This window comes from Abramis brama (genome assembly GCF_963993115.1).
Source record: "Abramis brama genome assembly, chromosome: 22".
Lineage (NCBI taxonomy): Eukaryota > Metazoa > Chordata > Actinopteri > Cypriniformes > Leuciscidae > Abramis > Abramis brama.
The window spans coordinates 19,180,750-19,324,928 of record NC_139984.1 but is presented as its reverse complement, the minus strand read 5'-3'; the positions used below and the strand labels follow the sequence as shown (position 1 = coordinate 19,324,928).

The 144,179-nt window shown below is 38.5% G+C and overlaps 8 protein-coding genes across 13 annotated transcripts in view; 6 read left to right on the top strand and 2 right to left on the bottom strand.

Moving 5' to 3' along the window:
* szrd1 (SUZ RNA binding domain containing 1) overlaps positions 1-2,128 on the bottom strand; it is a 7,847-nt gene extending 5,719 nt beyond the window's left edge. The window contains exons 1-2 of the mRNA XM_084099937.1: positions 1,827-2,128; positions 512-679 (exon numbers count right to left, since the gene is read on the bottom strand). Of these exons, the coding sequence (XP_083956063.1) occupies positions 512-562 (51 nt within the window). The 5' untranslated portion in view covers positions 563-679; positions 1,827-2,128. The remainder of the gene's footprint in view (positions 1-511; positions 680-1,826) is intronic.
* On the top strand, positions 1,438-10,883 carry LOC311073865 (transmembrane protein 82-like). Of its 2 annotated transcripts, XM_084099935.1 has the most exons (11): positions 1,438-1,550; positions 1,758-1,913; positions 1,994-2,122; positions 2,848-2,945; positions 3,940-4,006; positions 4,697-4,783; positions 8,710-8,782; positions 8,910-9,087; positions 9,175-9,592; positions 10,238-10,419; positions 10,529-10,883. In XM_084099935.1, exons 2-11 carry the CDS (start codon positions 1,775-1,777, stop codon positions 10,598-10,600), a joined length of 1,443 nt encoding a protein of 480 aa, XP_083956061.1. In that variant the 5' UTR covers positions 1,438-1,550; positions 1,758-1,774; the 3' UTR covers positions 10,601-10,883. The 2 variants fall into 2 exon arrangements, with proteins under 2 accessions (XP_083956061.1, XP_083956060.1); XM_084099934.1 differs by lacking the exons at positions 1,438-1,550; positions 1,758-1,913; positions 1,994-2,122; positions 2,848-2,945; positions 3,940-4,006 and adding an exon at positions 4,366-4,584.
* Positions 10,884-11,750: 867 nt separating this feature from the next.
* Positions 11,751-49,165, top strand: spen (spen family transcriptional repressor). 4 transcript variants are annotated; one of them, XM_084099925.1, is made up of 15 exons: positions 11,751-13,199; positions 15,974-16,294; positions 20,269-20,892; positions 31,121-31,278; positions 31,457-31,657; positions 31,756-31,907; positions 32,035-32,160; positions 32,374-32,487; positions 32,631-32,744; positions 32,842-32,942; positions 33,036-40,731; positions 40,849-41,199; positions 41,317-41,511; positions 45,432-45,590; positions 47,225-49,165. In XM_084099925.1, exons 1-15 carry the CDS (start codon positions 13,117-13,119, stop codon positions 47,354-47,356), a joined length of 10,527 nt encoding a protein of 3,508 aa, XP_083956051.1. In that variant the 5' UTR covers positions 11,751-13,116; the 3' UTR covers positions 47,357-49,165. The 4 variants fall into 4 exon arrangements, with proteins under 4 accessions (XP_083956051.1, XP_083956050.1, XP_083956052.1 ...); XM_084099924.1 differs by having other exon boundaries at positions 31,118-31,278; XM_084099926.1 differs by having other exon boundaries at positions 12,959-13,199; positions 15,974-18,085; positions 31,118-31,278.
* A 23,231-nt stretch (positions 49,166-72,396) lies between these two features.
* Positions 72,397-94,372, top strand: epha2b (eph receptor A2 b). The gene is made up of 17 exons (XM_084099491.1): positions 72,397-72,590; positions 73,170-73,237; positions 74,440-75,088; positions 83,332-83,487; positions 83,659-83,994; positions 85,095-85,219; positions 85,331-85,517; positions 86,121-86,217; positions 86,719-86,774; positions 86,869-86,994; positions 87,739-87,924; positions 88,329-88,390; positions 88,518-88,727; positions 88,894-89,043; positions 89,149-89,342; positions 89,740-89,895; positions 92,472-94,372. Exons 1-17 carry the CDS (start codon positions 72,509-72,511, stop codon positions 92,578-92,580), a joined length of 2,949 nt encoding a protein of 982 aa, XP_083955617.1. The 5' UTR covers positions 72,397-72,508; the 3' UTR covers positions 92,581-94,372.
* Positions 94,373-106,562: 12,190 nt separating this feature from the next.
* fam131c (family with sequence similarity 131 member C) lies at positions 106,563-116,456 on the top strand. Its single transcript, XM_084099185.1, has 6 exons — positions 106,563-106,969; positions 108,828-108,898; positions 109,135-109,225; positions 111,496-111,711; positions 112,225-112,323; positions 114,754-116,456. The coding sequence occupies exons 1-6, from the start codon at positions 106,939-106,941 to the stop codon at positions 115,017-115,019; spliced, it is 774 nt and encodes a 257-aa protein (XP_083955311.1). The 5' UTR covers positions 106,563-106,938; the 3' UTR covers positions 115,020-116,456.
* A 1,506-nt stretch (positions 116,457-117,962) lies between these two features.
* Positions 117,963-125,491, bottom strand: clcnk (chloride channel K; the record flags this gene model as incomplete). The annotated part of the gene is made up of 19 exons (XM_084098651.1): positions 117,963-118,789; positions 118,936-119,022; positions 119,117-119,197; positions 120,687-120,757; positions 121,012-121,145; positions 121,304-121,520; positions 121,645-121,749; positions 122,229-122,298; positions 122,401-122,565; positions 122,667-122,751; positions 123,144-123,245; positions 123,382-123,466; positions 123,673-123,798; positions 123,934-124,009; positions 124,136-124,213; positions 124,312-124,451; positions 124,758-124,886; positions 125,081-125,212; positions 125,335-125,491. The coding sequence occupies 19 exons, from the start codon at positions 125,489-125,491 to the stop codon at positions 118,751-118,753; spliced, it is 2,079 nt and encodes a 692-aa protein (XP_083954777.1). The 3' UTR covers positions 117,963-118,750.
* Positions 125,492-129,742: 4,251 nt separating this feature from the next.
* On the top strand, positions 129,743-132,799 carry hspb7 (heat shock protein family, member 7 (cardiovascular)). Its single transcript, XM_084098938.1, has 3 exons — positions 129,743-130,226; positions 131,699-131,832; positions 131,917-132,799. The coding sequence occupies exons 1-3, from the start codon at positions 130,055-130,057 to the stop codon at positions 132,094-132,096; spliced, it is 486 nt and encodes a 161-aa protein (XP_083955064.1). The 5' UTR covers positions 129,743-130,054; the 3' UTR covers positions 132,097-132,799.
* Positions 132,800-133,744: 945 nt separating this feature from the next.
* Positions 133,745-142,510, top strand: zbtb17 (zinc finger and BTB domain containing 17). Of its 2 annotated transcripts, none has more exons than XM_084098937.1 (15): positions 133,745-133,881; positions 134,800-135,044; positions 135,394-135,555; positions 135,648-135,983; positions 136,068-136,157; positions 136,245-136,495; positions 136,638-136,780; positions 136,932-137,232; positions 138,251-138,338; positions 138,426-138,542; positions 139,099-139,219; positions 139,307-139,437; positions 139,521-139,799; positions 139,952-140,041; positions 141,772-142,510. In XM_084098937.1, exons 2-15 carry the CDS (start codon positions 134,840-134,842, stop codon positions 142,104-142,106), a joined length of 2,649 nt encoding a protein of 882 aa, XP_083955063.1. In that variant the 5' UTR covers positions 133,745-133,881; positions 134,800-134,839; the 3' UTR covers positions 142,107-142,510. The 2 variants fall into 2 exon arrangements, with proteins under 2 accessions (XP_083955063.1, XP_083955062.1); XM_084098936.1 differs by having other exon boundaries at positions 135,645-135,983.
* Positions 142,511-144,179: the final 1,669 nt, after the last annotated feature.

Here is a 144,179-nt window from a genome sequence, read left to right as displayed (position 1 = left end):
CACCTCGATACTCGATATTTTCACATAAAATCAACTCTGTCTACACATATTAAAACATGATTACAATATTTTATCTATGACAGCCAACAGGTCTCAGTGCCTTCGGCAGCCATCTTTGGTTTCTGACGCGATGGCAAAGAAAGATTTCCCCCTTTTTAAGCATCAGAAGTTGCACCGGCTAACTAGCATTAGTTAGCAGGTAGTTTATGTCCTTTGCTTAAAACACAAATTGTTTTACGTGACTCACGAACGTGCCGCTTCACCAACTGCCATCATCAAAATTGCCTCTATTTTTACCTACTGGTTTAGAGTATAAATATCCCACAACATCTGTTTTGGGACCAGTTTCCCTTTAACTGCGGCCTACCGCCCAACTCTAAATACACAGGCGTGACTAGCGAGCTAGCATGAAGCCAGTGGCATGAATCACACTAAAGCTCCACGCGAGGCTGTCTACACTGAAAAGACAGTTTGTGCAAGCGCGGAGAAAGCGCAACTAGCCCATATTTACCCCACTGTCGGCGGCCTCCTCCCAGCTCTCGGCGACCTCCTCATCATCCATGTTTCCACTCTTGGCTAACTAGGGGCTTCCCTCAGTCCACACGCTCACGCACATTTTCCCTCTACAGCGTCAGTGAGCCGCTTAGTGAGCTAAAGTCTTACACAGTAGCGCCACCTGCTGCAGGGAGGATAGAGTTACTGACTGCACAGGAGCGTATGGACAGTAGAAATTCATTTCAAGAGCCACATTTAGGAAGTTTACACACAAAAAAACAAACAAAAAATCTTAGTAGCAAATGATTAGAAAATAAAACAGCTCATATAATACTGTTTTCCCTATTTTACTTAACCGTCAAATTAAGAAGAAAAAAAAGGTTTCCGTTTCTATTTTTACCCTATTCATGGAATGCCAGATGTTAAACTGACAGACAGGGAAAATGCACATACTTTTATTCATCATAAACAGCACAGACGTAGGCTAAGTAACAATAAAATGAACTCAATGCAGTGCATCACTTCAAACGACAACACACTAGGCTACTCATTTATTAAAACAAATAAAGAAATGAAACATAGTCTGCTTTACTGTTTGTTGTTCAGATTACATCTTTAGGCCTATTTATTATTAAGAAGTTTATGAACTGCTCTAAGGCCGTTCATAAACTTTATTACACTTAAATACACTTTATTCATAAACTTTATTAAGTAGAAGGATATTAATTATTTTGTATGTAATGTCAAGGCTATATTTTTAGTCTTATATAATTGTCGTTTAATAACGATACAGATGGTTTTAAAATTGTTTCAGGTAGCCTAAAGCAGACCGAAAGTGCACACTATAGGCTAGGCTACTGTGCGCATTTCGTTGACAAGAGGAACAAGCAGTGCATAATACACCACTGGAATGTCCTCTAGTGTCAAAACCAGGAATTGACCGTTTTAAGAACTAATGTGTAGCCTACCAACCGGTCTATGCCAGTACCGACAAAATAAAACGTATGAAAGAAAAATATTACGTGACCGATCGGCTCCAGTATAAAGTTCTCAAGGTATTTGCTAATAGGAATTAAATACTCATTAAAAACAGCGTATAGCCTAATTAATTATTTCTTGTGTTTCGCTTTGTAGCCTAGGCTACTACTAAATCGTTTAGCAACAGCATAATAAATCATATGTCATAGCGAGCGATGAAAATTGGACTCACAAAAGAAAAAACATACTATGTTTTGGTTAATAACTATGAAACTTAATTACAGCTCATTATAAGGGAAATATGGATGGGACAACACGCGAAGCGATGAGTCAAGTTCAGGGTATCCCATTACCAGAGCGGGTGGTGAAGTACTGGGCAAGAGTGGAGCACTTCCAGGCGTCAAAAGAGGATTTGCTAATTGCCACATATCCTAAAACAGGTAGAGTACAGAAGAAGAAAACAACATGACGAAAACAACACGAATCAATTTAAATAATAAAATCATATCGTTTGTAAAAGGAACCACATGGACACAGGAAGTAGTGGATACCATCCTGAATGAAGGAAATGTGGAAAAGTGCAGGCGCGCGCCCACTCATGTGCGCATGCCGTTCTTAGAGATGACCTCTGCAGACGGTTTAAATGCTGGTATGTGTTATAGAACCAAAAATTGTTTAGCAACTTAAACACACACACACACACACACACACACTCACTCTCTATCTTTGTGGGGACTCTCCATTGGCGTAATGATTTGTATACTGTATACTGTGTAGGCCTATCCTATCTAAATGAGAACAATAGAAGCAGTTAAACTAACAATAGGACAACAAAATGCAAGTGCTATGACCCTTCCCAGTTTAATCTAACACAGTACCTGTATAAAGATAATAGATGTAGAATAGAAGATAAAGTGTTAGTATTAATGGATCAAGTGTTAACATACTAGAACTAGTTTATTAAAAAATGTCCCTCGTTGGGACCGCTGGCTGGTCTCCACAATGTTGGTGATTTCAGGTTTTACTATCCTTGTGGTCCCCACAATGTAATATAAACCTGTACACACACACACAGTGTGTTTTATACAGTTTTATACCGTACAAACTTCTATCCCCCTACACCTACACCCCTAAACCCCTTTTTCACCCTTTTTTAAATGTTAGCATTTTTTTTATTAAAAAACAGTTTTGTATGTTTTTAAGCCATTTGAAAGTGTCCTTGTAAACCATGAATACGTTGTAATACCTATGTCATTATACACATTTGTGTCCTCATAAACCATAGGCCATATATACAAGAACACACACACACACACACATATATGCAAGGTATCCTTTATGCATCTTAAATGATTAAACTCTGTAATGTTTTAGGTATAACTAAGCTGGAGGTTATGGATCCGCCTCGTGTTATCAAGACTCATCTTCCTATCCAACTTGTGCCTCGTTCTTTCTGGGAGGCTGGTTGCAAGGTTGAAATAAGTTTTTGTGGGCTGTACTGAAAAATATTCAATAATTTTACGAGAATGCCAACCCCACCTGCATTTCTCCATAGGTTATATATATGACCCGTAATCCGAAAGACACTGTGGTTTCATATTATCATTTTGACCGCATGAATCTTAACCAGCCAGAGCCCGGCACTTGGCAACAATATCTGGAAAAATTCATGACAGGGCAATGTGAGTCATGCTGCAGTTAGACCATTCATTCATTACACCAATTGCCTTATTCTGTTTCGTGTAAAACGTGAATGGACTAAATGATGATGACTTGAATGAACTAATGATTGAATCATTTTTTTTTCAGTGGGTTGGGGATCCTGGTATGACCATGTTAAAGGATACTGGAGGGAAAGGCAAAACAAGAAAATCCTTTACACATTCTTTGAAGACATGAAAGAGGTCAATCTACTTTCTACAAAACTTATATATTTTTTCCTATAAAAAAAGTCTCAGTACTTCAGTCTTAGTTTGACTATAAATTACTTGACTTAATGATCTTTGCAATGAAGTGAATCAATAAAAACTAACTTCAGCTGGACAATAACTTTATTCTAGAGTTGCTGTAAAGCCAAAACAATCTCTGTTACTTTAATACTTTAATTTCCTATTATCACTGTAAATCTTGCTTTGAAACAATCTATATTGTTCAAAGCGCTATATAAATGAATTTATTTATAATTTCAGGACCCTGTTCGTGAAGTAACCCACATTGCTCAATTCCTCGGAAAGCAGTTATCAAAAAGTGTGATAGATCAAATTGTGCAAATGACAGATTTTTCTGCAATGCGAGAAAACCCCATGGCAAACTACTCAACTATCCCAGACACAATCTTTGATCGTACCGCCTCAGAGTTCATGAGAAAAGGTTATTTTCTTCTTTTTTTTAAAGTACAATTGAGCAACATGGCCTGAATGATTTTTCCTATTCTTTTTCTCAATTTGTATTTGTTGTATTTTATAGGTGAGGTTGGTGACTGGAAGAATCACTTCAGTGCAGAAGAGGATGCTGCTTTTGAGGAACAGCACTGCAAATTAATGGCTGATTGTCCTATTCCAATACGGTTCACAATATGAAAGATTCACAGGGAGTGTCTCTATTTCCTAGTCCAATTACAATTTTCTAAATAAATTAATATTATTGAATATTAATATTAATATTATGTTGAACATGTTGTGTCTATACCTGGGCACTATAGCCAACAAAATATAATATTAATGCACTGTAAATGGGTGGTAGCTGTTAAGTGAACACATTCAAAACTCTTGTATGCAGGGTAAAGTTCAAGTGTCCTCATGAAATCAGCGGGACATACATGTTATCTGTATCCGGAAATGGAAATAAACCCCACCAGAGGGCATAAATGTTTTTTAGTTTTTTTTAAGTTTCACAACTTTGAATCACAGGAACAGACCTCAGAAAGAAAACAAAACTCTTGAAATATATTAATATATTAAAACTTTGAGGCTATAATAAATCAAATATTCATACAGTTGTAAAAAGTGATAAGTGACCTTTGAGACCTACCAAACCTCCAACTCTCATATCTGCAAATAATAAAGGTCTTTCACGTGAGTGAGGTTCGCAAACAACGCGACACAAAATAAGGTCAGTGATATTGATGATTTTGATTTGTTACGATTTTTTGTGTGTGTGTGTGGCCAATTTGAGTAGTATCTAAACAATTATTGGTGTATTAAAGAATTTCTCACTTTCATAGGCATGTTGTCCTTCATTTCCTGGTTTGTGCCAAGTGTTCCTACGTGGCTAACACCAAGTGCTATTCCTTTACACAGTGTTTTACAAGGTAACTCATGAAATTAACGATCTGTCACAAATTTCAAATAATAAAGAAGTTAATTAATTGATGATATATATATGCCTCTGATGCCTTTATGGCATTTATAGATAGATTCCCAACATATATTTATAGATTCACAATATTACTGTTTTTACTGTATTTCAATGTGAATATTATCAGTGTTATTATCAATGTTAAAGCAGTTTTTGCTGCTTAACATTTTTGTATGATACTATTCAAACATTTGTGGTAAGATTAAAAAAGAGAGAGAAATTAATACTTTTATTAATCAAGGATGCAATGAATTGATAAAAAGTGACAGTGAGGACATTTATAAATAAATACATTAATACATTTAATATAATCTAATAAATGCGGTTCATTGAACTTTCTATTAATAAAAGAATCCTGGAAAAAGAACAACTGTTTGCAACATTGATAATAAGAATAGGCTAATAATAGAATAATAGTAGAAATGTTACCTGAGCAGCAAATCAGGATATTAGAATTTACATTTACATTTATGCACTTACATTGCATTTCAAGGTACACATTTTACATTCTTATCAGTTATCAGAATGATTTCGGAAAGATCATGTGACAGTGACACTAGACTCGAGTAATAAATTTAGCCATCACAGGAATAAATTACATTTTAAAAGATTTTCAAATAGAAGACATTTATTTTAATTTGTAATAGCCTAATATTTCACAATATTAAGCTACTGTTTTTACTCTATTTTTGATCAAATAAATGCAGCCTTGGTGAGCATAAGAGACTTTTTTTATAACATTAAAGGGGAACTGAAATGAACATTCGATAACATGTTGGTTATTGAAATTGTAAACAAATTAATTCAAAAATAATATTAAAAGCAAAACATATATGAAGTTTTTCCCAATACTGAAATTTACATTTGTTGTTATCAGAGCGCAGCCGTGTTCGATGACGTCACTGGCTACTAACGTTATGTCAGGCTATCTACTGCTACTCTGACTGAACTGACTGATTTTGACTGTACACATTTTTTTAATTGTACAAGTTAACACTAAAAACAGCATTTAAGTAAGAAATTTAATCATCAAATGAAATAATAAAACTGCATTTTCTTCACTGTATGAATGAAACGTATACTGATTCATTCTTATATAGACTGCTGTCACTTACTACGGTAATGCAGGGATCTAGAATATACTGATACACATAGAACCTTGTGTTTTTGACTCTTTAAATGCAATAAGACGATAAAGAGAATTTATTTTAGTGCACGCGCTGTGACAGCTGTCTGTCTGTGCATTGCGTTTAGGCGTCTCTCATACACAGTTTGAAACCGGCTGAAATCACAGTAACATATCTTGCGGGTGTCGTCGATGGATATTGCTTATAATGGATAGCATCCTCGATGTCGGATTAATTTAGCAATGTGATCTACGGTGAAAGTGAACATCACGATAACAACTATGGGGTGAGTGGAACTTGTTTACAGGACCCACCGTGGTCACATTTATGCCACAGTCATTTTGCCAACAGGTTATTCGGTCCTTTATGGCATCGGAGGTGTTATATTCGCTTGTTGGACAGATCACAATTTTTTAATTTTTGCAATGCAATAAGACCCTCCTCTCGATCTGTTACGCTCTTGAGATGCCATTTTGCTGGAGCTGTCAAGGTAGCCTATCATGCCAGTGACGTCACGGACCGTTGAAGCTCAAGATGGCTGCGCCCCAACAACAAACTAACATCACTGTTTTCCCCCCCTTGTAACTACTTCAGCAGTTTTAAGTGTCCTACCACAAATAACAATGATAACACATCTGTTATATCACCTTTACTTTCTATTTCGTAAAACAAAGGGCCCCTATTATGGATCTTTGAAAATTACCTTTCATGTAGTGTGTAACATAGCTCTAAGTGAATGAAAACATCCTGCAAAGTTTTAAATCTGAAAGTGCACCATATATAAGTTATTGTCTTTCAAATGTAAGTCAATGAAATTAATTGTTTTTCAAACGAGTCATAAGCCGTTTCGTTGTGATGTAAACGAAACATTAGCATATTGTCCGGCCTCTTATTGCGCGCGCAGACACCAGGGAAAACTTGAACCTCAAACCTGGATAGCATCATGTTGAGAAGATGCTGTGCTCTACAATATGAAGGTAAAGCCAGTTTTTTCCCACTGCCCAAGGACGAGCATGTGAAGAATCAGTGGTTAAAATTCATCTTTACCATGATATCACAGCAGTATAATAAAAGTTCATTGCAGGATTCGCAAACCGCTTGCTCTTGAAAGAGATGGTGTTCAAAATACTTAGTTTTGAGTTTTATATTGTGTAGCTCTCCTGCTAACTCACGTTATCACTGTCTTAAGTTACTTAAATACTTATGCTAATCAGTTGTGGGCCACTATTACCTATAACTGTGTCTATTAATGCAGATTGTCTGTCGTTCTCACTACTTTGAGGAAAGATTAAGCATGGAGCAAGATTTTTTTATGTTACATCAGTCATTCACATCAGTCATTCAAGCTAGAGCTCGGCTAATGTTGCATACATGCACTGTTATTGATACAGTTTCCACGTGTTCACCGCGATATATTACAAAAATACTCGGTAAATAAATTAGTACAAGTAAAATGATCGGTTTGTTGATGGACATGCACTTGTTAATGCTGATGGTGAGGAATTACAGTTGCAACATCTCATAATGTACCTCAAACTGAGTAGTGTATAGAGTGCGGACTCGCGCTCGCATTGATATGGTAAAATCGACGTCATTGTTCGTTACTGTCTTGTGTCTTTAGTTTTACGGTGTAGGAAGCCTCAGGACATCTGACATTAGCCGCTTTCCGACCAAGTAGTTATAGGAACTTAGTTCTAGGAACTGTCCACTTCTAAACAGTTCTAAGAACTACTCTCCCCCAAACTCGGTTTTGCTGTTTGCGTTCTTACTGGCCAAGTGGCCATAGGAACTGGTAGGAGGGGTAAGGGAGTGACGCAAGCACGGTGACTTTTATTTTTGACGGCGCGACGGACCTTTATTTTGGCGGCGCTGAGAACGCCAGAGCAAACAATGCTCGCATTCTCTGTGTTTATTAGTTAGCAATCTGTCTAACAGTACTGTTTAATATCTTATTAGATAGAACTGTTATAGAAAGTAGACAGTATATGAAAAAAGGTTATTAGCCTATGCCGTGTGGTTGATGTCCAGTGTTGCTAGCTGGGCAGATAAACATAATCATGTTTGGCTTGGTCCCCTCAAAGTTGCGTTGGATTTTCTCTTCAGCATAAAGGTTTAGAGACCCATCTATCACTGTTTTCCATGTTTGTATAGTTTATGGAGTAAATATATATAGGCTATAATCTGTGTGTTTACATTCTAGCTGTTTTAAAAATGGCGGGTGCTGATGTTCCGCGTGCGTTCGGTCAATCAGCGTACACTAACGTCACGGATAGTTCCTATAGTGCTGGTTTAGACCCTACTCTGAAGTAGGACCCAAATTAGTTCCTACAAATGGAGTTCCTAGAACTAAAATCGTTCCTAGTTCCTGCGGTGCGAACACGCCGACATCCGGGTACTTTAGCCAATAGTTCTAGGAACTGTGAAAAGGTTCCTCCGGTCGGAAAGCGGCTATTGTTATGGCAATGGGCGTTTTTAACCTGTATGCAGTAAACCAATCACAACAGACTGAGCTGTCTGGCCAATCAGAGCAGAGTAGCTTGCGGAAAGGCGGGATTTAGAGAGATTGATTCATCTGACGAGTCGTTTGAGAATCATTGAAATGTGGTGCTGTGCAAATGTTTTTTGATCTTTGATGCATGTAAACCTGTTGTAGGAGACTCCAAAACAACTCTAGGAAACTTTAAAATAGCATAATAGGGGCACTTTAAACAATGTTTCTAAACTTTTGTTGTGTTTTTTATGTAAACCACAGGGCTTGTGGGAGCTTGTGCGATCTGGGTTCTTCGTAACCTTTTAAAAACGTACTTGTTTGTTGAAGCACAAAGGTAAGTAGCCTATAGGCCTATTAGTTATGCTATTTAGCTCATGCTGCAGGGTTGAAGATATCTCCATTTGGATGGAGATGTTTTTGTATTGATTTTTTTTCACATTTCACTTTTCTGTCCTTTTAAGTATTGCAGATTCTGAAACAGACCTTATACAAAAGAACAGACTTAATGGTGGACTAAAAGAGAAAATCCAGTTCTGGATCCTCACGGTGGTTCTTTCCGTTGTGGGGTCCCGTGTTGCATCACTGGTAGTTTTAGAGTTCTCCCTTAGAGCCATTTCAGCACGGATCACAGGAGGATCAGTACGAACAAAATTCATTGTGACATTTCATACATTTGTGACAACTCGTTATCATTCTAGATTAATCACCCCTGTTCTTTTTGTTTAGGCCTCGATTATTGACCCATTGTTACTGCAGCTTGTCCTGTGCCAGTTCTCTTTGGGCTGCGCACTAACCTGCAGCATAAATTTCCTCCATGAGGGGGCACCGCAAGGCTGGCTAAGCCTCCTCCTTGCAGTTGGACTGAGCTGGTTCTTGGCTAGCCGATGCAGCAAAGTATGGCAACATGTCAAGACAATGTATCCAGTACATAGCGCACAACGCTATTGTGGACTTTGCATTGGACTCTTAACCACTGGCACTTCTATATTAACATGGCTCTGCAGTGCCCTAATTATAACTTTTAGTGTATCTGGAATCGCTGCCATATCAAACATAAACAAACACTTTCTGTCAACCACTGAGGCTCTACGATTTTGGACCCCACTCACAATCTGCTACACTCTACTGGTTGTGTATATGAATGGTAAGACAAACAAAAACTATAAGACTAAGTGGTTTCATCACTGGAATTCCCTTGACAAAGAATAGAAACATTCATGAATTCAGAAAATCATATTAGGCTATGTATTATATAGCATACAAAAGTTTGGGGTTGGTAAAGAGTTTCAGTGTTTGTTTGTTTTTTTAAAGAAATTTCTTATGCTCACCAAGGCTGCATTTATTTGATCAAATATACAGTAGCCTAAAAACAGTAATACTGTGAAGTGTTATTACAATTTAAAATATGTTTTCTATTTCTGTTATATAATAGAATATTATATATATATATTAAACGTTAACTGATGGCGAAACTGAATTTTCAGCATGAATTATTCCAGTTTTCAGTGTGACATGATCCTTTAGAAATCAATATGCTGATTTGGTGCTCAAGAAAAAATTATTCTTATTATTGATGCAAAAAAAGTTGTGCTGCATGCTTAATATTTTGGTGGAAACCAAGTCTTTTGCATTGTATTTACTGTGACTTTTAATCAATTGAATGTGTCCTTGCTAAATAAAGTAGGCCTATTAAAACAAACAAAAAACACTAATCCCAAACATTTATACAGAATATAAGTACATTTCATGCCAACATTGTCTAATCATGAATCTATACTCATTCTTTCAGAGGATCGCCATCAACAGCCTGGCCAGCAGATTCTCAATACAGTTGTTGTGCGACTGGGTGGGCTTTTTGTGTTACTGATTACAGTAGGCAGTTGGTCAGATGTACTCCATATTCTAATCTGTTTCATTGGTGAAGCTGCGTGCCTGTTACCATCTCAAGACCTTTTGGAAGCCATATATCAGGTTAGCACTTGGACTGTATTTGGTATCTGATCCCCACAGTATCCATAGATAAGATTTTGTGGGGAAATATTAAGAGCATTAAATGTAATAACATACTGTATTTTTACAGCATGCCACCTACATGCGGCCCATTAAAAAGACCTGGAAACCGGGGAGAACAAAAGAAACTGGAAAAATCTGATCTGATCTTGAGTGAAAACTGAACACTTAACCTATATATATATAATTTTGTTTTTTTCTAGAAAAAAAATTCTCTGCTTCAGTTAATACCATCTGTAGGCTAAACACAACCCCATGAGGGTCTCTGGTTTATCTGAAAAATGTACATGTAAGTATTTTTAAGAGATATGCTGTTCTGTCCTTAAAATAAACGCATTCCTCATTATTTTAGTAGGCCTACTGCATGAAAATGAAGGCTTTCTTATGAATGCCTTCCATCATAATAAATATAGCCATTCAATATGCATATGGTGAATTCAATTCCCTCTACACCTAAATAAATAGCCTACATTAATGTTTAATCCGAGCAGCTAAAATTAGAGAGTGATTTTTCATTTTCTCCCAAATGTCTAAACGTCATGGAATTACATTTCAGTTCTTGCCACAATATTATTAGTTTTTATTAGGCCTATCTATGATAACTTGATTCGATCAAATAGTTGTAGCTTATTCACAAGTCACCTAGCATTATCTATCATGACATATAGGCTAAGTAATACAACAAAAACAGTTGTAACAATTAGGCTACACTTACAAAATAATTACGCATGGTTTTTAACATCTTTTAAGCCCTTTATAACAATTTAGTTCCGTCAATTCTTTGGAAGCAGCACCCACACGCTAAAGAAGTTAAACTGTTACTGAACTTGAACCCAAAATAGCTCCACTGGAAACAAAATGGCCGCGGAGCTGTCATTTCTTTTGTTATGCTGGTTTTTGTCTACACTTGGTTATGCTCAAAATGGCGTCATATTTCAAATAACATTCTATTGATAACTGGCGCCAAAAATTAACAACTGAACAATCAAGAACATCGAGTGTGTGATCTGTGTGTGGCGCGTAAATCGCTCTGGTATTTAATCTGTGAGCGTTTAATTCTTCACGTTGGTTGTGCAGGATGTTTTCATGCGCTCAGACTTACATGGACAAAACATTTCTCTCAAACGCATTCCACATTTTGTTTACAAACCCGTCGTTTCCTCTGTCGAATAAATATATATTTTTTTTAAAACAATTTAGTAAAACAGTAAATGTCTTCATGTCCTTAGAAGTTTGCCACACCGTCTTGAGTTGTTTAGGAGCGGAGAAAGAAAGTAACATTTGGTGTCCAAGTATCCAGGGGATTCATTTATTGTATAACATGCAACCATACTGTATAGGCCTAAAGTGCGCATTTGTATTTCCAATGTGCAATCAATCCAAAAAGCACTGTCAACGAATTACATTTTATTAGTTCAATTCCATAAATAATAAGGATTTAGGCATATCCAGAAAGTCCATGCAATTCCTGGGAAGACTCAAGACTGAATCTGAAGATTGTGTGGCTTGCTCAAGATCCAGTTTGAGAACCAGCTCCACCTCAGTACAAGTTCCAGAATTTTCTGCCAGTCGGAGGGTTTGTAATTGCTCTTTGTCAAAAGTCTATGTGGGCGTATAAAGCGCACGCGCGATTCATCCATTGCAGTCCCTGTTTTGCCGCATTCTGGCGCATGCGTGAATCAAACCCTGCTCCTCGTGCATAGTTGGAAAACAGTCAAATGCTTATTTTAAAAAAGGAAATGTTATTTGATTGGGCATTATCTGGACAGTTTCTTCAAGAAAGTATTGATTTCTACAAACTGGGTACTAATCATCATTCTCATTTAAACGTTGGACAGTGTTGATCCTTGTTGTAAACAGGCTGCACTATCATTAATTATTAAGCTTACATTCGACGCGATGCTTGTTTTTTCAATAACTAATCATGTAAAAAGACATCGTTCTAGTCTTTATAGTTAGGACGGGGAATCTGGCCATAATCCACCACAAATAAATTAGATTTCTGGAGAGAATCATAGAGTTGTCTAAATTGTTTATGTAATAGGCACTCGTGATGTCTTTTGTTTTGACTTGTGAGTCGTATATCAAACAGACGGTTCCCACCTGGATGTTGGGAAAACAAATGGATGTGCAAACGTATACAAAGCAGCAATACTTAAGATAGTAATACTGTCAACACCGTCCTGCCACTGAGTCATGAATAGTTTGTGGTAAACCACAAGTCACAAACGTTGTACACCCCAAGATTATGATTAACTTGCATACTGCTGTTTAAAGTCCTGTTCTACAAATAGGCTGTCAAATGTCAAACTAAAGAAAAGGGAACCAAATCTTACTTTTACCTTGCAACCTTAACCAGGACATAAATCAAACGTATATACACATTTTAGCATTTAAAAGTGATATTCAATAAACTATCTCTTATCCGATTTGATCCATGTGGTATTCCGAGTGCTCATTGCATATGCGCGATCTCGTCAAGAACCGGAGCGCGCTCCTCGACAGCAAGGTTCTCTCGCAGTCAACACAGCTTTCAAGAGCAAGCGGGTCCAATCGTAGTGTCGAGTCAGAGGAACTACTCGCCCCACTGTAACACACATTCAGTCGGATTTAACTCAGTAAAATCTTCTGTATGATCGGGGGACACAAAAACGCAGTATGGTCCGGGAAACCAGACATTTATGGGTGGGGAATTTACCAGAAAATGTACGAGAGGAAAAAATTATCGAGCACTTCAAACGGTAAGTGACGATTTGTGTGAGCGAGACAACATCCAGCAATGTGCTTCCTTCAAGTGATTGGGGGAAAACAATAGCAACACACCGGTGCAGAGTTTAACACATTAAATGTGTGCCACAACTTTCTCAGCAACGCTGCTATTGAGTTGGCTTGTTTTGGCTCACTTAACGTACGCTTGCTAGTGAGTTAGCTTTCGAGAGTCGCAGTCGTCGCTAGGTTGCTAATTAGCACAGAGGGTCGCATTCAAACGCATTACTTGTAGCTGTATATTGGCTTCAGCTTGCTTTATTTTGCAACCCAGAGTCAGTAGCACAAATTAAAGGTTGTAACGTATGTTGTTGGATAGTTGAAAAAAAATACGAGTTTGTTGAATGGGCTAAATGGTGTCTACTACTAAAGGCATTACAGTGGGTGTTGTTTTGAGCCTCCTCGGCTCAGATGTCATGCAAGCGGTGACCGTGGCTGCGTCTATAAGAAGTCAAACAATATCAGCCTCGGGATACTTTTAACACGAGTTCATGTATGAAAATGTTCTTGACCAACCTGCAAATTATCATTATGCTAGTCTGTGAACATGTGGCGACAGTTCCTACTACTGCACCAATCGGACGTTTTAAGTTGTCAGTCAGAAGTTTGTGTATGGCTGTGATGTGAATATATTCACATACATGGGCTATTTTGTCTTTTATGGCAACAAGACATTATTTTAATTGTTCTCAGTATTTAAAAAAAATAATTCAAAACCACCAATGACTGCACGTTGCACCCACATACCTTACCTGATGGGGTTCATGCCAATGTCTGACCTGTATGGATTAAGGTAATGCTAGGTGTCGTTTTTCATTGAATTCACGGGTTGTTAAATCAGAATAACACGGTTTGTTAAAACTAAATGGTGCGAATCTGTCTTGATCCGTCGTTTGATACAGCGTGGCGAGATTTCTTGAGTGACATCGCAATATTGTATATTACACGTTGAACACATCTGACGTTATTGTTTATAAAACGTAAACTATATTATCGCCTAGGTCTAACGTTATATAAAGTTGTGTGTGTGTGTGTATATATATATATATATATATATATATATATATATATATATATATAAGAAAGAGCGAGAGAGAGATATCAAACTTAATCATACATAGGCTACTGTATTCTCACATAAAGCGATACTATAGCAAATGTCAACTGCTTGATTGTTTTTATCGTCTCAAAATGTAAACTAAATTATCCGTCAGACTCCGCTGTCATACTAAATGCGACTATAATGCATTAAGATATTATAAACATTAACGTCGTGATCTTTTTGTAAAGCTGCCTTGAAACATTGTGTATTCTAAGCGCTAAAATTGCCTTGCTTTGACCAAAGACTGTCTAACGACTTTATTGTCCACATTCATTACTTACACGTACACACAGTTACGTATTTGTAAAAAAATACAATCAAAACACACTAACGTAGTCTTTGAACAATGCAGGTGTGATCGAACTCATTATATAATTATGTTTTTCTATGGTTGTATAGCCTGTATTGACGTTCAGGCTGGAGTTTACGAGCATAGCACTAGACCTCACTATCGTAAGAAATTACTTTGCGAGTCGAGGAGGGCAGGCACTAGCATGAGAGAACCTACATATAAGATTTGAGTAAATAATTTATTCATCTTGGAACAAGCGCTTTGTTGTCTCTACGGCAGCCTTTTGTTCAAATGACTGTCCATTTAGCTTTGAATTGTGGTAATAACGGTCGCCCTTTGAACGGGAACTAAATTAAAACACGCTCATGCTCATTTATTGTGAGCAACATTAAAGGAGAAATTGTTTTCTGATATATACAGGAGAGAAATACAGCTATATATATACATTTATAAAATTAAAAAAATAAATGGTACCCCCCGAAGTGATTTGTGAACGGTGACTCTCAAAGCTCAGGTCAGTGCGGCAGAGGTACTTATTGAAGATGGGGGACGGGAGAATGAATAAGCAGTGTGAATAGGTTTGTAAAATGGCGACGGAGATTGTGTGAGAACTGGTGTGTCAGACTGCTCACCTAGAGCACCCTTTTGAATGCCTATTGTTTATTACTCATTTTCATACTTTGCTTACCAAGTGTTGTTTTATCCCTTATGTACACTTGTCATTTATATTTGTTTTGTTTAGTTGTGTAATGATTGACAGCAAATTTATGTGTAGTATATTAGTATATTTACATGAAGTTTATATAAGCACTATATCAAGGTTTTTAAAGGGACGCAAGTTCATCAAACATGTCCAGAAGAGGTATATTCAAGCCTGAATGATTTGACAGAATTATGACATTTGACTGATTTCTGGCATTTGTATACATCTTAATGGTGCAATAACACTGAAGGAAAATAAAAGGCTATGTTGGTTATTTTGCAATGATGTGGTGCGCCAGAAACAGAATCAAAATCTGATGTTTGTTTTCTTGTCATAATAATTGGATGTAGGCTATTCAAATGATGGGAGGTATTACTAGTCTGGCATATGGTTAATGCTACTCATACAGTGGTACATCTTTGTGTGGTGATGAAGAAGGCAGGCTGTTTTTATTTGAATCTACTTATTTACATATTGCACAAATGACTGGTGCACAGGTTTGTTTTCACTCATTCTTTTGCGCAATCAAATCTGCCCTTTGCGGATTATCTGTATGCATAATGGTTGTTCATATCAGCATAATTGACTGCATATGTCATGCAATTATTTTGTGTTGGCTATTAGTTAATACCTTTTTTCACCTTTTTTTAAGGTATGGACGTGTGGAGAGTGTCAAGGTCCTCCCAAAACGTGGATCGGAGGGTGGAGTGGCAGCTTTTGTGGATTTTGTGGACATTAAGAGTGCTCAGAAAGCTCATAATTCTGTCAACAAGATGGGAGACAGGGACCTACGCACTGATTACAATGAGCCAGGAACTATTCCCAGTGCAGCTCGAGGCCTGGATGATAGCCTGTCCATAGCCACTCGTGGGCGGGATGTTTCAGGGTTCACAAGGGGGGCGGGGGGCCCTGTGTATGTGCCCCCTGTGTCACTCCACAGCAGAGAGGGACGCTTTGAACGCAGACTAGACGGGTAAGTGGACATAGTTTTTCTGAAGGCAGGGGGACCATTCGTTTCTTGTAACTCATCTCTCCCTCCCAATTATTTCCGTCATTAATTGGGCTAATTTATTGTTTTGGGGGCGGGGGACATATGGGAAATTAAGTGAACACACTGGAGGGTAGTGATTTGGGCATCACGCTTTGATGGTTGAGGTCTGTCATCGCTCACCGTGTAAAGATGAGCCCGTTTTGAAGTTTGTCAATGCATGGTGAACATGCATCGAAATTCATAATCATTATGTAGAGCTTAGCGTGCCTCTGCATGGGGATTCTCTCAGAGTTGGATATCGCTTGCGAAGAGAATCCAGGGCATGTTTCGGATATCAAAATATTTCGGGATTTCTGGAAGCGAGAGCGCATCCGTGACCGCAGCCTTACCTGGAATTGCCCTATTCTGGAGTACTGTACCGCCCAAGGTGGATTAATGTCTTACTTCATGTTTTTTACTCTGTTGTTGTAACACGATTACGGTGTTGATCAATTAAGACCCATTGATTGGTAATTGGATTAATGAAATGGGTGGTTTAGGATCAGTTCTTTCCCTTCGATGATCTGGAACGCTCTGGATGATGTTCTGTGGATTCTTAATCACACTGGATTAATATTACCCAATGACAAGGATATTCTATCACTACAAATTCTTTTCTCTTTTTTTTCGGGATTATTTGTGGTGTTAGGGTTTTGCTGTTAATTACATGGGAGACTTCTGCCATTGATCAACATGGTAGAATGTGACAGAAACACAGTGAGCAAATCTCTTTGTTTATTCATTACTTATTTATAGACCATTTAAGTTCATTTTTGCTTTTTTACCTAAACGCTGAAGAAAAAAATAATGGATTTAAAATAGTTAATGGTCTACTCTCCTGAAGAATTAACTGATTTTTGGATCCATAAAGTAAAGCATGGAGGTATTGCTGTTGTGGGGTTGAAGACTTCTCGCTTTGGATGTGAAATATCCCAGTGGATTACAAATCCCCATAAAGGATCTGGAACTACAGCAGACTGTGGATACACTATAGCTAAGATGAAAGTCGCTTTTTCCTAATGGACTATTCCAATGCCAATGGATTATTGATCTCTTTTTCCAAACATCAATGAAGATTCCACTGGGATTTGTAAAACATTGATCGAACACCCATGTTTTCTGAGTTGACTTGGATTATTAACATCACAGTGGTTAGAACGCTGTTATTTTGTTCTGATGGGATATCTGGAAAGTGAACTGTTTTCAATCGTAAGGAGGTGGCGGGATAAGATTCAAACAAATCTTTTTATCTGCACTGAAGAGGGATTTAAAGTCTCAGAGGCATCATGTAGAACAATTTTACATTTTCACATTTTAAAAAATCCACAGAGACATTTTGTTTCAAAGGACTAATGAAAATGAAGAACAGAAGTAATGCTGTATGAAGAACCAAATGATGGATTTATTATGTTTTTGGACTTCTTTCTCCAGCCTGTTTTTGATCTGATGGGGATCTTTGTACTGAATCTGAGTTGGACATTCTACCTCCTGACTTTTACCTCCATATGCTTTTCCCATATCGATTTTTTTTTTTTTTTTTTTTAAGTGCATGGTTTTTTTTTTTTTTTTTTGGCCGAACTATTCTGTTGGATCCTCAAAGATAAGGATTACTTCGTTGGTTTTTTTCTTACCATTTTTTCATTCTACATTTTTAACCCCCTTTTTTGCTCACAAAGTCTCTGTCTCCCTAAATTGTATTTGGAATTGTAGGTCGGGTTACCGCTGTCTGAAAAGGTTGGTATGTTCTGCCCTGTGTATATTAGCTGTTCTCTAACCCCTAGTTTGATCCCCTGTCTTTTTTCCATCTCCCACTAACAGATGTAGCTGTTAAACAGGCTGTTTTTAGTAGCTTGTTGGCATTTGCAGATTTTTACCTCACTTTGCTGTCCCTTTCCTGATTCTCACTCTCTTTCACACTCCCTGGCTTTTTGCCTCTCTGCTTTACCTACGTGAATAATTTGAATAGTGTTTGAGGCATGTCATGAAAAATAAAAGGTTCAAATGACTTTAAAGATACAGCAAAGCTGACCAAACACATTACAGCTCTATGGAAATGGAGGAGATGGCAAATGAGCTGTGGAGTGTTGTGATGCAATGTTTCACCACTGTTTGTCAGTTCTTGTGGAAATTACAGGAGTGGACTATATGTATTGTAAAGGTTGATCACAGTCAAGTTACACAGCTGGCTTTCACTAAACAAAAGCATCTTTTTCTAATAGAAACCAAACCAATTAACTAGGTCAGATTTGTTGTTACATGCTCACTATCACTCACTGTCAATGACTAACACTTATTCTGGAGAAGCTGTATCTCAAGCTTTAAATTGAACTTGTCAGTTATTATTTAAACCTTTTAGTGATTGGAAATGACAGAATTCACTTGCATTATAAATGGCTAATATATTAATGAATATATGTATGTTGCTTGGCAACCATACAGTTATTAATGGTCAGCGTTTTTTTTTCTTTTTTCTGAAGAACAAATATAATGCTGTATGAAAAACCACATTATTATTTTTATTAATAAATGTAACTATTGGTGGCTTTGTTGTGAGGTTAAGGGGAGCTTAGGCAAAATGCTGCTTCTTGTGCCTAAGAAAACTACACTTGTAATAGACTACCTCTCATGGATTATTGCATATTAATATTTTCTTTCACACACTGAAGACTTCTGAAGTTCGAAAAAGTAAATGAAATAATCACTTTTATTTGTAATCTAAAAACTGTTACTAAGTTACTGAAAAACCTACAGTAGTCAGTTAGAGTAATTTAAAACAGTAATAAAATTAACAGAATTCACCAGTCTAAAAATGTAATTATATGTTACTGCTTATTTCCCAGTAGTTTGAAAATATCTTTAGCTATTTGACTTGAGATAGGTTGCGGAATGGTTGCAGTTATGTTTTAATAGTTTGAAAGGGCTACTAAAAATACAATCTTCAGGCATTTCAAAATGGCTATTAAAGTGAAGCTAGCATAGAGCTTAGCGTATCATAGCATCCCCTTCACTCATTTCCCTTTCTTTAGGGTTGATATTGTTCCTCTTTAAAAAAAAAAAAAAAAAAAATTTTTTTTAGATTGACTCTCCACATGAAACATTATTCTACAGCATGACCAGATCAAATGTTGGACCGTATTATTGCAAAAGACCTTTATTCCAAAATAATGAGTTTTTATAACCTGTGGCTTTGATTTTATTCTTTGAGAATGATTTAATTTTATTCATTAAACTCCATTCTTGTTAGTTAATTAAAAAATCACAAACTGAAGCAGTAATATAGTCATGCTATCATATGAGGGAAGTAGGAGGTATAGAATTTGTAATCAAAACACATATTGGCTTCATTATTTTCATGGTAATACAGAATAAATTAACTGCATCTAATTGGTAAAAAAAAATCAAACTTAGTTTTTTAGGTAGGGTAATGAATATGCATTTTCTCACTAAATAGACAAAAACAGTAGTTTTATGCATAAAAAAGAAATTGTAAACTGCCAATGTAAAATAAATGAATCTCTGGCTTTTTTCCCCTCTACCCTGTGTAACTTGGAATGTGACTGACCATGGCATGCATGACTTTTGTCATGCATATTTTTCTTCCCTTTTGTTTTCAATATAGATTCGGTATGATTTCAGAAATGCAAAAAGAGCCCCCCCCCCCACCCCCCAAAAAAAAAAAAAAAAAAAAAAAATTTCAAGTTGTCCTGACCTGGTATCAATGTTTGGATTGAATGCTATGTTAAAAGGAAAAATCTGAGACAGCATCTTTCCAACATGCACTTGCAGTCTATGTTTTGATTAAATCACTTCTTCAACGCATGTCACTTGATTCGTATACCTGTCAGGGACGAAAATAACATTCATTTCATTCTTTCCATTTTTCTTTGCCATCCTCCATCCCTTTCCTTGTCATGTAGGGCTGCGGACAGTCGGGAGCGATCTTACGATCACAGTTCCTATGGACACCATGAGCGTAGCAGCAGCAGCACCACCAGTAGTTTCGATCGCCAGCGTCACTATGAGACTGATTATTACAGAGACTCTAGGGACCGGGCCCTCAGTGGAGCCAGCGGGAGTGCCAGTTCTGCCAGTGGCAGCATTGGAGGCGGCTCATCAGCAGCCAGTGTAGGTGTCGCAGGGAGCGTTGCAGGAAGCAGCAGTGCTGCTGGAAGCAGTAGCAGCACTGCCGGAGTGGGAAGTGGCGGCTCGACACCGGGAGGCATTGTCTACTATGGTTCACGAAGCCGGAGCCCTAGTCGTTTTGAGACTACAGAGACTCGCTATGAGCCCCGTGCCCGTGAAGCTTTCACACTCGCCAGTGTGGTCCATCGGGATTTATACAGAGAAGAGAGAGGTAGACGAGGAGATAGGACATACCACCACAGTCGCAGTCGATCGCCACACTCTTCACACAATCCATCACCACAGAGGCTGGCGAGTCAGGCAGCGCGGCCGGCACGCTCCCGCAGTGGCTCAGGATCCCGCAGTCGTTCCTCCAGCTCTGACTCCGTCAGCAGCACCAGCAGTAGTGGCAGTGGCAGGTAAGTGCTGTGATGCGTCTTGGTGCATCCCATTAGCATATCTATGGCAGTAAATTTGCATGATGAAAAATATTTGTCAGAGCTCAACAACAACAACAAAAATGAAAAAAATATATATATTTTTTTATTTGCCTGCCAATGTTTTCAAAGGCAAAAGAATCATACATTTTTATTTTTTACCAGTCTATTTAGGGCCCAAGCACAGATGGTGCGAGGATCCTCTTGGAATTGCTCTGTTTATTTTTTATACACATTTTATAATAATATTAAAGAAGTAGTTTTTCATTAAATGCAAACCTCTACGGACACCCTGAAGCTCGAGTTGCCCTTGGCTAGTAGTAGAGGTGTTGAAATTAATCGTTGCGATTAAACCGCAATGCGGACGTGGACGATTCTGCATCGATGCAGTGATAGACCATAATCGACCATAAAAGACCAGAAGCGCGCGAGTGTGTGCGCGTATGCGTGCAAGGCCGCGAGCGAGTGTGTATGTGTGTGTGTGTACGAGGCTGCGTGTGTGAGCGCAAGTCGATTGCGAGTGTGTGTGAGCGTTATTGTAATTTAAGTACACCTGACAGTTTCATGCGCTCTTAGTATTTACTAGTGTTTGTTCTAAATGGTCCTGTCATCTGCTGTTTAGATTCAAGTTGTGTTTGATGTTTGCTACATTCAGGAAGTGTATTTTCTTGGAGCAGATAAAATAAAAAGGGAGTTCATATAGCTATCTGACTGCTTGTATTCATTGACGAAAATGTAGGCATGTGCAGTAATATTGAAAAGTGAGGATACAACGCATCTTGATGCATCGTGATATCGAATCGGTGACATGATAATCGTAAACAAATTGAATCATGAGACCAGTGAACACCCCTATTGGCTAGGAATTTTTTTTTTTACTCGCAGATTTTTTACATGGAATGCAAGAACAATGCAAATTAAAAAATTCTACATAAATACAATATGAAATATACATTTCAAACACTATTGAAGACAAGTAAACAGTCTGTAATAATATAAGAACAAATTATCAAACTACAAGCAATAGCACAAATAAACACAATAGAACAAAGATACAAATGAAATAAACAAATGAAGTAAATCTAACACTACTTGGATACAGATTAGGTAGATACGTTCACTTAAAGGGGTCATCGGATGCCCATTTTCCACAAGTTGGTATGATTCTTTAGGGTCTTCTTGTAAAGTTTGTAACATACTTTGGTTAAAATTCTTCAATGGTTGTGTAAAACAACACCCTTTTTACCTCTTCAAACAGCTCTGTTCACAGCGACCCGTTTTGGTGCATGTCTCTTTAAATGATAATGAGCAACTGCTCACCCCACCCCTCTCTTCCATGGGGGGTGTCTACACAAGACACGTAAAGTGCTGCCTTGGTAATCTGCCTCGCAGAAAGTATACAAATGGCTGAGGGCGGAAATATGCTAATACGGGACAGTCCGCCAGTGGTCGTGGGCGGAGTATGAGCAATTTGACATCATATTGCTCAGAAAATCCAAACGGCTTGATTATTGAGAGTGTTTAGGCTTTTTGAGGATTAAAAAAAAGAAGTGAATGGATTTTTTTCATTGTATGGTGGTTGTGTCCACACACCGCAAAGACATTTATATGCAAACAACATTTAAAAGTGAATTTTGCATCTTATGACCCCTTTAAGACATAACCAACTATGTTTACTTGGATACTTGCCAAGAAACACATTTTGACATAATTTTGTGTGAAATTATCTGTTCAAGCACAAGAAGTGAAATTGAGCTCAATTCAGTAATTGCGTGCTGTCAGATGCTCGCAGTGGTGGAAAGAGTACTGAAAAAACATACTCAAGTAAAAGTACCATTACATTCCAAAAAATGTAGTGTGAGTAGAGTAAAAAGTACTTGTCCAAAAAACTACTTGAGTAAGAGTAAAAAAGTAGCTTATTTAAAAGTACTCATGAGTAGTGAGTAGTGAGTACTGAGCTGCGGATTCTACCCCCTTATAATTAACACTGTGCAGTGTGCACTACAATTTATAAATTTAAAAAAAAATGCACATACTGTAGGCTAATTCACATTATATTTTGTTCTTTGACAGAAAGATTGAAGAATATCTATCATCCATCTTTTTAAAATGCATCAAATCAGTACACTCATCAACATTTAAATCATATTATTTGAGAAAAAAAAAAGCATTTAAAATTAGGCGAAAGGCCATTGAGCCTGAGCATGCTATTGTTGCACATAAAATATCAATATTCATGACTGTGCAAAGAATTCAAAAACCTTTAGAAACTCATATGATAGTTCAGCATCACACACCATGATGGGTTAAATAGAGAGATTAAAAAATGCCCAATTTCTCTCCAAAACTCTCCATAAAGAGTTTTGATAAATGAGAATCACTAATATTATCAGATTACCTCACCTAATGCACTGAAAAAGGCTAAGATAGTAACACTAATTACACTGTAATTCCATGCTATTAAATATGTTACAATTTAAACGTAAATGCACATTGTTCTAGAAGGGTGGCATCATCCCTTACATTTTACATGGCTACATTTACTCACATTGTAATGCTGATAGTATAATTTGTAAGGAAAATTGTGCATTAAATAGGGAAGTTATATCCGGGAAACTTTTACAAAAGAAACAAACACACACACACACAAATGCATGTCTCTTTGTAGTCTCGTCGAAGCTGTTTTATCAGCAGCATCCACACACAAAAAAGCAAAAGTTGAACATGAAAAATGTTTTTGCTCAAGTGCACTTGCCAAATGAAGACGGATTGTATAAATGGATCAATCAAAAAACGTTGTTTATTAACGAGCTGTAGTCACGCACTGACAAAAATGCAGTTCAAGTTAACGCCATGGTTCATAACTGCATACTGAATCTGGCGGCATGGCGAGCGCAAGACGCGGCAGTGCACAGATTGTGACGCATGTCTCTCTATGTGATTGTAAATGGGAGCGGGAATTCACCGCATTATGAGCTCGTCACGCAAAAACCCTAACCTCACACCAAATGTTAGGCCCTGTAGATAGCCCAGCCTATATAAATATCATATTAAGCAGAAATGTGAAATGTACCTGAGCATATTAGAGGAAGACGCTGATATCTGGATTGAATTGATGCTTGAAGAATGCACTTCCACAGCTGTCCCGAGTAACAGCAGGAATAGGCGGTTAAAGTTTTCTATGCTTAATTTGATTTGATGACAGTCACGAGACTGATTACTCGATCCAATCACGTTGATGGATAAAAATAACAAGCATATAACGAGTAACGACCACAAACAGAAGGAAAATAGCGGAGTAAAAGTACCGATACATCACTTAAATTGTACTCAAGTAAAAGTAAAATTACACAATTTTTAAACTACTCAAAAAAGTACAATTTCTGAAAAAAACTACTTAATTACAGTAACGTGAGTATTTGTAATTCGTTACTTCACACCCCTGGATGCTCGCTTCGGATGTACGAGTTATTTTCGAGTCTTCTTGCACTTGAATATTTCAATTGGCAAGGCTTAAAAACATGTGCAAATGATATGCAGCACATCAGCACTGATCGGGACAGTGTCCATTCTTTTCACGCGGTATATGTAAGCCTCTCTCTTTCTCACGTTGAGTGCACATATATGTGAGAGAGTGTGACAGAGGGTGCTCTCAGCCAAGCGACGGTTCGTAAAGCTCAGCAGGCAATAGTATTATGATCTGCGCTAAACTTATTTTTTGGCTCTTACTCAATCACAAGCAATTTTTTTTTTTTTGCCCAGCGTGAAATTTGGTCGCATATGGGAGTAATTTAGTTGCATTGTAGAGGGCTGAAATGTTAGGCTACATAAATTCATGAACACAATTTGCAGGAAAACGATGGCATATAATGCAAAACATTGTTTTGTAGTTTACATTATAAATGATGCTTTAAAGACTATCACAAGTCATTTTTCTAATTTCCACAAAACCTGATCTGTTAGCCAGCTAGATAACATCTGTCTGACGAATCAGCAGAATTTGCAACAGCAGTGTAGATTACATCACGGAAAATCAAACATTTAAGTTTGCAAGGCATAAAATGGATGTAAAATATCAAAGAATGTAACATTTAAGTGGCAAAGGCCAAGTTCCGTAAACTGGCCCAAAATTCCCTCATGTGGGTCATCTTAATTATTGAGCCTTGTTTCTTTTGAAGATTATGCACTAAGTTCTTCAGTTAGTACAGTGTGCATTTTCAATGTTAAAATACTTTGTCCTAAATTAATATGCCTAGACAAGAAAGCAATTCATATGTTGTGGCTCCATGGCACTATCAAACATAGTTTTTTCATGTTTGCACATCTCGTTTAAGCATCTCAACTTTGGCTTAAACCAACAGCGTGAGTTTGAGTCAGGACTATTTGCTTGGATGATCTAGGTCTGAGAAATCTGTCTGGAAAGTGGGACAGAAATGACATTACTTAGTCATTCAGTCATTCTTCTGTTGTCATTCAGCTTTTATCATTATTTATCACCCAGTCAGGCTTTTCAGTTTTTTTTTTTAAATAGCTTGACTTGCTGCATTTTCACAGGATGATTGACTCTACAGTACTTCTAAAAAGAAATCAGTGAGGTTTTTAAATGGCTTTTCTGTCACTTGAATTGAATAATATTTTTTCTGTTGATCACAAAAACAACTTTTTATGAAATGTATTAGTTATTATAAGTATTCACCCCATTCAATCATAATGTTACAGGGATGGGCAATGTTGGTCCTGGAGTGCCGCTGTCCTGCGGAGTTAAGCTCCAACCCTGATTAAAAAAATACTCACCTCTCTGTAGCTTTAGCAGAGATGGTCTTAGGGAGATACAGGGGTCCAAGGCTCTACCATTGGAGAAAAGTCTAACAGCTAACTTGGATCATGTGTGCTTTGATAACCAATCACATTACAGCCTTGACTCCATTGAATTTTGTTTAGAGCTATGCCAGTCAATCACTGTTCGTGGATACCATAGAAATTAATGAGATAGGATGTAAACTGAATCATACCTGTCGTGCAATTGTCCATGATTTCTCTTATAAAACAGCATTTTTTCAGTGTAAACTCTAAAAATAGATCAATCCAATATTAATGTTTAATTTGCTGACTCAAATTCTTAATTATTGATTACTAACTTTTTATTTACCCTTAAAGGGGTGGTTCAGGATTTTCGACATCGGACCTCATTTTCAAGTGAGCCTGGTTGTTATTCATCAGTGGAGACCGTTTTCAAAAAAAATCATCCAGTCCTTACTTTTGGATAGTTCGCCTATGCTAGGCTAGCGCGAGTCAACGGTGCACGTTAGCCTGCCATTAAAAACAGTTTTACCCACTCCACAGTACACCAAAAGCAAATAAATTATAACGCCAGACTATCGATGTAAATGTCTATTGAGAGAATAATGTTAGAAATCAAACTACCCTTTCATCACATTGCATTAGTTATAATTTGTTCCCTGTATTTATAAGCAGTTTACAGCAGCGGCGGAGTTATATTTGGTTACCTAGGAAACCGAGAGGTCCACATAACAATCACGCAAGTGTGTTTACCTGCCACACTCACTCATCAAACAGTACTTTGATTTCTAACATTATTCTCTCAATAGACATTTACATCGATAGTCTGGCGTTATAATTTATTTGCTTTTGGTGTACTGTGGAGTGGGTAAAACTGTTTTTAATGGCAGGCTAACGTGCACCGTTGACTCGCGCTAGCCTAGCATAGGCGAACTATCCAAAAGTAAGGACTGGATGATTTTTTTTGAAAACTGATGAATAACAACCAGGCTCACTTGAAAATGAGGTCCGATGTCGAAAATCCTGAACCACCCCTTTAACCCCTTTTGTTTTACTACATTTATTGAGTACATTGATTGTGTTGTACTCCAATCAATTGAATTTGAAACCCCTCAACCACACAGATTATATCTTCTTAACTATTTGTGTATGTTTAAAATATTTATAACTAGTGCAGCCATTTGGATTATGGATAATTATTTTAGATTTTGTTTTGGAGGGTTTTGTTTATCTGAGCCATTTCTGCTGATTGAATGCTGTAAACTGCAACACAACTTGAAAAGGTCGAAGAGAGGCAATCATTTTTATGGGAACTGTATTTTCTCTCATTCCTGACCAAGTTGCAGATTTGGCTTCGAGCACTTTGAGTCGGAATATTGGGATGCCCTGGAGCAGATGCGCGTGTAGGCCATAACAGCTCTGGCCAAGAGCCGCTTTTCCACCGTCGGGCCGAACGGTTCTCATTGCGTAAACGTTCCATTCCGTGCCGATCCGGGCCAGCTGGTATGATTGCGGTTTCATTTTCCACTGTGGGGCTGAGAGCAGCCACTCTTTGGAATATAATATAAACGCGAGAACGGTTTGTAATCGTGCGCCGTACCAGGCACCAGTGGAAACACAACTGGAACCATCCCTAACCATTCTAAGAACCGTTCGGCCCGACGGTGGAAAAGCAGCTAAGCTTTGCCCCCAGCAGGTTTTAGATTATAACTTTATCTTTGTGGGATTCTCTTTTAATCCTTGAATTATAAAGGGGACCTAAAATGCAAAAATGAAAGTGTGTTTGAACTGATGTGTGTCTACAGTGTGTGTAAACAACCAGCCTATAATGGTAAAAATCCACCCACTCCTTTTTTTTCTTTTAAAATAAATAAATAAATAATCCCCATAAATCATAAACAGTCTCTCCAAACGAGCGGTTCCAAATTTTCCCTACTCTTAGGTGAGCCCATGACGATCTGCCCTCTTAGCATATACACCGCCCTGAGTGAGCCGCAGCAGTCCGCCATTTTTGTTTCCTCTCTGTTGCAGCTGGAGATATAGTCTGGACCAAAAAAAAACATCACAAATATTCTGTTATTGGATGTACCAACAAACATAAGAGTCTCCATAGACTCCTGGCATCTGAGCCACTGAGGACACTGTGGTTGAATTTAATTTATGTAGGAAATGTGGCAAAGAAAGTTGTTAAAGTGTTTTATATTTGGACAAATCATTTTATGCCGGACTGCTTCACAAACAAAAGTCACTTCAACACTGGATTTGCACAAAAGTTGTTTCTGAAAGATTTGTAGATTAACATGACTTTACATGCTAGTCAATGAGATGAATCAACTTAACTCTGCAACAACTTCATAAATTTATCCACTAACCATTCAGAAACGTCCAGTTGCATTCTAAAAGTCTCTCCATCAGGTTGAACATTTTGGCTGCGTGACATTCTCCAGTTTTATTGTTGACAACAAAGGCCCCGCCCTCTTCTGGAAAGGGGGCTGGAGCAGTAGCTCATTTGCATTTAAAGGGACACACACAAAAACAATGTGTTTTTGCTTATGCCCAAAATAGGGGCAAATTTGACAAGCTATAATGATCTGTGGGGTATTTTGAGCTGAAACGTCACAGGCACAATCTGGGGACACCGGATACTATATTAAATCTTGTGAAAAGGGGCATAACATGTCCCCTTTATAATGTAGAGCTCTCTGAAATGTTTCAGCACAAAGAGTTGTTGTGACTAATATATCAAAGGGAATGCATTTAGTTTAACCCCTCTAAACATGTAACCCCTCCAAAAATTTCCTTTTTAACCAAGTCTGTAAGACAGAAGCCTTTGTGTTATGTAAATGTATTAATACAATAATGAATCCAATAAAAAATTTAAATGTTTGGTCCAAAAAATCTTGGTTGTTGTAAAAATGTACGTCATAAAAGCAGCCTTGTGAAGCAGGTGGGTAAAGTTCATAAATTTCTTGGCCTACCCCTCTGTGTTATATAGACATGCATATCCAGGAAGTATGTCTGTTGAAATGGTGACAAACAAACATGTAGATGCGGTGCAAAGTAAATCATTTCCAGCTATCGGAAGTAATTGGAAACCATTTTTTAACAACAATGACATTGACATCATACTTGAGTGTTCCAAATGTCAAGAAAGGTGTCCATATCATTTTCAGTATTTTTAGCTGCACTGTTTACCAATGACAAGCCCAATGTTAAAGGGTCATGAAGATCTAAAGGCCTGTTCACACCGAGACAAATTTTTTGTGTGATAAACATTTTAATTTGAAATAATTTCAGACCAACACAAACAATTACATGATTTCATATCGACAGATTTTTTGAATCGACAGTAAATAGAAGATGGAATCCAGAACCGGCTCTCTTGTCACTTTACTGTTCACTATTTGGTGTTGTTTGATAAACACCATCGTGAATACCAAAATCTGAACGGCTGTTTGACTTCCTTTCTTCTCCATGACAAGCAAGTGTCAGAAATGGAAAGCTGCGTACTACAGCCCTTGTTTATCACTGTACCTTTTGTTATTTCTTTTGCTTTGGTCTGTACAGACAAATCACATATGAGTTTTTGTGCCGAACATATGTCTTGACTCTTGATGTCAGAAAACCTTAAAATATTAGATGTTAAGATGTTGACTGACCTAGTTGACGTTGCGTACTTTCACCCTTTGATGCTGACTGGGCTAGACTAGCTACAGGCATTGAGTCGGTCAGACATCAATGACTGATAATTTAGAAAACTTTGTGTTCAAGATCCATTTTGATTTATAGTTGGCCTGTGGCTTTAGGACATCACTACAGACTTTCATTTGTAATGAGATGTAGGAAAATTAGTAGAGATTGGTGCAGCCAAAGCAATTAATATAAATATCCAGTTTTTAACAAGTGTTGTTTGTTAGAAATTTGTTAGAAATTTTTCTAAGCATGCACCACAAAACCATTTTGTGTAATTTTTTTCTGCAAATTATAGGGTGGGCGTCCATAGGAATTAAATGCTGTCATATATTTATTTTTGTTTTGTTTTAGAAACTCATCTTTATGTGACTTAAATGTTTTGATTGTTTATTAACAAACATTTTGAGGGTGCCTTTTTAAACCAGTGTACTTATTCAAACATTAATTTCCTTTTTTCCCTTTTTTTTGAATGCAGAGTTTGTTCTTTTCTAAATAAGGGCCAATGTGCATAAAAACCAAAAAATGAAGCATATTGCTTTCCTATATGCTAGGTGTATTGTATGCTTTTTGAGGAGAAAAGGCTGTAGGGGAATTTTAAGAAACAACAGCTGATGTATTTTCACACTGCCCACTTGAACTCCCCCCACCCCCGTGAGATCCAGTTGGAACTGGAAATTTCTAGCCACTGCTGGATCCCTGCCCACTCCCACAGGCCAGCCCCTATCAGCCGCACTTCTGAGAGGGAGTGAGAAAAGAGGGCAGTGCAAAGATGTAAACAGACAAAAGGAAAGCCATGTATAAATCATAGTGGGGAAAGAAGTATCCACTGTAATGTCAAAATGTCAGGTTTAGGCAGTCAAGGTAGTATTTGAAACGTATTAAGTGTAATGAAAGAAAGATGAATTTGCAAATACGTGTATTTATTTATTATTATTATTATTATTATTATTATGATTAATAACTATATACACGTATTTGCAAATTCATCTTTCATTACACTTAATACGTTTCAAATACTATCTATCAAATATGTGTATAACTATATACACGTATTTGAAACGTATTAAGTGTAATGAAAGAAAGATGAATTTGCAAATACGTGTATTTATTTTATTATTATTATTATTATTATTATTATGATTAATAACTATATACACGTATTTGCAAATTCATCTTTCTTTCATTACACTTAATACGTTTCAAATACGTGTATATAGTTATACACGTATTTGATAGATAGTATTTGAAACGTATTAAGTGTAATGAAAGAAAGATGAATTTGCAAATATGTGTATTTATTATTATTATTATTATTATTATTATTATTATTATTATTATTATTATTATTGATAACTATATACTTGAGTGGTTGGTTCTTTTTGTTCAAGCAAATGTTTTTTTTTTTATTATTGTTTGTAGTTTTAGCTTTTTATGCAATCATTGTTTGCTTGCACAGTTGTTTGGCTCTTCTCAGTGGCTATTTGATGAGATTAAGAGAAATAAAGGAGTGTCACAGTTGTTTCACTATTTGAAACTTGGATAAGCTAGAGTGTTGTAGATATTTTCAGTCACTGACAGACAGTTTCTTTTTTCTTTTTTGTTGTTGTTGTTGCAATAGTGCCTCTCTGAGGTGGGAAAATAAACTGCATGAAAAATTGGAATTTGTAAATTCCCTTAAGGGAACCATTCTGAGCATGTTTGTGTTCTCTTACAGTAGTGATTCCAGCAGTAGCTCCAGTGATCGATCTCCAGCTCGATCTGTTCAGTCAGCAGCTGTACCTGCCCCTTCTACTCAACCTCTACCTTCACTGGACAAAGATGAACCTCGCAAAAGTTTTGGTATCAAAGTGCAGAACCTCCCTGTGCGCTCAACAGGTGGGACTTTTATGAGTTTGTCAAATTAAGTAAAATGAAGACATGCAACTTTTCAAGAAGTAAAGCAAAAACCGTATTGCCAAACAAATTTAAGGATTATTTTGCAACATGCTTTGGTGAGACAGTGTTACTAAGCAGTACTAAGAGTATTAATATAATTATGCTCTATCAATTTTAGATACAAGCCTGAAGGACGGCCTTTTCCATGAATTTAAGAAACATGGCAAAGTCACATCAGTTCAGATCCATGGTGCCTCTGAGGAACGATATGGATTAGTGTTTTTTCGCCAGCAAGAAGACCAAGAAAAAGCTCTAAGTGCATCTAAAGGGAAGCTGTTTTTTGGCATGCAAATTGATGTCACTGCTTGGCATGGCCCAGGTTGGTTTCTTGCATTTAGTGCACAATTCTTTGTTGTTATTAAAAGGTTTAATAGTAGCATTGGGCCTAACATTGTTCTCTAATCTGTCGCTGAATAGAAACCGAGAGTGAGAATGAGTTCCGGCCTTTGGATGAACGTATTGATGAGTTTCACCCCAAAGCTACAAGGACATTATTCATAGGAAATCTAGAGAAAACCACAACCTATCATGACCTGCTGAATATATTTCAGCGTTTCGGAGAGATTGTTGTAAGTAGCATTTTGAAAATGTTTTTTTTTTTTAATTGTGCAAGTTTAAAAAATATATATTGTTGACTGTATTGTCAACACTGCTTATGTATGTACTGTTTGTTTTTTTGTTTTGTTTTTAAACTAGGATATCGATATAAAAAAGGTAAATGGTTCCCCACAATATGCCTTTCTCCAGTATTGTGACATAGCAAGTGTCTGCAAAGCAATTAAGAAAATGGATGGTGAATACCTTGGTAACAACAGGTTAAAGGTGAGGATGGGATCAGATTAATCAAGTGATTCAAAATGTGGTTGTCTAAAGTTAATTTGCTATGTACAATTACCAGACAATCTTCATTTAGTAGAATATTTTTAGAGAAGAAAAGAGTATTATACAATTATTTTACAATTCTACTCATTAGAACTAAAACCGATAGATTACACAGGACATATTGGTTGACTAAATGGGTTTTCTTTCCTGCAGCTTGGTTTTGGCAAGAGTATGCCTACTACATGTGTATGGTTGGACGGCTTGTCCTCCAGTATTACCGAACAGTATCTAACAAGGCACTTTTGTCGTTACGGACATGTTGTAAAGGTATTCATCCTGTGCATGATTTAAAGTTTCTATATTTTTCTTAAACTCATGTTCTGTACTCAATTTCAATAAAATAACTGCATTAAAATTTGATGTTTACTTGATTTCTATATATTACATTTTTCTTTTTTTTTCTTTTTTAGGTTGTGTTTGACCGACTGAAAGGAATGGCCCTTATCTTATATAATAATATAGAGTATGCGCAGGCCGCTGTCAAGGAAACAAAGGGTTGGAAAATTGGAGGAAATAAAATAAAGGTCTGTATTATAATATGAATTTTACCACTGCACTTCAGAGTGACTTGACAAACTCACTAATTGTTTGTCTAGCATTAATAATTAAATTTGTTTGTAGGTTGACTTTGCCAACCAGGAAAGCCAGATGGCTTTCTACCGTTCAATGCAGGCATCTGGACAAGACATAAGAGATTTCTATGAAATCATATCTGAACGAAGGTGAGATGTTGTATGTTAACACCTCTTTCATTGTGTAGAATCAAGGTGCCTTTATATCCTTTTATATTTAATCATTTATTTATTTTTTTGCAGAGATGAGCGCCGGCCGCCATATCATGAGTTCACAGCTGAGCGGGCATACTATGAGAATGTGCGTACCCCAGGTTCCTACACAGAGGATCCACGCCGAAAATATCCTGCCAGAAGTCGAGAGTTTTATTCAGAATGGGATCCTTACCAGGGAGATTACTATGATCCACGATACTATGATGACCCCCGTGAATACAGGGATTATAGAGACCCATATGAGCAGGATATTCGAAAGTACAGCTACTTACAAAGAGAACGTGAGAGGGAAAGAGAGAGGTTTGAAACGGATCATGAACGCGACCATGGTCGACGGACAATTGAACACAATCAAAGCCCATCCCATCCACGTCGTCCCGCTAGCCCTGCTGCCTCCCCATCCCTTTCTGAACGTCCTCCCAGTGACTCTGAACATCATGTTTACAGCCGCTCATCTGAGCGAAGTGGCAGCTGCAGCTCGCTTTCTCCACCACGATTTGAAAAGCCAGATAAAATTCGTTTGGAGAGGCACAATAGGAGTGATAAATCAGAGAAAGACAAATCAGTCTTTGAGGCAGATCGTGGAAATGGAGGAGAAAAAGAAAGACGTGCTGGACGTAAGGAAAAAGGAGACAAGGACAGGACTGAGAAGCAGAAGTTGAGGAAATCAAAACTTGCATCCCCCACTGTTCCATCATCAGAGACAGACCTTGAACTTGACAGGGACACTAGCCCAGAAGCTAGCTTAACTTTGCGAGGTAAAGCCAGTAAATCATTTGTCAAAGACTACTCTGGAAAAGGAAAACTTGATCTGCCACCTTGTGTTGTACAGCTGACAAGAGTAAAGGAGAAGGAAGGGAAATTAATAGATAGTATCCTCAGTGAGAAACAAAAAACAAAGGTTGGGAGTGATCCTGTTAGGTCTCCAACCACCCCACCCTCAGTTGATCACAAGAGTATGCCTTTCCGCATAGACACTCAGGCTAGAGATTTCTTTAAGCATGGAAAACATCTCAAGGAGAAGGGCTTGGCTAGTCAAGTTGAGGTTGTGGATAAAGAGGGCAAGGTGAAAAACAAAAAATACTTCAAAACTGATCTTCAATTTGACAATAGCTCTTCTGTGGATGCTGACCGATTGGCTGCACGAAAGAGGCGCTTTGAAGAAACATCTGGAAAGGCTGATAATTTGAGGAGGATAAGTCAGGAGGAGGATGAAGGCAAGTTAAGGAGATTTATTGATGAACCTTTGCTGAAAGACATTGATTTTGATAAAAAGTTGCTAAGAAAAGAAGCACACAAGAGAGAACAAAAAATGAAGCCAGAGAGGATGGTTACTGTTAGTACTCTAAACGAAGAGATAGACACTGTAATGTCAGTAGGCCTCAGTCTAGACCTTCAGGCCCGACTTGGTGAACCAATTGAGGAGGCAATAAGTTCCTTTGATAGTCTTGATCAAAAGATAGGTTCTTTTGGAGTTAATAGTCAACCAAGTTTCAGTCTTGCTGTCTCTGATGATGGAAGTGTAGATATGGAATTTGCTAGAGACCAAGAACAGCAGCACTTAACTAGCTACAACGTACTCTCCTCAAGGCTGGAAAGAGATTCTGAAAGTAAGGAAAGTTTGGTCTCGGACATTGATCACTCGCAGAGTTGCAGAAAACAAATGGAGCAGAACCGTCGTCTACAGCAACAATTGCTAGACTGTGATAAATCTGATAAAACTGAAAGCACACCCAGCACTGATGCAGAAGACTTTGAGCATCGAAGTCTTGTGCATGAGTTAGGAAAACCACCTCAAGATGTAACTGGCGATTCACCACCCACTAAGCGAAAGAAGTTAGGAGCATTTGAATTTGATTTTGGCACTAAAAGAGAGCGAGATTATCAGAGGTTTAGACGGATAAATGTTGAACCTGAAAGGAGACTTGCTTCACTTCCAGGGACACCCTTTTCTGAGGAGGAGAGAAATGCATCACAATTGCTGGACAAAGAGCCAGATTCACCATTGGCAATGGACAAAAATTGCTTGCATTTTGATGTATCAAAATACAATATTGGCAACACAGAGCAACAAGGACTTTTGCCACATGCAGAGATTTTGAAAGTGAAAGCGTCATTGACAGAAGAGGAGTTCTGTTGGGAGAGCAATATTAGGCAGGCCACATTGACAGGAGAAATGAGCTTCCCTACCAGTTTTGTTAAACGAGAAAGTATCCGAAAACGCCCTGAATGTGAATTGGAGCCTGGGGAGGTTCAGTCAGACTCTGATGAAGATAGTGAAAGTAGGCAACTTTCACTAAAGCTAAACTCTTTCAAAAGAGAGCATGAGGAGAAGCTTTCAGATGTAAAGTCTTCTGAGTCTCTTGAAAAGAATAAGTTCTATGAATTTGCATTGGATAAGACTATAACGCCAGACACCAAAGCTCTACTCGAGCGTGCTAAGTCACTGTCTTCATCTAGGGAAGAAAACTGGTCTTTCCTTGGTCATGACTCAAAATTCAAAAGCTTTCGAAATAGCACAGACAAGGAGAAGTCTGAACCCACTCCAATACCTATTCCTTCTTGGTACATGAAAAAAAAGAAAATTCGCTCTGATTCTGATGGAAAGTTAGATGCTAAAAAGGAAGATGCCAAGCCTGACGAACAAGAACGACAAGAGCTCTTTGCTTCACGCTTTCTTCATAGCTCTATCTTTGAACAGGACTCGAGGCGACTTCAACACCTTGAGCGGAAAAATAGCGACCCTGAAGTTAGAGTTTGGAGAGAGAGTATTACAAATGATTCCCAAGGGGAAAAAGCTGGGGCAGGAGGAACAGACCTCTCTCAAGAACCAAGAGTACTTTTTCATAGCCGCTTCTTAGAACTTCAACAAAGAGATAAGAACCAACAGCTGCCCATTTCAGAAAGAGTTTGTGTAAATGATCAGATGGAGGAGGAGAAGACACTGGATGAAGAGTTTGGGCCATCCCCCAATGTATCAGAAATTTCCCAAGAGTTGTCAGTAAGTCATATCCCAGCTACAACATCACCAATGTCTCTCTCTAAAGTTTCAGAGACTTCTGTGCAGCATGATAAGCCAGTTTTGCCCTCTACATTAATAAACCTAGATGGTCGAGCAGTTGTGAATGAGTGGCCTGAAGATGCTCCAAAAGATTATTCTCCATTAATTAACCTAAAGGAGGAGAGCACAGCTGTTGCAGTGAGTACTACACCTCCTGAACCCATGATAAAGGAAGATGTGACTGTCAAAGAACCTAATGAAAAGCTGGGTGAGTCCAAAAGAACTGTAAGCCCAATTGTTGAACGGGATATTGATGTCAAACCTCCTACTCCTGGTGCATCTTTAAGTAATGTTGAGCCAGAATGTGATCAATTCCAGGCATCTTCTCCTTCGTTTCCAAAGCCCAGTCAAGCTCAAGAGATTGCTGAGCTTTCAGAAATAAAAATGGAACCTGCTAATACATATCTTCACAAGGTTGCATCCCCACTAGATGTGGAGCTGCCAGACACAGAACCTGAGATTGAACTGGTACAGACACCACGTAAACAACCTAAAAGTAAAAAGGTAAAAACTGTCTCGCCAGCATCAACACCGATCCCTCAAGTTGCTAATGAGAAACCAGCTACACGAAAGAGTGAACGCATTGATAGAGAAAAGCTAAAAAGATCTTCATCCCCCAGAGGAGACTCCACAAAACTCATTGCTGACTCCAGAAACTCTACGAAATCTCCTGTTCATGCTACAGATTCAGAGCAGGGCCATGAATCAAACACAAACCATGGTAGAACACGACAGCGACGGAATGTACGATCTGTCTATGCAACACCCCTTGAGGATGAAGCTCCACAATCAGGAAAAGAGATTACAGAACCTCCCCGTGTCACCCGTAAGCGCTGTAGTGATAAGGAGGCTGGAACACAGCATATGGTAACCACACTTGGTAGAAGAGGTCGTCCACCCAAGACTCGTAGAAGAGGTGATGAAATGTCTCCAGTTAAGGGAGATCATACCAAAAATTCTGAGAGTGAAGACTCTGAAAATAAAGAGTCAGCATGTAGTGGAGAAATATCAAAAGCAGCAGAGGCATGGCGCTCTCCACGATCTCAGAAAGGGCAGTCTTCACCAATAAGAGCAGGACAAAGCAGAAAAACATTGAAATTGGACAAAGTGCCAGGTAGCCCAGAATCCATTCAGTCAGACAAAGCAGGGGTTGATGTGTCACCTGCCCTCGATCACCAAGCTGAATCCAAAGATGAAACTTCAATGCAAGTTGGACAGTTGTCACAAGAAACCAAACAACATAACATATGTAAAAGAGAAAATGAATTTGCACATTCTGATGAGGATAAAACAACTGATGCCGACTTAGAAATCACTCCTGTAGAAAAAACACAGCCATTAGATAAGAAAATCAGGGCATCAAGGCCAACAAGAAACACCAAAACAATGCCTGAAGATAAGCCTGTCAACGTTATCAGTCTCACTGTGGATGCAGCTAAGAATGCCCTTCATTCAGGTGAGGACAAAGCTGTAAGTTTAGAAGGGTCTTTGAAAACCAAAGCCCCACAGTTAGTAAAAGAAGAGTCAAACATCCCAGTTTACCACAAAGAGGAAGATGTGCACAGTACTGATGAAAAGGACGAGTCTCTTTCAGAAATGGAGCCTCCTACTGATCCTGTGGCTGCCTTGCTTGCCCGTCAAATGGAACTGGAAAGGGCAGTGGAGAATATTTCAAAACTTACTGATGAACAGCTTCCAGCACCTTACAAAGAACCTTGTACTGAACCACCAACCCTAACACCACCTGTTATAGTACAACCTGCAGATGATACAGAGGTAGAAAAGCCTGCCAATCCAGCAAGTGAAACTGAACTGGCAGCTGCAATTGATTCCATTACTGCTGAGGATATATCTGGTGATGCAGATGGATTCTCTGCTCCAACAACATACACAGCCCTCCTTCCCACACCAGAGACACTTGTTCTGCCTGTATCAGGTGAGGTTATTGAACCTGAGACAAACTCGACTGTAAAGACTATTGTACAGTCTGAACAAGATAGTGTTAAAGTTCCAGATTCAAAATCTTATCGAACATGTAAAACAGATACTTCATTCACAGAATCTCCATTATCAGAGGCAGCCAAAAAAGGAGGAAGAGCACGGCCAAAAACTCCAAAGAAATCCAGAGGTCGGAAGGTTTCTTTGAACAGAAAATTAGATATGGCTGAGGATGCAGTGCTGGAACCTGAATCCACTACAGTCAAACTTCCAGAGTCTATCCCAGAAGAGATTAAAACTGCCAACCCTAAGGCAGCGACATCAGCAGCTGCAGCAGCTGTAGTCACTGTTGCTGCTGCATGCAAACATGAAGCTACATCTACAGTAATTTTGGACACACCAAAAGAGGCAGAACAGCCTGCTGTCGACCAGCCTGAACCTCAAGAATCTGCCTTCCACTCTGGAAATAACAGTCCTTCTTATTCAAGGACACAGCAGCTATCTCCTGAGCCAGTAGCATCTACCCTTACTTCTACAGCCTGCCTGAATTCACCTACATCCTCTAAGACTCCTCTCTCACCCCCTGAGTGGAACACCAGGACAGAGGAGAAGGGAATTATCCCTAAACCTAAAGTTAAAGTGTCTTTGTCTACACCAGGAGTTGGGGGACCTCCAGCAAATCCTCCCATGCCTCCTGACACAAAGGCCTCTGATATTGACCCAAGTTCCAGCACATTGCGAAAGATTCTAATGGAGCCGAAGTATGTATCTGCTTCAAATAGCAATGCAGTCCCAGGTATGCAGTTCACAACCACATTAGCAGATCCACGGATGTCTAATAATGAAAATTCAGTTGAGGCTGTGCTGCCTTTAAAGACCTCTCTACCTGAAGAAAGACCTAGCCCTATAACTCAACTTGTACCTTGTACAGCACCACCACAACCACCTCTTCTGCAACAATGTGGTACTCCACAGATCTTAAAAGAGAAACTGGCTATAACTTCCACTGCTACTTCAGTCATTAGTCGGATCCCTATGCCCTTTGATTTCGAGGACACTCCTCGGATCTCTTTAAGCAACCGTAGCTCTGGAATGTCCATACCGAAGCAGAAGTATTGTACAGGCTTGAATGAAAATAGCAAGTATCATGGACTTAACCCCTCTGAGGATGGCGGAAGTGTTGGGCGCCCTGTTGTTGAAAGCACACATTGTAACACAGGGTCAAGTAGTGGTTTGAGGGTCAATACATCCGAGGGTGTGGTAGTGTTGAGTTATTCTGGACAAAAGACAGAGGGACCACAGCGGATCATTGCTAAAATAAGTCAAATCCCTCCAGCCAGTGCAGTTGATATTGAGTTTCAGCAGTCCGTTACAAAATCACAGATAAAACAAGAACCACCATCTCACCCATCTACACCAAAAGGATCACAGACACCTACGGGTTATGGACATGCAGGGGTAGTATTAGCTGGCCAAACCTTTAGTGCTCAGCCTGTAATTTCCTCGATTAATCAGGAATGTCCTAGCTCTGAAAAATCTGAGCCATCCTACCACACTGGTCAACATGGAGGTTCTGTGAAAACCTTCCAACAGTCCACAAGCCATCCTCAACTTCTGAGGTATAGCCAGTCAATTACACAGCAGCAGCATTTTAAGAAAAATGGAGTAACTGAAACCATTTCAATGAAAACTGATATAAAACCATCACAGAACTTCAATGTTAAACCAGTTTTAAGCCCACACCATCCATCTTTGGTAGGCAATCACATTTTAAGTTCAAGTGCTCCACATGAAAGAGTGGTCTCACAACCCAAGCAAGATTCACATTCTCCAAGGTCGTCAGGCCATTCCACGTCACCCTTTCCAAAAGTTTGCCCTCCTAGCAGCTCAGTTGTTTTGGGACCAGCTGGCCCTATATCTCAGTATGTGTCAAATATACACCATGCTGAGCAATCAGTGATAATGCCCCCTCATAGCGTCACCCAGTCTATGCCCATAGGTCATTTGTCCCAAGGAAATGTCAGAGCCAGTACGGCATCGTTATCTGGAATAGGTTATGGAATCCGTTCAGAAAACCTCTTATCGCCTCGATCTGCACCTCCACAACGTTCCACGACTCCTCAACCTGCAGTGATCAGAGATGTTGTGCTGAAGTCACATGCAGGTTTATCTGGTGGTGGCCAGGTTGAGACAAGCAATGATGATATGCTGAATCTCCCACAAGGACTTCGTAGAGCTTCTGCACCACAGTTACAACCGGAAAGCATAGTAATGCAGCCTGAATTCAAAGGTCTGCATCACAGGGCATTGCGTCTAGACCAGTATGCCAGAGATGTGCGTTTACTTGTGCACCAGCATTTAACTGACCATCCAGGTGTTGTAGAAAATCGCCAAACTCGAACACCAGAGGCAATGCAGTCATCTTCACACATATCTACTTCTTCTAAAGCTTCCCCTGTGGTAAAGAATGCTCCACAAATTGTGAGGGATGCACCAAAAGCAATGGAGCTGAAGATGACACCCTCCCCTCACTCAGACAGCAGGATAATAGGGCACACCCCTGGCTCTGTGATGGTATCTTCTCAAGGAGTTCAATTGATTCATACTGGAAATCCAAACTCCATGTCTGAATACTACAGAGAAATGCGTGGCTTCCATTCTCAGTATCCAAGTCATTCAGTAATTGGAATTAATTTGGCTAATCGTGGAATTGCTGCATCTCAGGTGAGAGTTTGTTTTGTGCTCTACAATTATAATTTATGCAATACAGTTATCAGTTATGTTAGCCATGATATGTATATATAAATATTGTCTTGATTTAAGATGTGCATTCTTCACTAGGTCTCACAAGTTGATCAATGTCAAAGACAGAAGGTTCCCTCTGTTGAGTCTGTGGGAATGTCACAGACATCTTTTGGTGAATCAAAACTTGACGGTTCTCACATTCGACACCCAAGCTCCATGGATTTGTCTCACATATCACGAGTTCAGAGTGAGACGGGCTCTCCCTCTTACACTTCTCCAGTGAATATAACACCCAAATTGGAGTTGCCTATCACTGTGCAGAAGGGACCTCAAGGACCTATTTCTAACCAGTTGCCACGTCCATCCTCAGCCTCTTCTCAGATGCGATCAGAATTTAAACTTGACCACACAGGACTTCGGTCGGTTGATATGGTGCAGTTGTTAACGGTTTGTAATCTTATTTTACTATTATTTCTATTGATTTTTTTTAATTCCTTCAGAAGTACAATGGATATAATATTTATTTTTGTCATTGTGGTTGTAACTGTTTTTGTCTTTGAGCAGAAATACCCAATTATTTGGCAAGGTCACCTGGCACTTAAGAATGACACTGCAGCAGTACAGCTACACTTTGTGTCTGGTAACAATGTTCTGGCTCACCGTTCACTGCCACCACCAGAAGGAGGTGCCTTTCTTCGCATTGCCCAGAGAATGCGTTTAGAGGTCTCACAACTTGAGGGAGTTGCAAGACGTATGACTGTAAGTATCCTGTCTTATTTTATATCTCTTTCTCAAACCATATTAAGGATTTGTCTTAAAGTGCCCCTATTATGCTATTTTAAAGTTTCCTAATGTAGTTTTGGAGTCTCCTACAACATGTTTGCATGCATCAAAGGTCAAAAAACTGTTTCATGTTGTCATAATTTACATTTGCACATCACCACATTTTCAATGATTCTCAAACGACTCGTCAGATGAATCAATCTCTCTAAATCCCTCCTTTCCGCGAGCTACTCTGTTCTGATTGGCAGACAGCTCAGTCTGTTGTGATTGGTCTACCGCGTGCAGCGCGTGTATCGAAAACAAAACCGCCCATTGTCAGCTCTGCGTGTCCTGTGGCTTCCTACACCGTAAACTAAACACAGTAACAAACAATGACGCCGATTTTACCACCATCAATCCTAACGCGAGTCCGAAGATGAAACATTGAAAGAACTAGTTATTCAACCCGAACCTCTATCGCAAGGACGACTCGAGCAGGACGTTTCTCAGTGATACACTACTCAGTTTGAGGTACATTATGAGATGCTGCAACTGTTATTCCTCACCATCATTCAGTATTTACAAGTGAATGTCCATCAAACAAACCGATTATTTTACTTGCACTTGTTTATTGAGTATTTTTCTAATTTATTGCGGTGAACATGTGGAAACTGTATCAATAACAGTGCATACATTAGCCGAACTCTAGCGTGAATGACTGATGTAACATAAACGTTGGTAAAACATCTTTCTCCATGCTTAATCTTTCCTCAAAGTATTGAGAATGACAGACAATCCGCATTAATAGACACAGTTTTAGCTAATAGTGGCCAACAACTGATCAGCAGAAGTATTTCAGTAAGACGGTAATAATGTGAGTTAACCAGTTAGCAGGAGACCTACACAATATAAAACTCAAAACTAAGTCATTTGATCACCATCTTTCAAGAGCAAGCGGTTTGCGAATCCTACGCTGAACTCCGAGATTTGAGAAGGCGGCGTAAGTAAAATAAAGGGAACCCAGCGAAAGTTTAGGATTATACTGCTGTGGTATCATGGTAAAGATGAATTTTAACCACTGATTATTCACATGCTCGTCCTTGGGCAGTGAAAAAAAACTGGCTTTACCTTCATATTGTAGAGCACAGCATCTTCTCGACATGATGCTATCCAGTATCCACAGGAATCAGCTGCCGGTTTGAAGGGGTTCAAGTTTTCCCCTGTAAGCAGAGCATGTGAGCGGAGCGGTTATATTTCCTCCAGAGCGGAGAGCGCCTTTCCGAAGAATCCGCTCCGCTCGCTCATTCCTCTTAGCAACGCTCGCTCAACCCAGAATGCACTTTGGTGATTTGCTAGTTCGAGACAGTCTGTAAAATAGCTAAGCACGAGTGGAGCAATAGGTCATGGAGTTCAGGTATTGTTTTAGTGAAGTTGCAAGCCTTATACATAAATGCACAGTAAAAATCAAAGTTAAAAACGAGCAGGGAGAAGAAATTGGAGTGTGGAGAGAGTGCAAGTTAGCAAAGATTTATATTGGAATCTAAAGCGGCACATTGGCAGAAAACACAAGGATGTGCTACGCAAACATAGTGCAGCAAAAGGTGAGCTATAGGCCTGCGATAATAAATTGGATAAATAGGTAAGGTAGCTATTGTGTTGTACCCCGCTCTTTATATGCAAAAATTACACCACGAATTAAGATTTCCTCCCATGATTTTAAGAATTCGTTCTCTCATTTAGGCTAAATCATGGCCACAAATTAAATATGTTCTCTGGGTTTTAGTAAATTATGGCCACGTTGTTGAAGTAATTAATTATCTCGTTTTATTAAAACTAGGGATGTCCCGATCAGGTTTTTTTGCCCTCGAGTCCGAGTCATTTGATTTTAAGTATCTGCCGATACCGAGTCCCGATCCGATACTTATATAATGCAAAAAAAAAAAAAAGAATAAAGAAGAGCGAAAAAAAACAGATCCAGGATGTTCCTTATTTTGTATTTAATTCACCTTATTTTAACATTCAACAACTCTGTTAACAAACAGAGCACTTCTGTGAGGTAGCTTGAACAATCAAGTAATAAATAAATTCTTCACTTTTGGACTTTAGTGCAACAGTAAATATTTTTAAAAGTCTAATATATAAACAAATAGCACCTCAACTTAAAATACCCGGCAGGCATGTAAACAAATAAAAAATAAAAGTGCCACAGTGTTTGCAAAGCCAGTAATGTGCTTTTAGGAACTGCACTCCTAACTCTTACGCCGGTTTCACACTGCACTGTTAGCAGAGCGTGCAGCGCGTATTTTTTTCGCCGCCCATGTTAACAGATTAAACCAGGCTTTAGAGCATTCACACCGCGCGCAGAGGCGGCGCGGCAGCGAGTAGCAGGAGCAGAGCAGAGCAGGAGTGCCGTGATCGTTTCGGCGCCGAGTCTATTTTTGCTGCGCCGCTTTTGCTGAATTAAAGTGACAATACATTGATCATGGCCAAAATACACCGCAGTTTTATCCAAAAAGTTCATTGATGATATCTATTGTGTTTTAAACAGTCAATCAAATGACCAACAGCAATTTAAAAAGACCAAAAACAAATGTCCAAAAACAAACTTGTTGCCATAACAATAAAAACAAAGATGAACCAAAAGTTATATAAATGAAATTATTAATAAAATATGCTTCTTGACAAGTCTTTTCTCTTAAATGTATTTGAAAACGAAAAAAAGCAATGCCAACTTATCCATTATAGACACTGTCTGTACACAACCCGCGGTTCAGCCGCGCGTGACAAACGCTGCCAGTATGAAAGCAAAACGCGGGTGTCCTGCTCCTGCTCACCATACGCACTGCTCCTGCGCTGCTTACACTCTAATAACGCGTGCAGTGTGAAACCGCCATAACTCTGTGTCACCGCATAATAGAGGTGTTAAAAAATAATGAGAATATAAATACATATATATCCGAGTCCTGATCGGGAGGTAACGTCCGATTCCGATCGAGTCTGAAAACACGCGATCGGGCCCGATTTCCGATCACGTGATCGGATCGGGACATCCCTAATTAAAACAAGGGAATGAATTATTACAATGTGGCCATGCACGATTTACTAAACCAGGTAGTCTAACGAATTATTATATAGTTAATTGTGTGTTCGCTTTAATTAAAATGAGGAAACGGATTATTAAAACATGGTGGCGTTGGATAATAAAATAAAGAAAATCTAATACTTTTTCAGTTATTGCATTTTATAGGCAAGTTTGCTAAAGAGATTGTCATGTTTTTTTATTGATAAAGTTAATTTAATGCATTTAAATGAATAAAAAGTAGGCTACAGACTGTAACAGAATGTCATATCATAACTGTTATTTATAATCCTACTATTGATACATTATTTCAAGAAATCCAATACAAACAGAAATCAATTAGCCTACTACAGAGAAATGTAATGTTGGAGCGGGATCTGAGCAGGATTTGTTTTACCGGTGAGCGTTTTGTGAATGGAGCGTTTGCTTGGGCCGTGAGCGTCTGAGCGGAGCGCACGTGCATAGAGCAGAATATTGAGCATCGCTCACATGCTCTGGGTGTAAGTGGGCGGGCAAAATGCTAATGTTTCATCTTGACGTCACAACGAAACGGCTTATGACTCGTTTGAAACCGATTCATTTCAATGACTCAGAGTCGACTCTTACTTTTGAAAGACAATAACTTTATATACGGTGCACTTTCAGATTTAAAACTTTGCAGGATGTTTTCATTCTTTTAGAGCTATGTTACATACTGAAAGGTCATTTTCAAAAATCCATAATAGGGGCACTTTAAATCTAATTTTAAATCTATCTATTAAATCAAAGCGAAACAACAAAATCTACTGAAATGTCAGGATAATATTAGGAATTTAAAGGAAAACCTTTTTTTTTCTAGGCTGAAAATGAATACTGCCTACTGTTGGCATTGCCTTGTGGATTGGACCAAGAGGATGTACACAACCAGACCCATGCTCTTAAAACTGGTTTTATCACTTACCTGCAAGCAAAACAAGCTGCTGGAATTATCAATGTCCCGAACCCAGGCTCAAATCAGGTAAGTCCTCTTAAGAACAAAAATTATAACCGTGTGCAGAGTTTTTCCTGAAATAAAATAGTTTAGCAAGATGCTCATGTCTAACCACACATAAAAGATTAGATGCTTCCATATGTGAAAATAAATAATTTAGCCATCTGGGGCCGGTTTCACAAAGCTATTTTAGACCGGTCTATAGTGTTAGACAAGTCTAAAATTTGCTCATAGACTAGTCTAATGCAAGTTAGACTGTTTCACAAAAATAAAGACGGACTTAATTTAGACCAAAAAAATTAGACACCTTACCCCCAGGCTAACTTAGGTCTAAGACTCTGTTACCTTGGCAACTAGCAGTATCAGTTACAAACTGCCAAAAGAAAAGGGAAAATGGCTCATAATTTAAACATTTCTTCCAGTTATTACATTCCCAAGTAAAATGTCCTTGTAACTGTTAGGGCCGCGTTACATAGTCAACGTGAGCAACGATTGACGCGCTCCCTTTCATAGTCTGAGCAGTGGACGCAAGCGTCACGGGCGATGCGTGAAATGCAATACACCGCTCACGCAACTGGGGGTAGTAGAGTCATAGTGGAGTCATAGCTCTGAACGCCCGTCTATTTCGCTTCAAACGCTCACTTTATACGCGCGTCCTATTCGCCTTGGATGCGCGAATGGATTCAAAATGTTCAAGCGTCGAACTAGACGTGATAGACGCGAATTTGACGCTCTATTCGCGTTTGGTGTGAATGCTGCATAATAACAGGCTGTGATGTCAAGATTGCAAGGCTGAAGTGTGTGTGTGTGTGTGTGCGTGCGTGCGCGCGCGCGTGTGTGTGTGTGTGTGTGCGCGTGTGTGTGTGTGTGTGTGCGCGTGTGTGTGTGTGTGTGTGCGCGTGTGTGTGTGTGTGTGCGTGCGTGTGTGTGTGTGTGTGCGTGTGTGTGTGTGTGTTAGAGAGAGAGAGGCACGGGCGCGATCGAACAATGGAAACATAATAACATACGCCGTCATTTATACTCCTCCAACAAACACATATTTTCCGCTGGGCTAAACAGCACTGAGCGGTTGAATGCGCTTACTCGATCCGCCATGTTTTTTGTTTTGAAAAGTGTCTTATTTTACCCAGAATGCATTGCAATGTAGTCCTACTTAAGATAGTCAGAGTCTTAAGTGCTTTGTGCAACGGTATGATTTAGATGTCTATCTGAAGTCTGACTATCTACTATATCTAAGCCATAGTCCAAGTCTATCTTTGTGAAACCGGCCCCTGCTGACTTAAAATGGGACATTCCACGTAAGGGTTTCCACGAGGTGTCCATTGTCAGGTATTAATGGACGACGGTGAGGTATGAACGTCCGACGCGCAGAAGTCCATTAATACCTGACAATGGACACCTCAAAGGGCATTAACCCGCTTATACCATGGTCACTTGCCAAGTAACACATTTTTAAAACATTAGTTTATATTTTAATTAGTTTTACAATCGAAATCTAAAGTTTTTACAAACAATAACTTGGTTTCCCTGGTTACGCCTGACGGTTTATTTACTAGGTGTCCTCCATCACTTTTTAATGGACACCCTGCAGCCAATCAGAATCGAGTACTCACCCAGACCATGGTATAATAACAAATAATTTTCTTTTGTCTTCCTTGTAGCCAGCCTATGTTGTCCAGATTTTCCCTCCTTGTGAGTTTTCTGAGAGCCACTTGTCTCATCTGGCTCCGGACCTTCTCAATAGCATCTCCAGTATCTCTCCCCATCTTATGATTGTCATAGCTTCTGTATAAGAGGGAGATCCCAGCTTCCCATACCAACATGCCAACACCAGCCTTTGAGACTTGCCAGTTTTCTTCTTTTTTTTTTTACTCTGGAAAGCACCTCAATGTCCTTTTTGGCCATGTACTCGCTCTCTTTTTGTTTTTTCACCAGCCTTTTAATCCATTGACTCATTGCCACTTTCGTTTAACTGTGTATCATCTTAAAGTACACAGGGATAAATGGAGCTATCCACAACGATCAATTCTCTGATCATTTTTTCCCTTTTTTTTCATTTGGAGATTTGTATCTATGGTTTTTAAAACACTGAAGATCTTTGGGATTTTTTGGACATGGGAGTTAAGAAATTTTTTATTGATTTTTTTTTTTCTTTTTTTTTCTGAAGAATAATCAGACCAATCATTGCACTATGTTATGAAAATCAAAAAAAAGAAAAAAAAAAAGAAAAACAAGTTTGTACAAATTTGGTTATTGAAATTGTAATTTTACTTTATTACTTGGACATGCTTCATTCACCAGCCATTTGTGGTAGACTAAAAATGTTATCAAGTCAAAGTAGTTCGATTGAATTGCTTTGACACATTTTATAAAAAAAATAAAAAAAATAAAGTAATATAAAGCAGTTACTGTTCAGTCATAAGTAAAAAAAAAGTTACTTCCATGTTATTTGTAGAAATTGCTCTCAATATAGCCCTTATTCTTTCCCAAAGGGACAAAATGTTGGATCATTGTAAGTTGTACAGTTTACACTTGATGCCTCAATTGGGGATTGTATGTATACTTTTTTCGCTTTCTTAATACTTGCAAAGTGAATCAGGTGAAGGCCTGGTTGTAAATATGTATATTTAAAGACTTTCAAAGCAGTCATTAGACACTGCATATGACAAGCATAACCAGATTGACAACCTATTGCCATCAACCGTGAAAGTGAACTGTCAGTTACCACTTGAGTATCATTTCATATTTTTGTTTTGTTGATGTTTTTGAAATCAATCCTGTGCCATAATTTTTAATGGAGAAAGCTAAATGAATTGAGATTTATCTAGTTTTATTTTGATACTTGACTTTGTATTTGTCACTTGATCTTTAAGGCCTGCTTTTACATTGCCTTGTTTTATGCTTTTTGTCCCCTACCTCTATTTCTGTCTTTTTTATTGTCATGTTAGTAACTATTGGGGGATCCTAAATGATGATATTGTCCGTAGGACCCCTAAAGTGTTAAATTCTGTTTTCCACTGTTTCTTTCTTGTTTTTTACATACCTCTGAATGTCCAATAAGAACAGTGCAATGCAAGTGGTAAATATACTTTGTAAAGAGAGAGAGAGAGAGAAGAAAATATGTACAAATCTGTCAGGAGACATGATAGAGACTTGCTTTTTTGGTCTCCTTTCTTCATTGGTGTCTCCTTGAGCCAAGCTGTAAATAATCATTTTCATTTTGTGTGGCTTTTGTTTTTTTTGTCTTTGTTTTTTTTGTTTAATGTCAGGGTCACTATTTTGTTTTGTGAGACAAAACAAAAGTATGTAAAGAAAACCGATGCAGAAAGTAAACCATGAGTCCTAGTTTTGCAGTTTCATTGGGTTACTACAAATTCGCTCATGGCTATTTTGAAGGCACTTACATTTTTGATATACAACTTTAAAATATCAAAATACCAAAAGAAAGAAAACAAAAACAGCTGATCTTAAAATTTTGTCTGATTTATTTTATTTCATCATTTTGAGTGTATTTTGCTGTTCCTCTATGAGGACATTTAAAGATGTAAAATACATTTTGTTTGTTAACACCTCTGCAGATCATTAAATGGTCATTCACTCTGTCTTGTTGGTGTTTGTTTGCTTCACTCTGATCTCCTTCACTATCAATTTTATACTGTAATACTTGCCTATCATGTACAGTTTAGTTCAGATTGGTTATTGCATATTATGCAATGGTATTGGTCAACTTTTTAATCATTTAAATTTTGCATTGTACAAAAGGGCAGCCTTTGAAAATTTGAAATGAATCAATTCAAGCATAACATTTAGTTGGAGATCAATGGCCTACAGTGTTAGTGTCACTTATAGCCACTTGATGGCAGTGTTGTGACACTGAAAACATGTTCTGTATTTTCATCTAATGGTTTATGATGGGTTTTGGCTACACTGAACTTAAATCTTTTGTGTGGTTATACAGTGAACCTGAAAAAGAGTGAAAGAATATATCTAGGTTTATTCCTCAAGCACAGCACATCTGATGATGATAAACCTACATTAATTCTCTAAATTAAAACTTTTCAATCTTAAGAAGAACAAATGGCCTGTAACTGCCATTATAAATAGAGACATTGGAATCGATTTTTCTAAAAGTATAGTATCATACTATACAAAGTTATAAGGACCCAACAATGTATCATTCCAACCCTGCATGACTTTTTCCTTATTTTTATAAAAGAAAATATTTTGAGAAATGCACTTTTTTGTACATACAATATAATTCAGTTTGGTACATTCTTCAAAATATCTTTTGTGCTCTGCTTAGAAAGAAATGTATGCAGGTTTGGAACGACATGGGTGAGTTAATGATGAAAATCTTTGGTTAAAATATTTTAAGGTGTCATTGTTACAGTGTAATTATATATTTAAGTACTGAGTAATATTAATTAACATGTACTTACTAGGGTTAGGGTAGGATTAGGGTTTGGTTGAGGGTTAGTTGAATGTAACTATGCATAATTTACTGTTATTACTATGTAACAAGGACACTAAAATAAAGTGTTACCCAGTTTTAATTTTGGGGTGAACTATGCCTTTAAGGACATTACGTGTTATTTCGATGTTTTGTTACTTTCCAAAAAGTGTTTTATTTGCCTGTCTTTTGGCCAACTATGCTTGTATGCAAGTTGGTTATAAACGTTTAAGAATAAATGTAATTTAGGTAGAATAAATGATGAGGGAGGGTGAGCAGGAAAGAGGTATTTTGTATTCTGACCAGCTCTTGGTTTGATTTGGCTGATCCCATACGAATCAAATTCACAAACCCAACCCGCATTATGTTCCTCCACAGGGAATTCACTGAATTCCCAGGGGCAGTGTTTTGTGGTAGCGCTGGCATGACCCTGAAGACCGGGAAATTTGTGAATATGGTGAGTTGGAAGATACATCACAGAGAAATCTCTTTCTCTAATGATCCAAATGTATCCCATCCCGACCACAACGCTTATATTGAAGAATACTATCTTGCTCCAAAGCTGTGGCTTTTATGTCAGGTTTAATCATAGAATATATACATATTTTGAACTTGCATTTTACTTGAATGAAAGAACATATTCTTAGAGACTGAGGTTTAGCTGCGATAAAATCTGGTAAACCTTGTTCTACCTATAAATCTGAAAGACAAAACGAAGGGCAAGTTTCAAAGACATATCGCTCTCCTCATCTTTCTTTTCATCCCAGTAGGAAGTGGGGTGTGTTCATGGAAAAAAAAGGAGGTGAAGAATATAAGATTTACAGTGCCATGACAAACCAAGACCAGGAATGTTAATTGACACCCACTCCCGGCAAAGCGCAGTGATGCATTTGCAAGGAAGTATGAGGATCTGGAGGGCCCAAAATAATGAAAGGAAAGTAGAGGTATAGCATCTATACGACTCCTCTACAGTTATAAACCAGGCCGACGGCAAAGGTAGCAGTAGGAAGTTTGGTATGTAGTAAAAACCACAGTTGGAGGACATTGCAACAAGAACAGGCATGCAAATATCTAATTCATTCAAATTGCTGGGAGGGTTTTTGACTGCTTTATTGAGCCCATATGTCGGTGGCCAAGTGATATGATACTTAGATGGTATTTTTATAAACACATCAGGCCGCTTTAGAAAGATCTGTTTTGCATTTCTCCTTAAGCCCTTACTTATGGAAATTAGAGCACACAAATATGAGAAGTATTTGCTTATGACCACCACAGATATCCAGTTATAAATAAATGTTTTTTATTATTTTGTATTTGGTTATCGTGCATGTGTTATGTGTGTACGCAGGTGCAGGAATGAAAAAGCGTCTCTTTTAGGCACGTGTTTGTACTGTCCTTCTTCCTTCTAGCTCTCTGTAATTCTATGGGCATGAACCACACTGACTCGGCTCCAAAAGACCAAATTAGAAAGAGGAGGAAAATGTTAAGAATGCTGAAAATACTGAGGTTGGCTTTTCTTTTTCTGATAAGTGTCCACTTTCCACCAGTCATTTGGGCACGCTAAACATCCTTGCAATTTAAATGATCTCACAAGCTGCTGAGCTGATACATTCCTTATCACAAATAGATTTGCATGTGCAGTGTGTTCACTCCTTTTGTTTCCTTCAACCTAAAACTTGGAATCCTCGGTTTATTAACTCCACATATCAAACAAGATAACAGGGTGGGAGTTGATGCACAGATTGTGGAGGAATGTAACTGTCGATGTGCTCAAATGGTAGGACTGAAACATGGAGACATTCTGAGAAATTTTGTAACTGAATGACTAGCCTCAGTTACAGTGAGTGGTTACTGAAACTCGGATGTTGAAGGATGTAGAAATTATGTAACGGATCATTTACACTGAGACGGTCTGAAATAAATACCAAAAATACACAGATAGACATAACACGGCGGGGTCACATTAGCAAAATTTTGCAGGCAAAAAAGGGTCTATTGTCAAGTGTAGTGAAGCATTCGTGTGACCAACTTAAACACGAACGAAAACACTATCTATCGAAATGCTGGATTTTGCAAGAGTATATGACCACACATGCATTGATTGTCCAATCAAGATCATTATACAATTATGCTAAACTTGATTCTGATTGGTCAAATATTTTTTGTCTCATGTCAATAACTGTGCGCTTCACCATTGCCCGAATGAAGCACTACACTCTGCACTTATACTATGTACTTAATAGGTTAAGCAAGTTATAAAAGATTCAACTAATTTTTTAAGTCAGTTTCGTGTAATTTAAGTTGAAATGACTTGAACATCAAAGTTGATTGTCCTTAAAAATTTAAGGCAGCAATTTTTATTTTATTTTTTTACAGTGTACTTTCACATCTCCGTATCTCTGCAGTCTCTCTGTCCCAATTTGAGTAGCCTATGCACTATTGTGTCGCTTGTAGTAAATAGTGTGAGTAGTGTTTACCCACTGACAATTTTAAACCATTAGCCTCATAGCATAATTGCCTAAGTCATATTTAAAAAAAAAAATGACTTAGGCAATTATGCTGTGAGGCTAACGAAACTTTAAATACCCAGATAATGCACTATTAAGAAAAATTGCATCTAGAATCGCATACTTCCCTACTATATAGAAGGCAAAAACCAGTATGTGACAAAATAAATGTGAATCCGAATTCACAGTAGGTCTACACATACAAGAGTAGACAAAAAGTACCCAGATGACCTACTTCTTACAGCGAGATTCTGAAGTGTGCATACGATGGACACTTTACAATCCCATGAGGCCACGGGAGAGCTGTGTTTGTGAATGGCAGCGAAGCAACAAAGCTGACACTGGTAGATCACATAATGACATGGCAAATATAGTAGGCTACATCAAGATTACATTCATACTACACACATTCTTACAATATAGAACATACTTTTTTAGCAGTCGTGAAGTAGGCTAATTACTAATTCAAAGTAAGTACCTACTCAAGAGAATATGTGATTTCGGACGCAGCCTATGGCAAAATAAGTATATCGGAATTAACAGTAGACTTCTCATCAAAGAGTAGGAAAGTACCCAGATGACCTACTACTTCCGGCGAGATTCAAGTGTGCATACGACACTTTATCCCATGAGGCCAAGGCAGAGGGTTTATGTATGGCACACCTGACGCTGGTGGTAGGCCAGTGACAACATGGCGAATGTAGTACGTTATATCTACTCACACTATCAGTGAATCAACACTAAATAAACTGATAACAAAGAATTAATGAATAAAGCATAACATGAAACACATACAATAACACTACATAATCTGTAGGCTATTTTATCTCAGCATCACCAGAGTGCACGCTAATGGCGGCACCGATCGTTAACACTAAATAGAGTTTACAGACATAACACTCTCATATACATCGGAAAACAATTAATGTGAACAGTCTACAATGATGGTGTGCATTTTATTTTATACCTGTAAAAGACGATATTAATAAGACGATATTAATAGGCTACACGTTCAAGCGATGCTCCTTCTTATCGAGAATGAAGCGTATCGCGTAGAACTCTCTCTACAAATGTAGCAATGATGCGAACATGCACGTATAACCAATCACACACATCCTTCTCCAGCTACAATGATAAATTTTATTAATTTGAAGAAACGCGTAGCTTATTATACAACCCAAAATATTTGCAACAAGCATTTAGATGAAAACAGTAATGATAATAAAATAATCATAAATCAAATATAAACCTGAAAATAATCTCTTAAAGCATAAACACATGAAAACCACAGAAATGCATAAGAAAACTGATAGAGATAATAATTATGCAACTTATCAAAAAAAAAAAAAAAAAAAAATAACATAAGAAGCTGTTAATTTTGAGAATTATTCAGCATAGCTACCACATGCACCTGAAAAAAAAAAAAAAACGTCATAAACTTCAGTACAAGGATAAAACAGATAGCCTATGTTTATGAACAATCATAGATTAAATATGCTTAGTCACTCTTTGTATTTGTATTGCGTGTCCAGTTTTAATCCAACGAAACAGCCTAGATTTCCCGTCACTAACAAACTCTTGAGTTTATTGAGCGCCGCGCTCCATTGTGATGTCATAGGCGCGTTCTCCAATGTGATGTCATAGGCGCGTTCTCCATTGTGATGTCATAGTGATCTAGACCGTTCGTATCGTAGAGGGATCTTGCATTTTGCAGTGAGTCGGCGAACGATCGTGAGTATGCTTTTTATTCAGGGTTTGGAGATTTGAATTTTAATATTTGTTTTACTCAGATTAGAATCTACTTAAACAATAGAATGTTATTTACTCTATGCAGATACATGAATAGGCATGCTATACAGTGGTAATTTGTGTGGAAAATATTGGGGATGCTAAAATGTAAATTGGGCTTGATGTTTTTAATATAGCGTTAGCTATTTGTTCATATGCTCCCATACACAGATGATATCCTCCTATATTCTTGATTCTATAAATTAAAACCAACACGTTGTGTTGTTAAGTTATATTTTTAAGTATAAAAATATAACTTTTACAGTTATATTAAAAGTTATTTATAATTAAAACTAGAAAAGTTATATAAGTATTTTAAGTATAGGCGTATAGGCTCCGGCGTAGGTCCGACGCAGAAGTATAATGAGGCCTTTATGCCTTTAATGGCCATTTTGGACAGACAATGTCCATTTGAATATTTATTCTCATTGGTTTGTTTAATGGAGCCTTTATTGCTGTCATCCTCTTCTATTCATGCAGTAAATAAAATTTGCCTTGACCACCAGGCATGATAGAAAAAGATATATATTTTTACATTACATGCATCTTAGTTGTCCACATTAGTAGTTAAATTGACAAAAATATAACTTAACTTTTTCAGCTTAATTGTTCATTTTGAATAGATTTTAAAGAGGCTCTTGGACTGGACTCCCTTGTCACTTCTGATGGACAGCCATGGACATACACTGTAGAAAATGTATTTTTTCGAGTATTTCTTCCATATATGTTAACTCATCTCTTCCATTTCTCTGTCTTTCTTTTTACAGATAGAGATAGATAGTGAATAGATTGCACAAAATAAATATGAGTATGTCAACCTTTCCCATCGGTTTTCCTGAGAGTACAGAGCAGTCCTTATGTCCTGAACTCTCAGATGAGCTCACCATGGCCCTTGCTGCAGGGGAGTGGTGGGCAATAATGGAGGTTTCACATCCCATCTCTGAGGAGCCTGAGTATGGGGACCTCACGTCAGGGCTGTGGTGGGGAACAGTGGAAGCAGGAGAAACTCCATGCCCCACATCCCTGAAGTCCACGAAGCAGAAAAAGGCAGAGGGAGCACCTGTGCCCACCAGGTCCCAACAGGAATCAACCGTGCATGCCAGTTCTAAGAAGTTGAACCTCACCTCATCCCTGGCCTTCAAGGCTCCTTCTCTTCAGGGAACACTGCCCGACAACATATCAAAGAGCCCAAAGCTAAAGATCACTGAGCCTCTGAGAGGGGAGCTGCTGCTGCTGCTGCAGAGGCCTCAAGCTTCTTCTCCTCAAGGATCACTCATTCCTGACAAGACCTCAAAGAGGGAAAAACTAGAGGTCCCTGAGCCACTGAGACGAGAGCTACTGCAGCTGAAGCCTCAAGCTTCACTTCAGGGAACACTGCCTGACAACATATCAAAGAGGCCAAAGTTAAAGATCCCTGAGCCTCTGAGAGGGGAGCTGCTGCAGCAGAGGCCTCAAGCTTCTCCTCAGGGAGCACCCATGCCTGCCAGGTCTACACAGGGAGCACCTGTGCCCACCAAGTCCCAACAGGGAGCACATGTGCATGGCAGTTCTAAGAAGGGGAGCCTCACCTCAGCCTTGTTCTTCACTGATGCATCTGAGAAGGACCTGAACTCAGATGCAACACTAAAAACCACGGAACAGCAGAGAAAGTGGAGGCAGAAAAAGCCACAGGAAGCACCAGTGGCTGCCGAGTCCCCACAGAAACCACCTGTGCCCACTGGGTTTCCACATGGAGCACCTGTGCCCAAGTCTCTACAGAGACCACCTGTGCCTGCCCCAAAGGTGCTCGCATGTTTCCCACGTGGAGCACCCATGCCAGAAAAGGTCCCAGACAGGCGAAAGCTAAATATCCCTGAGCCTCTTGGGCAGGAGCGGCTGCAGCAGCAGAAGCCTCAAGCTCCTTCTCTTCAGGGAACACTGCCCGACAACATATCAAAGAGGCCAAAGCTAAAGATCACTGAGCCTCTGAGAGGGGAGCTGCTGCTGCTGCTGCAGAGGCCTCAAGCTTCTTCTCCTCAAGGATCACTCATTCCTGACAAGACCTCAAAGAGGGAAAAACTAGAGGTCCCTGAGCCTCTGAGACGAGAACTATTGCAGCTGAAGCCTCAAGTTTCACTTCAGGGAACACTGCCTGACAACATATCAAAGAGGCCAAAGTTAAAGATCCCTGAGCCTCTGAGAGGGGAGCTGCTGCAGCAGAGGCCTCAAGCTTCTCCTCAGGGAGCACCCATGCCTGCCAGGTCTACACAGGGAGCACTTGTGCCCACCAAGTCCCAACAGTTAGCACATGTGCATGCCAGTTCTAAGAAGGGGAGCCTCACCTCAGCCTTGTTCTTCACTGATGCATCTGAGAAGGACCTGAACTCAGATGCAACACTAAAAACCATGGAACAGCAGAGAAAGTGGAGGCAGAAAAAGCCACAGGAAGCACCAGTGGCTGCCGAGTCCCCACAGAAACCACCTGTGCCCACTGGGTTTCCACATGGAGCACCTGTGCCCAAGTCTCTACAGAGACCACCTGTGCCTGCCCCAAAGGTGCTCGCATGTTTCCCACGTGGAGCACCCATGCCAGAAAAGGTCCCAGACAGGCGAAAGCTAAATATCCCTGAGCCTCTTGGGCAGGAGCGGCTGCAGCAGCAGAAGCCTCAAGCTCCTTCTCTTCAGGGAACACTGCCCAACAACATATCAAAGAGGCCAAAGCTAAAGATCACTGAGCCTCTGAGAGGGGAGCTGCAGCTGCTGCTGCAGAGGCCTCAAGCTTCTTCTCCTCAAGGAACACTCATTCCTGACAAGACCTCAAAGAGGGAAAAACTAGAGGTCCCTGAGCCACTGAGACGAGAGCTACTGCAGCTGAAGCCTCAAGCTTCACTTCAGGGAACACTGCCTGACAACATATCAAAGAGGCCAAAGCTAAAGATCACTGAGCCTCTGAGAGGGGAGCTGCTGCTGCTGCTGCAGAGGCCTCAAGCTTCTTCTCCTCAAGGATCACTCATTCCTGACAAGACCTCAAAGAGGGAAAAACTAGAGGTCCCTGAGCCACTGAGACGAGAGCTACTGCAGCTGAAACCTCAAGCTTCACTTCAGGGAACACTGCCTGACAACATATCAAAGAGGCCAAAGTTAAAGATCCCTGAGCCTCTGAGAGGGGAGCTGCTGCAGCAGAGGCCTCAAGCTTCTCCTCAGGGAACACCCATGCCTGCCAGATCTACACAGGGAGCACCTGTGCCCACCAAGTCCCAACAGGGAGCACATGTGCATGGCAGTTCTAAGAAGGGGAGCCTCACCTCAGCCTTGTTCTTCACTGATGCATCTGAGAAGGACCTGAACTCAGATGCAACACTAAAAACCATGGAACAGCAGAGAAAGTGGAGGCAGAAAAAGCCACAGGAAGCACCAGTGGCTGCCGAGTCCCCACAGAAACCACCTGTGCCCACTGGGTTTCAACATGGAGCACCTGTGCCCAAGTCTCTACAGAGACCACCTGTGCCTGCCCCAAAGGTGCTCGCATGTTTCCCACGTGGAGCACCCATGCCAGAAAAGGTTCCAGACAGGCGAAAGCTAAATATCCCTGAGCCTCTTGGGCAGGAGCGGCTGCAGCAGCAGAAGCCTCAAGCTCCTTCTCTTCAGGGAACACTGCCCGACAACATATCAAAGAGGCCAAAGCTAAAGATCACTGAGCCTCTGAGAGGGGAGCTGCAGCTGCTGCTGCAGAGGCCTCAAGCTTCTTCTCCTCAAGGATCACTCATTCCTGACAAGACCTCAAAGAGGGAAAAACTAGAGGTCCCTGAGCCACTGAGACGAGAGCTACTGCAGCTGAAGCCTCAAGCTTCACTTCAGGGAACACTGCCTGACAACATATCAAAGAGGCCAAAGTTAAAGATCCCTGAGCCTCTAAGAGGGGAGCTGCTGCAGCAGAGGCCTCAAGCTTCTCCTCAGGGAGCACCCATGCCTGCCAGGTCTACACAGGGAGCACCTGTGCCCACCAAGTCCCAACAGCGAGCACATGTGCATGGCAGTTCTAAGAAGGAGAGCCTCACCTCAGCCTTGTTCTTCACTGATGCATCTGAGAAGGACCTGAACTCAGATGCAACACTAAAAACCACGGAACAGCAGAGAAAGTGGAGGCAGAAAAAGCCACAGGAAGCACCAGTGGCTGCCGAGTCCCCACAGAAACCACCTGTGCCCACTGGGTTTCCACATGGAGCACCTGTGCCCAAGTCTCTACAGAGACCACCTGTGCCTGCCCCAAAGGTGCTCGCATGTTTCCCACGTGGAGCACCCATGCCAGAAAAGGTCCCAGACAGGCGAAAGCTAAATATCCCTGAGCCTCTTGGGCAGGAGCGGCTGCAGCAGCAGAAGCCTCAAGCTCCTTCTCTTCAGGGAACACTGCCCGACAACATATCAAAGAGGCCAAAGCTAAAGATCACTGAGCCTCTGAGAGGGGAGCTGCAGCTGCTGCTGCAGAGGCCTCAAGCTTCTTCTCCTCAAGGATCACTCATTCCTGACAAGACCTCAAAGAGGGAAAAACTAGAGGTCCCTGAGCCACTGAGACGAGAGCTACTGCAGCTGAAGCCTCAAGCTTCACTTCAGGGAGCACTGCCTGACAACATATCAAAGAGGCCAAAGTTAAAGATCCCTGAGCCTCTGAGAGGGGAGCTGCTGCAGCAGAGGCCTCAAGCTTCTCCTCAGGGAGCACCCATGCCTGCCAGGTCTACACAGGGAGCACCTGTGCCCACCAAGTCCCAACAGGGAGCACATGTGCATGGCAGTTCTAAGAAGGGGAGCCTCACCTCCGCCTTGTTCTTCACTGATGCATCTGAGAAGGACCTGAACTCAGATGCAACACTAAAAACCACGGAACAGCAGAGAAAGTGGAGGCAGAAAAAGCCACAGGAAGCACCAGTGGCTGCCGAGTCCCCACAGAAACCACCTGTGCCCACTGGGTTTCCACATGGAGCACCTGTGCCCAAGTCTCTACAGAGACCACCTGTGCCTGCCCCAAAGGTGCTCGCATGTTTCCCACGTGGAGCACCCATGCCAGAAAAGGTCCCAGACAGGCGAAAGCTAAATATCCCTGAGCCTCTTGGGCAGGAGCGGCTGCAGCAGCAGAAGCCTCAAACTCCTTCTCTTCAGGGAACACTGCCCGACAACATATCAAAGAGGCCAAAGCTAAAGATCACTGAGCCTCTGAGAGGGGAGCTGCTGCTGCTGCTGCAGAGGCCTCAAGCTTCTTTTCCTCAAGGATCACTCATTCCTGACAAGACCTCAAAGAGGGAAAAACTAGAGGTCCCTGAGCCACTGAGACGAGAGCTACTGCAGCTGAAGCCTCAAGCTTCACTTCAGGGAACACAGCCTGACAACATATCAAAGAGGCCAAAGTTAAAGATCCCTGAGCCTCTGAGAGGGGAGCTGCTGCAGCAGAGGCCTCAAGCGTCTTCTCTTCAGGGAGCACCCGTGCCTGACAAGACCGCAAAGAGGGAAAAACTAAAGATCCTGAAGCCACTGAAGCAGGAGATGGTGCAGCAGAAGCCTGTCTGTTGTGCACAGGGATCACCTGTCCCTGACAAGGTTCCAGAGAAGAGAAATCTGATCTCTGAGCTACTGGGGAAGGAGCTGCAGCAGCAGAAGCCCCAAGCCAATAAACCTTTCCCTGACAGGACCCCAGTGGGAGTGTCTGAGCATGCCAGGACCCCACAGGGAGCAGCAGTGCCTGCCAGGAATCCACAGGCAGTGGCAGTGCCCTCTGGGGCTCCTGGAGAAGATATGCCCCCAAGGATCCCAAAAGGTGCGCTTGTGCATTCAGGGACCTCACAAGGATCACTTGTGCCTGCAGATTCCCCAAAACTGAGAGAAAGCCTCAGGATCCCTAAGCAGCAGAGGCAGAAGCAGAGGGAGCAGCAGGGACAGCAGAGGCAGCAGAATATCCCAAAGGGAGCTTCTGTGTCTCCTAAGACCTCACAGAGTGCACTTGTTCCACCTTGTTCCCTACAGGGAGCATCTGGGTTTCAACAGGAAGCACTCATAGCCTCCAGGGCTCCACAAGATGTACCTGTGCCTGTGAACTTGTCCCCATTCCTCCAGGGGATCCCAAAGGGAGCTGCAGTGCCCGGCAGAACCATGAATCAAGGGAAATACATGATCCCTCACCATCTGTGGCAGCAGAAACCAAGTCCCTCTGCACAGTCCCATCCTGGACCACCCATGTCCAGTCAGAGTAAGAGGCTGTGTCGGTGGAGCACAGAAGCATCTGTAAGTCCCTTCCATCTCTTGTTTTTACTTATTTTCAGATTTATAATTTTTAAAAAAAAAAATTAAACATTGACTTCAAATATGCTTTATGTTTTCTAGGTCCTCTATTAAAATCAATTTATATTGTATTTCAAAACTATAGAAAGATATGTGTTTAGATTTAGTCTAACGATTTAGATTTAGTCATGATTATGTTTGGGTTTTTTTCAACAGGACAGTGCAGGCGTGTGTCAGCCACCTCCCCAAAATAAAATATGTGTGGTTGACAAGAAGGTGCAGCTGAATCCTAAACTGAGGAGCCAGAATCAGATAAGCACTTCACACCTGGACCAGAGCAGCCTTCAGCCCAGGTCCCAGCGGAACCGGAAGAGAGCATTGGTTAGTTCCCTCCTTTCTTTCAGATTTAAAATTGTAAACACTTTAATAATTTAATATAGTATCATATTCTTTTCAGTTTATAGAACCCTCATATTGAAATTGTAGAAGGAACATGTATTAAGATTTTCTCTAAGAATCACTCATTAAATCTGGTCAGCGTGACATGATTATATTATGTCTGTTCCTTCAACAGGACAATGCAGGTGTGGACCAGTCACCTCCACAAAAAATGCAGCGCTTGGTAATCAAAGTCAAGGACCAGCAGTTGGAACCAGGCAGCTTAAAGAAAATGTGCTATTTATGTAGCATATTCATACATTTTTGTAACGTTTTAAATATTTAATATATATGTTATAACACAACATATGTTACCAACATATGTTGTGTTGGTAGCCTACGCTTTGATTTGAATGCATAAAAAATAAATAAATAAATTACAGTGCTTTTAAGACATCAGCTTTTGCTGTATATCAAGTTTAGTAGGCCCATAGGCTATACACAGGCATACACCGTATATGGCCACATTTAAAGTGATATTGCGTAGGCTATACTCCTGTAAAGGATGATATTAGAATATATAGGCCTACACAAGCGATGCTCCTTCACCGTTGCTTTATCGTGAATCAATAAATGATATACATTAACATGCGCATATAGTCATATACGTCATATAGTCTCATACTTTTCAACACAGCTTTACTGGTAATGTAAACACTCAAATTTCATTCATTCCATATATGTACATCCAAGTGGATAACGTTAACGTTAGTTACGGTAGTTACCAACTGGAAGACGTTTGGCGGACTTCTTTTATTAACTTTATGGTGAGAATTTCACTTCAGACAAGCCAAGTTCGCTGATCAAATATAATTGGCGGAGGAGAGCAGCGAACCAGTAAGAGACTTGTTTAATTTATAACGTAGCCTATGTTATGTGATCATCTACCTAACGTTAGACCATTGGAAAAGCACCTGGAATTGCAGATTAATAAATTAATAATAGGCCTACATTAAATTAATATTGTAATATATATACAAGGTCTTGTTTTGAGGTCGTTTTGGCGTGGATTGTCTTACTTAAGATAACTGAAACTCTAATCACTATTGTGTTTATTTTGTGTTTGTTTATTTCATAAGTAGGCCTTGTAGCTTTATAATCTACAGCCAGTCACAGACCTAAACCCTGTAAAGGTTTAACGACTGTATTGTAGATCGTTTTAGTATTTTTCAAGCCTTGACGTAGATGTCAAATGAGTCTGTGTGTGTGGTGAGAGTTATGGAGTGTAAATTAGTCAGCTTTTTTTCTTGACTTTTTTTTTAGTGACAGGAGATCACAGGAACACAAATACAGCACACACATATAAATAGGCTGATAGGCATGTTGGCCTATAATACAGAAAACAATGGCTTCTTTCATAGCCATTTTTGTGAGTTATGGTGGTCTTTACATCTGAAAGGCTATCACATATCATTTGAAATCATCTTTTACAGACATGAAAATCTGCTGAAGACACTTTTGGACGATTAAACTGCTCTGTACAGTTTTCCTCTGTTAATGTCACTCTCCTTTGATAACATAGCAGAGCAGACATTTGATAACATAAATATAGACTGCAGCGCATTTAGATAATCGCTTCACTTCAATAACATACTGTATTTATCTGATATGAACCTCTTGCATGATGGCAAATTCAAACCAGACCTCTTGATTTTTGTCTTCTTTGGGCCTGCCTGCTGAAGCACCGTGTCAAGATTCAACAGTTTACTGTGAATAGATGAATCAAAACATAGCAACAAAAAGGTTTGAATATGAGAGCCTTCTGACCTTTCAGTTAGGGCAGACTGAAATTAAGATCTTTGAATGGGCAATGTTCCATTTTTATCTCTGAATTAGTCATAGGAAAAAGGAGACCTCACTGTTGATCACGCGAAAATACTGTAACAGATGACGTATGACGAGAAGCCACACTGTTGTGTCTCACTTGCTGGCAGAATAGTCTGAGGAAAACATTAGGATTTGATGCTGCTCTTCTTTTCATACTGAACACAATGGCCAGGATGTGTTCAGTGCTGGATCGGGTCGGGTGGCACTGGGGTCAGCTTGCTCTTTGCATAGAAAAAGACTGGAAAAGGTCAATGCTACTAGAATAGGATTCACCTGGTGACTCAAGCCATGTAAATGCATTACCTCCCCGTGACATCATCTCCTCTGCTCTGAGGCTGAAATATAATCTCAGACGCAAGTAAAGATGGGCCTTGTGCATAATTATATCTCACTGCAAAAATGTTTGAGTTTGAGCACAACTCTGCTCAGTTTGGAATCTGGATGGTTATTCTGGTTTCAATACAAGTTAAGCTCAATTTGTGCCACATAAAATAATTTCAATTCATTCATCATTTTCTAAAAAAATAAAATAAAAAAAGAAGCAGCAAAAATCAAGGTTGCAGTGAAACACTTACAATGGAAGTGAATGGGCTCAGTTTTGGAGGATTTAAAAGCAGAAATGTGGAGTGTATAATTTTACAAGCACTCACATTAATAATTCAGTGTAAACCTGTGTATTTGAGTTGTATGGTTGTTCTCATTGTTACGGACATAAACAATATGCATTGTTAATGTCTTGTGGTAACTCCTGAGTTTAAAAAAAGGAGGGATGTCAATTCATTTTGTGTTATCGATTAGCTTAACTTGTATTGAACCTGTAATATTCTTTTTAAGCACAATCATACAATGCTCTGTGTGTGTAGAGTTTGTGTTTAGTTTAGAGCATGCATGGATTTGACAAACCCAGAACTCCCACAATGCCCAAGTTTTGGGTGAGGCAGCATTTGGGCAAATCTGTTGCCCTGTGAAATTAATCCATTAAAGTCAATGGATTACACCAAGTTTGAAAAAGGAAAATCCACAAGCCAGACAGTAAGCTTTTTCTGACATGTTGAAATTGTTGAAACAACATAAGATAAATGCAGTCCCAGCAAGGATGTATTATTCAGAGCGCTTGACAGTAAGACTAGTGTAGGCGTATTACCTGACTGGCTATTTAGCTTAAAGGGAGTGAATTTCATTACATAGCCTACACTGTCTGGCATTTATTTGTACTTTTTGTCAACTTTTTTTGCAGGAAAATTGTTTTTCTGTATTTACAAAATCAGGCCTTTGTTGAGGCCTGAATCCTTTGCCTTTTTTTTTTAAAGGATACAACAAATTGACCAATTAAAAATGGATAATGAACACATTCTGTAATTTAAATGTTCATTTCCTAACTGGGTTTAGAACAAAATAAAACTTAGTACTTAATTAAAAAAGAAGTACGCTATGTTAAAAAAGAAAATGTATCTTATATTTATGTTTGATTATAATTATTGTGTGTATTGTGCGTGTGTTTAATTTCTGTAGGCAGAAATGTTTATAGAAGTTCATGGATTAAAATTAGTAACTGTTCATTGGTACATTTTACATGACACTTGCTGTTCAGATATGAGGCATGTGTGATCTTGAAAGAATCATATATGGAGGACGACAATGCAACATTTTGTATTGCATAAGTCGTTCCTGCCTGTTCGAAGTCTCTCACACACACCCTTACCAACACACCTGATTTATTTGTGGTTAAGGTGGAACTTTTGGGACATGTAAGAGCAAGCAGAAGGAGCTGGGAGAGAGAGAAATAGAGCATTAAAAAGGAGGAAGAGATATAGTATGGGAGTGCTAAAGGATTGCCACCAAATTTAACCGTCACATGTACCGCACTATTGCCTAAAGCACTCATAGAGACAGTTTCTTTCTCTTATGAGTGCTTTAGGCAACGGTGCGTTACATGTGACGGTTAAATTGGTGGCAATCCTGTCCTCAGAGAAGGCGATCAATTCTCAGACACCTTTTGTAATGTGCTCTGTTCAGCGCCATACATTTTCAAGTATGCATTAGGGCTGCATGATATTGAAAACTTTTTCTGCTATATGAAGAAATAGAGGAATGTTCACCAGATGACTTGATATTTGGAAAGAATTACTCATTCTAGAACGAGGGGCAGTGATTTTGTTGGGGAGTGCAAAAATAAAAAATAAAGCTGTAAAATGGTATTTTACTCCTGAAGACATTTTTTTGAATGCAGACCATCCTTTTAGGGATAAACGATTTATTTTATTTCTTTATTTTTTTCATCCCTGTGTTTACTCTTTATAAGAAGTAACGCAAACCTCTTTCAGTAACCATGAAGTCAAATCTCTTCTCTTGAGTTTAAAATACTAATTATTGAGGATTTAATAAAAAATACTAATTAAATAAAATAGAATAGAATAGAATAGAATAGTGATTTAAATATTATTGAAGTGCTTTTTATTAGTTTGTAATGGTTGTACTAAACAGTGTTTTTGTTCACCTGTGCTTGTTGGAAGGGGGTTGGGAAAGGGAGAGGCATTTTTAAATTGTCACCATGTGCCAATGTGTTTAAACTAAAAGGGCTGCTGTCATCTGGTGAATCATTCTGAAGGTGGTGTTTAAGTCGGGCCAGCAAGGACAGACATGTTCTCGTACCTCACTTAAAGCCCCCCATGAGAAGATGATGGGCCACAGATTCACAGCACTGTGTAAGATGTCAGCAAATGAGGAAATGATTTGCAGCCTTCAATCCCACACCACTACTTATCTGTCAAAACAGAGGAGCTGTCAACATGATCTGACTTTTTGGGTCAGGGAATTTTTATTTGAGATTGACCAATTTTAGGGTCAATTAAAAAAAAAAATTGTCCTACTTATTCATTTATTCAAGAATACAATGAAAACACAACCTGTTCTATGATGAGTATTAAATTTCTTAATATAATTTTTTCCCCTGTGGATGTCATGTTGTGCGACTCCCCAAAAATTCTAATTTTTGAATAAATAATCCATGATATTTGTAAAAGAAAAATGCTTTGTACCTTGGAAAATAAATTTTAATACTCAATATTTATATCAAATAATCAGTATTTTACACTCATGTACTTATAGTTAAGTAGCTATAGGGGCTACAAGGAAAATATTTTTTTTTTACTTGATGGTTACCCCAACGAGGTATTATGTTCTTGAAAATGATATAAAACATTTTAAAAGCCATATGAAACCAACGTAAATGCAAAGAGTACATTTCTAAGAAGGTGGCGTGCATTTTTAAAAGATTTTTCCTTTTCTTTATCATGGACACTGATGTCATTGACCCTTTAAAATCCGTCTCATAAAGTATTGACAGATAATTTTGCAATCATTTTTGCATTTGGATAGGTAAAATATGTCAGAAAGTATTACTGAATGCAGTTTTTGTAGGACACATTAGATTACACTGTTCTGTGTTGCACCCAAACTGTCTCTCATTGGTTTCCATTGTTATCTACCCATTGGTAATGAGGCTTCCGTGACCTGCATAACCGTACAACACATCATCCTTGAGCTACTACTTCGGAAAACTTAAGGTCCCTTGTTCTTATCAAGTGGATAACACATTTCCATCTGTTGTAATCCTTTTTATCTCGCTTTTGACTAATCTCCACTTTGATCCTCCTTTTTCCTCCTTTTCCTTATGTGATACCACTACATTATGAGTTTCCCCCTCCATCAGTAATTTACACAGCTGTCTTCCACTTTCTCTTGGCTCTGGCCCCTTTGAGGGTGAGGGAGGAAGGAAGGGCCAGTCAGCTGGTTGGGGGGGTGGGGGGTGGGGGTGACATGCCTGACGTTCCTAATGCCTACCTCAATAAACCAATGTTAACCTCCTGGGGCTCAGACTGCTGGAACAGGTGCCTTATTGCCGTCTGCTCACTCAATACAGCGCAGTGAAGCCGTAACTATTAGCCGACCACAAGTGCAGACAAACAGAATTCAATCACGCAGTTTGGACACACAAACCCGTGTATATTATCTGCAGCTCTCTCTTCCTGCTGCCAGGCTCATCTGATATGACGCATGACTGAACACACTCAATGTTGGGTGGGTCATGTGCACTGAATCAACAGGTGGCCATTCAACAAGACTGTCATTAATACAGTAAGCAACTCTAACTTCGTTAGAGTTAAGTAAACGGCATTTGCAGTTATTTTCATTCTCAGTCTCTCCATCTCTTACGCACATAAGTTTTAAACCATTCCCTCGCATAGATCATTTTGTTGGTGGATGAATTCCCCAGTGACAAGGTCATTCACCTCCAATGAACATCTAGAACATCCCTTTTGCTGGTCTTGTGTTAACTGAGCCTTGAGCATATCTAATTGAACAGGAGGTATATTGTTGTGTTCCAAGTCAGAGCATTGGAATGTTGTTATAACGGCCCTTGGTGCCCAGAGAGCATTTATTCATTCAAGTGAATATGTGCAACGCTTTATGTCTGATCACATGATTGGCCAGCTATCCGTGGCTGCTCATTTCCTTGTCGGTCTCAACTCTTTGGTCTGTTTGTGTTGGGGTGTGTCTGTGAAATGATAAATGAGATTTATGGAACCAAGCACAAGAATTAAAATTGCAGTAATGTGCAGGAATGTTGCAGCAGGTTATCAGTTAGACAGTTTGCTCTAACTGTATTGTATTGTGAAATATAAAGGAATAGTTGTGAGTCTCAATTCTGATTGGATAAGACATATTCAAAGTTGTTAAATTACTATATATGTGAATGTACTTTATATATTTTAAAGGGACAGTCATCCAAAAAAAGTCATAATTTACTCACCCTCATGTTGTTCCAAACCTGCATTATTTTCCTTCTGGGGAACACACACACACACACACACACACACACACACACACACACAAAAAGATATTTTAAAGAATGTTGGTAACCAAACCATGTTGGTAACCTTTGATTTCTATTGTATACACAAAAGACTTTTTTCCTCAAAATGTCTTCTTTTGTGTTCCACAGAAGAAAAGCCATTGAGGATTGGAACAATGTGAAGGTTAGTGTGACAGAATTACATTTTTAAACTTTAAACTTTAATTCACCAAGTTGCTTGCTACTTTGATGGCAACTGCAAACAGCCTGCTGGATATTTATGCTTTTGACACAATGATTCCTAAATAAAATCACTACAATTACAACAAGATAACAACAAAAACATGCTAACAGTTTTTAGTTATGCAAAGTTGTTTTGCAAGTCATCTTGAATACTATGAGTGAACGTAACATGTTGGATAATTATAAAATTTACCCTTGGTTAACCAAGAAATAGGCCCTCCGCCTCTTTAATGCAAAACTACCCATGGCTCAGTAACGTGCGGTGAAATCTTGAAATGGGTAGGCTGTGACCTATCAATGTGGCATATGTTCATATATTCATTCAGTTAATGAAGCAACCCAAGTTCATATCAGGCATCATCACATCGCTGCCTACATACAGCAAAGTCATATGTGAGGCTAATGCACAATCAAATCTAATAATCAAATTAATGGACACATCTATCTTATGATAGATATATATTATACAACAAACAAATGTTTTGTGCGGGACACAGTAAGAGAGGGAGGCGGCGCGGTGTCAGCGAACCGACAAGCAGCCTAGTCACTATTGTGTAGTTTGTATTAATTCCATGGTTCAAAAAATAATGTAAAGGTTAAATAATAATTCACTTAGACTTTATAAGAAGCAATTGCGACTTTATTTCACGCAATTCTGAGAAATAATGACAGAATTGCGAGATGTAAACTCGCAATTGTGAGATAAAAAGTTGCAATTATTTTTTAAAATGTTTTATTCTGTGGCGGAAACAAGCTTCCATACCTCCTGGCCTCTTCTTCCCATCCATCCTCCCTGACGCATAGCTACCGGGCCGGCCCAGCTATCGGTAGGCGCCGGCGGTGCCGCGGTAGTCACCTGAGAAAAGAAAACGTTTTGGAAAAGACGGGCTATGGACCCAACCAACTCTATAGGAGGGGAGGGGAGAACTCCCTCACATGGTACAACCTATGCAGAGGCTGCGCGCTGCGGTGTCAGAATGCGGAACGTGTGTAGCCTAATGTAACTAACGTGACAAATGTGAAAAAACAAAAATCCTCGACCGGCACAAAAAGTGAAGCGGCCCACCGGGAATTCTCCCGTTTACCCACCCCGCGCCTGTTGACAGCCAACGCTAGGCGCCGCTAGATCGGGAAGCGCGGATTGAGTGAGAGTGAGTGGATCACGTGACATGAAGCAAGCTCGGTCTCTGCCTCAATGTTGATAATTCAAGACAGCATGAGAACTGACTGCGCATGCGCAAACCTACGTAAACTACGTTCTATGGACCAAAGAGGCACTGCTAACCTCTGCCTCAATGGTCATGGCCTTGAATTTCCTGCATGAAACAATGGTTTTAGGAGCAAACAATGGCAAAATGAGTATATTATATGTGTATTCCTGAAAATGTTTGTTACAAAAATTAATATTTGGAATAAAATAAATGCAATTAATAATGTGGTGAATTAATAAAGTTCTTGGAATTAATAAATGTAATGTCAACATTTCCTTTGGTGAGGCACTGCCTACCCTGCCTACCCTGACCGCACGTCCCTGCCATGGCTTATTGCTTTAATTTAACCTGCTTTGCTTAATGTGCTATTTATAATAATTTAATTTTCATGATTACACAGTGTTGACACTCTCTCTAGTCTATACATGTGAAAATAAATATTTGATCCACAAAGAAGTTGTGATGCTAAAGAAAAGAGTGAAGACCATATCTCCAGCCCCCTTTATCTGAATCAACAGAATGGACGGCATTTCAGAGATGCTGAAGTGTTGGAAAATCGGTAAGTGGAGTGGAATTTCTCTTTATGTCTCTTTCTACCGACCACATAGTCTTGCTGTAATTTTAGGGTTAGGGCCTCAGTGGCATCTCCTCTATTCCCATCATTATCTCCATCTGTGACCACATACGGTAGAGTCTACATTGCAGCTCAACTGAGATGCTTATACATTTAAAGCATTGGCTGTATGTGGACTATATACTAGTGACAACTCTGACTTCAATTCAACCAAACAAATGTAGACTAATCGTTGAATTATCTACCCAATCCTGTCTGTCGTTAAAGGCAAAAGTGACCACACCTAATGTTTAGTGCTCTTAGTTGTCCTCATTCAAGTCCTCTGTTTTATGATTACGTATGTTATCGCTAAAGTCGAATCATAAACTCTCTGTGGTGATGGTTCCCAAGCGAAACCCCTGTTTAGCCCCTTTATGTGGCTCAGCTGTGTGTGGTCTTTGCTCTGAGCATCTTTCAGAATTGTGTCCCACATGGTCTATGATCTTCCAGTAAAAATGAACTCTGACCGTGATTGAAGTAAATATTCTACCAAGGAGAACTCTGTGTCGCAATAACAAATCATCTTCTTGAACTTTTGACCTGGTCTGTGAATTTAGCTAATGACTCTTATCATGTGATTACACACAATGTGTCAATACCGATTCAGTCGTTACCATAACAAACAGAAAGCCATATAAAATTCACACTCTATTCATTCAGTTTCAATGCTAAAATGGAATATTCTTTAAGAATTTCCCTTTATTATTAAGATTTGAATGTAATTTATATAATATTATAGTTTTAATAATTCTTTGAATTAGTTTTTATTTTTTTCCATTGTCAGTTTGATTTGAATGTTTTATTAATTTTGTTGTGTTTTTATAATTTCTGGTTTTCTTTTTTGTTTTCTTAAGGTATAGTTTTAGTTATGTTAGTACTTCAAGGTCAACTAAACCAAAAATATAAATGTTGCCTTGGCAAATGTTTATTCTCATTTCAAGTCAAATGGTTTTAGTTTTAATTAATGATAATAACGATGGTGCCTGGTATATTGTAGACTATACAACAACAACATGCCAGACTTTAAGGGATAGTTCACTCAAAAATAAAGATTATTTTGTCAATTACATACTCGCATAAAAAAGATATGTTTTTTTGTTCATAAAATGACCTACTTTTGTTTTCTACAAAAGAAAGAAAGTCCTACAGGTTTGGTGGAACGGCATGAGGGTTAGTAAATTATCAGAATTTTCATTATTAGGTGAGCTATCCCTTTAAGAGCAGGAAGTCTCAGTGTTACCACAGAGGTGATTGACTGAGATATACATTAGCTCACACATGCGTCTTTGAGCAACACTTGCTGCTGTATGTTGATGGGTTAGTAACAATGGACCTGCTGTTTGCTTCTCTGCTGTTGAGTGGACTACCACCTGTCCTTCAAGCACTCCCTTCACAACTTCCCCCACACTTTCAAACAACCCTTTTCTCCATTCGTTCATGACTGTTAAGTTTCAAGATTTACGATGTTATTGCCACCTCAGTAGCTAGTGTACTTTCAGTACTTTACATTCTATCATTTGAAATTGCTTGTATGTAAGAACATAAACTGTATCGTAAGGAATTCAAAATAGGAATACAGATCTCTCCTCATTCATATAAAGGCCTTAATACATAATTAAAAGAATTGATTATAAAAATGATTATACACAGCGAATGAATAATGTTTGTGCAAGAGCTAGTTCTACTTTTTTAGTGCAATGTTTTCATTCTCAAATGAGGTTCATATGAATGTGTGAAAAAGGGGTGTGAGGTGAGAATAGTGGCGTGGGGACATTAAGGAGATTGCATTGTTAACCAAAAAAATCTCTGAAATGTTGGGAGCAGCCCCTGGTGTGAAAGACTTTGTGGGTATGGTGTCGTCAGAGGTGTGGAAAGTGAATATTTTGACAAGAGCAGTGCAATGACAGTAGCAATGAACTCAAAAATTAGGGGTTGCACATAAGGCTTGCATGTCTTATGAAATACGCTGAGACTAAAAAAATTGCTTTTTAACAGTTTAATTAGTAATTTGGAAAATAATATGCCAACCGTGTTTTGTTTTTGTTTTTCTTCAAAATGAACTGAACGTGGGGTGACCGCTGTAACATGCTCTCTGTCAAGTAAATCCTTTCACTTGTGCACTTTTTCCTCAGAGACACTGTGTGGCTGTCAGTGGGGCAGCTAAGTAGGAGTCTCAAACACAAGGAGCTTGACTTCAAAATTCCTAAGAGTTGCCATGGGACACTTTTGTCTCGATTTAAGTCCTGTACTCAAGCTCTTACCAGTTCTGCTTACAGTTGATACATTTTTTGTAACCAGACACCATCTTTGATTTTGCAATTTCTTTTAGCAGTAAACATTAGGCTATTGTAGAAAAAAAAAATGTTGCTCAATTAAAATGATTACTGCAATGATTTGAATATCAGTTCAAAAGGTAATGTAAAAAATTATGACAATTGTTAGGTACAGCTGAGAAGATCAAGATCTTTGATATTGGACAGTACAAAATCCCCATTTATGAAGGAGATTGAGTTGGGTACACTGTAAATTTTACAGGTAAATTACACGTTATAAGAAATGTGAGGGGCGTGGTCCCAGGACGGAACTCATGCATGTTAATGCCCATGTCCACCCCCCTTCCTATAAAGACGTTGATCACATTCCAGCGGGCGGGGTTTCATGACGCTCCGCGTTTCTCAATGAGTCTGTCGAGAGCGCAACTGGAACAGCAACTGGATTGAGCGTGGAGCGTGGAGCAGCCAACATCACTGTCCACTCCGAACACAACATGGATTACAGACGGATTAAGCGTGTTTTATTTGTCAATGTATTTATGAACTTTGTATTTATTTCTCTTCAAAAAAAGGAAGGTAAGTAAGTCTCTCTGAGACTTTCTAAAACTTCTCACTCAGGTTCACACACATGACATAAACTATTTAAAAGTTCTATACCTAAATGTCTAAAATTGCAACAACGCAAGTAGTCGGCATATTAATGTCAACCTGTGCTTCGTCGATCCGATGCAAATTTGTGCATTTTTGTGAATTTAAACACTTTTTAATGTTGAAATTGTTTAAAATGTTGAGCATTTTAGTAGGCTATTTTAGATTTTATAAGTGGCATTTAATGCATCATACGCAAACGCAAGCAAATCAGAAGGCTATAGTTTTGAAGTAAATAAATAAGCGAAGTGCGAAATTTCCTTAGCGACGAGAAATAATTAACCTTAACTTTTTTGTATTATTATAAATTGTGAAATGTTGTTTTTGTTATTACGAACTGAAATGTGTTTTATAGCAACAGTAGTAGGCTGAACATTATTTCCTCGTTTGCTTTTAGTTGTAACCCGGTGTGCTTGTATGCATTTACTTTATTGCTGCTTTTTGAATAACTGTTGTTATCTATCCGGACAAAAATATTTAATATATATATTTTCGTTATTGTCACAGAGGTGCTGTTGGATATGGTGTCATCGGGAGCAGAGTTGGGTTGGTTGACATCGCCTGTTGAGCGCGGGGTGAGTTTATTCTTCATACGAGCCTTCATTTTTTTCTGCATTTCTTTTCGTTTGTTTCACGTAATTTTAAAATGATACGGTTTTTATTATTTATTTTTTATTATCGTTATTGCTTAAGGATAATTCAGACTTTACCCTCCAAAACATTCCTGAAAAGTTTTGGATGATTCTTTGCCTGCTGAACACTTGTAGTCTCGTGCGATTTTAAAGCCCTGTGTTAGGGATTGTAAAACTGAGGGTGTAATTAACTTTTAAAGGTTGGCGCATATGGTGCTTTTTGTGACGTTAACTAATAATGTTAACTAGAATTTAGAAGCGTAATTGGTTTGGAAATCAAAAGGATGTGTTTTAGAACATGGTAGCTTTTTTTAGCTTGTAGACCAATTTGGACTAGCAACAAACGCTACTGGTCATATGGGTTGTCAAGCTAGGTATTGAATGGTAGCGGGTTGACAATCTTAGACCAGCTAGTGTATTTCAAAACCTTGTTCCAAAAGAGCTACTGGGTTTTTCATCAGGGAATGATCCGATATGGCAAGTAGGCTACAGACTTGTTAAGTCTTCCTCACATTAATAGCCAGTCTAAAACTGAAGGTTTACATCTACCTTAAAATGTGGAAAAAACCAAATACACACTAAATAATTAAATGCAAAGCATTTTTTCCCCTCAGACTGTCGTGGAAAAAGCTGAGAAATTAAGAATGTGAACAAGGTGTCAGCGTGTTCAGTTTTATAGAAAGTTAATTGCACTCTTAATGAGCTGCTGCTTATTCAAAGAGTTTAATGTCTTTCAAACGTATGCAATGCTTTAAACCACAAAGTTCCTTTTATTTGGAAGCATTCATTGCAGAGTCCATTTTACTGCCATGCCACACACTACGAAAACAATGCACCTCTCCTGTAATTAAAACCACGGTAACACATGAAATAAGAGCTAAAAACACACATGTATGCTGCATGTGAAGAGATATGTTTCAGCATATTACATCAGTCATGCAGTAGAAAGACTGCCGCATTGTTCTTTGCCAGAAGTTGGTGGGTAATTGACCAGCATCCTCACTACTACTTAAAATTCCATGGTCAGGACATTTTGTGTTATTTTTGTTCTCAGCCTTCGCTGGCATCTTTTCTTTGAAATTTCTTTCCACAATCTTGGTTTTGATTTTACTGCTAACATCCATTTTTTTAATTTCACGTTGCAGTGGGAGATTGGCCAGCGCGCTGTGAACGGCTCTCTGCTGTATAACTATTATATATGTAACGTGGAGGAACGAGAACAAGACAACTGGTTGCGTACTACGTTCATCCAGCGCAACCCCACTGCTTCTCGGGTCTTCGTGGAGCTGCGATTCGTGGTCCGTGACTGCAACTCTTTCAATGCAGACTCACTTATCTGCAAGGAGACCTTTAACTTGTACACCTCTGAGGCTGACGCGGACATCGGCACTGCTTTCCGCAAAGGCCAGTTCCGCAAGGTGGCCACCATTGCTCCAGATGAAATATCCAGCCTCGGGGAGATGAAGATGAACATTGAGACAAAAGTAGTGGAAAATCTTTCTCGCAAGGGCTTCTACCTGGCCTTCCAGGACATTGGGGCCTGCGTAGCCATCTACTCTGTCAGGGTTTACTATAAAACATGTCCAGCAACAGTGAAGAGCTTGGCAGCGTTCCCTGAGACAGTGGCAGGGGGAGAGAACCAAGCCCTGCGGGAGGTGGCTGGAAGTTGTGTCGAAAATGCTGTAAGCGAGGACCAACCTCGCATTTATTGTACCACGGAAGGGGAATGGGTGGTACCTGTGAGCCAATGCCAGTGCAGACCCGGGTTCGAAGCCATGAACGATGCATGCCAAGGTAAGACATACGTTTCTTTGTTTGGTTTCTACAGATCGAGGCCAGCACCAGCTGTTGTCAGTTAAAATTTCTGGTTTGGGTCAGGAATTTGAATATACTTCCACATGGATAGTGATTAACATTTTATTCGTAGTATATCATTATATGAATTGCTCTATTATTTTATAAAAATGTTTCGTATTATTGTGGATTTCATCTATCCTTACTATACAAGGCACTGATTATATACTATATATATGAAGTCTAAGTCAGTTTTTTCACATTTTAAGTGGCTCGCCAGCATCTTTTCCATACATGCTTGCAGTACTTTTTTTTGGAAAAAACACTGTCCTTTTCACATTTTTGCTCATCAACTATTTTGTTCATGCTGGAACTTTTAAACTTTCAAGTGCTTTGAAACCTGTTTGCTCTTCGTCACTGTGCGTTTGACTCCCATAACCCCCAGCATTCTTTGAAACACAAGTTCAGACTTCAACGACTATTGCAAACCTATTGTGCTTTAGGCAGAACCTTTCAGTGACAGATTTAATTCTAGCTTTGAGGTTGTGACAATTTCTCTTGTTGTCACAGTCACTTGTTTTTTTTTTTTTTTCTCCTCTTGTGTTTCTGTCCCTGCCACACCAGAGCGAGATCAACCATGTGAGTGACAGTCCTAAAGTTCTTTGTGACTGCAGAAATGAGAGCACTGGCATGTTGGAACTTGTTTAGAATAATTCAGTTTTAAACGTCCTCTAACCTCAACACTTTAACATATTTCCACAATTCAGCCACATGCAGTGACAGGTAAAACGCAAGCAAATGAAACTCAAATGATAGCAGATTCTCAAATAAGCAATCTGGGTTACAATTTCTTAATTGTAGCGGTTACACATTACCATTGCCAAGCTCATGGACATGCCTTTTTTTTTGGTTAGCACACATTCCTTGTTTTATAGACTAGGAATTGTGGGAACAGGTGTGTGTGCATGGTTTAGAATGGGAAAAGATAAAGTGTCAGACATTGAAGAGGGAGGAGATTGTAGTGGAAAGGTGGAGAATGGAATGTAAAGGTAGCAGAACAATGTAGTGCTGTGTTCAGAGACATTCCCCCCTCCCTCCACCAGTGCCTCTTTCACTCCACTGATGCATTCCTGGTAGGTTTATTAAGGAGCCTTCCCAACTACTGCCTGCCTGTGGAATTCCCTGGGGAGAGCTCCAGGCCAGAGCTGACTCATGTTGATGGATGTACTGTTGATTAAAGGCAATCATTGTCAAATAGCCAGGTCAGAGAACTATGGTAAATGTGTGGGTGGGGTCAAACAACTTTTAATTTTTATAAAAGGATGGCAAACTGTCCTGTATTGGTGAGATTTCTTAAAAATATAAATATCAGACATGCACGCGGTGTTGCGGTTTCAGTATTGATGCTGATGCTGTTTTCCACTAATAAAACAGACCCTTTCTCAGTCGTAACGAATAAAAGAGCACATACCTTTGCTGACCACACAAAGACTGCTGCCTGACCTGCACTGGGAATTCATGCCCACACCCTGTCACTCACAGTAAACCGAGGTTGCCAGAGTTGGATAACTATAGTTTCTGGAACGTTTCAAACTTCTATTGGCCTCCATATTGTTGATCTATAGGAAAAATTAAACACTGATGAAGACGGATTGTCTTGAATCTTCCATAGTAACATTTCTGTAGAACAAGCTTTGTGTTTTACAGTAAAGAAGTTTTTTTCTGCACTGGAACAAGCTAAAGCCGAGAGTTATGAGTGTCCAAGTTAGAGTTGTGTGTATAATGTGTGGTGAGTGACTGGCTGGGTAGTAATTGACTTGGGTGTGTGTCCTCAAGAGCCATAAGTACTGGTTTTGGATGCTTCCTATCCTGTTACTCTGGCCCTTTCTTTCTTTCTCTCTCTCTTTCTTTCTCGCTTGCTCTTAGTTTGTCCCACCGTTATAGCCTCTCCCAAATGGATTGTGATCCCTTGAGTTTTCCCAAAATAAACCAATAAGGCATGGTTTATATTTATTGTTATTGGCTGTTCTGATGACAATATGTTATTTTAGGCCTTGACTGCAGGTCTTGGAAGTGACATGTATTGAAAGTTTAAACATCCACTTTCACACGGCCCTGAAAACACTGTTATAACTCTTCTGGGAGATTTCAAATGGTGTCTTGTAAATAAACAGCTTTGCTTATCCCCATCTGTCTCCCAAAGACAAATAGATGGTTTTAGACCATCCCCAGTTTACATGCAAAAGCATTTTAAATAAACGTTAACTCCGACTCACATGCATTTATGTGTACGGTCAAAAGGTTTGGAATTCCTTGCTTGAGAAAGTCCACACAACGTTCAAATACCGCGAGCCATTGGGCGACAGTGCAGAAAGAGAATACAAACATCCTCCAAAAGTGAGATATCTGGACTACAAGTTAAAAAAAAATTATTGTGCAAGCTTATTTGCACTAAATATAGTTTAGCAGTGTTCCACCAGAATCCTAAGTAAATTTGATGAAAGCTGTGATGATCTGTACCCTGAGGTGTAATTATTCTCTGCTTTATGTGATACTTGCTCTCTTCTTTTGCCTTATTTTGCTGTCTTATACCTACAGGATTAAGCCACAGAAACCATTTATCTCCACCTTTGGGATTCCTAATCTTACTTAACTAGCAGTCAACCGCAACAATCCATTGCCGGTTCTTTCCATTGCTGTAGCATTTGCCTGGGCAAGTTTAGATAATGATGAGCACTTCCAAATGGGGTTGTTTGACTTCTTTGATCCTCTGTCAACTTCATGTGCCAACATCAAATGAAACTAGAGTGGATGACATGTTTTTTCTGTTAATTACAGTATAATGACTGCTGAAACTTACTAATTAAATGAAACTTTACTCACTGGAACTGAAAATGTTCATGTGGAATTAAAATGTTCACGATGACCATCTAGGAGGAGTCACCAGAAGGAGGGAATTGTGTGGATTTCTTCCACCTTAGTAATGTGATAAAAACGGTTGCATACAATTCTGCCATTTTTGTGTATATAATTTTGTTTCTTTTCCTTCAGTGAAATAGTTGGTGGACCAATGGGGTGGAATATTGAGGTTAGATGTATACATTGAAGCTCTTACATTAAAGGAGTTAACTTCAGGATTGTGTGCATGTGCTGAGTGTATTGTGCTGCCAGTGTGTGAGATCAGCAGTTTCCTGCCCCTGTGTCAGCTCTGCGTCCCCGAAACAGGACAGGCTATAGCGGAAACCGGAGGCCTGCTAATCCTCGGTGACCCTCCAACTCGTCCGCTCAGGGGTTTTAATTGTCACTGGCTTCATTCACTTATTCATTTTCCTCTTAAGGAATTTTGTTTATGGCTTTACTTCACATTTTTGGCCTAAACCAGACTCATACCCATATGTGTTGTCATCTAAAAGTTTGGACGATGGGCCAGTGTTTTGCATGGGCCAGAATGAGAGCAAACCAGAGCACTATTTGTGCTCACTGGATTCGTGTTTTAGGTTTCTTAGTTAACTCCTTTCTTAATTAACAAATCTTCTGGATGGGTCTCAATGTTTGTGTCCTTTTGTGCTCTGTCATCTTCTCTTCCTCTTGCCCTCTTTCCTTTAGAATGAGTGGAAAGTGTGAAAAGAGAGGGATTAGAGCATTTATTGTGTCTCTTAACGACTAGATGAAAGAGTGAGTGGAATTGTAAAGTGTAGATGTAATTCTCTTACAACTGTTCCATTGGGCTGATAATCCTTTGCACTAATGCTCTCACCACACCTAGAGACTATTCCCTCCCTGCTGGCTTCATGTTACCACTGCATCCCCCCCCATACATACAAACACACACTTAAAGCTCTGGCTTTGTCCCGTCTGACCATAAGAACCACTCCACTGACTATTCAGATATGGTACAAATGTTTTCTGTGGAAACTAGTGCAAGCTATTATGTTGTAATTATGCATATTAAACTTCTACAATCAAATGTTTTTGGGGGTGAACTGATATTACATATAAACTAAAACAAAAAATTATTTTATTTTATAAAAAAGAACCTCCCTCTCTCTCTCTCTCTCTCTCTCTCTTTATATATATATATATATATATATATATATATATATATATATATATATATATGTATATGTGTATTAGAGTTATTTAAGAAAGATCAGTTAGATCAAGCAGCACATAGCTGAGTTGTAAATTTGTCTTCACCTCAGTGTAGGCCACAGAAAACCAATGTTTATGATTGCACCATGCTATCTTTATCTTCATTTTCTTATGTGTACATGTTTTATTTTTTCAGAGGCTCTCTGTCTGAATTTTAACCTCTTCCCCTGTGAAACGAGCCCCTGGCCGCTGTCCGCACTCACTCTGCTGTGGTGTTTGTTTTACTTGGCCATCAACACCTGGCGGAGCAGCACACTTTAACTCAACTCTGCCTAGGGCTACATGTAAGCCCCTCCGTGCCTAGGTTTAAATGACTAGGCCTTTTGTTTTTCTTTCCTTTTTCTCATTCGAAACCCCCCCGTCAAACTCTTGTCCTGGAGGGGTTCGCGCTGTCCCGCCGCCATGTAAACAGTCATTCATTCAGCCCTCCTTCCCCTTCTCTGTCGACCCATCCATCCATACATCCGTCCATTAACGTCACCCTCTCATCAGTCTTCGCTCCGACTGCTCCACTCAACCCATACGGATCACAGACCCCATAGGTCACCGGCGAGCAGGATCCAACTACTCTCACAATAAACAAACAGTCACTCAGAGGCTCTTATGGTCTGGGCCCTCGGTGCCAGATAGCGAAACGGGGCACTGAGAGACGACCGACACATCTATGCATCTCTGCTGAGAAGTTTGTATTACATAAATGTAATCAACATTCCTCAAAAGCCATAAGTCGTCTTTCGCCTCTGACCTCTCATTAGGATTTTTGCGATTGAGCTAGTTCTCTTTTCCAGAGCATGTCCAACATTCGCCTTCTCTGTCCCTGCATGCTTTGATTGGCTGCCTTAGGAAGGAAGCTTCGAGTCAGCCTTGTGCTTCCTGCTTCCTGTTGTGTCCAAAATGCGAAGACAAAGCCCCTTGCGCTGAATCACATTCCGGCTGTATTTTGGAAAGTGAAGCGTGGATTTAAAAAGCCACATTAACTTTAGAATGCAATCGACTATGCACTGTAAAAAAAAAGATTTTTCGAAGTTGTAAATTAAAAATTAATTCAATGTGTTGCTTGCTGTTTCTTTGTAATTAAGTGAAATTAAGTGAATTTAGAAATTACAACATTATTAGTTACATTTATTTCTGTATTATTTTGTTGTTTAAAAAAATAGGCAGAAAGACACCATCCACAATTAAATATCCAATATTGACTTACACATTCAAATATTCAATATTGACTGATATGATAAATAAAAAATGTCTAATATCGTCCAAAGCCAGATATGGTCTTTTTATATTGTGCATCCCTAAAAAAACAAAAAATTATTTATTATACGTAGTTTAATTTTTTATTTGTGTGATATATACTGTATATGTATATGTATGTGTGTGTAATGTGATTATTGAATAATTGTGAAATTTACTAGCAATTTGAAAATTAAGTGAAACTTGATTCAAAGTAAATCCTACACCAAATTTGTTTTCCTTTGGTTTGAAATGTTGATAGATCTGATTCGTTACACACTAAGTGTTTTGAATAAAAGTTTCAAGTCGTTCAAATTCTTTTGTAAACTCTTTGCATAAAAGGATTAAAGCAGCCCTCCAAAACGCTGTCAGGTTTTTGTCCGTGGCTGTTAAGAAGCCAGCCAGCGTATTAACGCGTCATGTGGCATCTACACTATTTGAAACAAGTGTTTTCTCTCTCGCTGCCCCGAGTGGCTTTCTGTGCCTGTTGTCCGGAGTGAATGGGCTGCCGAATGTTGTGCTAGACCCTCACATGTGGCCATGAGGCAAGCGAGGGGACTTAAGAATTTGGAGATTACGAGTGGAGAGCTGAGACGGGGGCTATATGAAACGGGGTTCGCAGCAGCAGCTGTTTGGCCCCCTTCACTGTGAATAGGACAATTCTTTTTCTTTCCCTACTCCCCCCTTTCCTTTCAAATCCCACCAGGACTCGTTATCCCTCTCTCTGTCTCTCCCTCAGTCCCCCTGTCTATCCCACACTATCCCCACCTCCGCAGAGGGGTGCGTTAATGAGTTGCAGTAAAGTCTCCACAACAGCTGGCACAGAAACAAGATGAGGAGTCGACTTGAAAGAAGGAATAAATAACACATTGGCTCGATCTTCGCTGCCATGCTGAATTCTTTTCATGCTGCAAGTTTTCTTTTGAAATAAGAGAATGCATGCTCTCAAATATTAGAGGTAATGTATACCACCGTTAACCCCCTTCCTGTGAGGGAGAGCAAGTGGCTCAACCCAAAACAAGGCCTCAATTGATGCAAAGCATTCAGGAAGGAGGAAGCACCCTACTCTGTAATTATAACTGTTTGGCAAATCTTCAGATAACAAACCATTAGAAAATGGAAACAATGATTTGGTTTGTGGCCACTTTACTACTGAAATACAATGACTGCAAAGAGTGTTTGGACACTTTTACCCACACTTAAAAAGCCACGTGATGCGCTACATCTGTGGTTGCTCTGATAGGACACTGAATTTGAGGGAAACCCTCTACATTCATCCACAACAATCACAATAGTTGGATAAAAATACACACACAAAAAAAATAGCTTAGAAAAGAGAATTCAGTTCTGTGGAAATTGAATGCATTGTCTTTTTATACTGTCGATAGACTTCCTCACTTATATAGACCTATATTTTCAATTTAATCACGTCTAATACTGACTAAGCGTCCTAATACTGAAACTACTGGGCAAATGTTTAATCATCTCTCTAGTATCACACGGTCTTTGCCTATGGCTGTATTTCAACACACAAGTACAAATATCTCACCTGATCAGACACATGGTGTACTTGATTGTGTAATATTGCTATAATCTATGCCTTGCGTGTGTCTCAGCTTGTCTCTTGACTGATAAAACTTGCACTTGAAACTAAAAACCAGGTATCACTGCTTTATAAATAAATGGTCCTGTATGTGGCTGCTCCAAGAAACGAAAGAGCCAGATTCAGAACGGAAGCAGTGTGTGTGTGTGTGTGTGTGTACACAGGGTGGTGGTGGATTGTGAATGAGACTCTGGACAGCGGAAGGACATGAGCTGGGCATGTTGGAATGTTTCTAGACAGAGTCCGTGGACACCTTTCTTTTTCTTCCTGTTTATACATTTAAACGTCTGAATTACTAAATTTATGCATGCTTGCAAATTCAGATTTTTGCTTTAATTCGTGTTTTATAGTAGAATGCAGTAATTAATCATTTAATTATTAAAATTATTGGGGGGGGGGGGGTAAGTAAAAAAAAAAGTTAATTTTTTTCTTCTTTTTTTAAGTACATTTTTCATACTTAATGTATGATCTCACATTGTTTTTTAAACTATTTACTTCAATGACATTCAACTAACTGATCTCAAGGTGATTGTTAGTGCATGTATGATGTCATTTTCCCTGAAGTTCACACAGGTGTCCTACCTAGAAGAGTAACCAGAGGTGTAGTTTCAATGATGTTTGATATCTAAAGCATATCCAAATACTTCATTTTGTACAATATATTTAGCATTTGAAACTTAAGTCATTGCCCTGCAAATAAATGCCACATTATGTAATATTTTGTTATAAAGTTATAAATATATTTTTAAGTGTGGCCTTAAGTTTCTAGATACTTTTTGGAGCCACTGTATGTCCATATTTGTTCATGCAAAATATTCATAAAATATCCACAAGAGTTGGCTGACAAAATATTTATTTTGTATTAAATCCTTTGTTAGATGCGGCATTCACCCTGTTTGTTGGTTTTATTGGTTTTGTTCTGTTTTCTCTCGTGGTTGAGTTTTGAGAGCGGAGGTACCGGGCTGGAATGTGGGATGACAGGTCCTGTTTGTAGAGAATGAGGGGGATGGTTCACACAGGATGAGTAGGAGTGTGCTTAGTCTTGCTCTGTCAACTTTGCGCACTCTTGCACAGAGCTAAAAAAAAGAGAAAGACTGTAGAGGAAAAAAAAAACATCTTCAAAGGAGGTTAATTTACTGTGTTCATACATAGACGATCACTTGACATGTACGGTGTGAGCAGTTTAATTGCACAGTTTCCTCTCATCCGCATCCAAGTCATCATGCATCATTTTTTTTTTGTGTGTGTATGTGTGCAGAATGCCAGCCAGGCTTCTTCAAATCTTCAGTGTCCAGTGAGGCCTGCAAACCCTGTCCAGAAAACACCCAGCCCTCAGGCCGTGGCGCCGTCAGCTGTTCCTGCAAGGAGGGCTTTTATCGAGCACCTGAGGACCCAGAGACAGCCGCTTGCTCTGGTGAGAAGTCAGAACGTCTACCTTGAACATTAATTGCTGTCATGAGCCAGTTCCTGTCATTTTATATTTACCTACAATATCCTTTCTCTGTCACTCTTTTCTTTAGGGATTAACTAAACCAGTATAGGTGAACAGGTAAATAAAAGGCTTGTCTGCTCTTTGTCTACTCAGGTTTACCCTCCGCTCCTCAGAGTCTACTGGCCACCACAGCTCAGATGTCAATAGGCAGGCTTCAGTTGTCATGGAAGCCCCCTGCAGACACCGGTGGCCGCATTGATATCACTTACACTGTGGTTTGCGAACGGTGTGAGGGGAAGGCGTGTCAGTCTTGTGCCGAGAAAGTGCGTTTCGAACCAAGCAACTCTGACCTGAAGGAGACCAGAGTCACTGTGAGTGAACTGGAGCCCCATTTGAACTACACCTTCACTGTTGAGGCACGGAGCGGAGTGTCTCAGTTCAGCAATAAGAGAGCCATTAGCAGCATCAACACCGCTTTACATTATACAGGTCAGTATTGATCACAACGGTAGAAGGAAAAATTCACTGAAACTAATGGGTTGAATCATTTTAAGTAGTGTACTTTGTTTTTGTTTTCATTTTTGCACTCTACTGGTCAAATGTTTGGAGTCAGTACGTTTTTTTTTTTTTTAAGTAATACTTTTTTTTTTAGCAAAGATGCCTTAAATTGATCAAAAGTGACCGAAAAAATATTTATAATGTTACAAATGATTTCTATTTCAAATAAATGCTGTTCTTTCAAACGTTCTTTTTATCAAAGAATCCTGAAGAATCACTGTTTCCTCAAAGATATTAAGCAGCATCATAACTGTTTTTAACAATAATATATTAAGAAATGTTTCTTGAGCACCAAATCATATTTGAATGGTTTCTGAAGGTTCATGTGATACTTAAATTTCAGCTGTGCATTCATATGCATAAATTGCATTTTAAAATATATTCAAATTAAAAACTGTTGTTTTAAATTGCAATAATTGTTTACATTATTTCTGTTTTTACTATTTTTGATCAAATAAATGCAGCCTTAGTGAGCATAAGAGTCTTCTTTCAAAATCTTTGAAAAATCTTAACGACCCCAAACCTTTGAACTATAGTGCGTTTTTTCTCCTCATTCTGTTTTGTCCTTTTTGGAAATCAAAGATTAAGATTATATTTTAAATACTTTAGGCAATGCTCAAACATGCAGAAAAAATCTGATTTCTTGTTCATTTTTTACTCAAATCTTTTTTCTTTTTTTGTAGTCTAAACAGCAAAAAAACACAATCTAATGTTTACAAACCCAAACCCATCTACTTCCATTTTGTGGTTTGAAATCCGATTAAAATCAGATATTTTGTGAATTATAGTCTGTACGGTGACTCTGGTCAGATCGGATTTCAAGGTTTTTTTCACAACGTCATCGTAAGTGCACAGTGTTTACTAGAGCTGTTTCCAATTAAACTCATTTTCCCCCAACTCTTTTCTCAAATGGCAAACCATGTGACATTCCACAGTTAGTCCTGTAGATCAGATTTGAAAGTTTTGAGTGTGCAGTACGAACAAACATATATACTTCAGAGACTCACACTTAACTGCTGTTTTACCCCCAGATCCCCCAAAAGTGACTGCACTGCACCTCGTTGAAAGTAGCCCCACCAGCCTGTCGCTTCAGTGGTCTGTTTCTCACCGTGCCAAGCCAGTTGCCACACATTACGAGCTGATGTATCGCAAGAAGGTCAGTAACAATATCCTTTTCAGCCCTAATACTTCACTGCAAATCCTTATCTGTGATAGTGGCTTTGTTATTCTCCATTTCATCATCTTCCTTTCATTGTCATGTCTACAGGAAAATGATGAGGAGAAGGCCAGTGGAAAGGTCACTACTTACACTGTTCTGGTGCTGGACAAGAACTCGGCTAAGATCATTGATCTGTCTCCTTCCACTGTTTACTTGTTTAAAGTCCAAGCTCTTAGCTCAGAGGGAAACCCGGGCAGCTACAGCAAGGAGCAGGAGTTTTCAACACTCCCCCAAGGTGAAAAAAGGCACAAAGTTTGCTTTTATATTTACAATTATGCATTTGAGCAGATGCATTTATTTATTTAGTACTTTTTTTGTGTGCACTTTTCAGTGACCCTATAGGATCAAAGTGATATTTTTGTGGCTTTTAACTCTTTGGATTTGAGGTCATTTATAGGCTTACATACACCTAAACACAGACAAAATTCACTTTTAACAGAACTATTTAAAATGTACAGCCTTTTTCTTATAGGAAAATGAACCCAAAATACTGATGACTCATTCTGCACTACACAGATATATGTCCAATCAAATGATTTCTAGAATGCCAATGTCCCACCCGCTAATACCACCTGCAACTGTAGAAAATCATGTTTATGGCTATAACTACAGGCTGCTTGTCAAGCAAATTCATGGGGTATTTAATAATTAATACATTTTTTTATTTTTTTTTATAAAATACAAAAAGTTTTAATTTTTGAGAAAACTCTGTTTAGCCTGAACAGCGTACTTGTACTAAAGTGACAGAGAATGTTTGCTTGCTCTTTTATGTTATGGAGTGTGTTGTTTTATTCTTGAGTGATTCATTTGCCTGACTGCTTTGTTGTTGTTTTCCCAGCTCAAAAAACGGGAAACACAGCAGTGATCCTTGGGGCAGCGATTGGGGGAGGCGCCATGCTTTTCATCGTGGTAGTGGTCCTGCTTCTGCGAAAACGGTTAGGAACAAGCACTTCACACACACACCCAGCGTTGTGCCTCTCCCCCAGTCACTCCTTCAAGCCGCTCCTTTTCTTTCTCCTTAAAAATCCATTCACTGTTTCCTTTTCACCGCTCTCACACTCTTACTGAAATTGCTCCTTAGCAATTTTGAGGAAGAATCAATTTGCTAACTGTCCGCTGACTGCTCACTAAGTGTATCTTAACAAGAGGCATGTTTGAAAGGAGCTGAATCAGAGAGGCATATTGTGTAAGATAAGAAGCGATGGGTTTGTAGCGGTTCTGTGAAGGTGACCTGAGCCCTTCTAGTTCCTGTGATAACCTAGACCTCTGTCACCACTTGGCAAACACAGACCGCTTTTTTTTCCCTCCTAAACACTCCTCGACTGAATGGAGCCAGTCCAGCGCTAGCCGCTCTTCAAACTCAAGTCTGAAAAGAAATGTGTCGGTTTGCTAAAAAAAACAAAAAGAGGCCTCATTGAGCTGTTTTTCTTCTACAGCCGAAGAAACTCTCACACCAGGCAAGGGCCAGAGGACACTTATTTCTCCAGCCCAGGTTAGTGGCATTGAATTTCATTTGCTGGCTTTCTTGTTTTAAAACCCTGTCCCTTTCCTCCTCTTAAATTCTCCCTAAATTCTTGTCAACCCAGATCAGTTGAAGCCGCTGAAGACCTACGTTGATCCTCACACTTATGAAGATCCCAACACTGCAGTGCTGAAGTTTGCCAGCGAGATCCCTCCTAGTCACGTCACCAAGCAGAAAGTCATCGGAGCAGGTTAGTACATCCGTGGAAGTTTGACAACCCGCTGTGGGGCTGTTTTGAATGCATTCTGGGGGGATGATACTTTCAACACTCGTTGATTTGTAGTTATGTTACAGTTCATTGAAAGTGACAGCTTTTTTACAGTTCATTGGAGTGACAGCTTAAACAAGGCGAACATTGATATTGTCTAATTCGAGCTTTACATGTTAGAGCTGGAATATTTTTATTGTAGTAATTTCCTCCAGAGATGTTTTTTTCCCTGCCAATGTCATTCAAATTGAATTAGTGTTGTTTTCTTAACCCGCTCTAGAGCTCTTTTTCATATCCCACATGGAGGAGTACTGCTATAAAAAACCTTAGGTAATTAATCATGACTTGAAAATAAAACAAACAACCACTAAATTAGTCTTAAATCCTAAAGTGTTTATAGTCTAACATCAACTTTAAATAAGAAGATCAGTGTGCCGTGGTCACGTTTCCCCTCTTAAGCCGCCCACAGGACATGGCCCTTGTCCACTTTGTGTCTGCTTGTTGTACACAAATTCTCATGCCCTTTCTGACCCCCTCCCATGAATCCACTTACTAACCATTCATAGGAATCTCCGTGGCCTTAGCACCACTGGTTATATTTCCAAGTGTCTTTTTCATGTTTTTAAATAACCCCTATTTGTCATGAGACACGATAAAGGAGTTGCCCTTTGGTATGTTGCTTATCTGATGCCTCTCCCTTTGGTGGTTTGTGTTGCTGTGCTGTAGGTGAGTTTGGAGAGGTGTATCGAGGAATTCTAAAAGTTCCCGGTCGAAAAGAAGCAGCGGTAGCAATAAAGACGCTGAAGCCAGGCTACACAGAGAAACAGAGGCAGGACTTCCTTAGTGAGGCCAGCATCATGGGACAGTTCTCACATCAGAACATCATCCGACTGGAGGGGGTGGTCACCAAATGTGAGTTTTAATTTTTTATTGCTTTTTTAAAATAAATGTTTCAAATATATTTCAAAAAATATTTCTTCTAAAATAAAAAATATGCATTTTTTTATAATAATTTGATTAATGATTCAATTATGTAAATTAAATTAACCCCTTTAATTATGAAAATTAACCCCTTCATTCATATATATATATATATACACACACACACACACACACACACACACACACACATACATTTTTGCACATTTTTATTTAATTCAGGAACAAAATATAGTTTTTTTTTTAACTTTAGTATTTATATAAAGTATTTTTTTTTTAATTACTTGACTTTTATCCTCTGAATAAATTTGAGTAGAATTTGGTTTTACTTTTTATGTTGTAAAGCCACTTTATGTCTGTTTTTATTTATTTTGCAGTCAAGCATGCCATGATTGTGACTGAGTACATGGAAAATGGAGCTCTTGACAAATACCTGAAGGTACGTTTGTCACAATTCATCACTTAGACAGAAAAATTATGACAGATGATAATGACATACTTGTAAAGTGATGTAACATAGCAAATCATTTAGTCAAAATTCTCAAGAAACTTTCATTTCTTCACAGGACCACGATGGCGAGATGTCGTCCTTCCAGTTGGTCGGTATGCTCCGTGGCATTGCGGCCGGAATGAAATATCTCTCAGACATGAGCTATGTACACAGGGATCTGGCTGCCAGAAACATCTTGGTGAACTGCAACCTGGAGTGCAAGGTGTCTGACTTTGGTTTGTCACGTGTTTTGGAGGATGACCCTGAAGGAACCTACACCACCAGCGTAAGTTCATATTGCAAATAAATATGTGGTTTGAATGTTCTCTGAAACTGCACTTAACTCCAGATGTCTTTATTTTACTATTACTACAACCTGGTTATTATTTCAGGATTTTCGGAAATTACAAGGGATTGCCTGACACTTGTTTATATGTTTTTTTTCCCAACAGGGAGGTAAAATTCCTATTCGCTGGACTGCACCAGAGGCCATAGCTTACAGGAAATTCACGTCAGCAAGTGATGTGTGGAGTTTTGGCATTGTCATATGGGAGGTCATGGCCTTTGGAGAGAGGCCCTACTGGGACATGAGTAACCATGAGGTACGGACTGGCCACACCACACTGGCTATGAACAATAACTCTGCTGTTTGTCTCGAAGGATCTTCCTTTGAGCAAAATGTCTTATCTGACTATCTTTTTTTCCAGGTAATGAAGGCCATTAATGAGGCTTTCCGCCTTCCTGCTCCGATGGACTGTCCATCTGCCGTGTACCAGCTGATGTTACAGTGCTGGCAGCAAGATCGCTCCAAACGGCCTCGCTTTGGTGACATTGTCAGTCTACTAGACAAACTCCTCAAGAGCCCAGATTCTCTGAAGGCCATAGCAGATTTTGACCCTCGGTAAGAGCTCAACACATACTCTGAATTCTTAAACGGCTCATATGAATTTTTACAAGACTTGAACGGCAGAGAGAAGTTGAGGCATGCACTATCAATTGCACAATTTTATGCAAGAAAGTCAAGTGGTGGTTCAAACAAAGTCATTCCTCGGGAAGGTTTAGACATGCACCACGTACCAATGGTACCTCTGAATGGTTTTGGCATCTGATGTTTATCTCACAGTATGCGTGTAAGAGAGAATATCTGACAGTTTCATATCTTTATCAGATTCTTAAACTGAACGGACAGGTTTTCCTCTCGAAGTGTGTCTCTTCCACCCAACAATTACAACAAGGGAAAGGCAAAAAAGGTCTCACTGTGTGGTTTGCTGAATGTATTTGTGTTCTGTTTTTGTCAGAGTTTCCATTCGGCTTCCCAGCACCAGTGGCTCAGACGGCTCTCCCTTCAGGTCTGTGGCGGAGTGGTTGGAGTCCATCAAGATGAGCCAGTACAGTGAAAACTTCAACATAGCCGGGATCGTCAGCATGGAGCAGGTGCTGCAGATGAAGAGCGAGTGAGTAACGCTAAGTTCCCATCATTCCGGACTTTCAGCACACTATCAAGGGAAGTTTAGCTGTGAACAATCACATGAGATCACGCAGAGAGTCCAAAGTGCATTCCTGCGGAATTGATTTCTGCATTACTTGGTGTGTCATATCCTGGAGCTCCAGGTAAATAGAATGTTTGACAGCCGGCCAATAAGAAACTAGGATTGTCAGTAGATTAAAATTAAATTGATCTTTCTATAGTTAACATGGTTCATTTCATGTTTTGAATTTGCTCAAAATTTGTCTCTAAATATGTATTTTTCAGTGCAGTCAGTAAAATATATAACAAATATTTTTTTTTACTTTTTCTTTGCTCAAGACTCTTTGCCCGTAAATGTTTCATACTTTTTGAACTAATTAAATTAAATATTTTGTGAAAAGTCTATTTTTAATTTAATTTATAAATAAACAAGCAAGCTGTGAAGAAGGTCTCCACGTGTACTGATAGATGAAAGTTCACAAATAAAACTAAATAAATGTATTATTATTTATTATTATATAATTGAGTAAAATAATGATAATAATACAAATAATTATTATTATTATCATCTCACTATTAAAATATGTAATGTTTGGACATACAGTATCGAATTTAGCACAAAAAAAAAACATTCTCTCTTATACTGTATAATACAAAATTAGTTGGGCTACAATTCTGACATTATTTAAAATAGTCCTTTTAATAAAATGGCCCCAGATGAACATAATTTGAGAGTTCTGGGAATTTGTGAAGGAATTTAGAGTGTTTGGAAAGTTCTCTTCCCTGTGGCATACAGCCTACACTGAGGCAGATTGGTCAGGACAAGATCGTATTTAAGTAAGATGGTATCTTTTAACTTTTAATAATTCCTAGAACATATAAATATTTTCCATGTTTTTGTTTTAGGGATCCGGTAATTGAACGTGGCTTAAATTCATGCTTTGGTTACAAGGATAATCTTGCACCACCGCAGACCATTTTTGATTTACTGTATCTGGCGAGAGCGGAAACCACATATATTGTAACAACAATTTAACCTTTTTAAGACTTTTAATCAAGTAAGGCGGTAACTTTTTACTTCCAAATTTTAAAACTTCATAGCGTCTTTACAGCTTAAAATGCTACTCGTTGATTTAAGGTTGAGCGGAAAACATTGTGGCAGCAGAGAAAGAATAGTCTTCGTTTTTAGTGGCCTCGATGTGGTGGATAGTGGCATGCTTCTCCCCCTCCCCTGTTCTGCCATTCCTCCCTTCCTCCCACTGTTTCGGCAGGCTCTCATCCCTCCCATTCCCAACAGTCGAGGACTGTGCTCTCACTGCAGCCAGGAACCACTGTTTCTGCCTGCTGGGGCCATGAGGCTATGCGGCTACTCCCCCTCACATCAACAGGATTGGACTTAAAAGTCAGGACGTGAGATGAAAGAGTGTAGGGATGGTGAACGAGAGAGCTGATGTACATGTGGAGGTAGAGACGACAGTGCTGGACCTCACGGAGGAGGCAGTTTGACTGATGAAGCGGTTGGGAGTGTAGTAACAGCGTACTGTAGCTCTAAGACCTCTGGCTCAGCTCCCGTGGGTGTTTTTAGCCTAGAAGCTTGCTGAACTTTGTGTGGAGGACCAGAAATGCCTTTGATGTGTTTGTCTTTTATTTTATGGCGGACTGTTCCATCTGGTGTCATCTGGTAGCACTCTTTAAAACCAGAAACTATTTACAAGTCCTCCGCTGACTGTGCCGGCCAGCTCTGATTCATGGTGGGTGAAGGGAATACTCGTTAAATCATCAAGGCGCTAATTAAAAATGTAATTAGGATTCGGATAACATGTCACTTTTCAAACCTCACTTCAAAATTACTTTTTGAAAGATAAGATTGTGTCATTTTCAAGTACCCTCCCACAGTGTTATTATCATTTGATGAAAACTAAGGCAAAATCTATATGAATATTTTTCACACAAAAAAGGATGATAACATTTTAAATGAAATATATATATATATATAAACTGACTTAACTGGGGAAACTAAACTGAAATAGATTTTCATGACTCCAAAGATCAAATAAAATAATATGCAAATGGACATAAATTATTTTAAATTTTAAATACATGGATTATTATAAAGCTTTGCATTAACTTTGGCTAAAACTAAAATAAAAAACTGGAACTAAACTAAAACTGTGAAAACTAATAAAAAAACTAAAAGAGAAACTAAAGAAAACATTTTTTGAGTGAATGAAGGAATGAATGACAACTTGAACCCAAACTAAAATACATTGACTAAAATGCAAATATTCATTTTTATAAAATTTTGCGTACACTTTTAAAAATAAAGGCTCTTTATTTTCCATCCATGGTTCCATTAAGAACCTTTAACATCCTTGGAACCTTTCTATTCCATTAAGAAGATGGTTCTTCTAATCTATGCTATCGCTGCAAAAACCCATTTTTGGAACCATTATTTTAAAGAGCGTATTAACTTTGGCTAAAAACCAAAACTGTGAGAACGAACAAAAAATAAAATTAAAAGACAAGCTCTCACGTTCTCACACGTTCTTTTCTGTTTCCCAGGGATATCCGTAACATCGGAGTCCGCCTGCCGGGCCATCTGAAGAGGATTGCCTACAGCATCTTGGGGCTTAAGGACCAGACGAGCACCCTGAGTGTGTTTGCAGTGTGAACTGTCTTTAAAATGCACCGAAGGGACCAAACCCTTTGGCTGTGGACTGAATAAACTCTCAGCTGCCTCAGGATTGGACTGCAGGGACAGCCCTTGACCTGGCCTTAACCCTCCAGCCTAGCGAGATGGACTCTCACCGTCGTGGAGACTTGTAGCATTTGATGTACTTCTCAGAAATGGAGGAAGTGAAAAAAGCTTCAAAAAGCTATTGCTATAGCATCAAACCATGTATATTAGATTTATTTTTACCATATGCATATGTTTATTTTCTTGTCAAAAATATAGTAATTTCTTTAGTTTAGTTTTTTAATTTTTTGTTTAGTTTCATATGCATGCTTAATTCTCAGCGCTCACTTTACTCTCAGATCTTATACGTTGCTCCCCCAATGGGTTTCCAATGGGAGCACTGGCACTGTATTGCTCTGTACTTGACTGAACTCTTCAGCATCACGAGAGAAAAACAGACCAACAGGTCTTTCTATACCAGAAATGTGGGTTTAACGTAAGACTTAGTGATGTTCCGCTGAGATCAAGGTGATTGTAATGCTCTCTGGTTTCTATCATGCTTGAGTTGGCCGTGATTTTATGTCTCGCACGATGACATTTTCATTACAATTGCACTCTCAGCGCTATATGCTTTGGACCATCAAGTTTAAAGTCTCTGGTTTAGATGAAACGGAGCAGCGAGGCGTTCCTTAAATCCTGTGTTTTCTCTGCAAACAAGAAGAGCGGAGGCACCGCCATGAAATAGCACTTAAATCAGAAATCTCAGCAGCCGTCTCATCCCTTATCGTTATGAAAGGTTGCAGTAATGACGACATTAAGGATTGAAGGAACAAAGAGCGAGTGAAATGACAAAATGGAAATGGGTTAAGAAGAAAATTTTGTCTTGGAACAGATTGTCAGTCTAAATCAAATTGGAAAATGTAATCCGGTGGTCTTCTGCAAACAAAGGCACGGTTCTGATTTTCAGATATTTGCACCAAGTGACAGTCCTTGCAAACTAAGAAAATGATCAAACAGACAGTTATGTTTACCAGGATATGTGGATGATATACCAAGGTCTGTTATTCATTTTGTATCAGCAGATTAAAGTCGCCTGGAGCTGTGAATTGCGGAGACTATCTTCAGCAGATCTGGTTTATGATTAACTGATCCAAGCTTTGCTGAAATGCTACGACCTTCCTTGATTATTTCCTCTGACTTTTTAGGACCACAGTAGGGTTTCAGATGGGGGCAGATACAAGCCTCCCTTTAAGGGAAAAACTCTGTTTCAATGTTAAACTCCTTTTCAAGGCTATTTTGTATTTACAGAGGAGAGTCCTGAACTCTTAATGGACGATATTGCAGTTCCTTGTTAATTTCACATTATTCGGATTATTTCTAGATGAGTTCTTCCATATTTAGAAATGACATATTTAGTGTTTGTTTGCGGTTGATATTGTGTTTCAAATCTTTTCTAAATGGGATGTTGATACCGGCAAACTGTAATAATAGCAGGACTTTTTGGAAAGGGAAATTTGTCATTTTTGATCTTCTATCTTAGTACTGACCTTTTTCTAAATATTGAAATTTTATAAGCTCAGTATGAACCCCACTCATGGGCGTATTTCCACACAAACAAAAACATGTTTGATTTGGCCAATTGTTTTGTATTTTATTTAATAGTCTATTTATTTTTTACTTTATTTATTGTTTCTGTTTTTAAAATTAAGGAAAAGTACACTGAATTGGGATTTATTTGTAATGGAAGTTTGTCTTTCAGTCACAATAAAATCTTTGTAGCCTTTCAGTTCAATGTCACTATGATTTCTTTATTTGTGTCTTCATCCACTACAATAAAAACGCATAATAGAATAGAAATGAAGTTGCTTCTCCCAATTACAGCCTCATTGTAGTACATTAAGTGGTACTGAGCAATTCAATACAGCTCTAATGTACTCAAGGAAGCAACAAGCTTTGCATGACTGCATTATCTAATTGGTCAGAGCAGCCCCTATTTAATTAGTTGCCGGTTTGCAGTCCATCTGTAAACTATGACAGAAACCAATGAACCTTATAACCCGTGCAGGACAATTTACTTTGTTCTCAATTTAGCCCCTCCTGTCCATAACTGCAGCCTCACTGAACCTAAATTAAGAGAGGCTTTTGTCTGGCGCCCGGAGTATTGAATTTATCAGCTGCTGCTGAGTGATGTAGGTAACAATGCCACTAATGCACCCTTTTGATAAGGTGGAAAATGTCAAGGTTGGAATGTAAATATTTATATACGAAAATAATCGGACAGGGGAAGCTGGCTGAAGAATGAAATGCCATCATGGAAGTCAAACAGGTACAGCAGGAGAACAAAAAGTGCCCTGCGTCCGTTTTATGTCTGCATGTCTGTCATTGTCTAGGCTCGTCTTCTTTTGATCAGATGTACCTGCATCAGTGGCCTGGAATTATTGTATTTCAATTGTACATAATATGTGCCTCATGTGGTTCAGTTTGACCCAAAAACAAATGTTCCTGGTCTTTTAGTGAGTTTTTGTGGTTCATTGGTAGGCTACAAGTTATTCCAAAGTAATGCTGTATTTTAAGTATTTTATTAAAATGTAATATTGCTTCACCTCTGAAAATACTTGTACCACTGATGTCACTTAGGCCACACAGGCTTGTACTATGCAATGTTTGACAGTTCAGAAGGTGAGTCAGATGTTGATTCATTAACAGCGTTGAGAGATTAATCTCAGTGAACTTGTCCTTTTGAACAATTCATTAAAAGAGCCGACTCGTAAGAGAAATAAGTTCGGAAATCATACTAGACTTTTCGTGCTGTATGTTTTTGATTCACACACACACACACACACACACACACACACACACACACACACACAAAAGGACTGACTCATAAGAGTTATTTTGAAAATGGATAGTCGGCGAGGACAACGAGAAAAACGGTAATGCTCGTATTTCGTGTTTTCTCTTGCATTCAGTAGGCTACTGCGAAATTTTGCGAGCTCACATTAACGTATTCTGATTAGACGCTAGAAATTCAGCAGCGAAACAAATCACAATCTACATTTCTTTCTTTCTTTTAATCTCATTTAATATCCTATATTTCAGTTGGATAAACATTGTGGACGTAAATGGGTTGTGAATAGAAAATGCCTGAAAAGCTGTGAAAGGAATTAAAGTCAGTGTCAGGTTAGCCTACTGTGAAAGTTAGGGGAAGACATTTTGAAAGCACACTTAGCATTTGCCAGTTAAAGAAAACATGCATGTAAACACCGCCGTTCCCATCTATGAGTAGAAATGTTCCAGAATGTGGATTATGGGAGGACATTTTTTCCCTGTATGCGTGTTAAGCTTAAATTACAGGCTACAATAGCATAGGTGAGGACTGTGTTGAAGGCTGGGCTGTGGTGCTTATGCGCTGTACACATGGTTTAACCTTAATGGTCCTGTGTGAGGCCTGTGGCTTTCATTTTTAGGTTTCCTCCTCCTTTACAGTGGCTTTGAAAATGTCCCCGCTCTTTAAAGAACTCCCATTGTAAAAATCATCATTATACAGTTCAAGTATGAGTTTTCCCTTTTATATTTATTTCTTGTCTTTTCCATCGCCCTCTTTTTCATCTGAACACACAAAGTCAGAAACGTTGTGGAATTTACATCCCTGGCTAATTTTAGAGATGGGTTTCTGACCAAAAAAACACATCCTCCAATTTGGGGCTATATTGGTCTTCCTCCCTCAGTTTTTCTCTCTGTGTTTCTCACTCTCTCCTCTCTTATCCTCACTCTCTTTCTCCTCTTCAAATCGTTCTGGTTGTCTTCATGATTTTTTCATGTTTTTAGGCTATGCTACCACACTCACCAGCTCTTTTTTTCTTCATCATTGGTGTTTTCGGTAACTTACAAAGTGGTTCTCAGAGTTGTTTCAGGGCGTAGATTTTGCACTGGGCATACAAATTTGAGCCGAATGAAATAGTTTTGCATACAAAAGTTAACAAAATGTTCTCAAATCCAACATGTACAAATTTAATACTATTACATAAGCTGAACTGGGAAAATGTCAGGTCTTGGTTTTGAAATGCCTCTTTTTTTCTTTTCCTTTTTTGATGGTTTCATGCTCTCTGCAATGCACAGCCAATAATTTACCACACAAAACACAGTGGAGTCAGCCCTAAACCACATTTATTCTCTCTGGATGTGGACCTATATTTAATGTAATGTTTTTTTGTTTGTTTGTTTTTACATTGTGTAGTTTTGTTCATAATTTTCAAGGAATAAAACATGTCACTCATCCGTCAATGTTGGCATCTTTGTAATTTGACTACACTTTTAAAAAATAAAATGGTTCTTTATTGGCATCCATGGTTCATGAAGAATCTTTCCATTGCACTAAAGGGCCTTTAATATATGTTCACACTTGGCATGTATGGTTTGATTAAAACAAGCTCTGGTACGATTGCTCTGTTAGTGTGGTACACTTGAATAAGTGTGAACACTGCCATCCGAACCTTAGTGTGCACCAAACAAGCGGACCAAGACCCCTGAAAACTCTGAAGGAATTCTGGTGCGGTTTTGACTGAAATATGAACTCAACATGGACCAAATACATCTAAACGAACCAAAATATAAATAAAAGCATAAAAGTTAGTTTTGTATCTTTAGATTCGGTGTTAAAAATGACAGTGAGAACGGTAAGTGAACCAGGACTAAATGTAACATTTTCTGTTTTGGTCCGGACCAAATGAACCAAGAGAACTGAACTACAAGTGTGAACACACCCTTAGATGATTGTTCTTCTTCACACTAAGAAAAAAATTATTCTTTTAAGGACTTTTCACAAAAGGCTCTTTGGGGAGCCAAAAATGGTTCTTCTATGGCATTGCTGCAGAAATACCCTTTTGGAACCTTTATTTTAACATGAGTGTATAGCAAATATTGACATTATTTCATAAACAAAATTCTGATCGATAAGTTTACTGATAATAATCGCAATATTGTAAAAAGTAATATTGTTAGTTGCATTTTATTGTTTGAGTATTTACTACAGTATATACAAAACAGATGAGTGACTCATTTTGGGGTTGTGACCCACCAGTTGAGAACCATTAGTTTAGCGTTTGCTTCTTCATTAATTTGTGGCAACAACTTATTGTTTATGTAGTCTTTTTTTCAGCTATGTGTAAAAATGTGGGTTTTTTTTTTTCATACAATTATATACATTTAACATTTAAAAAAGATTGAAATGTTTGTTCTCAGCTAAAGAAAACACACTTTTGAATGTATATAATATTATAGGACAACACAAAAATGTAACATTTCCTTCCACAATTAAAATGTCAGTGTTATTGGTGACAGCTCTTATGGAAATAGATTTATCATTTGACCAGTTGTGACATGTATACATTTATTATGTTGCCTAAACAAATGCTGCTTTGTGATGAAAGTGCCATTGATATGTTTATTTTTAACATAGCTTATCTTATCTGCATTTTTACAATGTGTAGGGAAGTGTAGATTGGTTAATTATGCCTAATAGACTGTAACTCATCTATCAGTGTGCTTTAAATACGGTTATTTCAGACCTTGACAGCTTGACAGTGAAATATGAACATGTTCCCTTTGTTTCCCCTGTTACGCTTTAAAGAAGACAGCTGCAAACGGTACAAAACTAGCATGATTGCTTCCCGTGAAGTTTCACTGTGTTGTTTTAAGTTTTTAGGTCAAATAATTACCCGCTCAACAACACAAGCTCTATTTTTCAGTTCTCTGTAGTATTCTTTCAATTAGATCTGTTTTGCCTTGTCCCTGAGTGGCCATGACAGTCCTTTCAAACTTTATCGGCCCTCTTTCTGCTGGCATTCTTCAGCAGTTCCCTTCTCTTCTGCTCCTGTCTGCATGTGTTCTTGAAGCCATTAATCGTTCCTGCCTGCACAATGTGAACCCCAGCAGATAATTACAGTAATTAAACCAATTAGACAGCATATGGAACGAGAGTTAACATGCCCCGAGGACACTGAGGTCTGCTATTCATCCCCTGCATGAGCCTCTGCTGAGGTGGTCCCCATATCTGGCACTGCTTAAGGAAGGGGCCGGGGAAATTGCTTCAACCCAATTTTGGATTAAAGCAATTTCCTTTTAGCTGAGCCTTGAATACGGTGTTGCAGATGTATGCTGCTGGCCTGCTGTAAGAGAGGACTTCAAACAAAGGAGGGCAACGTAAAGACAACTGAGAAAAAGAGATATCAATAGGTCATCCCTCTGTCAACATGTATACATCTACTGTCACTGGGCAGGTTAATCAAATAAAATAACATACAATATTACATATACACCACATAAAACCTCACAATACATATGTCCAGGAATGTAAGTTTAATGAAATTAGTCTATAAAAACAAACAATTCACAACAAAGTCAGTAGTGGTTGCAGATTTTTTCTGATAGTAGCCAGTGCTTAAGCTTGGTTTTAAAAACTGTGAAGCTATCAATGCTCCGGATGTTTATGGGTAAGGAATTCCATATCATATGGGCATATATCATATCCATATGGAATTCCATTTCATAACCGAAAAAGCTGTTTGACCAAAGGCTGTTCTTCTATACTGCAGTATCAAGTCTCCCCTAGTCCTACCAGCACTTCCGTTATGGGCCAGGCATCCCTTAAGAGGAGGGGGAGCAAGATTATGGATCATTCTGTACATCAGGCATACATCAGTGTAAAATACAAAATTGTTAAAATAAAAAAAATTCTACTTTTTCAAAATGGTACTATGATGATAGTCCCTTGGTTTTTTGTCTCGAATTTCATTGGTTGAGCGGCGTTCCAAAAATGTTTCATTTTTTCTGCAGGATACATCGTTAAGTAGGATGCATGAAATTATCCCTTTATACGATTTCCTACTTCCATAAACAGTGGCTGCGTCCGAAAGCTTAAAAATTATGCCTTTGAAGGATGCATTCCCAGGCAGAATTAGGAAGAAATCAAGGCTTGAGATAGCCTACCTTCATCTGATCGATTTTTAAAGGCAGCATAGATGTATCCTTCGCTACCTATGATATCCCACAAACCTTTGCATTCAATTCTATGTCAGTTATGCTAAAAAATAAAGATGGCGTCTGAAAGGTGTGGTTGGTGGTCAGTTTGTGTGTAAATGTACATTTTTGACCACCGTTTTTGACTTTTGATGTCATTTCTTGTGAGAAATTAGTATTGTAGTAATCCAATTTTTGCTTTGTTATATCACCAAAGCTTTCTGTTTTGTACTTCAGAAGTCTGCAAAGTCGTTGCCTGATAGGGCAGCGAGGCAACAAGTCAGCCAAAGCTTTCAGACGCAGCCAGTCCCAACAATTAACATATTCATAAAACATTGCCTGTCTAAAAAGGATGCAAGAAAAGAAAATGAGGACAGATTCGTTTATAGCATTGATTCATTAAGGAAAAAATAAAAAAAATACTTTATGATTGAGTAAAACTATGTAACTGTTAATATTGTAAAATGTAAGGTACTCAATTACTGTTGTATACAAACAACATCGCATTCACAATCTCAGTGATGTCAGCACTCACAATGTCAGCACGGCTCTTGCTCGTGTAGTAGCCTAGTAACGTTAAATAATGACCAAACTGTATGGCTGTTTCACTGACATACTACTCTGTAAAAAATAGAATGTGAAATTAATATTTTATTTTAATATATTTACTTATTTGGTAAGTGTTCTCATAAAAAAGCATGCAATAATTAAGGTGCAGTTGTATTTACAGTTGTTTGGCCAATTTTCAATGGCGAAATCCAGTCATTTCTATCCAAGCTGCTATTGAAAATAGATTTTTTAGCCTGTGCACTTGGCTGTCATTATCGAAATAAAGCCCTTCAGGCTGATACCAGACCTCAGCTTCGTATCATGAGATACATGTGATGTCACCATCTTCCTTTCATGTTTCTGTTTTTACTCTGAAATGACTCTTTATTGCACTTTTGTCTAACAAAAGTACACAGGCTTTCTTGTGCTGGTATTATGATCTTGATTCTTCATGAGCTAAATTCTTGTGGTGCTGCAACACATTTGTCCTGAAGCATTTAAACCCTTAAAAATGAGATTTGTCGAGTTTAAGTTTTCTTATATTACAGCACAAGATTTACTGCCATAAAAACAGTTTAGGTTAACAGTATTAGCCAAGAAACTGGAATGGAATGGAAACTAGATCCCTCCTCTGCTTCTTCTCTTCCAACAGGCTTTTGCAAGCACTGGACCAAACCTGCATGGAGACGTTCAGCATCAGTAGAAATGACAAGAAATGCCACATGCAGATCATATCTGTGAATCCACCTTTCAGCATTTTCTTTGAAGCAGATAAAGAATTTGGAGGGTTTTCTCTTCGACAGCAACAAGTGGGGGGTCTCAGAGGATATGCTCGCAGCAGGTGAGGCGGGTTAGATTATCTTTGCCTGAAGTATGAGAACAGCAGACGGTGGGAGGGAGTCAACAGTAGTGGGAACCTGCTGAGCTGGTGCTGTGGAGCAGGGATGGGCCTTTACAGCGGAAAACACTGGACAGGAAGAGCAGATCAGGTTTCTGATGCATTGAAGCTGTAAATGTGTGAGATTTTGATCAATAATGACTTCTGGCGTACGGAAAATACAATCCTTTGAACAAATGGCATGGATTTTATGGGTTTGATTTATTAGGGCAAGAATGTGTTGTTACAAAGCACCAGCATTGGAAATCCCCTAGCTTCGCCCTTCAAGGCTGATGTTGAATTTAAGTGACACACATTTGTCATGTTTTAACATGCTCATAAAAAGAAAAATAGGTAGTGTCTAACAGCTTCTTTGGTAGTCATTGTATTGAATCTTAATTTAGACCTTTGTCCTGCGGATTACTCAAAAGTCAAGAACACAATTTTTTTGATTATATATCTTATTATTTATCATTTATTAAATATCATCTTGCGTAAACATAATTTTCATTCAGTTCTGTTATCTGTTATACAAAAGTGCACATTTTGTTTGCACCTTCAATTTAGTTTTTGTAGATTATTCAACCTTTTTTCTTTTTTAATTAAAGTCAAATTATTATTGTTATGTTTAACAGGATCTTTTTAAAATACACTATTTTGTAATTAAAGCTAGATTGCAACAAATATTTAGACATTTTTAAAACATCCTCTGACTGCATCTTTTCTTAAAGGAGTTAACCTTCTGTCTCAGGCCACTGCACTGCGTAAAGCGTACAGTCCAGCCTCTCCAGGGGAATAACCACTGACAACTCATAAAATGGATTATTGCTTTAGTTATGTTATTTATGGTGACAGAAGTATGTAAACTGTATGGAGACAGAGAGAAGAAAAACACTGAGCCAAAGACCTCCAAAGTCAGCAGCCCAAAATAAAATCAGTGGTGTTGAGTGTGTTGTTGCGAGTGACGGGATCAAACTGACAAGTCCCACGGGAAAGGAATTTTTATCTTGAACCAAAGTGAACAAAATTGTTTGTGTTTTTAAAACATAATCGTTTAAAAACGCAACAAAAGCAAATTTGTAATTTAATAGAAAAGCTGTTTGTCAAAAATAGAGAAAGTTCTGTCTTGAAACTCTAGAAGACACAAGCTGATAGTCTTAATCTGCTTGCAATCACATCATTCTCTATAGACCTTATGTAGCCCCGCCCCTTTTCAGCGCTGTGCGCGTTGTCTTTTGTCTTCCGGTCTGTATTTTCCAGGGGGGCAGGGTTTCATATTATTTTGAAGTTTCCCCGGGCGCCGCCATTGGCTAGCGGACCATCACCTGCTGTTAGCATCCCATTGACTCCCATTCATTTTGGCGTCATTTTGACAGCGAATAACTTTACATCTGAGGCGTTTAAATACTCCATTTGTCCATTATTTATTTCTAAAGAAACATGAAAATGTATAAAAGGCTCCATTACCTTGTATCTTATGTTATGGCCCCGTAGAAGCAGTTTTTGTAAAAATAGGCTAACGATTGCATCATAACCACGCGACTCTCTGTCGCACAGTAGAGAAATTACCGTATGGACAGGAGGAGAAGCTCGCGGGCAATCGGGGGGACGTGGAGGCAAAATGACAAAATAATTAATCAGAATACTTAGCAAAAGTTTCTCCTGCTCCTAGCTCATGGACAGCTCCTACTCACACTCTCCGTCTCTGCAAGTTTCGGAAGGGAATGATTCAGATTTCTCTTGGCACAGCTACTAGAAGACAGACGGGTTGCTCACGTCACATCTACGTCGTCAAGCTCAGTTTGAGTCTGCGCAGTACGCTCAGCCATCAGGAAGTGAGTGCTTCTAATTGACTTCACTTTTCTCCGTTGAATCCAATGGGGTCGCTGTGTCCAGTTTATATACTGTCTATGGTATTTTCACTACGATCTTGCGTATTTATGAATGAACGGCTCGTTTTAAAATCTTCCCGGTCTCCTGACATTTGATAAGACATCTGCTTTAAACATTACAATCCTCATGATAACTTTCGTTAACTTTACATTTAGTAAATCCACTTCAAAAGCTAATTACTCCTGGACAGTAAATACAGCAATGCCATAGAGATATACAGAGCGACCGCTAAACCGGAAGTTCAAAGACAATAAAGATGGCGGCGCCCTTGTTTCTCTGGCGCATAAGGTCTTATAGACAGATAGTTTAGGCACAGCTGATTGGTTCTTGCTGTATCAGTAGCCAATGAGCTTGCTGCTCAACCTTCAAATACTGGCCAGCATTTGCTGTAGCAGTTCAGCGCACTTTTAGAAACCCTCTACCTTCACCAGCTCCACCTGTATATAGTAGATCTGCTATGGGTAATATGCTATATTGTACAGTAGCAGCATGTCTTACTTGCTCACAGCAGAGTGTTGTGTATGTATTGACAGTAGCAAGTCCTGTACTTGATCTGCAGCAGCAACAGCAGTGTAGCAGATCTATTCCGCCAAGACCAAACATATCAACACTGTCATATCCATTACCGTTCCAAACACTCTTGAGAGTTTTCATGATAGAACTAGGGGTGGAACGATATCCTCATGTCACGATTCAATACATATCACGATACTGAAATCACAATACAATATTGGGTGTGGAAGTGTAGGCTTGGACTTAGTGCTAACAGCCCAATGCACAGGACAATGGTGACACCAGAATAAAAATATTCATGATTCTGAAGCTGAAAATACAGAATTATTTTAGAAGAATATGCTTGCACTTTGTCACAGACTATATATATTTAAAATAATGTAGGACACTTTTTACTGGTAACAGAAGACATTTGGTATTATCAGGGCCCACATATATTCCTCCATTGCATTATTATACATTGTTTAATAGTAATGTCACCAGAACTCTGTAAACTTGAATTTTTTCTCACAGTAATTTTCATTTTGGGTGAACTACATACAATACAGATGCATTTTCACTTGTATGCCATGAAAGAGGAAGACTAGCCGTGCCTTTGAATGATTTGTACTGTTGTCGTTCATTCGTATGATTAATTATTCATGATGAATCTGATTACTAGGAGAGTTAATCAGAAAAAAAAGCACATAGATGATGGTGGAAGTTGTTCAGAAGACCCCGTGGAGTCCAGGATCTGCAATTAAACTGATGAAGCACACTAGCGTGATGTAAGTGTTCACTCAGATGTTTAGTTACACAAAGCCGCACACATTTGCTGTGCCCTGTTCTCCAATTATAATTCATCACTCATGTCTCAGTGTCATCGGCCAGATTATATTAACAAATCTCCAAGCACCACACAAAACCCTGAACACACAAAAACGGATGATCCTCAAAATGTTCTCCCTATTAACCTGTTAAGCGACTATTTGAGGCATATATTTGTTTTGTTTTAGTTTTTTTTTTTTTTTTGGGGGGGGGGGGATTCATATATTAATTTAAATCTTTTTTGTGGAAGGTCATGTAAAAGAGATTTTTATTTTCAACTATATATATATAAAACAAGCTTTTTTATAGTGCTCTCAAATTTTTTGGGACCCCATTTCTTCTGTCATTATTGTGATTTTAGAAGTGGAAGCGACCTCTAAATTTTTTCTCTTAGATGTTACAAATATGTTATGTAGTTTTTTCATGCTGTGATGAAGTTGAGAAAGCTTGTGTGAATGGGCAGGAAAATCTGTGGGGATAAGTGACTAGTTAAATGCAGAATGGAAATTTATGTGCCCACAAAAGTCAGACGCACATGTGCAACCTCAGAGAGGGACAGAATAACCCATTTTGACATGGTGCAATTTGTGTAAATCTTTACTATTTTCACATAGAAAGTTCATTTAAATAAAGTACTCTTTTGTGTCAAAAAAAGATGAAGACGTGTATGTGCAAGGTGCACGTGCATTTATTTACCACAAGGTGTCAGACTTCCATTAAGCTAAATTTAGCTTTGAGCTAACGCCAAAGTAGCATATGAGCAATGTTACTGAGGTAAGCGAGAGATGTTTAGCAAATTAAATTATATTTGCATTGTTTAATATAAACTTTAAACAAACTTTTCAAACTTTTTTTTCTTTCTTAGAAAAATCGCGCATTGCCATTAAAAAGGGCACAGAGTTTCCCTTGTGCAAGAACATGACTTGAGGTGATGTCATTAAAAAACAATTTGAACAATGTTTGCTTACTGGATTACAGGTTCACAAGAGACAAAGAGAGTGAAAGAGAGTTTCTTTTTGAAGCCACAAGTTCAGACATGTGTCCTGCATGCTCTGAGACATAAAACCCAAGAGCATTTTCTTTTGTGATAGCAAACTTAAATAATGTACAAAAATGACCAAAACACACATTGAGCTCCTTATTTTGTTAAATAAAATAAATAAAAATGTGCATAGTATAAAATACAGTTAAACTAGCCTACATATAGATTATTTTTATTTATTTTTGTCTAATTTCCTCAAAGTTTGTCGTTAAATACCAATGATTCACATGTCATTAAAACAAACATTTCTCATATTTACACATATAGCAACATATTCAAACCAGAGTTGATTAAAATGTTGTTTCTTTGCCAATGTTTTGCTGTCTAAATCTGGTCCACGCTCATAAAGGCACATTGCAGTTCTGTATTTATTATCAATGATGTTTGTCTTGCATGAATTGAACAAGAGTAAATGTAAAATAAACTCAAATACTTAAATTCAAAGGATAATAGTTATCTCCACTAGTGTTAAATCACAGAATACTGCCTTTCAGTCTTTACAGATAAATTAAGAAATAATTGTATAATTCATTTGTCATGAAGTGGCACTATCTAATTCTTTGAAGATCCATGTTCATATAATTCTCAGCTCTTCCTCTGAACTGTTGTGCCATCTGCTCAAGATGTATAGTGAAAATCACATTACATAAGGAATAATTTTAATACATTGCTGTAAATTAGATATAGGCTTTAAAGCTAATTAAAAATGGTTATATTTTTTAGCATTCAGGATGTCTGCATGCAACTTTACCTTTGTGACACTGGAGGGCAGCAGAAATCTTCTATCAAAAACTTCTATTCTTTTCTACAGCTCTGGAAATGTCAGCTCTCTTGCAGAATACCTGAAAACACCATAAACCCACCTTTATATTCCATTAGGTCTGTTATATGTGTATATAAATCTATCATTTTCCACTTCTCATTTCTCTTTCTCATTCCAGTTACAATGTAACCTGATGCGCAATCAGTACTAAATCGGTTATCGTCTGATATTTAATTGTGCATGCTAATGTCCCCTATTTTTATTGAATATTATTTTTTTCATACTGTACATGTACTTATAATGTTGTGATGCCTAAATTCACCTGTAGCATTTAAAATTAATTATCTTAGTTTTTGGTATTTATTTTTTCAGTTTATGTTGGCTAAATTGAATAGAATTTTAATATGAGCCATTATTCATAACATGAAAATAATTATTGGCTTATTGCTGTCTGTCAGAATTTTAATACCAGTGCATCCCTAATGTAACCTCAATGAAAGGTAATCATTTCAGTATGCAGATGGTGTGAAAGTTGGGTCTGAGAGAGAAAATGAGAGCAGAGGGGGGAGGAGAAGAGAGGGGAGGAAGGGAGGGACTGAGTGCACACAGTCAGTGTGCTGTTTTCTCCCCACTTCTCTCTCTTTCCCTCTCCTCACTTCCATCCACACTTAAGAAACAGTGCTTGGATGGACACAGAATCCCTTTTTTCCTCCAGTCTTTTTCCTAGTTCCCTCGTTTCTCCACCTCTATCCTCCAGTTGGCTCACTCTGCCTGTTCTACACCCCTTCCTTCCAAACACGCAGTCATCTCTCTCTCTCACTGTTGCTAATTTTTCCCCGTCGCCCCGCTCTCTGTCAGCATGGTGAACAGATAACTGCAAAGCTGTTGAACATGGGCTCCTGCTTCTACAAAGGTCACCAAGGTCAGTCTCTTCCTGATTGTATCTGAGTTTGTCTGTCTCTGTTCCATTAGCCTACCTGTTGGTCTGTCTGGTTATCAATCTGTTTATCCACCTGTCTGCTCATCTCCAGCATAGAGAGCATTTACATAATGCATGGATGTGGGAAAAAAAAAATCACAACATTCAAAAATAATCCAAACTGAGCACATAGTTGTGAGCGACTGAAATAAGTTGTAAATTGTTTTATTGTGTGCAGGTTTTATGCTTTATGATAATGATGCACAGTTTGCTCAGCAGAAAACATGTTGCTGCTAAAATACTGATGCTTACGTACCTGTAGGCCTATTATAATTAAATACTACGCGGCTCTTTGGAATTCTTGATTCTGATTGGTCTGTCGCTACACCCAGCGATCCTATATTCTGCGTCCATATCAGTCTGCTCCTCCATCGAAATCAGGTCTCCATCAACTAGGGTCTCCAAAACGACATACATTTAAAACATGAATTAATTTAAAGTGTAGGCTACAGGTGTGTGTGTGTGTGTGTGTGTGTGTGTGTGTGTGTGTGTGTAGCCTACCGGCGCTACTTTCATGTCTCATTGCAGCTACCACACATTTCATACAAACGCAGTTTGGGCCATCTTGTGTTCATTTACCGTTTGAAGTGAAAATACCCTCAGAGAACTTAGGTAGGTCTATTAATATTACTGTTACAGCGTTATTAGGCCGCTTATTTTGTACATTGTAGTTGACTATTTTCTTTGCGGTAGTTTGTGACGTCAGAAACACCATCGATTTCAAACCGCGTTTTTTAGACTGTCTTTGGTTCACTGCATTTTTAAGGAGAAAATATTTGGCAATGATGCTGACTTATGAATTTACACATGGTTTGTCTTAAAGCACATTAAACACACCACATAGACATATTAAAAGCTGGATTTTCACCACTGGGGGACTTTAAATAATTCTCAAATCAATATTTCATGCCCATGTGTTGATTTGGTGAGCAGCTGTGTACATTATCGCTTACATGACCGTCTTTATACGCTGAGGGATTTATTTTAGTTATTTGTCGCAAAATTTGCATGCCATGTTTAGATAACAACTGATTTTGAGAAGTTTTCTCTGAGCACCAGAGGGAAAATATTCTGTTCTTATTTGTATCATATCATCTCATCCGAATAAGACTAGTATATTATGGTAAGGCAGGCTGCGAGACAGTTCAATCTGAGTACACAGGTGTTGTGTCTCAGTATTTACAAATGGAGTCTAAGGTAAGAGGTGACATTTTATCCTCAAGGTGTCCTCCAAGGAAATGGCACCAATGAAGTGGATAATTTGTAAATCCCAGGGAGCGAAGGGTAGAGTTTGTTTGTCTGAGCCTGTGAGGGTTAGAAGGTCCAGAGCTCCGTAGCTATGGCTTGCGAAATGCCAGGGTCAAATCTACATGTATAATGCATATGTGAGATGGATGGAGTTTCACCATGATGAATAGGAGGCTGGTTTTAGAGGGGGAGACACGCATGATGTGTGACATTGTAAAGGTCACACATTGTCAGTTGATACCTGTTAGTAAATAACATGCTGCCGGGTGCCTGAAGCTCCACAGGTCTGAGATTAGCTGTCCTCTTTGAGGTCTAACCTCAATGAGATGCGGCCAGTGACGAAAAACGTCCTCTTGAACATTGGGGATCCCCAGGGAGGTGTTGTCAAGACAATCTCTTGTTCCCATGGAAACATGAGTGCAACTGGAGTGTGTCCCGTCCATCCACTCCAGATAAAACTCAATGCACACTGCCACATGCACGCACACTGTTGGAAAGATAAATTAAAGAAACAGTTATTTACAATTAATAGCATTATATGTTGTCCCTCTAGAGCTGCAAAGTGGCCAGCAACACCCCATGGAAGAGCTTCACTCATACGCTGAAGGACAGCCCATCTTCAAGGTGTGTTTTCTCACAAAAATCTAATATTTTATCCTGTCGTATATGTATAAATGGATCAACTTCAGTGATACATGGGAGTTCTTTCACACTCTGAATGTGTAAGATCTGATAAAAGTGACTTGTTAGGTGTAATTAGCACCTGTGATTCACTGTGTTGCTTGCAAATGTGATATTCTGAAAGATTTTATTTGGAACGGTAGGCTGTCATGTGTTTCCCGTCTTGTCATGTTATTCAGGGTAACCATCAGCCCTACAATGGCAGCATGTCAGATAAGAGGAGCAGCAGCGGGTATGACATCGGAGAATTGGCTACATCATCCATGCTGGGTGAGGAGCAAAGAGCACTTATTAGCAGAGCCGGACAGTAACGGAGTACATTTACTTGAGTACAGTACTTGAGTACAATTTTGAGGGATCTATACTTTACTCGAGTATCATTTTTGGGGAGTACTCATGACTTTACTCAAGTACATTTGAGAGGCAAATATTGTACTCTTTACTCCACTACATTTCTATCCATAACCGTGAGTACCCGTTACTTCTTCTAAAAAAAAAGGAAAAAAGAAAAATCTCGGAAACCCTCAATTTATTGGTTCCCTCTCAAACGTAATTGGATTGTGCAGGCACCACTGATTGGGACAGCCTATCAGCAATCACCTTCAGCTTTCCGCCAAAGTCAACTCCATGGTCAGATTTAGATAAGAGACGAAACCATGGACGAAACAATGGATGAAGACGCAGCAGGTCCATCCCGGGAATGTGCCAACCCGTGGCCCCCCCATTTCAATTTTCTGAACAAGTTAATGATAGTTTTCGCTTCAAGTGTTTGCTGTGTTTACCAATGTAAGCACTGTGGCAGTAGTAATGCAATATTTAAAAAATGTACTCTTGTACTCTTGATACTCAAGTACTTTTAAATACAAGTACTTTAGTACTTTTACTTAAGTAGACATCTGACTGTAGTACTTTTACTTGTACTTGAGTAAAATTTAGCAAGGGGTATCTGTACTTTTACTTAAGTAATGAAGCTGTGTACTCTGTCCGCCTCTGCTTATTAGACACCGTCACACTGTGTGTTGTTTTGCTAGGGTTTTGCTATCGTTCAGAATCATTCATCTGAATCAGAAGAGCAGTCGACCTTTACAGAAGCTTGCTAATGTAATTTCCCTCTGCCTGCATATCTCTCAGTTATGAACAGTCTCTCTCTCTCTCTCTCCTTCTATAGTGCCTCTTTTACCACCTGTTTTCTTTTCTGACTGTGTTTCTGCTTGACTTCTCCAGGCCCACTCTCTTCAGGAAGTTAATTACAGAGACTAATAATGTGTTATGGGTTTTTAAGCTTTACCAAAGAACATTTTTGATCATTTCAGTCTAATTATAAATGCAGTCACCAGCTGATGAATATGTATAATGAGCAAAAAAAGAACCACAAAAAGCTCAAAAAAAAAAAAAAAAAAAGAGCTAGAAATTAACTGCTTGTGTAAAAATGCTATTAGAAAGATTAATTTATAAAACACATGTCATGGGTTTTGCAAATCATTACTATATTCAGTAATAAGTTTTTAAGGACTTGCATGATAATTATGCACTCAGTTTTCCAGTGTAGAAATGTTTCTTTCCACTAGTACATTTGGTACAAAAAATACAGCCTGAAAGGAGGTGCTTAACCTTCAGAAAATGTTAATTAACATCAGGATGTCATAAAAATTGTAATGTGAGCTATTATATTTCCTTTTAATTTTATATGATATTTGCATTTTTTTGCTCTTTCACCAAAAGTTAGTTTAAAACTAGAGCTGTCAAAACGATTTATCGCGATTAATCACATCTAACAGTGTGTGTGTATATATTTCCAAACTTTTATGTTAGATGTGATTAATTATGATTAACAGATTTGGCAGCACTATTTAAAACATATTTATAATTTACTAAAATACTAAAAAACAAAACATCAAACCCTACATCAAAATTTACCCTATATCACCCAGTAAGTGGTGATCTAGTTTGGGACCAAATGTTGATTTGTAGTTAATAAATTAATAAAACAAAGAAAGAAATATTTGTTAGAATATATAAAACCTTTTTTCTTCCAATAAATTGGGTAAAGCTTAATAAGCTTTTTTTTTATTTTTTATTACTACAACAAAGTAAAAACCAATTCAGCAGATCGTGCCAAAATTATGACATTGTTTTATGATTTAATTGTTGGACACAATTGTGAATATCAAGACCTCTGAGGTGCTAAAGGCCAAAATCACCAATTAAAGGGGAATGATACTGTTTAAAACAAGCTTTTTTTATGCTAGGCTAGTTTTATGTTAGATGATCTTAATATCAAAACAGAAAATATGGAATTTTGTGCCTCTTTTTTCTTTTAAAAGTCATGGGGCACCAAAGTGTTCTCTAGTCTCTGCTTTTAGACACTAGTCCTAAAAAGCTGTTCAGTTTTTGATGACTTGGAGAGAAAAAGCTCGATTTATCCGTTCTCACCTTTCCCCCCTCTTTAGCAGTACCTCTTCATATCCTTCCCTCTTTTCATTTCTTTTATTTCTTTTAATATTGATTTGCACCCATGCTAATCCCTCCGATCTCTTTAGGACTGCTTGCCACTTTTAAAGACCACATCACTAAGCCCACAGCGATGGCTCAGGGCCGAGTCGCCCACCTGATTGAGTGGAAGAGCTGGGGAGGGGAGGCGGCGTCGAGAGGGGGCTGGTGTGGAGGATGGGGAGGTGTGGGAGCCGCACTGCAGGAGGACGAGCAGCTCTACTCCCACCTCACTGATGAAATCAAAGAAGCACGCTTTGCTGCGGGTGAAACGGCATTTATATATTTAACATGCAGCTACCAAGTTTCGAACATACCTCTAACCCTAAGTATAAAACTTCAGCCCTGCATAAAAGTATATACGGTAATACCTCGTTTAGGTTATCTAATGCTCCTCATAAGTTCAGCACTGCATAAAATGAAGGACAGAGGCAGGATTTTTCCATCCTTTCTTTCCACACTGACAACTCTTCTTGTATGTCTCTTGGTGACGTGTTGACGTCAGAACTATAGCAACCAATGTAGAAATACCGGATATTGACTACATTGTCTGAACCAACAGATCAGATTTCATCACCTGCAAAATGATAGTGTTATTAGCATCATAAATGTAAAAATGTAATTAATACTCTTTGATCTTGGTAATTGCCTATAATATTTATTTAAAGGTTAAATGCTTCTTCATAGGACATGAGTGAGAAAAGTAGAGTAGGTATTTTCTTCTTTTTTTCTGGTGCTCTATGTATCTGTGACCTTTTATCTCTTCTTGCCTGTCTCAGGTGTGGCGGAGCAGTTTGCTCTGGCTGAGGCAGCGATGAATGCCTGGTCCACACAGGACATTGAAAATCAAACCACAGCCGGCACAATCCCATTACAAGGTAATGATAGCACTGTCAATATCCCCAAACTCAAAGCTGCAATACCCAAATAGATGTGACCAGGGTCCAAAATTAACACTGCACACAAACTAGCTATTGTGAGTAAATGCAATTTGCCAGTGAGCAAGTGATTTTATAGGAACTGCAATATAATACATGGTTTACATCAGATTGTAACAATGATCTGAATCGAATCATGCCAATGTTAGTGACATGAAGGCAGGGCTGCCAACTCTCACGCATTGAGCGTGAGACTCACGCAATTGACACTTTTCACACGCTCTCAAGCCACACATCCATTTTCTCACGCACAGAAAAATTGCAGCGCAAAGAGGTACTTTTAATATTAAACTAATTCTCTGCTCTTAGATTCCATCAATTTTATTACGAAATTCAGACAAAAATACGTTTGGCGCTTGTAAATGTGACGTGACAGATCGCTGAGCGCCTCAGTTCAAGTGCACGTGAACCGATCATCTGATACTTTTTTATTTAAAGATGCAGTACAACTTACCGAAAGTATACATAATATCGACCAATTAGTGTTTTTCAACCACGGAAAGAGGTCAATATAACAGCAGGAGAACAATTATGTCACATAACGTTACATTTACCTCAGGAAAGCCATTTAACGACCATAGCATGTTAATTGAATAGAAAAAAATAGCTAGAGAGGAGATTTTGCTGAGCACTATATTACATTTTTATTATATTTTTACTTATGTCATTAAATAATTGTTATTATAACAAAAACTGCATTATATTTAATTTAATTTGTTATTTTTAACCTTTAAAAATACCAGCAGATTGGGCCCTCTGTTTACAGCATTAGGTGAGATTATTTTTTTAAATAAAATTTAAAATAAACATGTATCCAAATTAGTCAATATTGAATCAAAATCGGAATCAAATCACAAGAATGGAATTGAAATCTTGAAATTTTTGTCAAGCAATAATCTAAACTGTATCCTACCAGTCATTGTACAATGTAAACATTGTAACATGTTGTCACTAAACTGCATAAAATTCTATTTAGTTACCAAATGTTTTGACAATCACAATTACACTTATTGTGATGCAATATTTGTTATTACATTATTAGAATATTTAAACTCTTCTCATATATGATGCTGTGTTAAAAAGTTCATTTTAGACCCTACATGTAACAATGCTGAAATGATCAGCTTCACTGGTCACCAGTATGTTAGCTGGTCCATGTGAAAATATTCTGGCTATTCTGGTCCACCTGCAAGACCAGCTCTAAACCAGCCTGAATGTAAATAAACTGTTTTTGAAGAAGTTCTTGTGTTTTACTTACCCATGTATCATTTAAATTAATCTGTATATATTATATTCATATTCACAGCCCTTGATTAAAAGTAGAACAGTACTTATGGAGGTTATTAGCCCCTTTCACACAGCAATCCCGCTAAATTACAGTAAAATTACCAGAATGACTTTTCCAGTAAATACACAGCAACAGTGTTCCGTCTTTTTACAGGTAAGATTCACACATCAATATCAAAATACGGATAAACTCTGCGATATCAATAATTGGAAATGACCTTTAAACGCTGAACCGTTTTCTTCATCCACCTGGATGAGGAGAAGTGCTTTAGTTACAGTTAAAAAAAATGTTTTTACGTCTGAGTGACAGGGGATGATCACACATAACCTGGTTTTGCTCTTAAAAACACAAGACGCATAATAGTTACTATAGTACTGCAGTTACTATAGTACACAATAACTGGTAAATGGACTGGTAAATGGAAAAGAAGCCAGGGTCTCGAGTGCGAGACGTGGCGCAACGGTCAGATGTTCGTCTAGCGCATGTCTACATACACATAAACAGTTAAAAGCAACAGAACTTACTGTAAACAGCTCCGACAGAGCTTTACGATTGGCCCAAAGCCAGTGTGTTCTGACATCGTACTCATACTCAATTTTTGTTCACACACAGCATCATACCAGTAATTTACTAGTAATGTTACAATTTTTGAAAAGGTCCTGTATGACTGCACAAGACTGTATGTGTGAAAGGGGCTATTCTCACCATCTGGTTCATCTCACTCTATCCCAGCTTGTATAAAAATAGTGCTATTTCATTATAAAGGGGAACATCATGACAGCCTTGGTGCAGTAAGAAGCCCAGAACAAAGACAAATGATATGACCTGTTTAGCCAGATGAGCCGGGTTCAAAAACACATTTTTCCCCTGGAGTCTTACAGTTGCATAAATTACTACATAACAGAAATGTCTGAATGTGTCTGGGCCATGATGACTCATGGATCAAGCAGATCAGAGCTCTATATTGAGTTTGGGGCTTATTAGGCTTATTCATTTATGCTACAATTTTCATTCTAGAAGATGTGTGTGCTTTTCTGGTCTTTTTAATTTCTGCTGTCATAAAGATGATGATGTCTTCACAGACCCCGAGGGCCTCTATCTCTCTCAGTTCCTGTTGGATGGAGGGAGTCTGGGTGTTCCTCAGCACCTGTACAGAATGCACATGGAAGTTGATGACACCAGTTCCCTGGCACCCTCTCATCCTCCTCAGTCTCATTCCCCCAGTCATTCTCATTCTCCGCTGGACACGCCGCGTCCGCCTCAGGAGCAGAGGATCTCGCCGTCGGAAGGGCCCGTGCGACACGCAGACAGCATCTCCCTGTCGGAGGATGAGGTTTTTTATAACTGAAGTTTCGATGACACAGCGGAACAAAAAGAGAAAAGGTTTTTCGTCTATTCTTTGTGAGCGTTGATGAGGGAGAGACGCATGTGAGGTTACGTCTGGGGTTATCGCTTTACCGTTAAAGTATGTAATAGCTACAGCTGAGCCTCTTCGACAAGCAAAGAACGCAGGGATCGTTGTACATGCGGACATGTCAATTCATTCACATATCACATTGCCTTTTTGCAAATGAAAGCGTCTCCGTTTGCGGTAATGATGTTGGAGATCGGATTGTAAGTTAAAGGGGTCACACTAATTATGTCTACAGGAAGGTGAAAGGTCATCGCACATAAATGCATCTAAAATTATACATTGACGGAGGGGTGAACAAGACCATAATGCCCTTTCACCTTTAACTGAGTGTTTGTGGATATTTGCAGCAGCCTTTCACCATCAAAAAGAAGCGGAGGCCTTTTAGCCCTATAGACTGAAGAAGAAAGAGCCAAAATAAAACACGCTTTCATCTCCACAGACATTTTTTCTGGTGCATTTCCACTAAGAACGGCTCAATGGGGCTACAGGGTTAATAGGATCCTTTTGTGAGGACTCTGGAGGGTGAAAGTGACTTATTGACCTTTGAGCAAAGCCGCAATCATTACTTGGGACAGTGAAGTGGAGATTTTAAAGATTTTTCATGACGCTAAATGTTTATATGGGGATTTTGAGTATAAAACGTCTAACGCACCAAATGACTAGATGAATCCTTAAAGCTGAAGTGTGTAATTTTGCTATCCTCATCAAATAAAAATTCCAAAATATTGACTGTTTTCATGAGATTAAATTGATCTACAAATGCTTACATATAGTAAAAAAATGGGTTTATTCTTAATACTGTGTTAATAATACTCACATTATTAATATGGAATACGAGACATGAGTTATAAATGACTTACTTGTAGCAATTATTTGGTTTATTAATATGGGAACACTTTAGGGTCCTATTCTCTATTAACTATTTGCTTATTAGCATTAGTGTAATATTAAATTTACTTACTTTTAGTAAAATGGTTAATTATTATTAATATTATATAATTAATATTAATAATATTAAGATGGCAGATTGAATCAAACTACAAATGGCTTACTTGTAGCAAGTATTTATTCATTAATATTAATGTTATTTTTGATATTAATATTAGAAATATTAAGCTAGAGAAGTATTTTAACAAAAAATTACACACTTCAACTTTTTTTATTTTAAAAGTGGGTATGGTCACAATTGCCACAGATTTATAAATCACATGAAGAAGTGAAAAAAGTAGTAGAAAAAAAGTGTTACCTCAGCTGCCTTTGAGTAACTTGCCTCCATATTGTGTTAATAATTGTCAGCTTGTTCTGTTCTGTTTTGTGCAGTTCTTTGTACGTGTAAATTATGATTGAATCTTTAAAGACCTCTAATCTACATTGCTGCAGAAATCACTTGCTTTCAAGAAAATTCTTGTGTTCCTGTGAGTGTCGGAGTGAAAGCTGGAATAACAAACGTCTTGCCTTTTTCTCTGCAATTAGCCCTATTCACACTCCACTGACAAAGAAAGGTGATTGAAAGAGAGAGATGGAGGGAGAGAGTGAGGGACGAGGGGAATCAGCGATGGAGGGGATTATAGTAAATGCAGTGGCAGGAGAGGGCGAGACAGGAGGGTGCTGGGAGGTGGAATGGTCAAGTGTTATCATGCTCCAGGGTCTTTTAATAGAAGTTTACACAGTGTGATCCTCACGTGCGGCGTCAGATAATGTGTGTGACAGCTTTGTGCTCCACAAGTAGGGTTTAATTGTGTAGATAGAGGCTCTCTGGTGGTGAGCAGATATGGAATTGTGTTTGTATTTCAGCACAATATATTAAGGTACAACACACTGGGAATTTAAATGAATTCTTCTAAAACCTTTTCTGTGCAAAAAGCACAGGGGATAATGAGAGAAAAAGGGTTGAGAAATCAAACAAAGGCCGTTTATTACCGAAGCCTTTGTTCTGCTGCTCTTTTCTCCCAGTCTGAGGCTCACAAAGCTAACACGCTGCATGAGGTTACAAACAGATATCTCATTTCATTCAAACTCTAGACATGCATATGATATTATACAGGGTCAGTTTCATCAGACCCACCCACAACGCTTGACAGCAGCCGGGTACAATCAGACCCTAAATTCAAGAATATATATTCTGTTTTATTGAAAATTGGTGGAGAATTTTTTTTGTGAGAATGAAATATTAATAAATTTGGAAAACATTTTACTTAAAGCCTTTATGTATAATGCATTTTAGAGGTATTCATAATGTACATTATAATGCATTATATCGTTTCATTAATAACTGTAACAAAAGTTAAAATGCATTATCAATAATCACAGGTTTCTTGTTGCATCTGAAAGCGTGTTTTAATGCATTATACGTTCTAAAGGTGTATTATAACTGTTCACGAGATCACAATGCATTATAAGGTGCATAATTAATGCAATAAAAATATTTTTATAATGCATTATACACAAAGCCTCAAGTAAAGTGTTACTGACATTTGCAAAAGTTTGCAGATATACAAAAAGTTTTGAGGGGAAAAAGGCTGTTGGGCGCAATACTAATATGTGACCCTGGATCACAAAACCAGTCACAAGTAGCACGGGTATATTTGTGGCAATAGCCAACAATACATTGTATAGGTCAAAATTATTGATCATTAAGATATTAAGTAAAGATCATGTTCCATGAAGATATTTTGTAATTTCCTACCGTAAATATATAAAACATTAATTTTTGTGAGTGAATGCAGCACAATCACGAACATAAATGGACAACTTTAAAGGCGATTTTCTCAATGTTTTGCACCCTCAGATTCCAGATTTTCAAATAGTTGTATCTCGGCCAAATATCGTCCTATCCTAACAAACCATACATCAATGGAAGGATAATTTATTCAGCTCAAATTATGCATAAGCAGATACATTTGCTATAGCAAGATGTTTTTAAGCAGCATTTAAGTATAAATATTTAATTGAAATTTTCTCTACAGCCAACACAATGTCTTTCATGGCATATTTGACGTTTTGTCTTTTTAAGATGCAATAAAAGGGACTTTGTCAATAATGAAAAATCGTTCCACTTTTTAGATGGTTATTGAATATCTATTGATTAATCACCTTGACAAAAACTGAAAATCATAAATGCATCTTTTGTCTCAAAATACATGTGATAATTTTAGAGATTCTCATTAGTCCTATAAATCTACATTTAAAAAATGTTTAAATATACATTTTAATATATATATATACACTTTCTCCTTGTGGTACCCTATTAAATTGCTGCTTCATTTCATAATATTTCTTAATTATTTCGCTACCCCGTTTCACAGACAAGGCTTAACATAATCCCAGACTAAAATGCATATTTGAGCTGTTTTTACTGAAAGCAACTTGCACTGTGATATCTTAAAATGTGTCAGTGCCATTGTCTCAAGATTCACACCAGTAATGGGTTGTTCTAGGGCACGTTTATAAAAGGTACTTAAATGTCCTAATTGAACTAAGGCATAATCCTGGTTTAATCAAAGCCCTGTATGTGAAACCGGGCCTATGCAAAATTATTAATTGATCTCCTCATTATGATCCATGTAAAATCTCCAGCAGATGAAATATTAACTATTATTATCAAAATGGCAAGCACAAATTGATGACTGTCCTGGATTCTGATGTCTGAGCTGATTGTCCATGCGTCAGACTTCCTTTGCCATCTCTTCGATAATTTTCTTCATCTGAAAGTAAAATCACGCGTCATAACACCATCCTTTTTGCAATAAGTACATCTAGCTAGTGTGACTGGTATATTCATCATTATTTTGTTTGTGTTTAGAAGTATGCGCGTGTACATATTTGTCCTTGTGCACACTGCTCTTATCACCTCTTTCCATGTGACGACTCCACACAGCCGCCCATTCTCCGTTATAAACAGACGCTGCTCACCCGTGACACTCATGATACAATGAGCCTGACAGAACAGACACAAACACAAACATAGTAGAGGAACACCTGAACAAAAACATAATGTGAAGGAAACAGTCACCAGTTTATTCTCACTGCACCTGCTTTACGGTGGATTCAGGAGTCAGGTGTAGCCGCACAGGTTGAATAGAACAAACTTCTTCTAGCCGTTTACATGAACCCTGCAAGAAAAATGATTTAATGATGCTGAGAATTTTGAATATAACTTAAAACAAAAACAAATTGTTAACACTTTACAATAAGGTCCCATTAGTTAACATTAGTTAACGCATCAACTAACAATGACTAATAATTTTTTTACTATATTTATTCATCTTTGTTAACGTTAGTTAATAAAAATACAACCATGTTAGTTCATGTCAGGCCCCTTAAATAATATTAACAGATAGAACTTTTGATCTTAGTAATGTATAAGTAAATGTTGAAATTAACACTAACTTAGAATGAACATTAAAGGCTTTGGAAGTACTTTTCATTGTTAGTTCATGTTAACTAATGTATTTAACAAAAGGAACCTTACTGTAAATTGGGTAACACTTTATTTCAGCCCACTTTAGGCATTCTACTAAGTAACTTTGCAATTATATCTCTAACTCTTAGTAGAGTATTAGTAGACTGTCTGCTTAATATTTGCTAACACTTTATTTTGACATTCTACTGACTATAAGCAACTACGTCAACTTATTCATCTAAACCCAAACCCTAACAGTCTACCACAGTCTACTAATACTCTAATGAGAGTTAGTTGATATGTAGTTGATATGTAGTTGCAAAGTTACTCGTAGTTAGTAAAGTTTCTAAAGTGGACCATCAAAATAAAGTGTAACCATAAATTGTTACCAAAAATTATTGGATAAATAAAAATGTGTTTCATGCTTTTAAAATAAACCCTTCCTTCTTCTGACAATTTGGTCATAATTTTCTTGCATAATGCATAGTGATCATGGACTGTCAAGTTCAACCGCAATTTAGCTTGATTCATTATTTAAAACAATGACAGTTTCAGATTTGAACCTAGATCTTATTGCATATTAATTGAAAACTGTAACACTAGAGCTTTGGGGTCTGTTCACACAGAACTTTTGCGTTCCACTGCGCAGCTTTTTAACTGCTAAACTTGCACTAGATTGACGTTTTTGATTGTTGTGGCATGTCTCACTGCTTACAGATATGCGAAGAACTACGATGTTCAGAAGTTGTAAAAGTTCATCCCAAATTGAAAATTCTGTCATCTTTTACTCACTCTCATGTCATTCCAACCCTGTATGACTGACTTGATTATGTGGAAGATTTTTTAAAGAATGTTTCAACTGTTTTTTGCACTTATAATGAAAGTCAGTGGGGTCCAAAACATTAAAACCCATTGAATTTCATTGTATATATAGACAAATAAACCCCCACTGAGACAAGGTGCGGTGTCATTGGAAAAAACACAGTGGAATGCAAAATCACTTTCTGTGTGAACTAGCCCTAAAATGGCAAAGGCAAAACTGACACTGGTGCCACTTAAAAACCAAAAAAGAAGCCCCAACTGAGAATCCAGCTTCTGAATTGAAATGCTTTGATTATTCTTTCGTTATTTTTAATTATTCTTTCAGTAACTTTCAGCACAATTTCTGTTATGACTCAGCACATTATGGGTTCAATTACCTCATTTCTATGCTCTTGCAGACACTCCCGCAGATGTGATTTGTTGATTGTTCCCAGGAGAATAGGAGAGTCTTGGAGATAAGAGAAAAAGTAAATGGCATCGCCTCAGACTGTCGGCCTCATTTCATACAATAGTACTGTCATTGTAAAGTACTGTACTGGAACATTTTCTTGAGGGTGCAGTCTCGAGTGTGTCACCTCATCAACACACAATCATTTGTCCTTTGGGCCTTATCAACACACACATTTCACTCGCTTTCACTCTTTTCTGGGTGTTATTAAAGTGAGATTGTGTCATTGAGCTGGTGATATTAGTTAGGCTCACCGTGAGAGTCCACCACAGGAACTTCAGTGTCTGCGCTGTCGTTTAGGATTTGCTGCACACTTGTCAGTGTGTCTGTCCTCTTCAGCACGGCTCCCGCTGGGACCGCAAACTGCTCGATCTGAACATTGGCCAACCTGTGGGAGAGCATTCATGATGAAAACCATTTACTATCCAGCCATCACTACCTTGATGTCTGATGTCACAAGGCTGTGTCATCTGAAGAAAAATGTAATGTAATTTCAAGTTATAACATGGTGGAGCCTGAAGGCAGACGAGCAGATAGTTTACTCACTTTGGACAAGCCCGGATGAGAGATGGCAAGTGCGGGAGCTGTTTAATAAGGGATATGCCATCGTAGAAAGATGGACGGTGCTTTGCACGAGCCACCGCATTGGATACCAGCGTAGCAACCAGAGCGGGGACAGCGTGAGAGCATTGGCCGGTCATTTCCAGAGCCAATAGGGCAGGAGAGAGCGTGTGTGTCACAGCCCCAGAGAAGGCAGCTGCTCCTGTACACACACATACACAGAATATGACCCCATTAATGCATTTAGACAGGCCTTATCGTCTCTGTGTGCCTGCAGTGTTCATAATCCTCCTTCAGAAAACTGACAGGATAATAAAATTGTTTACCTGCTAAAGCATAGCCGCCCGGGTTTATCAAACTCTTTGTTGATGAGATTCCATCTGAGAGGAGATAGGCCGAGCCCTCGCCTACGAAACGTCCCACTGCAGCACCTAAAACACAGACAATTGCTGTTTCAATGGGCTTCTTAAATAAAACATCTTATGGTCCACTGGATTCACTGAAATCTGTATATGGTTAAACTAATACATTATAAATTATCGCTAACTACATTTTGACAACTACAATACTACATTTTATTTATATATTTTTAAATATTTTATTTTGTCATTGTTATTTTCTTATTTTTATTATGGTAATTATACAAGTTATTGTTTTAGTATTTTATCCCATTTTATTTTATATTTATTTTATCACATCACATTTTATTTTTTATTTTATCATTATTATTATAATTTTTATTGTTTATTATTGTTATTATTTGTTCATTTTTTTAAATGTTTCAAATTGTATCATATTTTAATGATTCATATTTTATTTAATATTTTAACTACTATTATACTTTTATTTTATAATAATATTATTTTTTTTTCAATTAGCATGATGTAAATCCCATGGTATGAAGACCTACCGTAAACAAATACTGGCATGAAATAGCCAGCAGGTAAAGGCAAAGTACAAGCCACGACCAACAGCCCAACCTTACAGAGAGATGGTAGAAATCATGAAATCTGCTTATGAGAATTTTTTTTAATTCTTCAACAAGCAGCTTATGAACACCATGATTTATATAGCTATTTTACCTTCACAGTAATGAAAAATCCTAGCGTTTGGAAGTAACCGCTGCCGGGTGGGTTCCATGCCTGCCAGAATTTGTTCTGAGGCTCAGGCAAGGCAGAGGCATTCTGGGAAACAGTGTACCAGGAAGTGCCGTCTAACAGTGAAGTAAGCAGCTGCTTCATTGTGAGCTAGTAGAAAACAACGAGAAATTTAAAGTAAATACAAAACGAACACCAGAGCACCAAAGTTTGAAGTACTGCCAGTATTCCAGAAATAGGCCTATCCTCACCTCAGCAGCAATGAAATGTCCCGCTGAGTGATAAAACGTAAAGCAGGCAAGGAGAAATGCCACAATAGCTGAATAAAGTGACTTTCTGGATATGATTATGAATACAAACAAAGTTAGATCACAACAAATATCTTCAGGCATCCAATTAAAAGACATATATTTGATGTCAACATACAGTGGGGTCCATAAATCTGAGACTATGATGGAAATATGGGATTAAAAATCAAATTTACACCTGGAAATAAAATATTTTAGGATTGAAGACGTAAATAATTCAAGTTAAACATTTCATTCATACTTTCATTATTCTGATTTCCAAAAAAAAAAGAAAGAAAGAAAGTAGAATCATTTCAGTAGTGGTTGTTTGGACCTCATTGTGTATGTATGTTTGTATATATATGCACACACACCAAATGATGACAAGGAAAAGCATGAAAAAGTATGAAATTGTCTGCTGGAATAAATTTTTCAGCTCACTCTGTTGCCAGAAATCTGCTGATGGTTTTGTTTGTTTTGACAAAACGCAGAGCCCAGCGATGACAAAATAAGTAAATACAGCTGAGAATACTGCAGAACAGCCTGAATCAGAGGAAAACACCATTAGAACATTTACTGCTTCATGAATTTTAATAATATAAACACTGAGATAACAGACATGACTAATCAATATTTAATTTATGACTGTCCATCGCCAATCTGGCAATTGAGAGCTTACCCAAGCAGAGCGAAAATGAAGATTTCAAAAGGCTGGTAAGGCAGGTCACTAGAGAAGCTGGTTTTAAACAGGGCCTGGATTGTCTCTGTTGACATGGAAAGATTGAATAATTTCTCTCATATATCCTTCTGGCTTCTGGTGGTGTGATACTTTCAGTTTAATCACATTTAAATTCAATCATGCCAATTCATAGCTTCCCATAAGGCTAACTGATGGTTTTGTGGGGGATGAGATTACTAAAACACCAGTAGCATCCATTAGGGGGCGCTGTAGGTAATGTAAACCTCTCACCTTGATCTCTACTACAGACCGAGAGCAGCCTGAAGGTGATCGCTCCACAAGCTGCTGCAAAGAAGCAGGGACAGTAATCTCTGACTGAATAATGAGTCCCCATCACCTCTACACTGAACAGAACGCCTATGATGGTACAACAGAGAGAAACATTCAGGGAAAGGTCAGGTGACAGACTGTCAAGTGACTGATGAGATACACTAATGACTTTGTGTTTTTTAGTATTAAAGGATATCACGGACCACGGTGACGTCAACTCACCGCTGATTGGAGCCCCAAAACAGCTCGCAACGCCCACTGCTGACGCCACAACCAGCATTTCTCCTTTAGCTGCTCTCTGAATGAACCGAGCCACAAGAGAGTCATTAGTATAAGTAGCCTTCTATACAATTTCCATCTGGTTCTCATGATACAAAATTAAAGAGGGCAGCATGGTTCATTTGTTGCAGTGCATTTCAACTACCTGCTTTCCACCACGACAGGAAACATGCAGGCGATTCATGAACGCACCCACCATGATAGATAAATGGACAAATGGGCCCTAATGAAATGAGTTGTATTGCAAGTATATTGAAGGTCAATATACGTCACATTTATGGTTAAGCTCCACATCCTCATTTGTATATAAGAGGTTCTTACCACTTTGCCAAGAAACACTGTGCTGCCTGAAGCTAGTGTGCATATCAAGCCAAACACTTTAGCAAACAGATTGGAGAGGGACAGATAACCTGGCATGTCTATCCCTAAGAGAATAGCCCTCGCCTCAGGAACACCAGAGCCTGAAGGGTCATGGGTGAAACACATAATGCATGACCAAATCAGTTTTATGTTTATAAGTCAAACCAACAAACAAAGCAGGTGCATTTTTATTTAAAATAGGCCTACACTAAAAATGTGTGTTGTTGATTTTGTCTCGTGCATTTACATGTGTAAAGCACACTATATTTTAATCATGGATTTAAATAATTATAATAAATGAGATTGGATATACTCTAAATAAGCAATTTATGCAATGATAGCAAAATTATTTTTATTTTTATTATTATTATTTTACCATGTAAAGATGTGATGAGTGTCTAGCTGACCTGCAGAGAATGGGCAGATGCTGTGGGCAAAGCTGGTGGACAGGGCACAGAGGCATGCTGGGTAAAGCGTCCAGCAGAGGAACTGTAGCAGGCGGTGACCCTTCAGACAACCGTACAGCCATTGGTGAGCTAATAAGAGAGAAGGACATGGACTGAGGTTTAACAGTGTGTGAGAAATAAAAGAGAATCTAAGGTCGTCTGTTTTTGAAAGACCTTGGCCCACTCAGCTGCTAGAATGCTTCAGTCTTCCAACAGTTAGCCCAACTGACCCACCTGCATCTGTATGTAACCATTTTTTTAAGTGACAAGGTGGAACTGCTCACCATTCAGCAGCTTGGCCACAGTCATGTCCATGAAGAAGCTCATTAGAGCGGTGATGATCCCTAAGAGGGCATAACAGTACCACTCCATGCTAGCAAAAGACACCAGAACCTTCTTCACATACAGCACACACTCTGCCCAAATAAAAAGCACATAAATCACAGTGGTTAATTATGATAGTTTGAATTTCAGCATTGAGGATTGATAGAGTGAGATCATTGATGACAGGGAGGAAATTGCAAATGATCCGCCTCACCTCTGATGCGTGACCGTGATTGTTGCCAGGGTCTCCATGAATGCTCATTAGAGCTGATTAGCTTTTCCTTCACCGTATCTGGGTCTGTCTTATCTTCATGTGTGCACTGTTCTTCAGTTTCTTCAAGATGCTTTACATTTACACTAATTGCATCCATTGTCTGAAATTAAACATGCATGGTCTTTGTGTCACCATGAAATTAAAATGTACAATTTTTCTTTTTTCATGGAATAGTACTTATTATAAACACACATCATTATTTAATTTTTTAAAATGTATGTGTCCTCATAATCTTTAATCAAAATAACGTCCTTCCCTCTTGTAGCCACATCTCTTTTGTGATGACGTGTTTACTGATACTAGGGTGGGACAACCTGTCACTCACATGAGATCCACCAATAGCAAACCACAACGATCCAACAGTCCAATCAATTCCTAATGGACAAAATAAAGCGGCTCCCGCCCAAAGTTTTTTCTTACTCGAGAAGCCGTTTCACTCGGATAGGGTACGTCACAATATGGACGAAAAGACTATCGCAACTTCCATTTCATAATGGCTTTAATGCAATTTTACATCTCTAAATCTCAAATTTATTACACATTGAATTCTCAATTCTGATTGGCCAATCGTGCCATCCAGTGTTCTGATACTTAATTTTCTCCGTTATCCATTGACAACGCTGTTTCAGACCGCTCAGCCGGTAAGTGCGCACTCCGTGGACTCTTAGCGTAAAGGTAAAATCATACAATAATTTGAACTCAAATTATTGTTTAATGTCCATGCATTTATTTCTTTGGCAAGTAGCTGTGTAAGACGCGGGATATTTTAATTTCATATCGTGGTACTTTTCGACTGACTGCACATTATTCCTAATAACGTCAGTATAGATAGGCCTAGGCCTAACAGGTAGTCCCGAAATATTGGAAACGATTTAATGTCAAACTAAAGTAATTTGAAAACTGAAATATAAAGTTAGAGAGCTCACCTTGGCTTTCAGCCTGTTGAGTCATTCCAAATGAAAGACCGTTGAGGTCAGTATCGACTCTTTACCCTGGCTTCACCAGATGTAGCTTGAAAGGAAAATTAAGCTTTAACTTATTTATGGCGCATGGCCTCTGCTGCTTTGCCTCTGGGCAGGCACTGAATTGGAACAATGCGAGATTGAAGTTTACTTTTTTGTTTTCTCTGAAATTCATTTTGATCTCATAGCCTAAATGTCATTCGGACATAGCTCATTGTGGCCTTAACTTCCAATTAGGCGGTTAATGAAATTACCTGTGCTGCGTTATGAACCTTTGTTGTTAAGGCGAGAGGGCAGAGAACTGACCTTTAGAATTGTCATCGTCACTCACTCGCTTTAATGAGCCCTGACTACATTTCTTAACAGGTGAAAAGAGCAGCATTAATTAAAAAGTGTACCCAGCTATTCTCATGTATTGCATAATTTAGATAGTGATTGCCCCTTTATATGGTCTCTGTTTGAGCACTGTTTCATATTGCATTAACCTTCATTCAAGGTGAAAGCAATCACACACACACACACACCAAATCAATGTCACGCACAATAATTGATTCACACAGAATTTCCAAAATCACATAGCTGCGGTAAAAATACTTAATAAATTCATTTCATTATGCATCAGTGGATTCCATTAAGCTATTTCAGACAATTAAAAACATGAATGCATCATTCTGTTGTATTTTAAAGTCCTGTTGTTTCCTACCCTGTGGAATTTATATTATTGCCACGATGACCAGCACTATCTCAGGCGATAAATCAATCTTTTCAAACCAACATCAAGATGCATTATTCATTTTCTTGTAGTTCACACACAAAGGCAAACAATAAAGCTATTATTGTTGCACATGCTCATATCATTTCCCTTTTGTCTAATTTAGCTGAGGGCTTGCATGGCCTAATGCTTTAAGTAGCCTATGATGGCACCACTTTCTCTGAAAACACAAAGTGATAGATAACTTGAAACAATTTCTTGTCCTTTGATTTTGGATTCTTTTCTACTTTCTCCCATAATTTGTGACACATCCCACACTGCAAACTGAGTGACAGAAGGTTTTAGTTTATTTGAAATTTAAAACTCCCTGATCATTTTGGAATTGTTTTATCCCCACTGACAGAACCAATCTGCTACTCGCAAAGCAGTGACTGGTTCACAGTGTGAATATGTGTGAAATGTCACAATAATAATCTTTCCCTTCCTGCCATGACTGATGAGAGGCTACCCTCTGTCATTCCGCATTCTGTTCATTTTCCCTGTCAATTTCCATTCGTTTATCTCGGATGGGTCCAGACGCTGGTGGTTTTTATAGAATCATGACAGCCGCAAATGCAAAAAGAAAATATATTGACTGAGGGGTATAGATGGCACCAGGCTATTTAAATGCATTTTCTTTCTCATCTCAGCCTTTACTATTGTGTGATTTGTTTTGTTACCATAATTTGAGTCTCTATTTTGTGTTTTTCCTGCTACATTGTTTGTTGCTCTTGTATTTTTTCTTAGTCCCAGCGAAACAAGCCATTCACATTGAGTGACAATGATAACACAAACTCTCTCTGAGCTTCCATGTATGTTTACATGTATTGCAGTGGTCCTTGAACCTTTTCAGTCCAAGGTCCCTCTGTATATAGTGTAAAGAGTCTTGCAACATGCGTACAGTACTACCAATAGTAATGTATTCACATACTGTATGATACTTAAAATTGGAAAATTAACAATGGAAGTCTTAGCTTCTTAACTTTAGCTTTGGTTGAAGTAAATATAAAACTCAATTTCAGCCCATTAATCTGCACACCCTTATGTTTATTCATACTGTTACAAAACCGTCCCCATGAGGGCTGTCCAATGATATTCGTAAACTAGTGGAATACTTGTGAAGATATCAAGTGAACTTTCTGAAGTGAACTCACACTAAGCCTGAGGACAAACTGTGCTAGTCGCGATTATACTGTTGACTGATTAAATGCTCTCTCTCTCTCTCTCTCTCTCTCTCTCTCTCTCTCTCTCTCTCTCTCTCTCTCTCTCTCTCTCTCTGTGTGTTTTTCTCTTCAGCACAGAATCAAATTAGAAGAGCTGCATTGGTGTCATGACACATGCTGTTAGAAGTAATGTTGAGTTTCCCAGATTTAGATGTTGTTTAAAAGTCTTTAAAGTACACTACGTGCAACTTGAGAGGCCACTAGATTTAAGGTTGTGAACAACACAGACTCCAAAGAAATGCCTATTATTTTAAACTATCCAGTACTTTAAATGCTATTAACATCTTAAGAGATAGTTTACCCAAAAAAGGAAAGCATCTACTCACCATCATGTCATTCAAAACTGTCGGTAACCAAACCGTTTTGGTTTTCATTGTATGGACAAAAAGAAGAAGAAAAAAACCTGATACATGTTTAAAATATCTTCTTTTATGCTTCATTGAAGGTTTGGAATGAGGGTTAGTAAATATTAAATAATAATATAATTTTCTTTTCTTTTTTCTTTCTTTTTTGAGTGAATTATCCCTTTAACACTATCACTAAATGGGTACCAAATAAGTTATCAGCTGATATTAGAGATTTTTTAATTGATCAGTATTGGTCAGTATTGGATATTTAATAATTTCCTCTTTTTTACATTCAGATTATCTTTGCTGTCATCTAACACTCACTTAAATCTTTAAAATTTCTAATAATAAAAAATAATGCTGTTAAATGTAATCTTTAGCAAAATAAATATACATTTTCATGTGCATTATGCCTATATTCAATTTTAATTTTTTTTTATTTATCTATTTGCACAAAATTGAATAGAATTTGAATACCGGCCATTTATTTGACCCTAGCATAAAAGTAATTATTGGCTTATCAGCATCAGTCTGAAATGTAATATCAGTGCATCCCTATCTTAAACAACTCATGAAAAGGAAACGGAAAATACATGCAATTTCTGTAATGAGGAGTAAACCACTAAAATGTCTATTATTAGTAGCTCTCCTCCAAAAACAAATGCCTCCTAATCCGTTTTCCTAACGTCATCTGTCCCTCAACGTCACTCTCTCATTGACATTCCTTCCATCTTTCTGTTAATCTTCAGTTTGAACTGTCATTCCTCAGCATTGTTGTTTATGCAGAGATGAACACCCTCAGGTCCTGTGTTTACTGTAATTTTCAGATTGACAGGTATCGCAAGCCTCTGACGCCTGCATTTGTAAATCACGGCAAATTGCTGTGGATGGCAGGCTGGAGAAAAATGGATGGAGAGCACACAGAACGGGAGAGAGGAAGAGAACGGCTATTTCAGGGAGCGAGTGTCTGGAATGCCAGCTGTTGACTCAACCCCCCCCCTCCCCAATCTCTCTCCCTTTCCTATCTTTGAGTCTTTGTCAGAGCCCCTTTCTCAACCTCAAGTCCTCATCACACAAAACTTTTCCGACCACAGAGCCCCTCTCCCTCGCATGATAATTATAGCACACTGTCATCCTACAATTAACAAACACACACACATAGAAGAAGCCAGACCCACCATATAAAGGACAGCAAGACAGACAATAGCCACTCCAGGGAGACACAGCTAATACAAACAGGCTTGAGAGTGGATTCATACCATGCTTTAAAAAAGGGCAGGGACCAAAATTACCTCATTTATAAACTCAGTGCTCTGCGTATCAATACAAAGCCCTGACTGGATATCAATTTGAGGCAAACAAACCATCTAAACACTAATGAGTGCGACCAACTCCTCTGCCTACCGGTCGGAGCGCAGTTACCACCAGAAATCATCCTCCTCATCTTCATCCTCAACCTCAACAAACCCATACATGGAGAAGAGCCGGGGACTCTTTGCTGAGGACTTTGGATCTTTCATGTGTCCAAAGGATGCTTTGGGATTTCCAAGTGAGTTATTAAGGCTGGTTTCAGTTCTTTATGGATCTATATAGCCTAATGTATCTTTATCAGTTTTAACTCCTCAGACATTTTTGTTTTGGATGTAAAAAGTGGGCACTGACTGTACAAATGTGTCAACTGCATGAGGCCTGAAAATGTATTTATGGCAGTATATGAATTTCAAGACTGCACGAGACTGACTTGATTTGAGATTTGACCGTTTGTCTGTGTGATATGTATGTGAAGGCAGATGTATTTAATATTCACAGTTGCATCTTGGTAACTGTAGAAGTATGTAAAAACAACAGATTGCTCACATGCTATACAAGGGCACATGGGGGGCAGAGAAAGGGTAAATTAAGGAATGTTTTGGGCCAGAGCCAGTGCTGTGACTTCACTGTTGGGGAATGACTCGAGGGCGATCTCTTGCTGAGCCTGATTTATGGATATGAAGTCTGAGATTCATCAAGGCAAATTTTCACACATCATTAGAAGGATATTAATGAAAAGGAATGCCCATTTGTAACATAGTGGTGTTTGTGTAATATAACAGAGTATATTCATTACTCATTGCTGATTTAATTAACTTGATTAATTAACTTAATTAACTTTGTATTCAACAAATGTTATGTTGTGAATTGTTTTTTCATGTTTAATTTTTACTTCATCGGAATGGTACGAAACTTGATGGCTTATGTGGCACCTGCTATATAAACACACAAAAAATGGACAATCATGACAATGGATAATGTCAAAATATATATCCAAATGGAAAAACTAATAAAAGTAATTATGTCTGAAAAGACTTCAATAACTAGTTAGTGAAAATATATACATACAGGTGAATATTGTCCAGAATCATGAAATCCTCTAAAAAATAACCCCCAAAATATTAAAGAATACATATTGAAAAAATATAGTATTAGTACATCCCTATCATTAAAAAAGTTATGCTTATTTTCTTGACCCAGAAGTGAGGAATAACAGGGTTAATACTTTAGTTGATAGTTTCAGTCACATTCAGAATGCATTTAAGTATAGCATGAGTTTATCACTGAAAATAACAAAGAAAATAAATTAAATTTTGATTTGAGTTGACTTTATTTTTTAATCTTGGCTGTTTAAGCTCCCAGTAAGAAGAAAAAGTCCATTACGATGTAGGCTACAAAACAATCTGCCTAGCTACAAGACGAAAACTGCGACAATTCTACATTAATAGACCTATTAATATATGATGTCAATTTTAACCACAGTCTATAATTGAGACGCAAGCTGACGCCAGTTGCGCTTGTATGTAAACATAAAAACATGTTTGCAAAAAACATGAAAGTAGTGTCGGAGGAGCGCAAGGCATAGACAACAGTGAATATTAGGAAATATCAGAACCCTTAATGGTCCGACTGACCAATCAGAATCAAGTATTCCAGAACGCTTGTGTAATATATTTCAGATATCACATTAGATTTTTTGTTTTCCTTTAGACAGAACAGGGACAGTTGGAAACATCAAGACTCTGGGAGACACATACCAATTCACAGTGGATGTCCAAGACTTCTCACCTGAGGATGTGATAGTCACCACCTCAAACAATCAGATTGAAGTTCACGCTGAAAAGGTAAATAGATACAGGCCTCTGTATAATACAACTGAACTGTTCAGAATATCATTAATTCCCTTACGTGTGCATTTTGTTCAACAGCTTGCTACTGATGGGACAGTGTTGAACACTTTTACCCATAAATGCCAACTACCAGAGGATGTGGACCCCACCTCGGTCAAGTCATGTTTAGGGGCTGATGGGACTCTCACTATAAAAGCACAGAGAAACACTGCAAAACTAGAGCACGCACAGACGTTCCGCACAGAGATCAAAATTTAGATCTTTCCCCTCCTGCTGTATCTGTTTTCCTGTGATAAATGACCTTGAAAATATAGTTACTTAGTCCTGCTTTGTCATTCCTCCATGACCTTCTCTCATTTCTTCTCATTAGACTTGGATGGAATTTAAGCCTGTCATATGTATTCAAAACATTCAAGACAAATGCACTGCTAACTTCAATTCCCTGCCAACTGTATATCACCTTACAATATACGTACAGTGCGGTCCAAAAGTCAGAGACCACATTTAAAATCTGCGATTCAAAAGTTAAACTTAGAAAGAAAGAGAACATTTTAGGATTTTGAGAGTAGGAAAGAAAAATTATGTATATTTAAATGAATAGGAAGTGTTTCAGATTCTGCTCTATTCCTGTGTCACTAATCAAGTAAACAATTTTGTTACACTAATCATGTGACTCTTTGTACAGGCGGCTAGATGTTCTTGCTTTCATTAAAGCTCAAAGCTTTTATCAGTCATTCTCAAATTATGAAATAAAAAAGGAAGATGTCTCTCACATTTTTGGAGCCCACTGTATGACAGACAATCTGAACAAATAATGCAACTCGTTCCCAAATGGTGAGAAACCTATTTATTGAGCTGATTGTTATTGTTATCAAAAGGTACATTTTCTAAATGTTAAATAGTTGTGTTGTGTGATTAAAACCACTTTAGAACAGAATAAAACAAGAACACCTTTGATGAATATTTTGAGCTTTGTGAGTCAGTGATTTGGTTCCTGTCCACTTCCATTAAAGTGGACATCGTGAGCAAATGACAGGTACTGTGTCTCTGAGTACTTATTCTATAAATAGAGTCTGCTGTTATTATTCAGTCTTATCATCAACTATTTTTATGCTTTGTCATCCATCAACCTGTCACTGTGCTGAACCAGATACAAATTAGTTGTACATAAAACAGATTATTATTTTGTTCAAAATTGTAAATTATTAAAAAAAGAAATTATCCTAAAATGATCAGATGGACTGGATTTTGCTGGTCTCCCAGCCATCTTAATCTAGTCGTTGCTGGTTTAGCTGAAAGGTCAGCTGATCTCCAAGCCTAACCAAATGAAAAATGCCCAAACCCCTTTAAAACCAGAAAATCAGCTGGTTAAGGGAGTGTTTTCCAGCATTCAAAGTGTATATTAATATTCTAAATTCTTGAGGAAATATGAACATTTACATGAAATTAAGAATGTAGCAACATACAGATGTAGCTACTAAAGTTCAAAAATATGAATTGGGAACATAAAGCGTAATAAGCCTATTTCCTACTATTTAGCTGCTTTACTTATAATTTAATTATAAGTAAAGCAGCTAAATAGCAGAAATAGGTCTGCCATTTTTAGCCTAAAGCTACATGTTAATGGTTCACTGATGGTTTGGTTAATGACTAAAATGTGCAATATAACTGTCCCCTTTTTGTTTTGCATCAATTCAAAACATATTTTGAAACCCGTGGTGGTGTTAAAACGCATTAATGACCCAATTAATAAACTAGCTGCTTTTTGTTTTATGGATATTTCCTTACTCTGGTCTTATTACTAGCTCACTGTATTTATTAATAGCTAAAGTTCGCCGTCATGTGGTCAAAACAGTTACAAGAAAAGTCCGCGCATGCGCTATGGTGTTTAACTTCCAGCCATTCGCTCGGCCACTATCAATCGATCAGAGAGCGGAAGATGGCGGCGAGACGAGGCTGAGCAGTGAGATCGATCACCGAAACACTCGATTGGACGGGATCAGCTGAAGTCAGGGAAAGCTAGAAACTCGTCCATTATATAAGGTAAAGAACGTCAAACATGACCCGATCATCGAATTGTTTTAGGGCTACTTTTCAGGCAAGTCTCTAACGAAAGCGCAGCTAAAATAAGCAAAGAAGAGGCAGGATTATAGCCCGCCTCTGTCAGCGCCATCTTGATCCAACAGGGCCAGGCACGCTGAATTAATCCCGGAGCTAAGAGAGACAGAGAGGACTCATAATCAATCCGCAACATCGTCACATTCTTGTTGGGTTATTGCGCAGTTACTCTCCAAATCACTAGACACATTTACTCGCTAAAGCCACACATCCAGACATTATTGTGCTCGATTCGGCTGACAATTACAGTTTGAATTAGACTGCAGGACAAAATGTCCCGAGCGAGCTCGAGATAAACGTTTCAGTGTCGCACAGAAACACACGGACTGTTAATGATGTTTGTTTATTCAAGTAAATAACGTCTGTTGGATGATTAATGTTTGGCAATATACACGCACTGAATCATAATGAAAATAAAGCACCATAGAGGGATGGTTTTGTACTCTGTATTAGATATTCCACAGATATTTCATTAGATATTAGATGTTCAGATATAGGAGTATAGTTGGATGAGGTGTAGATCATAGCACAAAAATAAATATTCAGTTTTAGCACTTTTTGTGAAAGTACTTAAAAATAATACAATATTGAATTATGGCCATCATCACTAATCTGCATCATTCAGATAGTTGTTGATTTGTAAACTTTTACATATGGTAAAATTCACTGGGGCTGGCCTGGGACAGAATTGATATGAATGGCTTGGGACTAAGCCAGACTAAGGCCCTGGTTCACCTCAATTTGTTTACATCCTTGCAAACTGGGGCATTTAGTTTATAAGCCTCAAATGCAAAAGCAGCAATAGTGCAATCATTTATTTTTTTCTCATTTTTTTATGAATAGGATACTGTGGGCTAAAGTGCAATAGTCTGCTCCATCCGCTATGGACTTTCCTTGGCATAGTGGGAAAGTGCTAGGGCAACTTAATGAACAACGTCAGTTGGGTCTTCTTTGTGACTGCACTTTTGTGGTGGATGGAGTTGACTTCAAGGCCCATAAGGCTGTGCTGGCGGCATGTAGTGCTTACTTCCGCACACTCTTTTTGGACCAGAAAGATGTTGTTCATCTTGATATCAGCAATGCATCAGGTAGGCTTGCATTCTTACAGAGAACTTTAAAAAAAATAAATTTGATCATCAATTACTCGCCCTCATGTTGTTTCAAATGCATTTCTTTCTTTCTGTGGAACGCAAAATAAAATATTTTGAAGAATGTTGGGAAACAAACAATTGATCTCCATTGTATGGACAAAGAACTTTTTTTGTTCCACAAAAGAAAGCCATACACTTTGAGGGTGAGTAATTATTTTTGGGTGAACTATCCCATTAATCTGGTCTTTTGTGGTTAATCATATGTAATTCAATTTTAACATTTCTCTTGCTCTTTGGTTGTTTGTCGTTTTCTGCCTTTGTCTAATGTATTCAATATTGTATTCAGGTCTTGAGCAGGTCCTTGAGTTTATGTACACCGCAAAGCTGACTTTGAGCCCTCAGAACATAGAGGACGTTCTTGCTGTAGCTACTTTCCTTCAAATGCAGGAAATTGTCAATGCTTGTTCAGCTTTTCAGTCCTTGACTGTTCCTTCATCAACCAAGCCTGGTTAGTGCAGAGCTCAGATTATCACATGCTGTTAGTTTAAGAAGTTGTTATACAACTATAAACCCTTTCTCATTTGTGTTCATGTAAAATAGTAGTAACTGAGGAACAGCCGAGATCTGTGAGGAATCCGAAGGATGCAAGTTCCCAGGAAGAGCAGGAGAGTCATTCAGTGACTCCGAATGTGGTTCCTGAAGTGAAGGAAACTCCCTCGCAGTCAGAAACAACAGAAACCCAGGAGGCTGCGAGTAACATGACTGAGAAACAAAGCACAAAGTCTCTGAGAGCTGTCAGCAAAGTTAGTAGGCCGTCTAAAACGAGGCTAAAAAAAGCCATTGTCTTGGATAGCAAGACAGAAACAGAAGAAGAGAAAGCCACAAAAGAGATTCCACCATACCAAGATGACCCTTCTGACACAGACTACACTCCTAGTTAGTGTCCATTCTCTACTCGTAACGATTTTGTTAATGTTAACCATGTTTCAACACTTGTGTGACACTATACTGCTCCTACAGAACTCTCACAGAGGATGGCGGCTAAACGGTCATTTGTTAGTAGAAGAAGAAGCAAGTCGAAATATGCAACCGTTCACACGTCTACGCAAGGTAAATTCTGCCGTCTATAACTATGGTGTACATTCACCTTATATTTTTATGTTTAGGTTTCATAACTGTTAACAATTTTGCTAAAAGTTGATGATGCAGGGGAAAGTGTGTCAAAAGCTGAGAGCATGGAGAATGTGGTACAAGAAGAAGATGGAGAGGATGAAGACGAGGGAGTGGAGGAGGAGGAGGATGAGGAGCAGGAAGAAGAAGAAGAAGAAGAAGAGGAGGAGATGGACACAGAGGATGGAGAAATGACGGGTTCGGAGGGGAAGCAGTCTGCTTCCGCAGCTGAGCGCAGTGAGTCCAGAGCATATGGCTCCGTCACACACAAATGTGAGGTGAGAGATTCTTCAATTTTGTAATCCTTATTGTCTTTGTCCTTTAGGTCTGTTTGTTATACAGTACCAGTCAAAATGATAGACTTTTCCACTGTCAGGTTTAATAGTTCTATTTTCATTATAGTTTTTCTGATTCTTGCAGGACTGTGGGAAGAAGTTTACACACACAGGCAACTTTAAACGTCACATGCGCATTCACACTGGTGAGAAGCCATTTAGTTGCAGAGACTGTGACAAAGCTTTCTCAGACCCAGCTGCCTGCAAAGCACATGAGAAAACACACAGGTGAGCACTATATTCATACAGTCTAATGCTCTTCCTCTACAGTCTCATCTGACTTGTCAATCGAAATAAAGTAATTAAACTATATTTACAGAAAAACTTCACCATGTGCAGTTTTCCTCACACACGTTCTTACACGTTTCTGTTTCTCCAGTCCTCTAAAACCATACTGCTGTTCCACTTGCGGAAAGAGTTATCGGCAAATCAGCCTGCTGAACCTACACAGGAAGCGTCACACAGATGAGGCGCGGTACAGCTGTGAGGACTGTGGGAAGCTCTTCACCACTTCTGGAAACCTGAAGCGGCATCAGTTGGTGCACAGTGGAGAAAAACCCTACCAGTGTGACTACTGCGAACGGGCCTTTTCTGACCCCACTGCCAAGATGCGACATTTAGAGACCCACGACACTAACAAAGGTCACAAATGTCAACACTGTGACAAGAAATTCAACCAGGTGAGAGATCCACTTAAACTGGTTTTAAACCACTATTGTCTTTATAAATGTAATTAGAAAAACCTTACAGTCTTATAATGATGTGTATATTATAAATATATACTGTACCGTTCAAATGTCTGGGGTCAGTCATTTTTCATTCTTCTCAGATTCATTCTTTAAATTCAGCACGGTTTCCACAAAAATCTTAAGCAGCACAACTGTTTACAACATTGATGATAATATTAAGAAATGTTTCTTGAGCAGCAAATCAGCATATAAGAATGATTACTGAAGGATCATGTGACACTGAAGACTGGAGTAATGATGCGGAAAATTCAGCTTCACATCACCATCACAGGAATAAATTACATTTAAAAAAAACAGCTATTTTAAATTATAATATTTCACAATATTACTGTTTTTATGATAAAACTTAACAATAAGGTCTCTTTTGTTAACATAAGTTAATGCATTAGTTAACACGAATTTACAGTGAGCAATATATTTTATAGCATTTATTAACCTTTTTTAATGTTAGTAAAAATTCATATTCATGTTATGCATTAACTAATGTTAACAGATACAACTTTTGATTTTAAAAACTTATTAGTAAATCTTGAGAATGACAATAAGTCTACAATAAGTGCTGTAGAAATATTGCTCATTGTTAGTTCATGTTTGTAGTTAACATATATATATTAATATTGTTAGCATCACAACAGAATGTTATACTCTTTTGCTTTTTATATATTATATGTAGAAATAATCCTGTAATAATATTAGAAATAATTCGGTGAATATAAATGTAATATAATAAAAATATAATATAATATGCAGACAAAATGTATAGATTATAACATATTGAAATTATATTATAGCCATTTCTACAACAGTAGGCTATATTACAAAGGCATTTTAATCAGGCATAACAAAAAGCTGAGGACACATCATTTTTTGTTATTGAGGCAGAATGCACAGTAAACTGATAACTGTGAACAAATAGATTTAATTTTATATATTTTTTTTCTTTTTCTAGTTGGGGAACCTGAAAGCACATCTGAAGATCCACATTGCAGATGGGCCACTTAAGTGTAAGGAGTGTGGGAAACAGTTCACCACCTCAGGTGAGATTTACACATTGGGACAAGTTATGGCATTTTCACAGCAATATATGCATTCGCAAAGGAATTTTAATGTCCCTCTGTTCACAGGCAACCTGAAGAGACACCTGCGTGTGCACAGTGGTGAAAAGCCTTTCGTCTGCATGCACTGCCAGAGAGCCTTTGCTGACCCTGGGGCCCTGCAGAGACATGTGCGCATCCACACAGGTATGAGACATTTTTCATGTCCTCAGTCACAGCTATCTATCTAAAGAGAGGACCCTTTTACAAAGTCTTGATTTTGTTTTGAATGTTCATGCTTGAATGTCAGTCTGTAACACTGTTTAGTTCTGGTCTCTATGAAGCCCTGTCTTCCGAAAAGTGCAGTGTGCTCTGATTGGTCGGCTGGATTAGTGTGTTGTGATTGGTCAACCCCTTCAAGCGTGTTTCGGAAATGTCACACCTCTTACCATAGCGCATTAGATCTGGGTGGAAAAAAACAGCATCTCTTGGCGATAGCAACAACACACTACTAACGCAACTCAACCAAATGAGGAATATTGTGACATGCACGTTCCCAGAAGAACACTCAAGACTACAATCGAGGTGTTTCTGGGAGTTCATAAACAGTGCTTACTGATATAGAGCAGACTTTATGCTTTGTAACTTTGCAGGACTTTTTCATGCTCAAACAGCAACATTACACACTAAAGTTGAAAATGTCAAAAAGCATAATAGGTCCTCTTTAAAAGTTGATTTGAATGTCTCTGTCTTACTGTTTAAGGGGAAAAGCCCTGTCTGTGTCTGATTTGTGGAAAAGGCTTCACTCAGGCCAGTTCACTCATTGCTCATGTTCGCCAACACACTGGGGAGAAACCGTACGTGTGTGACCGCTGTGGAAAAAGGTATTTGAGACACTGCATAAATGATTTTGCATAGATTCACAATGGCACAACACTTTAAAAGTTCAATTTGACTATCATACCTCAAAGGTTTGTCCAGTCCAGCCAGCTGGCCAATCACATCCGTCATCATGATAATATTCGACCACACAAGTGCCACACCTGTAACAAAGCGTTTGTCAATGTGGGAGATCTCTCAAAGCATATCATCATTCACACAGGTAAGATGCAACATTTTTTTTATAATTGAGCCTTTTCTTATGTAGTTCTCTCTTATGTGCTTCTAACGACTTCTTGGGTACAGGGGAGAAACCTTTCCTGTGCGATAAGTGTGGCCGAGGATTCAACCGTGTGGACAATCTGCGTTCCCATGTGAAGACGGTGCACCAGGGGAAGGCGGGCATGAAGAGACTGGTGGTGGCTGAAGAGGATGACGACGACGAGGAGGAGAAGCTGCTGTCTGACTCTGGCCCGGGCTCAGAGCTCGACAATAATGAAGTCAACATCGTCACGGTTACTACAGAAGACATAGTGACTTTGGCCACAGAGGCTCTGGCTGGCAGTGCCGTAGCACAGCTCACGGGTGAGGGAATATGACAGAGGAGTGTGATAAAAATGATTATTACACTGCGCCTTGTAGAAAGGTGGTTCTAAGGGCATTTGCTAAATCTGAGTGTCACCATAATGGCACTTGGATGGTCTCCTAATATTATTTGTTGTTTTTGATCCCTGTAGTGTTGCCAGTGGCAACCTCTGTGTCCGCAGATGAAACTGAAGCACTGAAAGCAGAGATCACAAAAGCAGTGGAGAAAGTCCAAGAAGCAGGTGAGTAATACATCATTTATATACTGTATATATTAGTGCTGTCAACTAATGAATTGCACATTTTTATTAATCGCACCGAACATTAAAATTTGTACGATATTTGTATATTGTAATACACAATTTCACATTGAAACTCCTAATTAATGTAGAAACAACATAAAGAAGGTATTTTTCAAATATTTGTGTAATGACATCTTTTTAGAAAGTGCAATGAATGAAGGCCAGTATCACCGACACCAATACTGCTTCTGATGTCTCTATTAAATGGATTTTTCCTTTCAATTTCTGGGGTGGAAATGAGTAAAAGATATTGTTTTGTTTACAATGTTTTTTTTAAAGAATAAGGTAATGTCACCAACATTTTGCATACCAGTGAAATTTCACAATTCTCGATTCCAATTTTTATACCACACACAAAAAAACGAATATAAAGTTCAAACATTTTTTTAAGGCAAGTAAACAATCAGTAATAAAGCAAGAACAAATACACAAATTACAAGTGATAGCACAAATTAATATAAAAAACATAGATACAAATGAAATAAAGAGTGTTTTCAGGTACAGTACTCAGCAGCATTAACTCTGAAAGTTAACAAATTCAGCAATTACTCTTTACAGTAGATATCTTCTTGAAGATATAATGTTCCAGCAAGTCTGCTTGTTTAATTTTCAAAGAAGCATGTAAATATTAATCAGGAAAATAAGATTTTCCTATTAAAGTGATAAAATGTTGTGATGCAAAAATGAGTATATCTTCCTGAAAGTTACAAAATAAAACTAAATACAAATTTACTGGTGCAAGTTAAATGCGTTTTTGATCAACAGGTGAGTATGTTGAACCAAAACATTTAAATAAGAGTAATTTCTTGACAAAAAAAAAAGTGTTATATAGCCTATTGAATCATTCTCAGACTTATTTCTTTGCGTACAAGAGGATTACCATTTAAAGTGTGAAAATATAGCAAAAGTAACACAGAGACTGAAAAAGAATGGACTTGTGACAAAGTCCCTGAAACAACCAGGCAATCACTTTAAATTTTAATTTTATGATGAGGGATTTTTTGTTAAGAAAAGAGCAGGAGAAATGACAAGCAATTGTCTCAGGCAAAAGCTGTGAGAATAGTGACTATTTCATCTCGCACAGTAATAAGCTACGTGCAGAAGTGAAATGCATTGTTCTTGTCCACACAGGACACAAGAAACTAATTTAGTCTTTTCCAAGGTCCACTTGAACAAAATATAGACTTCTGGTAATCCATACTCTGGTCTCATGAGACCAAATCAATCATTTGGGATCTAACAGCATCCAAAATGTATGACTTTGCAAGGGGGAGGAGTGAGAAGTGCCTGGGCTCCATAGTGAACTTCTGTGGTAGTAAATGTCTGAGTCCTGAACGAGTGGGGGAGTTGTACTTAATCAGTGGTGTCATGAATTCACACACCATTATGTGATACAAAATCTTGAAATGGAAGATTCTACCTTGTGTTTTTTGGGCACTTTTTTAACATGACAATGACTCTATACATTCTCCCAAAAATATTTAACCCAACCTTTACACACTGTTGGGCACCTGTGGGTGATTTTGTAAAGGCAGGTTGAGCAACACTCCCATTCAAACATCAGGGCACCCAGGCAGGTGATCCTCCAGGAGTTACACGGATGTGAACATTTTTCATGAACTTGTACACTCAATGCAAAGCTGAAAAAGTGTGCTGATCTATTCCTGCAGATCCCAACACCCAGATCTTGTATGCATGCGACTCATGCGGTGAGAAGTTCCTGGATGCCAGCTCTCTCGCCCAGCATGTGCGCATTCACACTGCCCAGGCCCTGGTCATGTTTCAGGCGGACTCTGACTTTTATCAGCAGTACGCTGGAGATGGCACATGGCAAACAACTGAGCAGGTCATCCAGGGAGGGGAGCTCTTGTTCCGGACACGGGAAGAGGAGAGTGAGGAAGGAGAAGTAGCTCTAGCCCAGCCTGAATCTCAAACTGAGGGGGCAGAGGTGGAGACCAGTTCACAGGCAGAGACAGACGAGGGGGCTGAAAACCAAGGAGAGTGAGGAGTTTCTGATCTGATTCAATCCAAGGAAAGTTAAAAGGACAGAGAGATCCACATGGAGTTTTAGACTGTCACAAAGTGTAATATTTCTCACCAGAGGTATGGTTATTACTGATTAACACACTATAATTAAATTTGCTCATATTTTAAAAATGCTAGGTAGATGTCGTAATATCTCAAACCACAGCACTATGTGTGCAGAGCATATTAAAACTACATTGTATAGAGTTAAGTTTAAATAAAAAAAGATGACAAGAAAAAAATGTAATTTAATATGAACAACTTAATTTGTAATGCTGACAAACCTTTTAATACTGTTGTCTCCCTGTATATGTCCTCTGCCAGCTCATGTATTCACGCTATTGTAGACTGTTTTACTGAGGCCAATTAAACAAATTGACTGTCCTACAAGTTTAATTTTTCAACAAATCAGCTACCGAACTTTTATTTGATTTATTTGTTTGTGGTTTGTATACTCATTTTCCACTTGAGCATAGTACTGCTTGAACATTATCTTTTTTAAATGTATTGTGTTCTAGATAATGGACTATAAAAAAAATATTGTTACTTCTATAGATCAGTGAAATTAAGCTACTATTTTTTTGAATATCACAGCTTTCATTGTCAGATTATATAAACTAGTATTAGTGATCAAGGTAATTTTGGTCCAATTCTGTTGGAGTTTATCGAACAGACAATTGGATATTGTATCACAATTAGATACAATATAAATTAAGCCTTATTTATAGTGCAAAACACAGAAAAACTTGCAATTTAATGGTTTGTTAATAAACCTTTTAAATAAATCTTTTGGTTGGTATTGAATAAATGTCTATACCATTGCCAGGAAAGCAAGGCTACTTGTTTACCCTAATTTAGGGTTTATCAAATGCATTGAGACTTTGATTAGATAGAGCTTTAAAAATCGAATCAGTTTCGAAACAACACTACTTGGACCACATTACAATGCAGGTATCAGAGGTATGGGTGCTTTGCTGTTTTAAAGTGTGGTTATTTTCAGTAAAAGGCTTCCAGTGGCAGTGATTGCAGTTGTTTCATGTGTCATAGCGCATTGAGCTTTAGATATAACAACAGAGAATCAATTAGGTAAATGAACAAGAAAAACAAGTGTTGATTATTTGGCTTTTTTTTTTTTTTTTTTTTTTTAAATATACATTTATTTGTTTTGGAGCTATTTGTCCCACTTTTTAGTACAGTGAATATTTCTCAGGTTTTTATTTTCTGTATAGGAACATATTATCCCAGGGCTGAAGAAGGTGGGCGAAGTAGATTCAAATATAACTTGATTTAATAACATAAAGAAAACTCAGGTTGATATCATACCTTGATCATTTCTGCCATTATTGCCCAAAGATTAAATTTATTGACACTATGGCCCGGTTAGACAAGGCCAGGATTAGGCCTTAGTTCAATTAGGGCATTAAGTAGCATAAACGTGTCTTAAAAAAAACATTACTGCTGTGCATCTTGAGACAAAACAATGGCGCTGACATATTTTAAGATATGTCAGTGCAAATTGCTTTCAGTAAAAACAGCTCAAACATGCATTTTAGTCAGGGACTTGCTTCAGCCTCGTCTGTGTGTGAAACCGGTGGCACTATATATGTGGTAAGCTGTTACAATAGAAATTGCAAGCAAAATGTAAAACTTTACATTTACTTTTATGTAAAAATTACGAAAAGTAATTTAATTCATGAAATGCCACACAAATGTAAAATGTAACATTCAGAAACATATCAAATAAAAGCCAAAGCCTATTAAAGGCTAAAAAACAAAAAAACAAAACAAATATATATATATCGTAAATACTAGTTTACTAGTTAAAAAATTGGAGATGAGCTCGTATTCACAACTTCAGAAGTGGTAGGACATTTTCGATAGCATGAAGTCAGCATTAATCTACCACACACTGACGCCTGCCCACCGAAAAGCATTGAGTTGTACTGACCTCTGTTGGTCGTTAAATTTTAAAGAAAGATACTTTGTACATAAACAACACAAAAATGCTATATTTTCTTCAAATGTATCTATACGAATAATCAGTTAACTCGTA

Excerpts from the sequence above, each read along its gene's own strand:
- LOC311073865 (XM_084099935.1), top strand. The coding sequence starts at position 1,775 with ATGGATGGGACAACACGCGAAGCGATGAGTCAAGTTCAGGGTATCCCA. Across the intron at positions 2,123-2,847 it reads TGCAGACGGTTTAAATGCTG|GTATAACTAAGCTGGAGGTT; the intron begins GTATGTGTTATA and ends GTAATGTTTTAG. Across the intron at positions 9,593-10,237 it reads ACTGGTTGTGTATATGAATG|AGGATCGCCATCAACAGCCT; the intron begins GTAAGACAAACA and ends TCATTCTTTCAG.
- spen (XM_084099924.1), top strand. The coding sequence starts at position 13,117 with ATGGTCCGGGAAACCAGACATTTATGGGTGGGGAATTTACCAGAAAAT. Across the intron at positions 41,200-41,316 it reads ATATGGTGCAGTTGTTAACG|AAATACCCAATTATTTGGCA; the intron begins GTTTGTAATCTT and ends GTCTTTGAGCAG. Across the intron at positions 41,512-45,431 it reads GAGTTGCAAGACGTATGACT|GCTGAAAATGAATACTGCCT; the intron begins GTAAGTATCCTG and ends TTTTTTTTCTAG.
- epha2b (XM_084099491.1), top strand. The coding sequence starts at position 72,509 with ATGGATTACAGACGGATTAAGCGTGTTTTATTTGTCAATGTATTTATG. Across the intron at positions 73,238-74,439 it reads CATCGCCTGTTGAGCGCGGG|TGGGAGATTGGCCAGCGCGC; the intron begins GTGAGTTTATTC and ends TTCACGTTGCAG. Across the intron at positions 86,995-87,738 it reads GCAGAAAGTCATCGGAGCAG|GTGAGTTTGGAGAGGTGTAT; the intron begins GTTAGTACATCC and ends GCTGTGCTGTAG.
- fam131c (XM_084099185.1), top strand. The coding sequence starts at position 106,939 with ATGGGCTCCTGCTTCTACAAAGGTCACCAAG. Across the intron at positions 109,226-111,495 it reads GGCTACATCATCCATGCTGG|GACTGCTTGCCACTTTTAAA; the intron begins GTGAGGAGCAAA and ends CGATCTCTTTAG. Across the intron at positions 112,324-114,753 it reads CGGCACAATCCCATTACAAG|ACCCCGAGGGCCTCTATCTC; the intron begins GTAATGATAGCA and ends ATGTCTTCACAG.
- hspb7 (XM_084098938.1), top strand. The coding sequence starts at position 130,055 with ATGAGTGCGACCAACTCCTCTGCCTACCGGTCGGAGCGCAGTTACCAC. Across the intron at positions 130,227-131,698 it reads GGATGCTTTGGGATTTCCAA|ACAGAACAGGGACAGTTGGA; the intron begins GTGAGTTATTAA and ends GTTTTCCTTTAG. Across the intron at positions 131,833-131,916 it reads TTGAAGTTCACGCTGAAAAG|CTTGCTACTGATGGGACAGT; the intron begins GTAAATAGATAC and ends TTTGTTCAACAG.
- zbtb17 (XM_084098936.1), top strand. The coding sequence starts at position 134,840 with ATGGACTTTCCTTGGCATAGTGGGAAAGTGCTAGGGCAACTTAATGAA. Across the intron at positions 135,984-136,067 it reads TGACACAGACTACACTCCTA|AACTCTCACAGAGGATGGCG; the intron begins GTTAGTGTCCAT and ends CTGCTCCTACAG. Across the intron at positions 138,339-138,425 it reads GAAACAGTTCACCACCTCAG|GCAACCTGAAGAGACACCTG; the intron begins GTGAGATTTACA and ends CTCTGTTCACAG.